This window comes from Bubalus kerabau, chromosome 13 (genome assembly GCF_029407905.1).
Source record: "Bubalus kerabau isolate K-KA32 ecotype Philippines breed swamp buffalo chromosome 13, PCC_UOA_SB_1v2, whole genome shotgun sequence".
Taxonomy (NCBI): domain Eukaryota; kingdom Metazoa; phylum Chordata; class Mammalia; order Artiodactyla; family Bovidae; genus Bubalus; species Bubalus kerabau.
In genome coordinates, this window is record NC_073636.1 from 37,373,221 (window position 1) to 37,511,761 (window position 138,541).

Consider the following 138,541-nt stretch of genomic DNA (forward strand, 5'->3'; position numbering starts at 1 on the left):
CTGCCCTGAAAGGATTTGTAGTTCCCTTAACTTCCTCTTACTCAAATGCTCAATGTGGTTATTTTCAACAGAACATACAGATATTTTTTACTTTCTTAGAATGTGGAGTCATACTTGTTCCAGTTACAGGAAGTCATTTTGATGAGGGTTTTATTGTGTTCATGTGTTCGAAGGTAGTTTTAGTTTTATTTTTGTTTGTTTTCATGGGAGTTAAGTTTCACAGTGAACTCTTAGTGCTATTTACAGTTTTTTTTAATATATAGTTACAAAATTACAGTGTATCTTTATAAGTGTGAAGAACAAAACCAAGAATGTAGTATTTCCACAGCAGTCGAGAGCTGCTGAAATAAAAATATGCACCGTCTAACTTCTAAAAATGGGTTTCCCTGGTGGCTCAGGGGTAAAGAATCTGCCTGACAATGCAAGCAACACAAGAGACACAGGTTCCATCCCTGGGTTGAGAAGAGCCCCTGGACACGGAAATGGCAACCCACTCTAGTATTCTTGCCTGGAAAATTCCATGGAAAAAGGAGCCTGGTGGCTATAGTCCATAGGGTGGCAAAGAATTGGACATGACTTAGCAACTAAACAACAACAACTTCTAGAAACACAACTCAAGAGTTATCCTGTTACTCCTTTTTGCTACTGTACATTGTAAATTCATAGCTTCAAAGACGTAGGATTCATTCACTACCTCCTGTAATAGGAGAGCTTCAGCTGGGGAAAAAATAAAACTATTTTGTTCTAATTTCATCTACTTTGTCCATGGAAAAAATGTCGCCTGTCGTATCAGTGAACAAAGGATATTGAAGCCATCAAATCCTCATAATACAGCCAATGACAATGAACCCTGAGGGAACTCAATTGGAAAAAGGATGCCTGCCATCTAGTGGTCAACTGCTGCAGCCACCCCCTGTCCCCCACCTCAACAATGTATCCCAAGGAGACTCAGGATGAGAAAGCATAGGATATTGACCCCATTAGCTAAGGTGCAGATCAAAGCAATGATTTCAGCGAGCCCAAACTCTTGCATCTTCCCATACAAAAAATGCCACCCCACTCCATTACTCTTGCTTGGAAAATCCCATGGACGGAGGAGCCTGTTAGGCTGCAATCCATGGGGTCGCTAAGAGTCAGACATGACTGAGTGACTTCACTTTCACTTTTCACTTTCATGCATTGGAGAAGGAAATGGCAGCCCACTCTAGTGTTCTTGCCTGGAGAATCCCAGGGACGGGGGAGCCTGGTTGGCTGCTGTCTATGGGGTCGCACAGAGTCGGACACGACTGAAGTGACTTAGCATAGCATAGCATACAAAAAAAAAAGAGCTAAATTATTTACCTTAAGATGTCTGTTTTTCTTTAGTTACCAGTAATCTCTTGAAGTTCCAACTACCTGGTCTTTGTTGCAAAAACTGCTATCTATCCTGGCTGTCTCCTCACCTCCTCAGAGTGTTCACTGAGTGATTTGAGAGTCCTGTCTCCCAGGCTTGAAGGCCTCAGGGTATCTGCTGAATAAAACATAACTCTCAATTTTTAGGTTGTGCTTTTTTTTTTTCCCCCAGTCGACAACTTCTAAGAGAAAACAGGGAGGCAGATATTTGAGAAGCCACTATGAACTTAGAAAAATTCAGCACAGATTAAACATAGGGGCAAGAATAGCACTGAATGAAACTGATTTGCTGAAGTTCATAGGCTCTTCAGCATTTCAGCCCTTGTCTATGTTTGAACTACGCGCTGCTTTTCTTATAACTCAGTGTTTCTTTGTTGTTGTGTAGTCTCTAAGTTATGTCTGATTCTTTGCAACCCCAAGGTCTGTAGTCCGCCAGGCTCCTCTGTCCATGGGATTTTTCAGGCAAGTATACTGGAGTGGGTTGCCATTTTCTTCTTCATTTCCTTCCTGACCCAGGGGTCGAACCCACATCTCCTGCTTGGAAGGTGGCTTCTTTACCACTGCGCTATCTGGGAAGGCTGAATGTTTCTTTTCTCATCTTCAGTCCATTTTCTAACACAGCAAAAATTTTTATTATTGCTGGAAAATGCCTGCTTCAGTGAACAGTAAGTTTCTTGGGGCCACATAAACCAAACCAAGAATCAATCAATCAGTCTCTCTCTCTCTCACACACACACATACATGTATTTTTATTGTGAAATATTACCTATGTCTAAAATGTACATGTATAGTTTAACAAATAGTTTAAAACCATATGCCAGTACAACCACCACCCAGGTCAAAAAATAGAAATTATCTAACACAGAAGTGACTCATCTGTGCTATCTTTCCTACTCCCAACTCCCCTCCCATCCATGAGAGGATACCACTTATCCAGACTTTTATGCTAATCATTTCCTGCTTTACATTATATTATCATCATACATGCATGTATCCATAGATAATGTGTTTAGTTTTGCTTGTTTTCAAATTTCTTAAGTGGGATGATAAATTTTCTCTTGCTCTTAATTTTTTAAATAAGATGTATCTATTTTGTGTGCAGCTGTAATTTATCCAATTTCATTGCTATAAAAATTGTACTTTATAAAAAAATCTCACAATATCTTTATCCTGTCTGCCAGTGATGACAGTTTGAATTGTTTCCAATTTGGGTTAATTTTATCAAAAATGCTGCTGTGAACCTTCTTGTGTATGTATCAGGGTATAGCTAGGAGTGAAATTTCTGTGTCATACCTGGTAAGCATATCCTGAACATAACCATGTAGTGTGAAACCACCTCCCGAAGTTGTTTTGTCATGAAGTCACATCTGACTCTTAAGCGACCCCATGGACTGAGTCCTCCAGGCTCCTCTGTTCATGGAATTCTCCAGGTAAGAATACTGGAGTGGGTAGCTATTTCCTCCTCCAGGGGATTTCCCAACCCAGGAATTGAACCCAAGTCTCCTGCATCTCCTGTATCGGCAGGCAGATTCTTTACCACTGTGCCACCTAGGAAGCCCATTTAAATCGATAAATGTCTCTGAAATTTTTTATTTTTTTTTCCTCTAAAGGTTTTGTATATCCCTAGTCTGATGTATTCATAGATAATTGACTTTGTTTGATGCTGTTGTAAATCATAATTTTAAGAATTTGCTGCTTTACAGAAATACAATTGGAATTTGTGTCCTGATTTTATATGGAGCTACCTTGCTAAACTCTCTTACTGACTCTAATATTTTATTTGTGAATTACATTGTTTGATCTACAAACACAACCATGTCATACCTGAATTATGCCGGTTTAATTTCTTCCTTTCCAATCATCAAACTTTTGTGCCTTCCTCTTGCTTTATTGCTCTGTGTAGGAGCACTACTAAAAAGCTGAATTGAAAAGCAGTAATGAACATTCTTGTCTTGTCTTGAACTCAAAGGGGAGCTTCCAATGACTCATCATTATATCTGAAATGTATGGACAGTTTCTGGGTTGTTTACACATAATTTATTTTCTATTCACAATTCCTGGGAATTTTAAATCATAAGTGGAAATGAATTTTATCAAATACGTTTTTCTGGCTCTGTTGAGGTAATTATAGGATTTATTTCATTTGTTAATTAATTACATTTATTCTTTTTCTAATGTTAATCTGCATCTTTGGGCTTCCCTGGTGGCTCATGGGATGGGAAGATGGCAGATGGATGGGAAAGAATCCATCTGCCAATGCAGAAGACATGGGTTTGATTCCTAGTCTGGGAAGATTCCACATGCTGCAGAGCAACTAAGCCCATGTGTCGCAACTATTGAGCCTGTGCTCGAGAGTCCGGGAACCACAACTACTAAGCCCAGGAGCCACAGCTACTGAAACCCATGCATCCTAGAGTCCATGCTCTGCAACAAAAGAAGCCACTGCAATGAGAAGCCCATGCACTGCCAGAAGAGTAGCCCCTGCTCGCCGCAACTAGAGAAAGCCTGCATGCAGCAATGAAGACCCAGCACAGCCAAAAATAAATACAAAAATAATGTTTTAAAATATCTTCATCTTGTATATAAACCCTCTTTGGTGATGATGGATGATCCTTTTTACATGTTACTCACTTTGATTTGCATGTGAGTTTTCTTTCCTGTTTTCCCATGTCAGACTTTAGTATCAAAGTTAAGCTACTCTCAGAAAGTAAGTCTTTCCTCTTCTTACTCCTATTATCTCCTACTATCTGGAAGAGTCTGTGCAGTATTTCCTTGAAGGCAACTTTAGTTGTATCGCATTATATTAATGCATCACATGGGTTGTCATGACAGCTTGGAATCCCAAGGAGCCTTATCCATAGACCAAGTCTTCATAGTCCTGTTGACTCTCCCATGGGCTTTCACTGAATACACACTGGTGCTGAGCCAAGGCCTGGGAGCAGGCAAGGAGAGCTGAGAGAAACTTCTGAAGGTTTCATTCAGTGCAAGGCTGCCAGCTTCCTATGGCTAAGGGATGTCAGAGTAGTGACACCAGTCCCTCACTGAGAGCACTGCATAGGCTTCCAAAGCCTGAGGGTAGGCTGCAGAGAGACCTCCTGAGGCCCTGATTGGGAATCATAGATGAAAAGCAAAGAGAACTTCCGATGGACCCCAAAAGCTAGCAGCTAGCCCGTAGAGTAGAGAGAGATCACCAATGATTTAGCAAGCTGGGTAACTTGGCTACAGAACAAGAGAACTGTAGGGTCCCATGCCCTGCTGAAGGAAAAGTGCTAGCTCTTCTCTCTAAACATTTGAAGCTAGTAACCTGAATCTAGCAAACCTGAAACAAAGTCCATACTCAACTCAAGTGCAGATTAGATGGTAGCGTAGATGGTAAAGAATCTGCCTGCAATGCGGAGACCCGGGTTCAATCCCTGAGTCAGGAAGATCCCCTGGAAAAGGGAATGGCAACCCACTCCAGTATTCTTGCCTGGAGAATTCCATGGACAGAAAAGCCTGGTAGCTTATAGTCCATGGGGTCACAAAGAGTCAGACACAACCGAACAACTAACTCACCCACAGATTATATGAAATCAGGCCCCTAACCAGAAGGACTTGTTGAATAATTGAAATGCACTTCTCTGGAAATAAATATTATTAACTTCCCTGTCCACGTCTTGTCTAATATCAAAAATTAAGATACATTCTAAGAAGCAAGAACATATGAGCTAGGATTGAAAAAAGAAATGGTCAATAAAAGCAAACCCAGAGATGGCCTAGATGTTGGGCTTATCAGACAGTGACTTTCCATAACTATAATAAGTAATAAATGTCAAGGGCTCTAGTGGGGAGAAAATGGACACTGCACAAGTAGATGGGCAAAATCCACAGAGAACTGGAAGTTATAGAAATGTTAGAAAATATATAACAGATATAAGAATCATTCAGTGAACTTAGCTGACTGGACACAGCAGAGAAAAAAAAAAATTAGTGAAGCTTGTAGACAAGTCAATTGAAAGGATCCAAAATTAAACTAAATAGAGGGAGGGAAGGAAGTTAAAAAGCGACAGAATCTGAGTTCTGCAAGATAATAACAACAATAGCTGAACCCTGTACATGTAATAAAAAATCCAAGGAGAAGAGAGTGGAGCACTGGAAAAATTTGAAGAAATAATGGTTGAGAAATTTCTTCAGTTGATTAGTGATACCAACCCACAGATTCAAGAATCTCAGTGAACTCCAAGCAGGATAAACCCAAAGAAAACAGCTGGTGTGGGACTGTTGGACAGTTATGTCCAACTCTTTGTAGCCTCATGGACTGCAGCCCACCAGGCTCCACTGTCCATGAAATTTTCCAGGCAAGAATACTGGAGCAGGTTGTCATTTCCTACTCCAGGGGATCTTCCCGACCCAGGGATTGACCCGCATCTCTTGCGTCTCCTCCAGGCAGATTCTTTACTGCTTATGCCACCTGGGAATCCCTGACCAGAGTCAAAGTGTACTAAAAGGCAAAGACAAAGAACAGATCTTAAAAGCACCCAGATGGTGAAAAATCTTCACTTTCAGGGAAACAATAGTGAGGATGATGGCTAAATTCTCTCAGAAATCATGAAGACCAGAGAACACTAGAACCATATCTTTAAAGTCCTGAAAGGACAATTAGGGGGTAAAAAGCTGGCAAACTAAATATCCATTGAAAACCTCCTTTAAAAATTAAGGTAAAGACATTACAGAGTACCACTGGGAGAACTCTTTCCCAACAGACAGTTACTGCAAAAAAAGCTAACAGGTTTTAGGTTGAAGGGAAATGATACCAAGTGGAAGCAAGACTCTTAAGACAAAATGAAGGGATCAAAAGGATAATAAATATGTAGCTTTAGACTTGCTTGGCATAAAAGCTTGGCTTTAAAACCCAAGTCATGGTCACCAATCCTTTGCCCTAAGGGAACCAGAGCCTTTTCCTCTCAGAGTGCAGGCTCTCCAGCTGCAACAAAGAGTTGGCCCCTGTCTCCTGCTCTCTGGTGACCTTGGGAAGGTGGCACAGTGGTAAAGAATCTGCTTGCAAAGCAGGAAGCACGGCTTCAATCCCAGGGTTAGGAAGATCTTCTGGCATCGAAAATGGCAACATATTCCAGTATCCTTGCCTGGAAAATTCCATGGACAGAGGAGCCTGGCCGGCTACATTCCATGGGGGTCACAAAGAATCAGGGCTGTGTCAGCTGAGCACAGCCCCTACAGATGTTATCCTTGGGGCTCTTTCTTTCTTTCTTCTTGACTGTATTCTTTAAAAAATCATTTTACATTGAAACAGATTACTACCTGCCTGCACTGTGGCAGAAGTTTTACCATCTGGATAGATCTGGAAAGAAAGGAGCCGTTGGTGGGGCTGGGAGTGGGTCAGTGGGAAAACTCTGTCCAGCTCACAACAGAGCTCATACTCAGAAGTCAATGGCTGAATGCTTCTTTGGTGTTTTAGTCCAAGAGAGTTCCTTGTTCTGGGCAGGCAGATGAGGTGAATCGATGCCTTTTGCTTTATTGCTGTTACCGCTGCTGCTTTAGTTTAGAATTCACAGCACGCAGAGCCCCAGAGTGTGTCCGTCAGCCCACCCCCAGGGACACAACAGCGCACTTGTCTTTCAATGCTGCAAACAGCCTTTTCCTTCCCCCTGAGTTTCCAGCACTATTTCCAGTTGTTGGCCTTTTGTGTATCTTCTCAGGTATTTTAATGAAAAAGTTAGGTTACATCAGGTAAGTCTAGTTTTGTTTGTTTTTTTTTGACACTCTTTATTACTTAAATTCATATATATAGGAAAGCTGAAAGAATTTTACAGGAAGTTTCCATACACCTTCCACCTAGATTCAATACCTAAGGTATTTTGCTTATTAATGATAAATTTTAAGACCCACAAAAAATAGTTTAAGCAGATTGTTATTATGTATATCCTCAGGACCTATGAACATTAAATATGCTTTATCCTGTTAATAATAAAAATATTTAACCAGAGAAAAACTGGAGTATAAATAATTTTTCTATAAATGATATGTCAGCATTACATTAATAAATGGAGAACTGAAGCAATCATTTTAACAACTCATGTTTTACAAAATTTTAATGAGACTTACTTGAATAATTTTTTACAATGATTCACCTCATTCTATAGATTAAAATTGGTTGAATGATAGGAAAGGAGAAATAAATGACCCAGATGTCAATTTGAGCCTATGTTGTCCCAAGTAAAAATTTACCTAAACTATAAGTCATTTGGGCTTTCCTGGTGGCTCGAGAGTAAAGAATCCACCTGCAATGTGGGAGACCTGGGTTCAGTCTCTGGGTTGGGATGATCCCCTGGAGGAGACCATGGCCACCTACTCTAGTATTCTTGCCTGGAGAATCTCCATGGACAGAGGAGCCTGGCGGGCTACAGTCCATGGTGTCACAAAGCATCGGACATGACTGAACGACTAAGCACAACACATAAATCAATTTAGAATTCAAGACATCTCCTTTTATAGCTAATCATATGGGCTTCCCTGATAGTTCAGACTGTAAAGAGTCTGTCTGCCTGCAGTAGTTTCTCGCAAGAGAATGAGAAGAAGAATGAGAAGATTCTTGACTTTGTAATTCATCACCTTCCAACACGATCACAACTTGGGAGAAACTGACATCAGCCACTGGGCTGACTTCTTGAGAAGCTGAAGGATGATGGCCTCAAAGTGCTTTACAAGGAGCACTTCAACTCCAACTTCCTTTAAAGGGCTATGTTTTTATACCAAAACTTAGTTGTAATATTCCTCCACTTTACATTTTTCTCCTCTCAATACAGCATTTTAAACAGCCCAGCCAAGGACCCTAAAGCAGGGTCTTAAGTCTTACATAACAATTCCCTGCATATTATTATTATTTTTTAAATTGCTTTTCCCTGGCGCACATTACAAAGAACTTTTCCTATATATCAAAACTAAAGGCTTGGACTGAGCCCATGTTTGTTTCAACTTGAATCACCACCCACCTGGGTCTGAGTCAGGCTGGCAGTCCAAAGGGAAAATACTGCCTAAGTGTATTACAGCCTCTGGATCTGTCCCCCTGCTCAGGAGCACAGAAGCAGATCAACTGGGAGAGGCCACAAGACAAATTTGCCTAGAGATGAATTCTGGGAGGCAGCAGGGTTGAGAGTAGCTCAGCCATTTGGCGGGGAGTAAGTTGCAATGACTTCTGAGAGGAACCATTTGAGAAAGAGCAAGATTGCTCATGAGTCCTAAGTCAGGGCTTGCTGAAGCATTTTTTTAAAGCTAGAAATGCTTTCAAGGCAAGCCTTTTCCTTTTTGAGAAGTTTCAGACCTGAAAACCAGCCACCTTTGGTTATTATAAAACTTCAAAATGTATATAACATTTTTAAAACAAAGACTCATGTTCAAGAACTCACTTAAAAAGCAACTAGAATTGATCCGTTCTTTGCTTCTAGAGGTCCTTTTTGATTCTAGATTTTACATATTCTAAAAGTAGAATCCTTTTCCAAAATAACTTTCAGGAAAAAGAAAGGTCATTTTATTTGCTAACTGTGGCTCTCTCCTTTCCCCCATAGACCAGATTCTGCCAGGTGAGTAAACTGTCAGTTGGCTGAGTCCAGCTGTCAAGAATCTTTAACTCTCTAAGCCTCTAGGACATTGCTCATCAAGGACAGGCATTAATTCCTCTCTGTCAAAGGGTCTAGCAACGTGCTGGGTCTCCTGAGGAACTGTGAGGAGGAGGTATTCTATGCCTTATTTGGGGTCAATCAAGAGCCTGAAAGCCTGAGAGACCATACTGGCTGCTCTAGGAGGTCTTATGGCTGTGACTGGAGAACATCATTTCCAGCTGCCCTACTGAGTGGCTGGATAGATTGGGACACAGTACTTCATCTCTAAGGCCTATTTCCTCATGTGTAAAATGGGGCTAATGGTAACAAGCACCTCAATGTGCTGTTTTGTATTTTATAATTTATCTTTATTTTTGGCTGTGCTGGGTCTTTGTTGCTATACAGGCTTTCCTTTAGTTGCAACAAGCAGGGGCTACTTTTTAGTTGCAGTGCTTAGGCTTTTCATTGCAGTGGCTTCTCTACGGAGCACAGGCTCCATAAGAGCCTGGGGAGTGTGGGCTGCAGTAGTCGCAGCTCCCGGGTTCTAGAGCACAGGCTCAATATTTGTGGTGCATGGGTTTAGGTGCTCTTCCTCATGTGGGATCTTCCAGGACCAGAGATGGAACCCGTGTCTCCTGCATTGGCAGGCAGATTCTTTACCACTGATCCACCAGGGAAGCCCCAGTGAGCTGTTTTTCAGATGAACTAAAACAGAAAGAGCACAAAGTAAATGTTAAACATATGTTAGCCATTACTATCAGACGTCTGTGTGTGTGTTGGACACATGTAACTGTACTACGACCAAATGTCATTTGTGCCAGTAGAACTGCATTGTCAGCTCTAGTCAGATAGATCTAGTCAGATATAAACTTCTTTCATGATTGTGAAAAGATCACCAAGAGGAAACCGTGAACTGAGTGCTGAGGCAGGGGGAGAGCCGGAATCTCTGGGCATTTGCCCCCACCCTCCCTTGCAGCTCTCGCCACCAGTGAGAGTTACCTTGTTTGGACCAAGAGAAAGCACTCCTGGGAGCCTCTTATAGCCGGGGTCCCCAACCTCTAGGATCTAATGCCTGATGATCTCAGGTGGAGCTGATGCAATAAAAATAGAAAGAAAGTGCACAATAAATGTAGTGCACTTGAATCATCCAGGAACCATCCACCCCTCCATCCACAGAAAAACTATCTTCACAAAACTGGTCCCTGGTGCCAAAAAGGCTGGGGACCATTACTGTACGGAGCAGGCTTTGTGTGTGTGTGTGTGTGTGTGTGTGTGTGTGTTTAAAGTTCTTCAACAAATACACTAAGTTCTGCTTCGGGGATACATCATGCATCCACAAAGAAAACCCAGTCGAAAGAAACATTATGGATGCAGAAACATCATCAAGACCTCACAAATGCTTGAATACTTTTGCTGCCTGTTTTTACAGACAGACCCTTGAAAGGACCCAAAAGGTGGCCCAAAGAGTCACTACGTGACAATGCTTTTAATTTCACTAGTGTCTATATGGCTGCAGTTTAGTTTCACATAAATTCACATTAAATAAAATTACAAAATGCAATTTCTCCCCCCAAGGGATGATTTTATTGATTTTGCATCCATTTTCCTAAGTATATTTTCAAAGTAGAGGTGTGTATACCTGGTAATAGTAAATAAAATTAATAGATATTAGGAAATGGGCATCACTGAAAGATATTCAGATTCTTTCATATCTTCTACTTTCTAAATGAAATGTAATTAGTTTTTGGCTTCTATTGCCAGAGAAACACAGAAGAACTCGTCCTTTCATTTCCATTTGAGAACCAAATATCCGATCTCTTTTTCTGTGCCCTGTAGCAGACAATTGTTTAACTTGTCCCTTGTTAATGAATATTTCTATTAAACAATTTAATCCCATTTTACAGGTGAAGACTAGAGAGATGTACAGGGAAATGAAGTAATTCACCTAATCTCATGCATGTAGTAAGTGGAAAACGTAGTGTTCTGATCCAGAGTCTACCTCCTTTACTACTTCCATTGTCTTCCTGCCAACAAGGGGAACCATAATAATACTTATCTACTGCATTAAGTAAGCTGTTGGAGGCTTTCCTGCTGGAGAATCTGCCTGCAGTGCAGGAGACCTGGATTCGATCCCTGGGTGGGGAAGATCACCTGGAGAAAGAAATGACTCCACATTCCATTATCCTTTCCTGGAGAATCCCATGGACAGCAGAGACTTGCTGGCTACAATCCATGGGCCACAAAGCGTCGGACACGACTGAGTGACTCACACTTTCATTTCACTTTTCTGAGGAAGGCTACAGAGTGTACACACCGTGGGCTTTAGCAGTGTTTGTAATATGCTATTTCCTCAACTTAGGTCATGGATTCACAGGGATTTATTTTTATGTTTCCTAATTTACATCAATGTTACTTATGAACTTTTATATGTATCATTTACTACACAATTAAAACTGTTAAAAATATCCCAGTACTGGTATAAAGATGTGTGGGTAAAATCTAAAGACTAATTTTTTAGGCTGCTTTAAAATTTGACCTGTTCCTACACGGATGGGGAAGGGAGAGATTGGAATGGTGATTTAGGAAAATGTGGAGAGCAAATCTCGAATCTGGTCTCACACTGACTCCTAAGACAACTTGTTCCTCTGGAATCCACTTTTCTCAGAACTACTCTTTCTCCAATAATCCAGTTTTCGTGGGAGATGAATGATTCCACTTCCTGGATACCACTGATTGGAGCCAAGAGTGCTCCCTGGAGACAAGATGCTGTAACTTCGGTAATTCATTTCCTGGCCTAAGTTGATCTGTCTATAAGCAGGCACGTGATTCAGGCTAAGCCAATCCATGTCCTTTACCTAGAATTTTAGGACCAGAATTAGAATACTGTTAAGATTCAAATTCAGATCTGGTAGTATATTTTTGGAGAAAAATTCATTTGTATTCAAAAAGAAGGAATGCAAGGCAGACCAAAAAAAAAAGGACAAGCCACTGGGAATCTTGATGGCATTCAAGGCTTGGTTCCAGAAGTTCTCAAGGCCCAGCTACACCCAAGATCTTCCAAAGATAAGTTGTTTTGTAAGAATCCACAATATACATTTAATAAAGTACCTTTTTAAAGTACTTTTTAAAAAGTTTTTTTTATAACCTAAGAGTTCTAATTTCCTTACATTAATTAATCAGCAGATGTTACTGCAAAGGTATAAGAAGACATTTATCCAGATAATAAGGACTTTCTCTGCTAGTCACTGAGAGTTGAAGAGGTTATAGGCTCACAGCAACTATTTCTACTGACAGCCAAAAGAAAATACAAATAGCAAACCAAGAAGTATACCTGTGTGTGTGTGTGTGTATGTGTGTGTATGCGCATGCATGCTTGTGGTCAGTTGCATCTAACTTGACTCTGCGACCTCATGGTCTGTAGTCCCTCAGGTTCCTCTATCTATGGGATTCTCCAGGCAAGAATACTTGTGTGGGTTGCCATTTCCTCCTGCAGGGGATCTTCCCGTCTCAGGGATCAAACTCTGGGATCTCCTGGATCAGCAGGCAGATTCTTTACTACTGAGCCACCTGGAAAGCTATTGGTTATGTCAAAAAACAGACAAAAGAAAAATCACCAGAGTTGCAAAAAAGAAGATAAAAAAAAAATTGAGAGGCAAAGTAGGAATAACAGCTCCCAATAAACATGAATGAACTATTTAAATTCTGTGCAAATGCATCAGTTTGGTGTAAAATAAAAGGTGTGGACCAGATAACTGCCTACCTCCTTACTAGCTCTAAAATTCTTTAGTTCTGATGTTAAAAACAGCAATGATAATTTATAATGTTTTTAAAGTCCTCAAAATGTGACAAAGATTAAAAATGGAGGTCTTAGCTAACTTAGTACCAATGATAGAATCAGACCAACTGGTTCAGAATCTGCTTTATTGGCTAGTTATCAAGTTTGCATTGGTGAAAAATTGTTACTAGCTCTCAGAGGTGATTTTTAAATATCAGATATAGCCCAGGCTCTGTAGATGCTAAAATTACATAGAAATGTTGTATAAGGACACGAGAAAGCAAAATCCAATCCCTATCATTTTATTTCTTGATGGTTTTTAATTTAAAATCACTACTATATTTTCCTTTTAAAGTTTAGTTTGTTTTTTCTTTCACACCAGTGGTCCACTTTATCATAAATATTTTCTCTATTGTAATTTAGTATAATATGTATCTAGAGAGAGTAATGATTACAAACTATTTTTGACAAGTATGGAAAATAGTACTTAATGTTTTCCATCTGCTTGCTGTATGCTGTCATGAAAAGAACCATTGGTCCTATAGAATCAGGAAACACCTATGTAAGTACATGACAGAAATACAAATGCTTAATGAATTAATTTTGATTGCTTACACATTTTTGTAAATGTTACCACATGTTGTTTAAATTACCCATTATCAAAACTAGTGCCCAAATACTATCACTTCCTAGAGCTTCACTATGGAAAGTTTTAAAACTTGTAATTATTTAAATTTATTTGTGGAAAACAAACTGTCATTTCTTTCTAGATATCTGATTTCTAAAGCTGAAGTTCAAGGTCTGAAATCTTCCTTCTAAGAACTTTTGTGACGCTGTCACAAAGTATTTTGTTTAGTAGACTTAAGTTCTCCAAAAAAAGTCAAAAGCAAGAACTCTATCTAATGACCTCAAATTCAAACTACGGATTGCAAAAGTGAATGCAGAATGTGTCACAATTTCAATCTGCAGGCTTGGAAGGCATTGCAGATTGTCCATGTTCTAGGAAGTCAGGTGGTGCTAGTGGTGAAGAATCCAGCTGCCAGTGCAGGAGATGTAATAGATGTGGGTTTGATCCCTGGGCTGGAGAGATCCCCTGGAGAAGGAAATGGCAACCCATTCCAGTATTCTTGCCTGGGAAATGCCAGGGATAGAGGAGCCTGGTGGGCTATATAGTTCATGGGGTTGCAAAGAATTGGACATATCTAAGTGTGCACACACTAGAAGTCACCAGAGCTTGGTTCCATGTAGGGATCCAACTGTCCTCACCTCACCCCCATGCTTCCGAGGGACTGCGCCGGAGGAAGAGAGCTCCGTCAAGACAACACGAAGGAGTTTAGGAACTTTTTCTAGACAAGTCTGTTTCACCAACTTGGCACAGAGATCAGAAAGGCTTCCCATAGGCAAAGTAATTGTTCTAAATATTGCAAATACTGGCATAGGCATTTGTTGTTTCTTGAATAATGATTGCGTTCTTATAAAAGCAGCACTATCTCAAACTCCTTAAAGGTAGGTGTTCTAATTATGCCCATTTAAATGCCCAAGGTGACACACCTAAGAGGTTGCCCAGCAGAGGGTGAATACAGGTGCCTGACTATGGAGCTGGTGTTCTCACCTCTGCATAAGGTAAAGGGCTAGATATTGGTACAAATGACACAAACAGAACTTCTTGTCTTAGGCAACGTTATCAGGGATTTACTGAGCAGATTTCCCGGGCTGAGTTTTTTAGTCTTATATTAATGTTTACAGAATGTGGTTTATCCCAATTCATACTGCACATACAAATTTCACACAGTGAAATTTCAAAGAGAAAAATAGGCATGAAATCACATAGCTCGCCCATCTGGAGTACTGGCAGAGTAGGTATCAAAGACTCTGCACTGCACTCCCTTCCCCAAATAACTAAGCCAATGTAAAGTCCCCAGGGGCCAGGAGCTCTTGGAAACAGGAAAAACCTTGAATATACACATAAACGTACATTTTGCCTGAGGAGAGGTGATATATTGGATATTCACATCCCAAAACATGAAGAACCACTGCACTAAAATCTTTTAAATTGTAGAACTGTGATTCCCCCCATGCTGCTAAGTCACTTCAGTCGTGTCCAACTCTGTGTGACCCCATAGACGGCAGCCCACCAGGTTCCTCTGTCCCTGGGATTCTCCAGGCAAGAATACAGGAGTGGGTTGCCATTTCCTTCCCCAATGCATGAAAGTGAAAAGTGAAAGTGAAGTCGCTCAGTTGTGTCCGACTCTTAGCGACCCCATGGACTGCAGCCTACCAGGCTCCTCCGTCCATGGGATTTTCCAGGCAAGAGTACTGGAGTGGGGTGCCATTGCCTTATCCAATTCCCCCCATAACTTTTATTATATAGGAAGAATGTTAATCCACAAAAGAAAACCTGCCCTGTTTGTTATATTTCTCATGGTAAGGTAATAAATTAGTATTGTGATTTATTAAAAAGCAAAGTAAGAGAAAAACTAAAAATGCACTAAGGTTTACAATGCATATATAATATAACCATGTTAAAAGAAGCAACATTAAATTGGAATAAAGTGAATCATTTCATCATTAATACAAGTCTTAGAGTCTCTGAGAAATCTTTATTTTACTCAATCCTGAAGGGAAAGGAACAAATGGTTCCTTTCTGTTTGAAACACCTTACAAAGTCACTGCTCTGAGGTTACATCTTAAGAGATAATCCGTCTTTAGGTTTCATGTTGAAATTCAAATGCACTGTTACAACAGGATGTAAAAACTTCAATTGTATGTGGGTAATATGGTGCAATCACTGAACGTCTGTCTTTGATAAAAAGCACCTATTGTGCTGAGAAATGGCAAATTTTAGTGATTCAACGACTGACTTGAATCCTCAATACCGTGGTGCAAAATGGAGCAGGGAGTGTGAGAAAGAAGGGTTTGCTGATGTAGATATTATCAGCTTGAGAAGACTGAAGATTTTCCACATAAGCATATTTCCCCTTAGGAAAAAACACATTACAGCACAGAAATATAAAAATCTTACCCAGTCCTAATCTCTCTTTTATGTAGCAAATGAGTACACATCATCTTTAATGTCTGCAAGGAAATTGCATTGGAACAATACAACCTCCTCTTATTGAGTTTTGTATTATAGAAGGTAAAAAATTTAATCCCTTTGAGAGTTAACAAATATAAGGATTTCTCCTTTCAGGGTGTAGGAAACAAAACAGAGAATTTATATTCTTGTTATATGTTATCAGTATATGATACTATACTGATTGGAAGGGTTTGGATCTAGGCTTGTCAATACAAGTTGACAAGCTAACTTATTCAACAAATTGTAATTCAACAAGTAAGTTGAATAATATTCATGTGGTATCCAATAACTGTTGAGCTTATTTCTCTAAGTGTGCTTTATTAATCTTGATAATGAATGGAAGATAATAAGAAAGAAATTGTATGGCAGTTTATACAAAAAGTTTTTTCCAAAGTGGACGATAATATTTGATCTCTGTGCTGCTTTTTTGAGGAAATTTAACTCTAGAAGTTTCTGGTCCCGTGGGGCTCAGAAACTACACTGGCAGTGGACAGAGTGCTTGCTGAATAAAACGAAGTGTGCTCAGACACAAGTGCTCAGGGACAGATTCTGCATCGGTGAAGCCATACTGGCAACTTTAATAAAGAAATCCCAATATTTTGGTGACTTACCACAATAAGAGTGTAATTCTCATTCGTGTAACAGTCACTGTTGATGCTCCTAGCCAGTGAGTGGCTATCTTGATCCCAGTAATTCAGAGACCCAGGTTCCTGCCAACTTCTGGTGTCATAATCTAAACGGCCTCTTCTGTTGCCTGTGTCTAGATGGCAGATGGGACAGAGAGCTTCTTAAAGGTCTTGGCCTTGGTGACACACATCACTTCCACATACATTTTGTAGTGACTCCTGGTCACGTGGCCACTCACATAAGTCAAAGGAATTAGAAAATGTAGTCCTTGATTGAGCAGCCATGTTTCAGTTACATTTCATATTATGGAAAGGTAGCAAACTTTCGCTTGAAGCAAGTGCTCAATGTCATTGACTCTTAACCACTTTACATGACATTAAAATAAATTTCCAGATGGATCACTTTTAAATGCAAATTTTTCCCTCTTCAGCAAGTGGTGCTGGAAAAGCTGGACAGCTGCATGTAAATCAATGGAGTTAAAACACACCCTCTAACCATACACAAAAATAAACTCAAAATAGCTTAAAGATTTAAGTGTAACATGACACCATAAAACAATTTAAATGTAACCATGATGCCAGAAAGCATTCTCTGACATAAATCACACTGCTGTTTTCTTAGGTCAGTCTCTCAAGGCAATCGAAATAAAAGCAAAAATAAGCAAATGGGACCTAATTAAACTTACAAGCTTCTGCATAGCAAAGGAAACCATAAACAAAATGAAAAGACAACCTACAAAATGTAAGAAAATATTTGCAAAAGATGTGACTGTCAAATGACTTATTTCAAAAAATATAAATAGCTCATATAATAACAAAGAAACAGCCCAATTAAAAAATGGGCAGGAAGAAAAGAAAAAGAAGAAGAAAAAGAGAAGAAAAGAGAAAAAAATGGGCAGAAGACCTAAACAGACATTTCTCAAAAAAAAAAAAGACACACAGATGGCCAATAGGCACATGAAAAGATGTTCAACATTGCTAATTATTTGTTTAGTTGCTAAGTCCTGTCCCACTCTTTCCTATCCCATGGATTGCAGCCTGCCAGGCTTCCCTGTCCTTCACTATCTCCCAGAGTTTATTCAAATTTATGTCCATTGAGTCAGTGATGTTATCTAACCATCTCATCCCTTGTCACCCCCTTCTCCTTTCACCTTCAATCTTTCCCAGCATCAGGGTCTTTCCCAATCAGGAGGCCAAAGCACTGGATCTTCAGCTTCAGCATCAGTCCTTCCAATGAATATTCATGGTTGATTTTCTTTAGGATTGATTGGTGTGATCTCCTTGCAGTCCAAGGGACTCTCAAGAGTCTTCTTTCAGCACCACAATTCTAAAGCATCAATTAACCAGCACTCAGCCTTCTTTATGGTCCAACTCTCACATCTGTACATGACTACATGGACTTGTGTCAGCAAAGTGATGCCTCTGCTTTTTAATACACTGTCTAGGTTTGTCACGGCTTTCCTTCCAAGGAGCAAGTGTCTATAATTTCATGGCTACAGTCATCATCCTCAGTGATTTTAGAGTCTAAGAAAATAAAATCTGTCACTGTTTTCATTTTTTCCCCTTCTATTTGCCATGAAGTGATAGGACCAGATGCTACAATCTTTGTTTTTTGAATGTTGAGTTTTAAGCCAGCTTTTTCACTCTCCTCTTTCACCCTCATCAAGAGACAGCACCAAATACTTAACTAAGTATATCAGTCACTATTTATAAGCAGATCTTTCAAACACTCCCCAGAATATTCTTTTAAGTATTTCAGTGAAATAATTTATGAATTATTTGAACATTATTTTAATCATTACAAAACTCTTGATAACTGCTAGTCCTTATGATGATCCTGTGTTATTTGAGAACCTGGAAGTTTGTATCAACTAAAGGTATATTTACTAAGGACTTGGCAGACAAAATTAACAATGTCAATTTAAATTAATAAAGATCTCCCAATGTGATTTGGATTAATTTTTTTTCCTTTTTAAGTAAACACAGTAAAAAGTGATGTGTTTATCATTGCACTAAATACCTCTGAGGAACTGATTTGTAGATTGTGTACTAGGAATGATATTTGCATATAATAAAGCAATCTAAAGATTAAAAACAAAAAAGAGAGAGACTCTAGTTTCTTTTCACTTTCTGCCATTAGAGTGGTATCATTTTCTACATACACCCTTATGGCAGAAAGCGAAGTGGAACTAAAGAGCCTCTTGATAAAAGTGAAAGGGGAGAGTGAAAAAGCTGGCTTAAAACTCAACATTCAAAAACTAACATCATGGCATCCAGTCCCATCACTTCATGGAAAATAGATAGGGAAACAATGGAAAAAGTGACAGACTTTATTTCCTTGGGCTCCAAAATCACTGCAGATGGTGACTGCAGCCATGAAATTAAAAGACGCTTGCTCCTTGGAAAAAAAAGCTATGACCAGCCTAGACAGCATATTAAAAAGCAGAGACTTTACTTTTCTGACAAAGGATCATCTAATCAAAGTTATGGTTTTTCGAATAGTCAAGTATGAATGTGAGAGTTGGACCATAAAGAAAGCTGAGCACTGAAGAATTGATGCTTTTGAACTGTGGTATTGGAGGAGACTCTTGAGAGTCCCTTGGACTGCAAGGAAATTAAACCAGTCAATCCTAAAGGAAATCAGTCCTGAATATTCATTGGAAGAACTGATGCTGAAGCTGAAACTCCAATACTTTGGCCACTTGAGGCAAAGCATAGGCTCATTAGAAAAGACTCTGATGACAGAGGATGAGATGGTTGGAAGGCATCACCAACTCAATGAACATGAGTTTGAGCAAGCTCTGGGAGATGGTGAAGGACAGGGAAGCCTGGAGCGCTGTAGTAGCAAAGAGTCTCAAAGAGTTGGATACAACTGAGTGACTGCAGCTGCTGCTGCTAAGTCGCTTCAGTCGTGTCTGACGCTGTGCGACCCCATAGACGGCAGCCCACCAGGCTCCCCGTCCCTGGGATTCTCCAGGCAAGAACACTGGAGTGGGTTGCCATTGCCTTCTCCAATGCATGAAAGTGAAAAGTGAAAGTGAAGTCACTCAGTCATGTCCAACTGTTCGCGACCCCAAGGACTGCAGCCTACCAGACTCCTCCATCCACAGGATTTTCCAGGCAAGAGTACTGGAGTGGGTTGCCATTGCCTTCTCTGAATTGAGTGACTGAACAACAACAAATCTGCATATCTGAGGTTGTTGATATTTCTCCTGGATTCCAGCTTGTGATTCATCCAGCCTGGCATTTCAGATGACGTACTCTGCACATAAGTTAAATAAGCAAGGCGACAACATATAGCTTTGTGGTACTCCTTTCCCAATTTTCAACCAGTCTGTTGTTGCATGTCTGATTCTAACTGTTGCTCCTTGACCCACATACAGGTTTCTAAGGAGACAGAGAATTTATAATAATTATATGATAATTATAATAATTTGCTAATTATTAGAGAAATGCAAATCAAACTATAATGAGGTATCACCTCACACTACTCAGAATGGCCATCATCAAAAAATCTACAAATAATACATGCTGGAGGGGATGTGGAGAACAGGGAACCCTCCTGCGTGGTTGGTGGGAATGTAAATGAATACAGTCATCATGTAGAACAGTATGGAAATTCACTACTGCGAATACACCCTGAGAAAAACAACAATTCAAAGACACATATACCCCAGTGTTTGTTCACTGTAGCACTATTTACAATAGCCAGGACATGGAAACAACCTTGATGTCCATGGACAGATGAATGGATAAAGAAGCTGTGTTATGTATATACAGTGGAATATGATTCAGCCATAAAAGGGAATGTATTTGAGTCAGTTGTAGTGAGGTGGATGAACCTAGAAGCTGTTATACGGAGCTAAGTAAGTCCAAAAGAGAAAAATACCATATATTAACATGTATATATGGAATCTAGAAAAATTGTACTGATAATCCTATTTGTAGGGAAGGACTAGAGATACAGACATAGAGGACTTATGAACACAGTAGGGGAAGAAGAGCTTGGGATAAATTGAGAAAATAACGTTGACCTATATGCACTACCATGTATGAAACAGATAGCTAGTGGGAAGCTGCTATATAACACAGGGAGACTAGCTTGGCACTCTGTGACAACCTAGAAGCGTAGGATGGGGTGAGAAGGGAGAGAGGCTCAAGAGGGAGGGGAGATATATATACATACTTAATATATCTAGTTATACCTGATTCACATTGCTATACGGCAGAAAGTGTCGTGGAATCTGGAGGTCCAAAACACACCTTGGAGGACTCTCAAGACAGTGGAGTAAAGTTTATTACACCAGCGAGTCCAAGGGGAATCAGTTCCCAACAAGGAACCCTGATGTTTCTGAGACCCAGTTTTATACTCCCTGCTATGTGATCGGTTACATGTTAGCAACCTCTTTGTTGTATATGACTGAGTTTTACAACAAGTAGAACAATTAAGATGAACAATTAAGGTGCTAGGAGAACAATTCAGGTGAAAGGGGTGGGGGGGTGACACTGATTATACATCAAGGGGGGATGTCTCCATGGTTAATGTGACAGGGGCAGCCTGACCTCAACTACAATCTCCATGTGCCATCTGTAGGGAGGGAAGTCTCCAGGAGACCTGGATTTCATTAGCAATAGTTTCCTCACTCTTGGGCAGGGTTCAGGCCTAGTTTACATCCTGTCTTTAAGGTGGTTGACAGGCTTCAAGATGGAGTCTCTCCTGCTTTCCTCACACTGCTGCTGCTGCTAAGTCACTTCAGTTGTGCCCGACTCTGTGCAACCCCATAGACGGCAGCCCACCAGGCTCCGCCATCCCTGGGATTCTCCAGGCAAGAACACTGGAGTGGGTTCCCATTTCCTTCTCCAATGCAGGAAAGTGGAAAGTGAAAATGAAAGTGAAGTCGTGTCCGACTCTTCGTGACCCCATGGACTGCACCTACCAGGCTCCTCCGTCCATGGGATTTTCCAGGCAAGAGTACTGGAGTGAAGCCCCAGCAAAAGTAACACAACACTGTAAAGCAATTATTCTCCAAGTAAATAAATAAATAGAAACTTCCTGAAAGGTTGTTGCTGAGCTGTGAAAGAGGTTGGGATTCTTGGCCTCCAGAGGAGAGGAATTCAATCCAGGGCCAGTGATTGTTCAGAGCTTTTGTGTGATAAAGTTTTTATTAAAGTATAAAAGAGATAGACAAAGGTTCTGACATAGAAATCAGAAGGAGGCAGAAAGAGTGCTCCCCTGCTAGTCTTCAGCAGTATGTTATATTCCTATCAGCAGGCTGTTAATTAGAGAAAGGAAATGTCTCAAAACTCAGAGTGGTATCAGGCCCCTCATCCACAACATACATTTTGAGATAACATTAGCACAAGGTGAGTTGTCTCAGGCCATAAAATGATTGACATGAATTTTGAAGAAAGGCAGGTTTCCAAGCAAAGACATAGTCTCATTAACATAACTTAAGAGAACATTTGCAAGTGTAAAACATACTGGTTTGTCAAGTGGGTTCTGAGTCTTAGGTGGAACCAACTTGAAGAGTCTTCAGTTCAGTTCAGTCACTCAGTCGTGTCTGACTCTTTGTGACCCCATGGACTGTAGCATTCCAGGCCTGGACCAAACACCAGCTCTGGGAGTTTGCTCAAAATCATGTCCATTGAGTTGGTGATGCCATCCAACCATATCATCCTCTGTTGTCCCCTTCTCCTCCCACCCCAATCTTTCCAAGCATTAGGATCTTTTCAAATGAGTCAGTGCTTTGCATTAGGTGGCCAAAGTATTGCAGCTTCAGCTTCAGCATCAGTCCTTCCAATGAATATTCAGGACTGATTTCCTTTAGGATGGACTGGTTGGATCTCCTTGCAGTCCCTTGGACTGTAAGAGTCTCCTCCAATACCACAGTTCAAAAGCATCAATTCTTCAGCACCCAGCTTTCTTTATAGTCCAACTCTCACATCCATACATGACTACTGGAACAACCATAGCTTTGACTAGACAGACCTTTGATAGCAAAGTAATATCTCTGCTTTTTAATATGCTGTCTTGATTGGTCATAACTTTTCTTCCAAGGAGCAAGTGTCTTTTAATTTCATGGGTGCAGTCACCATCTGCAGTGATTTTGGAGCCCCCCAAAATTAAGTCTATCACTGTTTTCATTGTTTCCCCATCTATTTGCCATGAAGTGATGGGACCAGATGCCATGATCTTAGTTTTCTGAATGTTGAGCTTTAAGCCAACTTTTTCACTCTCCTCTTTCACTTTCATCAAGAGGCTCTTTAGTTCTTCTTTGCTTTCTGCCATAAGGATGGTATCATCTGCATATCTGAGGCTATTGATATTTCCCCCAGTTATCTTAATTCCAGCTTCTGCTTCATCCAGTCCAGTATTTCTCATGATGTACTCTGCATATAAGTTAAATAAGCAGGGTGACAATATACAGCCTTGATATACACCTTTCCTGATTTGGAACCAGTCTGTTGTTCCATGTCCAGTTCTAACCGTTGCTTCCTGACCTGGATACAGATTTCTCAAGAGGCAGGTCAGGTGCTCTGGTTTCCCATCTCTTTCAGAATTTTCCACAGTTGGTTGTGATCCACACAGTCAAAGGCTTTGGCATAGTCAATAAAGCAAAAGTAGATGTTTTTCTGGAACTCTCTTGCTTTCTCAATGAGCCAATGGATGTTGGCAATTTGATCTCTGGTTCCTCTGCCTTTTCTAAATCCAGCTTGAAAATATGGAAGTTCACAATTCATGTACTGTTGAAGGCTGGCTTGAAGAATTTTGAGCATTACTTTGCTAGTATGCGAGATGAGTGCAATTGTGTGGTAGTTTGAGCGTTCTTTGGCATTGCCTTTCTTTGGGATTTGAATGAAAACTGACCTTTACCAGTCCTGTGGCCCCTGCTCAGTTTTTCAGATTTGCTGGCATATTTAATGTAGCACTTTCACTGCATCATCTTTTAGGATCTGAAATAGCTCAACTGGAATTTCATCACCTCCACTAGCTTTGTTAATAGTGATGCTTCCTAAGACCCACTTGACTTTGCATTCCAGGATGTCTGGCTCTAGGTGAGTGATCACACCATCCTGATTATCTGGGTCGTGAAGATCTCTGTTGTGAAGAAAGACAGAGTCTAGAGTAAGTACATAGTTCATTAACATAGCTTAAGAAAAATGTTTCCATAAGAAAAATGCATTGCTTAGCTCAAGGTTTGAGAAAAGTTAAGTTCAGATGGAACCAGGTGTAGTCATGGCAACACAGAATTTTAAAAGATATCTCCTTTTAAATTTGCATAGAGAAGGAAAAAAATCTGACACTTGTAGTTTGTTTCCTCCCACCCCTTGCTGCTGCTGCTGCTAAGTTGCTTCAGTCGTGTCCGACTCTGTGCGACCCCATAGATGGCAGTCCACCAGGCTCCCCCGTCCCTGGGATTCTCCAGGCAAGAACACTGGAGTGGGCTGCCATTTCCTTCTCCAATGCAGGAAAGTGAAAAGTGAAAGTGAAGTTGCTTAGTCGTGTCCGACTCTTTGTGACCCCATGGACTGTAGCCTACCAGGCTCCTCCGTCCATGGGATTTTCCAGGCAAGAGTACTGGAGTGGGTTGCCATCTCCATCCTGCCGCTTAAGAGAGAGATAAAAATGTCTAACACTTGCAGTCTATTTTCTTATTTTGGAGACCCCCTAGCCTTCCTGCCTGTTACCCTCTCACTCCTATCTTTTGTTTCAGCAAAGGTGAGCTCAGCTTACACTGAAGTCTCTCTGCTACTGCAGTAGCCTGAATAAAATGTTTGGCCACCTTAAAAAATAAAAAGTATACTTATATGTATAGCTGAATCACTTTGCTGTACACCAGAAATTAACACAACTACAAATCAACTATACTTCAACAATTTAAAAAAGGAATATATGGAAATTTTAAAGATTATATTATAATTATATAATATATATTATATAATTATAATTATATTAGATTATAATTACTGCAAGGGAAAGTGAAAGTGAAAGTCGCTCAGTGGTGTCTGACTCTTTTCGACCCCATGAACTGTATAGTTCATGAATTCTCCAGGCCAGAATACTGGAGTGGGTAGCCTTTCCCTTCTCTAGGGGATCTTCCCGACCCAGGGATCAAACCCAGGTCTCTCGCATTGCAGGCAGATTCTTTACCAGCTGAGACACAAGGGAAGCCCTAGTGCAAGGAAAACGACCGTTTATTATGTAACAAAATCCAGAACTCATTAAAAAAATTAAGTTAATTCAACTGCAAACATAAGGCATGGCAACCAGCAAAATGGGGGTGGGAGAACAGAGCAGGGGGATCTTCATTGCTTGAAGCACAGGAACAAGCGATTATTTCCTTAGCACACGGATAGTTTCTATAGTGAAGAAGAAAATGTGACTCGTCCAAAAGGGAAACCAGGAAAAGGTGAAAGTGAAGTTGCTCAGTCGTATCCAACTCTTTGCGACCCCATGGATTGTAGCCCACCAGGCTCCTCCATCCATGGGAATTTCCAGGCAAGAATACTGGAGTGGGTTGCCATTTCCTTCTCCAGGGGCTATTCCCCACCCAGGGATCAAACCCACATCTCCAGGGTGTGTCTCCTGCATTGCAAGCAGATTTTCTACCTGCTGAGCAATTGGGAAAGTCCAACTTCTATGGATTTTATTAAGAACTCTGAAATTTAAAATGGGATATCCTTTGGTCCAGTAAATCCCATTCTACAAAATCATCTTACAAATACAGTTCTTGTGCTCTAAGAAAAAGATTTGTTCACTTAGCACTGTTCATATCAGCAAAACTTCTAAACAACCTACAGATCTATCAATAATGTTATGGCTAATTTATGTCCCAGCCATACAATGGAAAATTATAAAGCAATTCAAAAGAAAAAGGTAAATCTACATACAGTTACATGTTAAGATCCTTTGATGTGTTTGGTTAAAAATGTAATCTGCATACAGAATTTTTTTCTTTTTTGCTCAGCCCTGTCTGACTCTTTGCCACCCCATGAAATATACAGTCCATGGAATTCTCCAGGCCAGAATACTGGAGTGGGTAGCATTTCCATTCTCCAGAGGATCTTCCCAACCCAGGGATCAAACCCAGGTCTCGCATACACAGATAGTGCAATAATATTTATGAAAAAGATATACTTGCATATATCTGGATATGCTTGCAAATGCAAAGAAAATGGTTTGTAAGGATAAGCGCCCACTTTTTAACACTTCTGTTAAGAATAGGAATGCGATACAAGGAAATTTTAGAACTGGGCTTTGGGTTCTTCCTTTCCCACTTTTTATTTTATGCATTTACTTCTAACTTTTTACAAGGAGAACATTATGTCTGTAAAGAATAAAAATAACAAACTGTGCTGGACCAGGTTCACCAAAGCCTTACCTGAGAACCATGCTTCTGGATCATCCCCTCAAAGGTAAAATCTCCCACTTAGAACACAGGGAAAGTCTATGCCTTTTGTGTGTGTGAGTGTGTGTGTGTGTGTGTGTGTGTACCTGAACAAGCCAAATTCTCCCAGTCAATTGTGAGTCGTATAAGCACTCATTTCATTCGCCTTAAGAAGTGCCTCTTGTATTAACTAAATCCTGAGAGGATGGGTGCCAGGGACAAATTGGGGGCTAGTTAGATCATGGCATTTGGTCCCATCACATCATGGCAAATAGATGGGGAAACAATGGATACAGTGACAGACTTTATTTTGAGGGGCCCCAAAACCACTGCAGGTGGTGACTGCAGCTGTGAAATTAAGAGACACTTGCTCCTTGGAAGAAAAGCTATGACCAACTTATACAACATATTAGAAAGCAGAGACATTACTTTGCCGACAAAGGTCTGTCTAGTCAAAGCTATGGTTTTTCCAGTAGTCATGTATGGATGTGAGAGTTGGACTATAAAGAAAGCTGGGTGCGGAAAAATTGATGTTTTTGAAGTGTAGTGTTGAATAAGACTCTTGGAGATCTTATCGCTGCAAGGAGATCCAACTAGTCCATCCTAAAGGAAATCAGTCCTGAATATTCATTGGAAGGACTGATGCAGAAGGTGAAAGCTGCAGTACTTCGGCCACCTGATGCAAAGAACTGATTCCTTGAAAAAGACCCTGATGCTCGGAAAGATTGAAGGCAGGAGAAGGGGATGACAGAGGATGAGATGGTTGGAAGGCATCACCGACTCCATGGACATGAGTCTGAGCAAGCTCCAGGTGTTGGTGAAGGACAGGGAGGCCTGGCGTGCTGTAGTCCATGGAGTCGTAAACAGTCGGACATGACTGAGTGACTGAACTGAACTGAACTGAACTGAGGCTACCACGTGACCGCCAACGACGTTCTAGCTTTCGGGCACGAGCAGCCCAGGTTCAAACAGACTCGCTTAGAAGTTCTCCAGGAAACCGTTGGGTGGGTGGAGAGGAGTGCTCGGTCCAACAGCTCCTTTCTGATCTTCTGTGCTGTTTGAGAACGTGGCCTTTCCTTCCTGGAAATGAGCCTTAATCCCTCGAAGGTTGCACCAGAGCCGGAGCAGGAGGCGGGGCAAGAGCCTGGGTCCAAGTCCCAGGGGCCTGGGTTGAAGCTGGGGCCTGACCTGGAGAGAGAGAGCTGGCCTCCCGCAGGGCGTGGCCTGGAGCCGGAGCCGCCCTCGGCCTCTGGTCAAGACTGGAACCGAGCTTGGGTGGGCGGTAAGTCGCCGCTGAGGCTCCACCACCTCCGGCCAGCATCGCGGTCTGAGAACCAACTGGCCCAGCGGCCCCGCTGCCACACCAACTGCCTGGAGGCGCCGCTGTCCCGGGCCTTCGGACAGGTGGACTGAAAGGCGGGCTCGCATCCCTGGATCTGCTGCTGCCCATGGTGTTAAAGGCCTTTCTCGGCACTGGCCTGATTTACCAGCCCCAGGATGAAGAAGACGACCTCGAGGAGCAGTACACCCAGGTAGGGAGACCCGCCAAGGCTGCGCGACGCTTTGTGCAGGACATTTCACCGCCAACGACTCTCTCTCATCTTCTCCGTCTCTAGGAAGAGCACCGAGGTCAATTATGCCTCCATCCTAGTGGTCTCCAACACTGAGACACTGCTGGAGCTGGAAATCTTAGAAGAAATTTGCAAGATGGATGACCCGGTGCAGGTTTTGATTGTGACACAGGACAGTGGAACCCAGATCCCCTACAACGAGGTGTGTGCTAAGAACCAGGGCTCCTGTGTCCCTCCTCCAATCCACTCTTGTTCGCCTGGAAAAGGAACAAGGGCCTCAATCTGAAAACCTACACCTTCCCCATCTACAGCCTAGCCTGTCAGATCATCTACCTGGCCAACATCCTGGGAGGAACTGTGAGAGGATTGGGCTGAGCCAGTTACTTCTCCAGGCCAAAGCCATGAGGCTGCAGGACTACCTGAAGACAGGTGAAGGAGAGGAAAACTAAGGTAGCAAGGTGTGGATGATCCATTTCCTGAGAAGGTTGGCAGCCTTGAAAAGAGTCTGGCCTTGAAGAAGATCAAGGTACCTAGCGGCTGGGGTTTATAGGGAGGCCAGGAGAAGGTGGGAGGGTTAAGAGGACTTGTTTCAAGTACCATAGCAGCAGCACTCCCAGATTATCAGATAGAGTCCTTGACTGGAAGCTAGGTGTGCTCTGCTGTAATTGATCCTTAATCCAACTTTCTTAAAATAGCACACTGAAGAGAGCCAGGAAAGAATCTAAAAAAAAGTGGATATGTGTATAACTTATTCACTGTGCTGTACACATGAAACTAACACAACACTGTAAAGCAACTATACTATAATAATTTTTTTTTGAAATAAAGTAAAAGGAGATAGGTCCTAAAAAAAAAAAAGAAAAGAAAAAGGAAGAATGCCTCAAATCTTAAGTCCTTGATAACATTTCACTTTCATGCACTGGAGAAGGAAATGGCACCCCACTCCAGTGTTCTTGCCTGGAGAATCCCAGGGACGGGGGAGCCTGGTGGGCTGCCGTCTATGGGGTCGCACAGAGTCAGGCACGACTGCAGCAGCAGCAGCAACATTCTGGTTAAAAACACAAATTGTACGTTCTCAGGGTAGGTCTGTTCAGTACAGATGTTGATCTTCAGGTTTAATTTGGTTTTCTGGTCAAATTACTCTGAAATTCTTACTTCCAGTTTAAGCCTTTGCTATTTCTGGGAGCCCCCTAAACTTCATTTGGAATTCATTAGAATAAAAAGACAAAACTTTAAACAAAAGTTGCATGATGTTTTTGAGAAAGAAAGATGACCATTTAAAAAGTAAATTATAGCATAGTGCCAGGCACATATTGCTGCTGCTACTGCTAAATCTCTTCAGTCGTGTCCGACTCTGTGCGACCCCATAGACGGCAGCCCACCAGGCTCCCCCATCCCTGGGATTCTCCAGGCAAGAACACTGGAGTGGGTTGCCATTACCTTCTCCAATGCATGAAAGTGAAAAGTGAAAGTGAAGTCACCCAGTTGTGTCCGACTCTTAGCGACCCCATGGACTGCCAGGCTCCTCCATCCATGGGATTTTCCAGGCAAGAGTACTGGAGTGGGGTGTCATTGCCTTCTCCAGGCACATATTAGCTGTTCAGTAATTTTTGTGCCGGCAAACCTAGTACTCTGAATAAAACTGGTGAAAATGAGAAGACACCTTCTGGAAAAAGCCTTTTAATACTCAGTTTCTGAAATGGTGTTTGTGCAGTTAAAATAGTAAAAGATAACAACCTAATAGAAGTTTAGAAAAAGTCATAATGTCTATAGTAATTAATGCTTTCACAGTTTTGTATAAGATTCAGATTTTGTGTATTCAAGAGTTTTAAACTTTAGACTGTGAAAGAAACTTTGAAAAGCATGCCAGAGATTTGTGGGAAGAAGCAAATCTCTATTACCTTCTATATTCTAAAATCATAATCCATATATTTTGATTTTTTACTGAATTTTAATGTTTAAATCAATAAACTATAGTGTTGTAATATCATATGTAACTCACACACAATATCATAATTGAAGGTTATTTACCTGAATATATTTTTGTGGCAGGTCCTCTACTTTACATCACTTTCTAGACAACTGGAATTTAAGGCAACTTCTATGACAGTGGTCCCCTTGTTTCACTTGGCATTCCTTCTAATCATATTAATTGCAATTGTATCATGCTAAAGGTAAAACAATTTTATTAGTAAATTCTAAAAAATATTTTATTGTGTAATAAATATAATGTCTAGATATGTTGGGGTAGTATGTAATTTCCTTGGTTCTGTCTCTCCACAGCAAAGATTTGAAACACAGTGGAACAGTGTTACAGCTCGATTACAGCTCAGACTTTTATTCAGCAAGCAGAGGAAAGTATACCCTCGAGGCATGAGGGCAAGCTGACCCCAAAGGGGAGGCCTCAATCCATCTTGGCTTCCTGTTTTTATACATTTGTCTCCTCCCCCTGAGTCTGCCTTATGTAAACTGGGCTAGCCAGGAGGGCTGTTTGTTTCACCTGAGGGTCTCACTTCAGCCCTCAGGTTTTCTTTCGTTCCATTTTTGCATGCTTTTTCCTTTCTTGTCTTTTAGCCACCACCATTTGGGACTCCTTTTTCCTATTCTAACATCTAACATTCCCACCTCAAGAGACCGGAGGCCCAATTCTTTGGGAATTGGGGCGTCAAGCTCTCGATGGCTACTTTGCTGAGGTGGGATGGTGAGTGGAAAAGGGCCTCCCCTTCTTGCCAGTCTGAAGCCTCAGAGTCCTTATAATGGTGTCCATCTAAGAGTGAGTGATATTTTCTGTGGTTGGGTGTAGTTTTATATATCCTTGTTGAACTGGCACTGCATGTTGCAGCTTGTTGACCTGGGCAGAGACAAAATGGGTTAAACAATTGATCATACATGGAACAATCATAAGCAGCATCAATATGGTGATCACAGGGATTAGTAGGGGCATTGCTTACTGCTGTTAAGTCGCTTCAGTCTTGTCCGACTCTGTGCGACCCCATAGACGGCAGCCCACCAGGCTCCCCCGTCCCTGGGATTCTCCAGGCAAGAACACTGGAGTGGGTTGCCATTTCCTTCTCCAATGCATGAAAGTGAAAAGTGAAAATGAAGTCGCTCAGTCATGTCTGACTCTTAGCGACCCCATGGACTGCAGCCCACCAGGCTCTTCCATCCATGGGATTTTCCAGGCAAGAGTACTGGAGTGGGGTGCCAATGCCTTCTCCGAGTAGGGGCATTAGCCAACTCCAAATTCCCCATCACCAGGAGAAGGAGCCCCCAAAGAGAGATCGTAGCCACCCTGAGAACTCTGCAGCTCATTCTTTGAGATCCTGTAGGATCTGAATGTTTTTCTTGAGGACTGTGAGACTTTCTTTAACTTAGCTGGAGGTATTTACCCAGAAACAACACATCTTATTCAAGATGGTTCAAGTCCCTTCTTGTTCAGGGATCAGGAGATCTATCTCTTGTCTATTTTGGAATACAACCCCTGGCAAGCATTGTTGGTTCTTTAAATCTATCTTGAGAAATATTATCCCCAGAAACTTGATTTTTACGGTATTCTTGAATATGCAGTCGATTGTAGTCTTGAATAGATATCTGAGATCTCCCAGAGGCTCACAGGCGTATTGAGTGTCCTCTTCTCTTTCATTCCATGGTTTGACTCATGAGTAGTGAATTCAAGAGTCATGCCCTGGTACCTTGACTACTATGGGGGTAGAAAGTATTACAGGGTAGGTAGGAGTCCTTCCATGTGGGCTGGAGTTGAGCCTTTGGGGATACATCTTTCCAGACTTTAAATAGGACTTGAGTCACTGGAGCATACAGTGGTGGCTCTTTAGAATCTATTGGGTCCTGATTGACACCCTACAAGTGTATATATTGTTGGAATTGCCCAATAGCCATGGTATAAGACCAGAGGCTTATACCATGAGCCTCTGGATCTAGGAAGGGGTCATTGACATAAACAAAAGGTCTCCCATATAGCCTCTCATAAGGACTAAGACCAACCTTTTCCTTAGGGGCAATATGGGTGCATAGGAGAGCTATTGGTAAAGCTCCTTCCATCCCAGGGAGGTCTCCTGGGGTTATCCTTTTTATCTCTAGTTTTAAGAATTGGTTGGCTCTTCCTACTTTTCCTGAAGATTGAGGCCTCCAGGCACAATGGAGATAATAAGTAATGCCCAATGCTTTAGAGACCCCTTGGGTGACCTTAGGAGTAAATGATTTCCCATTGTCACTTTGTAATGATCTGGGCAGACCAAATCTCAGAATGATTTTGTGGAACAGATTTTTTTTTTTTACCACCTCCTCAGCCTTCTCAGTCTGGGTGGTAAGCCTTCAATCCATCCTGTGCATGTATCTATCATGACTAGTAGGTATTTATACCCTTGAGAAACTGGCATCTGGGTGAAGTCCATCTGCCAGTCCTCTCCTGGGTAGGTCCCACACCATTGGATGGGCTGGGTCAGCTGGGGTTTTTGAGCTCCTTGGGGGTCATTTAATTGGCAAAGGGGACAAGAGGAGACGACTTGCCTTATAGTCGTTTGGAGGCCTGTTCCTCTGAAGGACCTTTCTAGTAATCTTTGGAGGGCCTTCTCCCCTAAATGAGTGGTGGGCTTGTAAGGAGTAAACCAACTTCCACTGGAGGTTCCCAGGCAGAAAAAGGAGTCCCTCCTTTTGGAATCACCCCATATGATCTTTTTGAAAGCACTTACTCTTAGCTTTAAGAGTCTCACCTTCAGTTTATGAAGGAGTTTCTGGCAAAGTAGTCTGCGGAACTAGGGTGGCAACCCTATCAGGTCATTGTTCTGTAATGCTGCTCTCTTAGCTCCTTGATCAGCTGCTTGGTTCCCTCGTGCCACTTCCGTGCTCCCTTTTTGGTGTCCTTTACAATGGGAGACTGAAACCTCAGCGGGCAGGTGGATGCCTCCAGAAGCCTAAGGATTTGATCACCATACTTGATTGGGGACCCTCGGGTGGTCAAGTGGCCTCTTTTTTTCCAAATAGCCACATGTGCATGTAGCACCAGAAAGGCAGACTTGGAGTCAGTGTAAATGGCTACTCTTTTTCCTTTTCCCAGCTTTAAAACTTGAGTCAGGGCTATGAGCTCAGCCAATTGGGCTGAAGTACCTGGTGGCAAAGGTTTAGCTTCTATGGTCTCAAAATTGGAGCTTACTGCATATTCAGCTCTTCTTTTTCCACCCAAGATGAAGCTACTTCCATCAGTGTACCAGATTTCCCCAGGATTGGTCAGAGGATCTTCTGACAATCCTTCTCACGGTTTTGTCCAGTGGTCCAAGGTTTCTAGGCAAGAATGAAAGGGGAGAAAGCCCTTGGTGGTAGGCAGGAGGGTGGCAGGGTTAAGAACCTCACAAGGGGATATAGTCAGGCCTGGATTTTCCATCAGCACTACTTGATACCTGAGGATCCTTTGATCAGACATCCATAAATGGCCTCTCCCATTCAGGAGTTGTTTTACCTGGTGACTGGTAAAAATAGTTTGCCCCCAAGAGAGAGTTTTAAAGCATCTTGTATCAGGACTGCAATAGCTGCAAGATTTCGAAGGTAGAGAAAGATCTCTTACCAATAATGGAGTAGGATACTCAGGGACCACCAGAAACTGGTGGGAAAATATTTGTCCATCCCAGCAACAAAGAAGTGCTCAGGTGAATTTTTTTATAGTTGTTTTTCTTATAGCACCAAAATGGCACAGGTTTGGGAGGAGAAGGCTCCAGAGTAGAAGGTCAGGACAGAGTAGGTAGCCCCTGTGTCAACCAAGAAATTCTCGGACCTACCTGCCACATCCTGTTGCACCCTTGGCTCCAGCCCCATGATGATTATCTGTGATAGGCGGGCTGGCTGGAGTGAGCTGCTTCAGTCCTGTTGAACCATCATGAGGGAAGGCTTGGCACTTGACCTTCAGGCTCTTGGGTCCTGAGGGCAGAGTGCTGCCCAGTGTCCCAACTAATGGCATCTGTAGCAAGCTGTTTTAGGAGACTTGTCACGGTTTGGATACTCTTTGACCCAATGTCCTGCCTGTCTACAGATTAGGCATTTGCCTCATACCTTGTCATTTAAGGACTTGGGGTTTGCCATAGGGCTCCCCTGGAGCAGGGCCAGCATCTGGGCATGGCTTGTCTCTTTCCTTTTCTCCCTTTCCTGGGCCTTGGCGTCCTTCTCCTATTCTCTGTTATTAAAAGTATTGGTGACTGTCTGTACCATCTTATTTAAAGAGTCAGCAAGGTCCTGCAGTTGTAGATGTTGTAGCTTTATCCTGATGTCTGATGCACATTGGAAAAGTACTTTGTCCTTTAAAATCACCCTCATAAGAGTCTAAGTCCAGATTGGTAAACTTTTGGAGGGCCTCTTTTAGACTTTCCAGAAAGGCAATGGGGTTCTCACTGGACTCCTGAGTTATTGCTGAGACTGGGCACAGTCCCACAACTAATAGGCTTCCTTTTATTTCTATGGGTGGACTTCCTTAGGGGTAAGTCTTTTTGAAGCTTATCCTACCCAGTACTGTTGCAGCCTGAGAGCTGGGCATCCCCAGGTCAGGGTACAGATCCCCAGGCAGATTGAGGAGACAGCCTTCTGGAGATGGAATCCTGGGTCAGGTTGAGACAGGTCGGCCTCTTGAGAATTGGGTCCCTGGGCAGGTTGAGGCGTGTCGACCTCCTGGGACTGCTGGACTGGCAGGTCCCCATGCAGGATGAGGCATGACAACCTCCCAGGGCCTGGATCCCTAGGCAGGTCAAGGCAGGTTGACCTCCTGGGACTCCCAGGCTGGAGTTGGGTGTTTCCAAGGTCTCCAGCATGACTAGTGCTGGATAGGATTAAGGGGCTGTAACCTTAACTCATTGCTGGTTTGTCCACTGAGGATGGAAATAGATACCATGAGGTAAAGCAATCCAAGCCTGTGTCCTGAGACTGGGAACCTGGTGAAATAGCCATAAGCCTTAATCTCTTATTGCTCTGAAGTAATGTAAGTCACTGATTTCTTCCCCTAGTCCTCCATAAGAGCAGTTTAGGGTGTTTCCAATGGTAAACATTTCATTGTCATAGACCCACTTTAGGTAATAGCAGAAGTAATGGCAAAGGAGTGGGTTATCTGGTCCTGCTCTGGGCATTAAGAGTATTTTAATAATAAGTGGGGTGGAGTGATGTTGCCTACAAGGGGGCAGGGTCCTGGTTGTAGGAATTAGTAAGTGGCTTAAGAACATATTGATAAGAGGCAACAAATCAGATTTTCCATAAAAGTGGAGTGGAGATTTGATCTGGGGTTATGTTTGTAACTTTAGAAGAAGGGTAGGAATGGTTTGGGCCCAAACAGCCTTCAGGGCTAACTCCCAAAGTGGCAAACATTATCCCTGGAAGCCTGCTCAATTGCCCTTGAAGGGATGCCACCAACAGATGGACTTCTAGGAGGCACTGTGTGTCTGTCACCTGCCCTAGCAGGTTCACTGAGAGATGCTGTTGTTGCACATGTTGTAGGAAACGTGGAAGATGAAGGCTTGAATATCTAGAGGGATTGGATATTACACAGTGTTTCCCTCCCAAAGGCCAGCTATCTTCTAGTTGTTCTTCCAGAAGATTGTAGAGGCAACATTGTGGGCCCAGACGGGGCTCAGGAAAAGAGCATGAAACAGGAGCAAAGGGGGCAAGGCACAACTTTTGAAAGAATGACATAGCCCAAGGGCATATTATAAACTGATTAAGATGACAGACAAGTCAAATTCAACTAAACCTTGATTCTCAATCTGCAAGCTAAATGACACACACAGAGGTGACAGGATAGTTCCAAGGCACTATCCAAAGACCAAGGCGTGGCTGGTTCTCCAATTGTTGGAATGATCCTCCCACTCATTAGCATATGAAATCACCCAGCTTTCAAAAACTAACCACACCACATTCCCTGGCCACTGCACTCTGTGATGGCCCATGCCCTATGGAATGTGCTTCTCTCTAAATCTGAACAAATCTACCTCTTACCTATCACTGTGTCTCTCACTGAATTCTTTTTGCAATGAGACATCAAGAACCTGAGCTTCATTAGGTCCTGAAACCAGGCACTGTGGGTTTTTGCCAGGCTCAAGTCCCAGTCAGACACGACCGAGTGGCTAAGCATAGCACAGAGCCACATGGTTTTGAGTCCCAGTCTTAGGTAAACGGTTTCAAACACAACTTTTCCCCTTCAGGAAAGATGATGACCTGCCCAATACTTAGTAAGCAGTGGCATAGATGGAGAGAGGAGCTGAAGGATGGGAGGAAAAAGCAGTGGGAAAAACATGCTGAGGAATCCCCTTCAAAATCTGCTGGAGAATCTGCTAAATACCTGACCTGTGCTCACAGTTTTCATTGGTCTGATTCTTGGCACAAAGAAGATTAAGGACAGAAGAACCCTCACCCACTTGGGCAACAGGTACTAAGGCACAGCAGATAGGAGAGCCTTCAGGACACACCTGCCAGAGTCCCTCAATGCACCCAGTGCCGCTTGCCTGTTTGCAGGGGGTTCGAGGAAACAAGAAATGATAGATTGTTTAGGAATTAAGATTTTGTGAGCTATATGTCCTCCTAGCCATAGGGGTGAGGACCCCCTACCTTAACCAGAAGTCTTCTGGAATCTGAGACTGAGCCACGTGAGCTTTCTGCCACATTTGTTTTTGCTGTCCTGGCTTCCAGCATGCTGGGCTTCTTGTCACTTGCATTGCACTGGGTTTTATTCACATTCAGCTTCCACTGTGGGAGCTTTCGAAGAGTTGGTTTCTGCTGTGCTTGGCCTCCACCTCACAGGGGCTGAGCCGAGGTTGTTTCAGCCAGGTGAAATCCAAGTCACAACACAAGCTATGTCTGGGGAGTGTGTAATTTCCTTGGGTCTGTCTCTCTGCAGCAAAGATTTGAAATGGTGGGCCAGTGTTAGAGCTTGGTTACAGCTTAGAGTTTTATTCAGCAAGCAAAGGAGAGTACACCCTCAAGGCATGAGGGCGGGCTGACCCCAAAGGAGAGACCTCAGTCCTTCTTGGCTTCCTGCTTTTATCCATTTGTCTTCCCCCTCTGAGTCTGCTGTATGTAAACTGGGCCAGCCAGGAGGGCTGTTTGTTTCACCTGAGACTCTCACTCTGGTCCTCAGATTTACTTTTGTTCCATTTTGAGGGGCATTTTCCTTTCTTTGTCTTTTAGCCACCACCATTTTGGACTCCCTTTTCCTCTTCTAACTACCTAACATATACTATTTCTAACATAAAATGTACCATTTCAAAAACCATTTTTAAGTAGACAGATCAGTGGCATTAACTACATTCACAGTGTTGTGCAACCATCACACTATCTATGAATATTTTCCATCACTCCAAACAAACTCAGTAACCATTAAGTAATATTTCCCCATTGTCTTCCCCAAGTCTCAGCTAATTTTTAATCTAGTTTCTGTTTCTATGAATTTGCCTATTCTAGAGATTTCATATAAGTGGAATCATACAGTATTTGTCCTTTTGTGATTGACTTATTTTGCTTATCATAATGTTTTCAAGGATTATCTATGTTGTAGCATGAGTTCCTTTACATGGCTGAATAATATTCTATTTTATGTATATACCACATTGTTTATCTACTTATCTCTTGATGGGCATTTGAAATATTTCTACCTTTTGATGCCCATAATCACAGAAGCAATAGCAAAATTTACCCACAAAGAACACAGGGGATGAGAAATTAACAATAAGGAAACAATGAACATAACTGTTGATGCAAAAGTCACATTTTGAACAGTGTTTTCTAATATTGCAGAATACTGACCAAAATATATGAATGCCTGGTAGTATACCATTAGGGAGCTTCACACTTCTCGGCCATGTCTCAGAACTGGTGTAACATCAGTTTCTTATTGAAGAAGAAATATCCATGAATGAAGGCCTGGGAACAGATGATTTCCTGTGATGATGTAATATTAATGTTCTACACAAAAAGTGGAAATTCCATGTAAAAAGTGGGTTTATTGCTTAGAAAACTGTCTTATCATTTATATCTTGACGGAGGGTTTCCATATGTTTTATATATTCTTGTAACCAAAACTCTGTAAGGTTTTTATCTACATACTCACTGTTTTCAAAATCTGCCAGATGACATTTTCCCAATTTTTGCCTTGTTTCTTTATCCCAGCATTCAAGAGTCTCAGTAATGATAACCATAACCCTGGGACCATAACTTGACAAATGTTCTTCTTCTACATTACAATATGGTGTGATATAGGAGTTGTAACTTGCCAAATTTTGGAGGTTCAAGTCCTGGGTGTTCATTGGAAAGACTGATGCTAAAGCTGAAACTCCAATACTTTGGCCACCTCATACGAAGAGTTGACTCATTGGAAAAGACCCTGATGCTGGGAGGGATTGGGGGCAGGAGGAGAAGGGATGACAGAGGATGAGATGGCTGGATGGCATCACCAACTCAATGGACATGAATTTGAGTAAACTCCGGGAGTTTATGATGGACAGCGAGGCCTGGTGTGCTGAGATTCATGGGGTTGCAGACAGTTAGATACGACTGAGCGACTGAACTGAATTGAAAGCTTCCTGCACTTGGAAACATCCATATATACTACTTATGATGTACAAAATGTATAGGAGCACTACAAAAAACTTAGACTCAATGCTTGTGAGAAAAGGACTAAAATATTCTCTAAAGAATAGATTCACTGGATTCCATATGTAAAATAGATAGCCAATGGGAATTTGCTGTATGGCTCAGGAATTTCTCACCACAGGCATTTCCCACCACAATCTCCTCCCTCACATCCCCTCCATCTGTCTCTCTGCAGTCAACAGCAGCCCTCGCCCTGGGATTGCTCCACAGTCCCTAAACTCCAGCTCCCAGCTGCTGTACCTTCCAGGGGACCTGCATCCCTTTCCAGGGTTTATGACTGCCACAAGGACTGTCTGATTCTCATTTTATTTATGCTGCAACAGATCATCTGTTTCACTCTCAGCCTTAAATGTTTCTCCTCTGACTCAGGTAATTTTTCCGATATGGGGATCAGACCCCTGCTTCAGTTCCCCCACCAGCTGAGGGCAGGTCCAGTCCTCCTAAGACTCCTGTTTTCCCCCCTAGTTCCTTCATCCTGCTGAGTTTTGCGTGGTTCTGTATATTCTTTTCCACTGGTCGGGTACTCCTGTCCGCTCTCAGCTGGTGTTCTGCATGCACTTCTGTGTCTGAAGATGTATTCCTGATGTATCTGTGCAGAGAGGTGTACTCCATGTCCACCTACTCCTCTGCCATCTTGTTCTCTCCCCTCTTAGGATATTTTAAATAACATTTTTTTAAATGGTATTTCCAAGCCAAGGAAACGAGCCTTTGGTTTTAGTCTATTGACTATTCTTAATAGTGTGTTTTCATCATATTGGATTGGGGCAATCAGGAATACTGCAATTGGTCTTTGTTAGTGGCTTTTCAAACTAACTTTCAAAAAAAGGTTAAGAATACTGAGATAAAATTAGACCATGAGCAGCTCCAAATACCGTCACAAGAAATAATCTGAAAAAGTGTCCTGAAGATGTACGCTTTAGCTGCAGATAGGACATACATCCCTATTATTGTTGAAACTGCACTTTGTAAATGTAAACACAGTGTAGCCTAGCAGATACAATGCCTCAATGGGTTTTCAGTTTACTGAGGGCTCTGAACTGGAAACAAATGCATAATAAATGTGAGCAGAAAAGTCAAGGGAAAACCCTATACAAATGACAAGATTAATCATGGCTATGATATCAAGATTGTCATTCCAGAAGGCCATAAACCCATGATGCTCATAATCACAGAAGCAATAGCAAAAGTTACCCATAAAGAACACAGGGGATGAGAAATTAACAATAAGGAAACAATGAACATAACTGTTGATGCAAAAGTCACATTTTGAACAGTGTTTTCTAATATTGCAGAATACTGGCCAAAATATATGAATGCCTGGTAGTATACCATTAGGGAGCTTCACACTTCTCAGCCATGTCTTGGAACTGGTGTAACATCAGTTTCTTATTGAAGAAGAAATATCCATGGTTTGAATGAAGGCCTGGGAACAGATGATTTCCTGTGATGATGTAATATTAATGTTCTACACAAAAAGTGGAAATTCCATGTAAAAAGTGGGTTTATTGCTTAGAAAACTGTCTTATCATTTATATCTTGATGGAGGGTTTCCATATGTTTTATATATTCTTGTAACCAAAACTCTGTAAGGTTTTTATCTACATACTCACTGTTTTCAAAATCTGCCAGATGACATTTTCCCAATTTTTGCCTTGTTTCTTTATCCCAGCATTCAAGAGTCTCAGTAATGATAACCATAACCCTGGGACCATAACTTGACAAATGTTCTTCTACATTACAATATGGTGTGATATAGGAGTCGTAACTTGCTGAATTTTGGAGGCCTAAAGCTTCCTGCACGTGGAAGCATCCATATATACTACTTATGATATACAAAATGTATAGGAGCACTACAAAAAACTTGGACTCAGTGCTTGTGAGAAAAGGATAAATTCTCTAAAGAATAGACTCACTGGATTCCATATGTAAAATAGATATCCAACGGGAATCTGCTGTGTGGCTCAGGAAACTCAAACAGGTGCTCTGTATCAACCTAGAGGGGTGGGATGTAGAGGGAGATGGGACAGAGGTTCAATAGGGAGGGGATATATGTATACCTATGGCTGATTCATGTTGAGGTTTGACAGAAAACAACAAAATTCTGTAAAGCAATTATCCTTCAATTAAAAATAAAGAATAGACTCATTGGATGGATATCAGCTTTATGTTCATCTTGGAGAAAATTACATGGGAGGCAGAAGGACTTTTTTAATGAAGAATATTTTTGGTCAGGAGTTTCCTGCTTCTTCAGCCAGTGTTGACAGACTACTTCTCTTTTATCATCCATGGCCATAAATGCTCCAAAAACAGGGCGATGTTATAAAAATAACAAAAGAGCAGGGTTGTTCTTATATAAATGCAAAAGTATTGTACAGACTCGAAAGAGGCCATAATTCCTGTATAGAAGGCCAGGACATTGGTGATGGTGGTGGTTGTCATGGATACTGCCACTTTTGAATAGACATTGGACATCTGTTCGCTTATGCTATCCATGTCATCAACTCCAACACCTGTTAGAGAAAGAAACAGTCTCTGTACATTTTTAACATCCATTAAAAATTAACAAGATCAACTCAAACCATTTTCTTTGCCTGTCTCTCAAGGTTTCACTGATTTTGCAGTGTGCTTGTGTGAATGAATGACATGTCCTAAGCAAAGCAAGTGATGAGCCCTGCTCTGGGGTTTTGCAGTGCCTTGAAATGACTGAAGGCAGACCCCCAAATGGGAGCCTTGTTGGGGTTTATATACCGACCTCCCAATGCCAAGAGACACCCAACATCCCTGCAAGAGCAGTGACCAGAAATGGGCGAAGCATGTGGACTGAACTTTCTTTTCTCGGTCACCTTTTCCTGGTCTCTTTGACCATTCCATAATTGCATGGGGAATTAGAACTACTAACCTAATCTGTCGGATCATAGACTTTCAAGGGACTTGTGATCCATGCCGTTATTCTGTACTTTTACTTAAACCTCAAACTATATGGATGGAAGTGCCTAGCCTTGCTAGGAGCTGAAAGTTGCAAGAGCACATTTGGGACTGAGGTGGAGCTCTAGTTTCAGGAACGTCTCTCAAACTAGAGGCCATTCTCTTGGCTGCTTGCCTCAGGGCCCAGGGTCCTAAAAGTAAGTCTTTGTCATTGCTGTGCCTCTGATCTATGTGGGTAGCGGCATTGCTGGTGACCATGAGGTTTTTGAAGACACAGATCGGTAATTGCAGGATCTGGTCAGATTGGAAGTAGGGTGGGTTTCTTTCTTTGGTAGGACTAGCTCTTGGCAGACCAGAGAAATCTCTCCAATGGCTTGTCTCTCAACTCCCTAGATATTCCTTTTGTGAAATCACTGGGAATGAACTGGAAGGATTGGCCCTAGTAGCTTGGGGACAAAAATCATTTTTTTCTCGCCGGCCAACCCTCCACTCCCTCTTTTGCTATCACATATACTGGTGTGGCAACACTCAGAAGAGACATCTTGGGTTTTTATTCATCTCTTTATAACTCAGCACTTCTACTGTCATCAGGACTATACTCAGGAATGTGCGCAGGCACATGGAACATTGATGCTTCCCCTAGTAGTCCTAGCTTGGGAAACATTCCAGAAAACCTACTCTGCTCCACCCTGGGTGGCATCAGAGGAAGAGTGAAAATCAGACAAAGGTCTTAATGGTGAGGAACTGGACATCAGTCTGAGATGCCATAAGGTCTACCCCTGGTGCATCTCCACCCTGCCTCAGTGGTAGAACTGTGAGGTACGGTAAGGCACCTGTGTTGGTAAGGGACAGATTAAATCTGAGCATGGAAGGAAAGCTTCGGTGGGAAGTCTGTCTACACCCCCACCTAGAGCAGGGAGGGATGCCTCCGGTGGAAAGAAGCCATGGCTGTGGATGCCACATTTTTCTCTTTTACAGATGGGAGCTAGCAGTTCCAGAATCACTTCTTTAAAATATATTTTAAAGAGCTGGGACAAGTTTGATCCCCAGAGTTTAAAAAAGACACGCCTGATCTTTTTCTGTGATACTGAATGGCCATGGCACCCTTTGGAAGATGGGGAACACTGGCCAGTTGAATGGTCTCAATTATAATAGTTTTACAATTAGATCAGTCCTGCAGAAAACAAGAGAAATGGGTAGAAATGCCATATGTGTTGCTCCTTATCTCTCTGCAAGGCATGCCAGACTTATGTCCTAAGGGTTCAGATTTGGATGTGAAACCTTCAGCTACCTCCTGTTCTCTTACTTTGCCCCTGTACCTGGGGCTCCCAACTAAACAGGCTGAGTCATGGTGCCCTTCCAGAACAGGTTGCCTCAGTCTCAGTAGAAATTCAAACAGTCCCAATTCATAGAAGCCTTTATAGGACTAACTTTATGATCTTACTTGGAGAGATATAATGTATGTCTTGGGACAGATGCTGACTCCTGACCCGAGAACTCAAGTTTTGGGAGAAGCTACTACTTTTGGAAATGAATGGCTTGAGCATGAGACAAGGGGAAAGAGGGAACAAAAGAGCCCTCCTCCCTACTGAGAGGCAAGCAGTTCCCACAATAGAGCCAGACTGGGACTAAAAGGTAGGATCAGAACCACTTTGCCAGGTGTAATCTTGAAGGACTCAAGGGAATGCACACTAAGACTTTAAACTATGCTAAGTTGGCTGACATAAAACAGGGAGAGAAGAAAACTCCTGATAAATTCCTAGATAGACTACAAGAGGCTCTCTGCTGATCCCAAAAGGACAGAGAAAGGAATGATCTTAAAGATAGATTTCTTACTCAGTCAGCTCCAGGTATCTGTCATAAGTTACAAAAACAGGCATTTAGACCAAATCAGTCTTCAAAAAACTGTTACAGCTGGCTCAGATGGTATATTATGGTAAAGAATACGAGGAGGAAAAGAGAAAAAAAACCTGGCAAAAGACTGAAGCCCCCAAAATGTCTGTTAGATCCACTCTGAAATGGTCTGAGGAGAAGTGCCCAGAGTAACCCAGGTGAAAAGGGGTGGACTTATTATTATGGTGGAAAGGAGAGGCATCTCAAGCAGGATTGCCCTCAGGCATCTAATCGGCAAAATGACCACACCTGAGGAGAGATTGCCCTCTGAGACATAGGACCCAGGGTTTGGACTCTCAAGGCAATTCGGACTGAAAGTGCCTGGGAGTCCCCACACAAGCTCCCATCCTAATTATACCTGCAAAACCTGGGTATTAATAACTGGGGGCCCAATCAGTCGACTTTCTTTTGGACACTGGGGCAACTTCCTCTGTGCTCAGTGAAGCCCTTTGTCTGCTTTCCTCCTGATCCACTACTGTAATGGGACTGTCAGGATAAGCCAAACACTATTATTTCAGTCATCCTTTAAGCTGAAACTGGAACTCTGTGCTGTTTTCTCAGGAGTTTCTGATTGTGCTGGAGTCTCCCTCATCCCTTCTAGGGAGGGATATACTGAACATGGTCCAGGCTTCTGTTTTCACGAATATGGAGCCTGCTCTTTTGATTGAACAAAATGTAAATCCTAGAGTGTGGGTTGATGGAAAAACTGCGGGTTGAGCACAAAATGCCGTTCCTGTTATTATCAAGATCAAAGACCCTCACTTATTTTCACATCAAAAGCAGTATCCACTAAAGCCTGAGGTTAAGGAATGGGCAAAACCTTACTGTACTGACTTCTCACGAAGTAACTGGGATCTTAAACTCTAAAGTTCAGAGCAACAGTGGTCCATCTTAAAGCTACTGTAACTCAAGGAGTGTCAAAAGTTCTAGAAATAGACTATCACTTACACTGATCCTGGAGATCTCAATCTTTAGGAAAGGTTGAAAAGGCCAAAGCTGTTATTAAAAGACATCTGTGTAAACTAACTCAGGAAACACAAGACAGTTGGTTTAAAGTTCTACTCCTGGCTTTAATGAAGGCTTGAACTGCCCCTAAGAAGAAGGGACTGTGTCTATGATAGACTGTTTTTGTGCACAGATATTGTAATCGATCCTAAAAACTTAAAATAAACTATATGACTCAGCTTTCAGCTTTTCAACCTCCTTGTCAGGGAAAGGCTTCGTGTGGAGGGTTTCTCTGCTTCAAGGAAAGGACTTTCTTCAACTCTGTGAATACCCTCACCGACAACAATCGTATATGACACTCTTCTTGAGCTGATGACATCGAACAATCCTAAAATGGACTGATGTAACCATGGACATAATGTAACTTTTAATTTTGATTATGTTTTAACTTGGTTTAATGGCTATTTTGCCTTACATCTGTAACTGTAAAATGGGGTTTGTCTCTAACCATCTGAAAGCTTTTAAGTTACTAAAGGTTGTCCAGGCTCCTACGAGTACCACAGCGTCCTCCAACTATTACTTGGGGCCCCGGGATCAGAGACCCTCAGGATGAGGGTTAGGAGAATATGTTCCCTCAACAACTTAGGGATGATGCCCGTCAACAGCAGGAAGTAATTATGGAATGAAAACGACAGCCCTTTCTCTTGGCAATATGATTCTCTTAAAAGAAAAGGGGGGAATGTGAGAGTCAATTCCTAGGTAGGTTGATAAGTCCAGGGTCCCTGAGGAGGAGGAAGGAGTCTGGGGCTCTCAAGGAGAAAAGGACAAACGTTCTCTTCTACACTGCTTTCTCTTAGTGAATATAACAATATATCTTGCTCGAGGACATGTTTCTCCTTAACAAGAACCTTCTGACTAATCCTGTCATCTTAAAATGTTTATTATGGGAGTGGATCTGGTAAGATCTTTGCATTGTTCATTCTAATCTTGTTAATTTAAGATGTATATTGTGGGAGTGGGTTTGGAAAAAGTATATAAGGTCTTGATAAGACTAGCTGGGGGGGGGCACTCTGCTTCCCCCTTCTGATGTCTATGTCAGAAGCTTTCTCTGTCCCTTTTTATACTTTAATAAAACTCTGCTACACAAAAGCTCTTGAGTGATCAAGCCTGGTCCCTGGTCCAGAATAAGTTGAATTTTCTTCTTCAGAGATCACAAATCCAACATCTTTCACTGAAAGCTATCATAGGATTAGCCTGTTTTTGTTTTTTCCTATTCTATATCACACTGAAATGCACATACTTATTCTATTTTGTGACCACCTTTCCAATAAATAGGACAAATTCCCAGAAGTATAGTTGGTGGGTCAAAGGTACTCCATTTTAAATTTTTAAGTCTTTTGATTTGTTGCAAAGTTATATTTTAAAACTGTACCAATTTACAAATTTTCCTCAGCAGAATGTGTTCATTTGCATACAACCTTCCCCAAACCTACAGTCTTACTATAATATTCATTAATCTAAGAAGAAGAAAAGGTGTTTCACTTTTGGTTTAACTTGAATCCCTTCATTAATCAAAAGGCCAAATATTTCTTTCTTATATTTTGAATGATTAGTATTTTGGATTCTGTGTGTGTGTGTGAAATGCTTGTTTATGTCCCTGGTCTGTGTTTTTCCATTTGGGGTACTAGATTTTTCCAACTCTTAAAGGCACATAATTCCATTTGATTTTCATTATCTCCTGATTCCTCATTTTGGATCTGTAGAGTCACCTATATATAATTATTTTGCTTACTCTAACACAATACCCTTCCTTTACCCACCCCACATCTCCATATACACAGTGTGCAGCCTCACCCTTTGTTTTATTCACCTAGAATAAGAAATGGTGAATTTGCCGCTATGATCTCATATGGTACCCCAACATACAACATCAGGCCAAAGCCGCTCACCACCGCCAAGGCAGCAGAAATGACTCCAAAGGCTGCGACCCACATTTTGTTTCGTATACAGTCACACCTGTAAATTTCGAGGGAAAAGTCATGGAACTTGTGGTGGTAGCTTCCATACTGAAATTCTAGGAATTCATAACATCTTGACTCAGACACCTCCTCAGAGCCCTCTTATGAAATAATTCCCATACCTGTCTGCTGGAGAACTTTAATTTCCAGGCACTAGCCCAGACCATCTGAACAAAAGAAGGAGGGGGAGGAGGGGACAGAAAAGTTGGGAATCGGTGCTGTTACCAAATTACACTGGTTGATTCTTATGCAGCGAGCCAAGCATGAATCCACCAACTGACCTTTCAGAACCACAAAGATATACTGCTGCTGCTGCTAAGTCACTTCAGTCGTGTCCGACTCTGTGTGACCCCACTGATGGCAGACCACCAGGCTCCCCCGTCCCTGGGATTCTCCAGGCAAGAACACTGGAGCGGGGTGCCATTTCCTTCTCCAATGCATGAAAGTGAAAAGTGAAAGTGAAGTCGCTCAGTCATGTCTGACTCTTAGCCACCCCATGGACTGCAGCCTACCAGACTCCTCCATCCATGGGATTTTCCTGGCAAGAGTACTGGAGTGGGGTGCCATTGCCTTCTCCGAAAGATATACTAAAGCATTGCAAATAGCTACTTCCACTCTGATCTTCAAAGGAGTGTAAATGGAAGCAAGCAATATGAAAGTGCCCACGTCTAGGTATCCTCTCACCAACCTATGAGTCCACTTAGCCATAAACACAATCCTAAATAGCTCCCGTATGTCAAAGCTTGTTTAACATATATTGTGGCTAACAAGAAGTGAAAGCCTCCTTCTAGAAGATTTTCGTGGTTCTCCTCTGCTAGAGACGTGTGCTCTAGAAAAGAGGCTGTGTGTGTGTGTGTGTGTGTGTGTGTGTGTGTGTGCTCAGTTGATTCAGTCATGTCCAACTATTTGTGACCCTATGGACTGTAACCCACTAGGTTCCTCTGTCCATGGGAGTCTCCAGGCACAAATAGTGGAGTAGGTTGCCATGCCCTCCCTCTAGTGGATCTTCCCCACCCAGGGATCAAACCCAAGTCTCCTGCAATGCATTGCAGGTGGATTCTTTACTGTTGAGCCACCAGGGAAGCCCAAGAAAGGTGGCTACTAACTGCAAAAAAAAAAAAAAAAGTAACATGTGTTCCATTTTGTATAGCACATCTTATGCCTGTTTCTTGGTTGGACCAACAAAAGTGGGAATATATATACAACATTTTAAAAAGACTGGATTTAATACTTTAACTCCCCAACAACCACAACTTTACATCTTAAAATATTGATGACAATCTCTAGATTTCTGTTTTACTTCATTGTTAACTGCTTCAAAGCAAATGACAGATAACTGCCTCTAGAAACTTTTAGTAGGATAGGGAAACTCAATTTGATTTGAAGACTAGCAAAGTCAATTATGGAAAAGGAGCTACTGATTCCCATAGAGGAAGAGTATAACTAAAGACCTTATACATGCAGGCCACATTAAAATAACTAAACTTTCTTCTTATTAAAACAGCTATGTGTGTCTGTATTTCACTTTTTCTCAAACTGCTGGTGCTATTAGTTAAACTCAGGGCCCCAAATCAGCATACATACACACACACACACACACACACCAAAACAAAAGGATTTTTTTTTTTATTACAGAAAAAAATTTGATTACAACCAATACTTTCTGTGGACTTCCCTATAGCTAAGATGGTAAAGAATCTGCCTTCAGTGCAGGAGATCTGGGTTTGATCCCTGGGTCAGGAAGATCCCCTGGGAAAAGAAATGGCAATCCACTCCAGGATTCTTGCCTGGAGAATCCTATGGACAGAGAGGCCTGGCGGGTACAGACCATGGGGTCACAAAGAGTCAGACATGGTTAAGTGACTAACACACACACACACACAATACTTCCTTAAAGCAACAATATTGATTTACAGGAGTTTAAGATAAAAGTAACACAGATAAACCTTAAAATCAGAAAGATTAACAGGATAAAAGCTACATATGACATGTTTAGCCCTATTATGTCTTTCAGGTTTCTGGATTGGTGGTATAAATTTTTCAGAAGATGGGGAGAGTGAAGTATATTATTGGCTAGAGATATTTGACTTTGACTAGCTGCTGTGTTGATTCTCCATAAATGACCTTTATTTTAATAATCAATAGGCAATGGAAGGAAAGATATGAATGTAGAACACTAATGAACACACTTGCAGATTTTCTAGTCCCCAGAAAGGACTTTGGTTAAGCAGTTTATCAGAATGACTTCAGAGAGTCTTAGAACTTTAGATTCCTGCAGTCCTGGAACACAGCTCTGCAGACTCTGATCTACGGTTTATAGAGAAGTTGCAGAATCCGTGTGTCTAAAAATGTCTTCATGTGATTCCAGTGCTCAGGCTGACTTGGGCATCACTGGCAGCAAAATGACCAATCCAAACAGCTCACTATTAAAAGCAGAAACTACACATTAAAGAAAGCGTAAATCAGGAGTTCCCGGGTGGTCCAATGGTTAGGATACCTCAGTGCTTTCACTTCTGGGGCCTGGGTTTGCCCCCCAAAAAGGCATCAGTGGATGAAATGAAGGATAATAAGCTATAATTTATACAGAATATTAAATACCCAAACAATAGAAGTAAGTCCTTCCTTGTCAGCAATTATTTTAAATCTAAACAGATTAAATTTTCCAATCAAAAGGATATATTGTCAGAATGGATAAAACAGCATGATTCAACTATATGCTATTTACAAGAGAGTCTTTTTAGATCCAAAGACATAAAAGGACTGAAAGTTAAGAGGACTGAAAAAGATACTCCATACAAATAGTAACCAAAAGAGACTTGGAGTGCCTATATTGATAACAGACAATGCAGACTATTTCAAAAACTGTTAGAAGTTTTGAGACATAAGGGCATTACATATTTATAAAAGGGCCAATTAATCAAGAAGATATAACAATTATAAACATAAATGGACTTCATAACAGAGATCCAATATATATGAAGCAAATATTAACAGTATTATAGAGAGAAATATATAGCTCTACAATAATAGTTGGGAAATTCAATACATCACTTTCAATAATGGATAAAACATCTAGGCAGATAATCTATAAGGAAAAGTAAAACATACAAAATATCATAAAACTTATGAGCTGTGGTGGCACCAGTGCCCGGAGGTACCTTTATATTACATTACAAAACCAGAGAAGATCTCAAGCCACCTTGTGCATTTAGACACCTTGCGGAACCAGAAAAAGAAGAGAAGGCCAAATGCAAAACTAATGGAAGGAATAAAGCAAGAACAGTGGTAAATAAAATTGAGACTAGAAAAACAATAGAGAAAACCAACGAAGCCAAAAGTTGGTTATCTAAAATACCAACAAAATTGAAAGACATTTATCTAGAGTGATAAAGGGGAAAAAAAGATACAAATAACTAAATTAGACATGATGAATGGGGACTTCCCTACTGAATTTGCAGAAATAGAAAGGATTTAAGAGATTACCATAAGCAACCTATGCCAAGAAACTGGATAACATAGATAAAATACACAAATTCCTAGAAATACACAAAGACATACACTGACTCAAGATGAAACCCTCAATAGAACATGTAACAAGTAAAAGGATTGATCCATAGTCAAAAACCTCCCCCCACCTTCAAAGTAAAGTCCAGGACTGATGGCTTCACTAGTGAATTTTGTCAAATATGTAAAGAAGAATTAACATCAATTCTTTTCAAACCCTTCCAAAAAACTGAAAGGAAGGGAACACTTCCTAACTGTTTTGATGAGGCCATGATTACACTGATAGCAATGCCAGACTAAGACATCACAAGGAAGCTACGGATAATACCTCTTATTAATATAGATACAAAAATCCTCAACAAAGTTCTAGCAAACACAATTCAATAAGCATATTAAAAGGAGTATATGTCATGACCATATGGGATTTACCCCAGGAATGGAAGAGTGGTTCAACATGAGAGCATCAATCAATGTAATACAGCACACTAACAGAACAAAGGATAAAAACCAAATGAATCTCTCAAAAGGTACAGAAAAGGCACTTGACAAAACTCAATGTCTTTTCATGATAAAAACTCTCAAAAACAATGAATGGAAGGAAAGGTCCTCAAAATTATAAAGGCAATTACGAAAACTGCATGGCTAATGTTATACTCAATGGTGAAAAAAAAAAAAAGAGAGCTTTCTCTCTAAGATCAGGAGCAAGATAAGAACGCCCACTTTCATCGGTGATATTCAAAGATGTGATGTCCATGTGTACAGTCTTCTCTTGTGTTGTTGGAAAAGGGTATTTGCTATGACCACTGCATTCTCTGGGCAATTAGCCTTTGCCAATAGAGTTTTTCTGTATACAGTCAGCAAAAACAAGACTGGGAGCTGACTGTGGCTCAGATCATGAATTCCTTATTGAAAATTTAGACTTAAATTGAAGAAAGTAGGAAAACCACTAGACCATTCAGGTATGACCTAAATCAAATCCCTTATGATTATAAGTGGAAGTGAGAAATAGATTGAAGGGATTAGATCTGATAGACAGACTACCTGAAGAAATATGGACAGAGGTTTATGACACTGTACAGGAGACAGGGATCAAGACCATCCCCAAGAAAAAGATATGCAGAAAAGCAAAATGGCTGTCTGAGGAAGCCTTACAAATAGCTGTGAAAAGAAGAGAAGTGAAAAGAAAAAGAGAAAACAAAAAATATACCCATTTGAATGCAGAGTTCCAAAGAATAGCAAGGAGAAATAAGAAAGCCTTCCTCACCAATCAATGCAAAGAAATAGAGGAAAACAACAGAATGGGAAAGCCTAGATCTCTTGGAGAAAATTAGAGATAGCAAGGGAACATTTCATACAAAGATGGGCACAATAAAGGATGGAAATGGTATGGACCTAACAGAAGGAGAAAATATTAAGAAGAGGTAGCAAGAATACACAGAAGAACTATACAAAAAAGATCCTCATAACCCAGATAATCATGATGGTATAATCACTCACCTAGAGCCAGGCCTCTTGGAGTGTGACGTCAAGTGGGCCTTAGGAAGCCTCATTACAACCAAAGCTAATGGAGTTGATGGAGTTCCAGTTGAGCTCTTTCAAATCCTAAAAGATGATGCTGTGAAAGTGCTACACTCAATGTGCCAGCAAATTTGGAAAACTCAAGACTGGAAAAGGTCAGTTTTCTTTCCAATCCCAAAGAAAGGCAATGCCAAAGAATGCTCAAACTACCACACAATTGCACTCATCTCACAAGCTGGTAAAGTAATGCTCAAAATTCTCCAAGCCAGCCTTCAACAGAATGTGAACCACTTTTTATTAGACTTACTAAATTAAGATGCATCTATTTCCTAAAATAGTTTTCAATCCTCACCAACATTATTCTCATTTTACATTTATTGTTGTTACAGTTATTGTACACACTATGAAATCTTTTTCATAAAAATGAACATGAAAATGAAATGAACTCTATCATAGCAATGTCCATTACTGAGCTTCCTCTGATAGGGTGATTTATCATCAACATGATTTTTAATGATCTAATTTCTGAGGCTCAATTAGGCTGTCCATCAATTTTCATGAAAGCAAAGTATTAGAAATCATCTGAGTTGCAAAAAGATTTAATACTAAATGAATAGACTCATTCATTTTCTCAAAAACAGCACTCTGTCTGGCACCTGAGAAATCTGTGGGCCCTGGAGAAACTCATCACAGTAAGCAGAGGGAGAGAGGCAGGTCTCACCTTTATGGAGAGGTCTTTGTAGAAAGCGAGACCCTCCACCCCACTGGGACCACTCACCACCTCTCAGCCCTTGGCAAAGCAACCTCTGGAAAGTCGGCACAGGCAGGCTGGGGATCTTCAATCTCTTTTTAATCCATATACTGATGTAACCTTAACAAGCATTCACATAGCACTAAGCACGTGGGGGCCCAATTGTGAAGGTTACCCACTTGAAAAACATTTAGGAAAAGCTCCTTTTTATTTCTCCCTCTTAGAGACTTGCAATCAAACCAGAATATTAAAATCTAAAGAAAGCTGTTTCACTTTCTTTATCACAGAATTTTTGAAACCAGTTTGCTCCCCTACCCCAATCTTTTCTCCCAAAGAATACACAGTTGTATAGAAAGAGACTTTAAATCCGCTGCTCTGGTCCCCAGAGCTCCAAACTGAGTCTCCTGTGAGTTCATATGTGGCCTGACCTGTTCATGACAACTACAGGCCTCTCTAGTCTTCAGGGGACCTGAGACTGGTTGGTTTTCATGGACTGTTACCTGCTAGGGCAGTGTTAGTCTCTGCCCCAGCCTTCCTACTCACATTATCCATTTTTAGATGGACGTTTTGCTACAACAGGAAGGTGTCTGTGCTACTGATGTGGGGGCAACACCCACTGCAGCCATGAACTTGAAGCCTTATGATCAGCTCTCAAATAACCACCAGTGGATGGTCAGTTTGGTGCCTCCCTATCTGTCTTTCTGGGCCGCATGGTCCATGATGATGTGGGCCAAGTCAAGAAGGACTATGATTAGAGGCAGAGTACAATTAAAATCCAAACATATATGAGTGGTATGTGTATGTGAGAAAGAGACTGTGTCTCATCAAATGACCGCTTTTTATTACACCCAGAGCCATGTGGATTGTAATCATCTGGTTTGAATTGTCCATCTTTTCATTGCCAAGCACAAAGAGTTGGCTACATTATCATGATGAAGATGAGAAAACACAGTTCAAGTACCACCTCTAGGGAGAGATGTCCCCGAAGCTGTTCACTACATGGAAAGAGGGCCGGGTTCCCTGACTTGAGGCACATTTTGGAACATCGCAGGCATATGATCTAAGACGCCACCACTGACAGTACACAAGAACAAGTCCCAGCTAGCCTTTCCACCAGGAAGACCCCAGGACTTCAAGTTAGAAATCAGTCAATATGCGATGCACCAGTGCTGAACATTTTGGTTTGCATGGAGAGCCAGTCAGATTCTCCACTCTGACTGTAGCTCAGAACTCAAACAAATCAGTCATATCTGCTGGGAAAGAAGGCTGAAGAGCAAGCTGGTGGAGCATCTCTGTTCTTGGAACACAGGAACCGTGAAGTGTGTCTGCCTGTACCTTCATTCTGCACACCGCCTTCACTCTACCCAGAACAAGAGTGCTGGTGAGAGCCAGAGGCCAACCACATGAATGACTGGTCCAGCCTCAACTGGAACTGGCTTGGCCCTTGGGAAGCCTGTGTTCTCACCTGTGAAGCTGCAAAATAACCGATGCATTTTTATAAGCCTCTGCAAACCAAGGAGAACAGAAATCAAAACAGCTGGAAGAAACAAGATAAGGCATTAAAATTAGTTTTTGATCTTAAAACCACTGGAGGTTTCCTGGGAAATTACCCTCCCAAACTCCCATTTATGGGAAGACAAGAAGAGCAGAAATCAAATGGTTTGGTTATAGGTGAAGGGGGAGAGCTCTCAGCACGTCAGTTCATGAGTTCTAGATGTTAAGGTTCAGGGAAACGTGCCAGTGAAAGGCCAGGAAATAAACACCACACAGCGAGGCCATGAGCAGGATACTCTACATGCTCAGTGAAAACTCCTAGACAAATTCGGCTTAAATATTTTATCTTTAATGCTTTGTAGAAGGGCTGGGGAAGGAGAGTGGGGTGAGGAAAACAAAGTAGCTAGATTAAAATTTCTTTCATGTAATGAGATAGACAAAATATAGCTAAAAATAATAATATGTCTAAGTGTATGTCTTGAGGAATACAGCTCTTTTTATTAAATAAGAAGTAATTTTTAATTAGACTAATGTTCCTCCTGTGGTTTCAAATAGTCCTGATTCTCTTAAGATGCTAATTGTCTACATCCTTCATGTGTCTTATGACCATAATTTTAACTTTTTAAAGCAGCTGGACGATGTAAATATGGATCTGTGAAAAACAGAATATGTACACGATACTATATACATATATGTATATATACACAATAAATATGTCATGTCAAGCTTTCCTATCATTTACCAACTTATTAAATTTTTTATAAAAATGTAAAGTTTAAAAATAAAATAAAATTAAAAAATAAAATTAAATTAAAAAAAAATGGTACAATTAGCACCAGAACACTGAAAAAACAAGGAGATATGTTGCTGAATCAGAAACTTCTGGCTTCTCATCCTTTATAACTCCTCTGAAGGTAGTTAGCAAGATTCTTCTTTTAATCCCTGGCCATGCTTTGCCACTCTACTGTCTTTAGTGTAGGTTTATGGATGTTCATAATGTTCTTGCTTAACAACTGTCATAGGAAGCAAATTCTGTTCATTCATCTCAAATATCCGGTTCTGCTGCTGCTGCTGCTGCTAAGTCGCTTCAGTCGTGTCCGATTCTTTGCGACCCCATAGACGGCAGCCCACCAGGCTCCGGCGTCCCTGGGATTCTCCAGGCAAGAACACCGGAGTGGGTTGCCATTTCATTCTCCAATGATGAAAGTGAAAAGTGAAAGTGAAGTCGCTCAGTCATGTCCAACTCTTCTGAAGTCAAGTCGCATCAGTCGTGTCCAATTCTTTGTGACCCCATGGACTGCAGCCTACCAGGCTCCTCCATCCATGGGATTTTCCAGGCAAGAGTACTGGAGTGGGGTGCCATCGCCTTCTCCAAATATCCGGCTCACTCCCCATCAATCAGGGCCCAAGCCATGTCCCAGCCCCTCCTAGAGTTGTCCTCTCCTGACCACACTAGTGCACATTCACCCAACTTCCTCCTAAATTCCTGCAACACTCTCTTTGGTATCACTGAAAATTCAAAACTTACCACCTGACATTGTCATTTATATATATAGACATATAATATATAAAATGCAGTATGTAAGATATATGTAAAATATATAAAAATTATAGAGTCCCTTGAAATAAAGAATTCTATTGAATTGGTTTCAGATGACTTGGTGTATTTTTTCTTGTCCTCTGCTTGTATGATATTCATCTGAAATTCAATTATTATTAGAACTGCAAGAAATAGAGGAATAGGATCTTACCTCCTAGAGGTCCCATGTCAGAGTCCCATGTTTCCTGGTCTCATGCTCCCTTGAGCTCTCCTCTCTCTTTCATCTCCAACTTTTTATTCTTTTTATAGGTTTTTGTACACTATTTTCTCTTTACCTTTTTATTTTGAAGTATGTTTCATAACTTCCATTCTTTACTGTATAATGTTTCTCAGAAGACAAAGTACACACTCCTATCCTCACACCAGCTCTGTGTTTAGGAGCTGTTTGACTTTGTCTCTGTGTTTGACTTACATTTTCATATTTCACAGTATTACCACATGCCAGGCGAGGCAAACATTTTCCTGTCTGCTTCTCATTTTGACCCATGTCACACTAAAATGAAGCAAAAGAAAGGGTTGCAGACAGACCATTGAATGCTTTGTTTAAGATGCTGGCCTTTTATAATTACTTATTTTCCAAAGACGAGCCCGTGCATCAGAGGTCTGGCCAGTCATTTGGCGCCTTCTACGGGACACAAAGAGCCACAGGCTGGGAAAATCAGATCTGATTTAATGAACATCAAGGTGGCCACCACATTCCTAGAACCACTCTGAATAAACTGTTTCCTGCAGTCAAAATAACTATACTACCTAAAGCAATCTACAGATTTGATGCAATTTCTATCAAATTACCAATGGTGTTTTTCACAGAATTAGAACAAAAAATTTTACAGTGTGTATGGAAATACAAAACACCCTGAAGAGCCAAAGCAATCTTGAGAAAGAAAAGCAGGAACTGACAGAATCAGGCTCCCTGAATTCAGACTATACTACAAGCTACAGTAATCAAAACACTGGTATTGACACAAAACCCAAAATATATGGCATAGTTAAATAGAACAGGATAGAAAGTTCAGAAAGAAACCCACACACTTATGGTCAATTAATCTAGGACAAAGGAGGCAAGATGATGCAATGGAGAAAAGACAGCCTCTTTAATAAGCTGAGCAGAGAAAGCTGGACAGCTACATTTATAAGAATGAAATCAGAACCCTCCATAACACCATCCACAAAATATAAACTCCAAATGGATTAAAGACCTAAATGTAAGGACAGACACTATAAACTTCTTAGAGGAGAAGAACATAGGCAGAACACTCTCTGCCACAAATCACAGCAATATCTTTTTTGAACCACCTCTTAATGAATATAAAAACAAAAATAAGCAAATGGGACCTCATTAAACTTAAAGGCTTTTGCACAAGATATCATAAACAAGACAGAAGACAACAGAGAGGGGGACAATATTTCCAAGTGATGCAACTGACAAGAGATTACTCTCCAAAATATTCAGGCTTTCCAGGAGTCATATACATATGTGAGAGCTGGACTATAAACTAGACTGAGTGCTGAAGAACTGATGTTTTCATACTGTGGTGCTGGAGAAGACTCTTGAGAGTCCCTTGGACAGCAATGAGAACGAACCAGTCAATCTTAAAAGAAATCAACCCTGAATATTCATTGGCACGACTGATGCTGAAGTTCTAATACTTTGGACACTTGATGCGAAGAGCCTACTTACTGGAAAAGACCCTGATGCTGCGAAAGACTGAGGGACAGAGGAGAAGGGGGTGAAGAGGATGAGATGGTTAGACGGCATCTTCAACTCGACAGCTGTGAGTTTGAGCAAACTCCGGGACATGGTGAAGGACAGGGAAGCAGGGTGTGTTGCAATCCATGGGGTCACAAAGAGTTGGACATGACTGAGCAAGGTAACAATAACAATAACATGCAGAGGTTCACAAAGAAATGTGACTGGAAGGGGTGACTACAACTGGGAGTTGATATCAGTCAGCTCAGTTCAGTTGCTCAATCCTGTCAGATTCTTTGTGACCCCATGGGCTGCAGCATGCCAGGCCACCCTGTCCATCACCAACTCCTGGAGCTTACTCAAACTCATGTTCATTGAGTCAGTGATGCAATCCAACCATCTCATCCTCTGTCATCCCCTTCTCCTCTGTCCCTCAGTCTTTCTCAGCATCAGGGTCTTTTCCAGTAAGTAGGCTCTTCGCATCAAGTGTCCAAAGTATTAGAGTTTCAGCATCAGTTGTGCCAATGAATATTCAGGGATGATTTCCTTTAGGATTGACTGGTTGGATCTCCTTGTAGTCCAATGGACTCTCAAGAGTTGTCTCCAACACCACAGTTCAAAAGCTTCAATTCTTCAGTGCTCAGCTTTCTTTATAGTCCAATTCTCACATCCATACATGACTAGTGGAAAAACCATAGCTTTGACTAGATGGCCCTTTGTTGGCAAAGTAATCTCTCTACTTTTTAATATGATATCTAGGTTGGTCTAGTTTTTCTTCCAAGGAGTAAGCATCTTTTAATTTTATGGCTGCAGTCAACATCTACAGAGACTTGGGAGCCCCAAAAGATAAAGTCTCTTACTGTTTCCATTGTTTCCCCATTTATTTGCCATGAAGTTATGGGACCGGATGTTGTGATTTTAGTTTTTTGAATGTTGAGTTTTAAGCCAATATTGTCACTCTCCTCTTTCACTTTCATCAAGAGGCTCTTTAGTTTTTCTTCATTTTCTGCCATAAGGGTGGTGTCATCTGCATACCTGAGATTATTGATATTTCTCCCGGCAATCTTGATTCCAGCTTGTGCTTCATCCAGCCTGGCATTTCACATGATGTACTCTGTATATAAGTTAAATTAGCAAGGTGACAATATACAGCCTTGACGTACTCCTTTCCCAATTTGGAAGCAGTCTGTTGTTCCACATCCAGTTCTAACTGTTGCTTCTTGACCTGCATACAGATTTTTAGGAGGTAGGTCAGGGGGTCTGGTATTCCCATCTCTTTAGGATTTTTCCACAGTTTGTTGTGATTCCCACAGTCAAAGGCTTTGGCATAGGCAATAAAGCAGAAGTAGATGTATTTCTGGAACTTGCTTGCTTTTTCGATAATCCAATGGATGTTGGCAATTTGATCTCTGGTTCCTCTGCCTTTTCTAAATCCAGCTTGAATATCTGGAAGTTCATGTTTCAAGTACTGTTGAAGCCTGGCTTGGAGAATTTTGAGCATTACTTGCTAGTGTGTGAGATGAATGCAATTGTGCAGTAGTTTGAACATTCTTTGGCATTGCCTTTCGCTGGGGTTGGAATGAAAACTGACCTTTTCCAGTCCTGTGGCCACTGCCGAGTTGTCCAAATTTGCTGGTATATTGAGTGCAGCACTTTCACAGAATCATCTGTTAGGATTTGAAATAGCTCAACTGCAATTCCATCACCTCCACTAGCTTTGTTCATAGTGATGCTTCCTAAGGCCCACTTGACTTCGCATCCAGGATGTCTGGCTCTAGGTGAGTGATCACACTATCATACTTATCTGGGTCATGAAGATCTTTTTTGTATAGTTCTTCTGTGTGTTCTTGCCACCTCTTCTTAGTATCTTCTGCTTCTCTTAGGTCCATACCATTTCTGTCCTTTATTGTGCCCATTTTTGCATGAGATGTTCCTTTTATATCTCTAATTTTCTTGAGAGATCTCTAGTCTTTCCCATTCTATTGTTTTCCTCTATTTCTTTGCATTGATCACTGAGGGAGGTTTTCTTATCTCTCCTTGCTATTCTTTGGAACTCTGCATTCAAATAGGTATATCTTTCCTTTTCTCCCTTGCCTTTAGCTTCTTGTCTTTTCTCAGCTATTCGTAAGGCCTCCTCAGACAACCATTTTGCCTTTTTGCATTTCTTTTTTTGGGGGCTGTACGATGTCACAAACCTCCATTCATAATCTTCAGGCACTCTGTCTATCAGATCTAATCCCTTATATCTATTTGACACTTCTACTGTATAATCATAAGGCATTTGATTTCGATCATACCTGAATGGCTGCAAAGAATGTAATCAATCTGATTTTGGTAGTGACCATCTGGTGATGTCCATGTGTAGAGTCTTCTCTTGTGTTGTTGGAAGAGGGTGTTTGCTATGACCACTGCGTTCTCTTGGCTAAACTCTGTTAGGCTTTGCCCTGCTTCATTTTGTACTCCAAGGCCAAATTTGCCTGTTACTCCAGGCATCTCGCAACTTTCTACTTTTGCATTCTAGTCCCCTATACTGAAAAGGATATCTTTTTTGGGTGTTTGTATTAACATCCAAATTATCTAGAATTATCTAGAAGGTCCTGTAGGTCTTCATAGAACTGTTCAACTTCAGCTTCTTCAGCATTACTGCAATTACTGGGAGTTGATATACTACTTAATAAATGACAGGGAGTAGGAGAAAAAGGCATCTTGTAAAAAACAGGTGACTTGGGTGAGGAGGGATACTTATGGGAGAACAAATAACATTTAGGAAAGATAAGTGGTACCTCAGGTGAATATATGGGAGATAAGGGAGTTTTGTGAAAATGTTTGTTTGTCTGGTGCTTTTTCCAAAATAAAAAGTCTTTTTCCAAGACTTTTTCCAAAAAGCAAAGCAAAAATAGATAGATAGGTAGATAGGTAAAGAAAAGGTGAAACGTCTTAGGCAAATCTTATTTATCCATGAGAAACTTTCTCTAATTTTAACATTGTCTCCAAAAGTAAATCAAAAGTCAATTAAAACGGACTCAAAAATGCATTCCTTTTTATAGTTGAATAATACACAGCTTCTTTATCCATTCATCTGTTGATGGTGATCTAGGTTACTTCCATGTCCTAGCTATTGTAAATAGTGCTGCAATGAACACTGGGATACATGTGTCTTTTTGGAATTTGCTGTATGATGCAGGGAACTCAAAGCTGGTGCTTTGTGACAACCTAGAGGGGTGGAAAGGGGAGGGAGGTGGGAGGGAGGTTCAAGAGGGAGGGGACATAGGCATACCTATGGCCGATTCAAGTCAGTGTATGGCAGAAACCATCACAATATTGTAAAGTAATTATTCTCTAATTTAAAATAAAAACATTTTTAAAGTTCATTCATTTAAAAGGCAAAAACTCAGGCAAACCTTATTTCTCCATGAGGAAGGACCTATAAATCTGTTTAAAGTTACATATAGTAAGCTTTATGCCTCTATTAACAATTGTAATACATCAAAACATTGACAGTGGCCATAACATCAGTATCTAAATCTTTGGGTCTATATATAGTGATAAAAAGTGGAACATACAAAAAAGCTATCAATCAACACCACTAAATATTAATGACAAGTCTGGCTTTTTGGGTGCTGTTTAAACAGCAGGTATTAGGGCTCAGTCTGAGTTTGTAAAGGGTGTCCCTGGTGGCTCAAATGGTAAAAAATCCACGTTCAATGCACATGACCCGAGTTTGATCCCTGGGTCTGGAAAATCCTCCTGGAGAGGGAATGGCTCCCTGCTCCAGTATTCCTGCCTGGAGAATTCCATGGACAGAGGAGCCTGGTGGGCGACAGTTCATGGGGTCGCAAACAGTCAGACGTGATTGAATGACTACACTATTGCTTAGAATATGGAAAACTCAACAGTGCTGGTTTTTAAATATGCTTAAAAGTAAGTTAGATGCAGAGAAACATCACTTAAAATGCTATATAAATTTTCATCATACAGATGTAATACAAAAATACTTTCCTTTAATAAAGATTTTCTCATCATCTTTAATGGAAAACAATGAAATGTCATGGAAACAGTCCAGTAGGGAAACTTTTACGATTTATCATTCTAAATCATATATTTTTCCTTCAAAATCTGTGTATACTGTGCTTTTGTTTTCAAAATTTGGTGATCATACACATTTGACCCATCTGCAGATACATGAGACACTGTAAAGGCATCAGATGCAAATTCAGCATCAACTGGAAAGAAAAGGAAAGAATTATATTCTTTACCTAAAATACTTGAGTTAACTAAGCATTAGTAAAAACAAAAAACAAAAAAACTGCCAAAAGCCTGAGACCTTTCCTAGTGTTTCGAAGAATGAAATATATCTATAGATGGCACCACATAAAATACAAGATTACAGTTTTATAATCTGCTCATGGTTGCACGTGTGACTGAGTATCAGAGTTTCTGGTTTTCTCATCCTTCATCACTTACTCAGTAACTATGTGCAAAGGTGCGCATAGTGACAAGCGCTGGAATTATAAGATGAAGGTGACCCAGTCCACCCTGAAAAATGAGATGCAAACTGGAAAAATAGACAAACGGGCAATTTCCATACAGAGTCATAAATACAAAGACAGCTATAAAAGATGGCACAAGGAACACTCAGAAGGGACAGCCAGCTTTGTGTCAATACTGCCAGCTTTTTGGTGGAAGTGATATATATGTTGAAAAGCAGAGACATTACTTTGCCAACAAAGGTCTGTCTAGTGAAGGCTATGGTTTTTCCAGTGGTCATGTATGGATGTGAGAGTTGGACTGTGAAGAAAGCTGAGCGCCAAAGAATTGATGCTTTTGAACTGTGGTGTTGGAGAAGACTCTTGAGAGTCCCTTGGACTGCAAGGAGATCCAACCAGTCCATTCTGAAGGAGATCAGCCCTGAGGTTTCTTTGGAAGGAATGATGCTAAAGCTGAAACTCCAGTACTTTGGCCACCTTATGCGAAGAGTTGACTCATTGGAAAAGACTCTGATGCTGGGAGGGATTGGGGGCAGGAGGAGAAGGGGACGACAGAGGATGAGATGGCTGGATGGCATCACTGACTCGATGGACGTGAGTCTGAGTGAACTCTGGGAGTTGGCGATGGACAGGGAGGCCTGGTGTGCTGTGATTCATGGGGTCGCAAAGAGTCGGACATGACTGAGCGACTGAACTGAACTGATATATATGTAGCTACCTGAAGGACAGGAAAAAGTACAAGAGATAGAGAGGGGAGAAGCACATACAAAGACCAGAGATGAGGAAGCACACCTGTGGGATCCTACACAGTCTGGCTGGTTAGATGCAGAGCTGAGGGGCAGAGTAGGGTGGTAAAGAGATAAGGCCAACTTCTTTGGCGAGACCCAGATTGATGTGGGTGTTTGGAGCTTTTCCTGAGAATAAAAGATAAACTGGTGACAAAGTCAGTGACAGAGAAATTTTAAAGTCACCCAGCAAGTGACAGCTACACAAACGTGGCTGCTTGAGTCTGGGTTTCCTAGCCTTAACCACTACCAACACTCGAGAAGCTGATGAACGCCACGTTTTCTGAGAATAGTGCCAGGTGTAGGTGGATAGTTCCACAGGGATGGAGGAAGTAGAAGAAGGATATAACCAGAAATAAAAAGAAATACATAGACCTTCAGAGATTGTTTTTCAAGCTATGGAACATGATGAATAAATGAGGAAGAAGATATTTTTCACTATGACCACTCATACTTTCACATTTTTCATTAGCTATGTATAAGAAAAAATACTTAACATGGCATCTGTTATCCAAACAATGGAAAGAGATCCCATTTACTTCTTACAGAGTATTTCAGAAATCAATGTCTAAATTTAATTCATACGTTTTGGCAACATACCTTTTCTTATTTCTCTAGTTATACTCCTGTCCAACTCCTGCTGCATCTGAAATAAGTCAAATATTATTTATGTTTAAGATAAACAAGAGATATTATCATAGGAGTGACATAAAACTTACTAAATGCGACTTTTAAATAATACTTTTAGAGACTAGACCTAACTTCAAGATTACTTCAGCAGAAAAAAAAAATCACATAAATAAAAGAAAATGAATTTCTACTTATTCTGCTTATAGATAACAGAACCATATATATGGAATCCTATTTAGATTAATCTGATAAAAAGTACAATAAATATCAGTCTATAGTACACATAATTTCAGAGAATTAGGGAATGACCCATAATCCTAGGAATGACCCCCAAGATCTTCTCCCCCAACAGCTCCTGCCCTAAATATGTACTTCTGAGACCTTTGATCTCTAGGTGAGGATCGTGTTCAAATGGAGGAATCTAAGTTGAATGCTAATAAGAACACATCTGCGATTTTCTTTACACTTCTCCATTTAATGAAAAGACAGAAAGGTGAGAAAATTACACGCAAGAAACAATGTACCAGCAAGTTTCAATTCTGAAGATGTTTAGCGAGAAGGATTCTCTTATAAGTGTTAGTTTCTGAACTATGTCCCCTTAGAACGGGAAGGTCCCACAGGGGTTACTGCAGGTTAGGAACAGAGAAGTCACAGCTGCAGTGCCTCTGGCCACTCTTTAGCTAAAAGGCTCTATACTTGGCTCTGTTTTATATAACATGGTTCCACGCAGAAGTTTTTTTTTTCAAAGAAAAGTTGTTTTCTTTGGAAAAAAAAAAAAAAACTGAAAAAACTTTTTTAAGGTATGAGAGTCATTGATTTAGTCAAAATTCCTAATTCTACAAAAGAAGTAACAAAGGCAATGTCCTTCTTACTGAGTCCAGAGTTCTATGCCAGCTACTTCCTCAGATTAAGGAAAAAACAGATAGATTTTAAACTATAACATAGATAAAATGAATATGTAAAACCATGCTATATAGTTCAATAATGCTTGTGGCATGACATGACTTTCTAAGTAAATGTGTGTTAAATGCATGAACAAGAATAAAATCAATATCAAATTCCTGTTTGTAGCAATCTATATAGTTAATTTAGAAAGCATAAATATTTTTTAGACACAGGACAGGGAACTTGAAGGAATCTTTAGTTGATCAAGCAGGCCAAAACTGAAGAGATTCAACCTTAAAAGGATGTTTGTTCATTCCCTCTAGATAAAACCTGGCTTGCTAAGATGAGTCAACAATGAATTATCCACATTTTGGGTTATTGAGGACAAAATTTAAAATACACAACAGATCTCTCTTTACTGTTTAGCATACTTCTATCCAAGCTCTCATCATCAGTTGGTATATACAAAAAGTATGCATATAATTTCATTTATAATCTAAATCTGATCAGAAATTGCAGTTGAACTTCATTTCCTCAGCCTGAAGTTTCAAGGGGAGGACTTATACTCCTACCCTCCTTATGAGAAGCGAGGAGATGTACCTAACAGGTGAGTCTGGGAGAAGGAACTACAAAGTGCTTGCTTGGTTCTGAATCTCTTCTTTGAAAAGGTGTATGTTTCCACAGCACCGTGAACTTGGGTCTACAGTAGGCAGCCTTCCCCTGGGAGGGGTCAAGCATTTGCTTCCTCCTCTTAGGCCTACGTGGGGAAGCGTCTGACTTGGGATGAAATGTTTGGAGTCCCGCTGTGACTGCACAGCTAAAGCACATCCTCCAGGTTCATGGCTCTCAAGTACTAAGACCCAACGTAGCTGCAGTGCTTTCGAAGAAACCTTAGACTGCTCTTCTATGATGGCAAGAAGCCAAATGAGAAAACAGGTTGAGACTGCATTTAACAAAGGCTATTTTTCTCTGCATCATCAACATCATGAAAACACCATCAAAACCATAAACCCGTGTGCACTGACTGAAATGGATATTTTAATCACAATGACTACACAATGAAAACTAGTTGCAGTTTAAAGACTCCCCATCTTTGCTATCTCAGTCATCATTCATTCAGGTGATGTCAAAACAGAGACAAAAGTGAGCTTCATTTACAATTTTTAAATATTTGATTTAACTACAAACTTAGAAACATTCTAAAACTGCTTAGCAAGATTTTTTTTAGAAATTTAAATCAAAATTCTGTAAGTAGAATAGCAGTTAAAGATGTACTCTTGTATAAGAAAATAACAAAAAATGTTAACCTAAAACCAGAAATTAATCTTTGATTAGGTATTACAAGTTTGTTTAATTCATAAAAAGGATTTATCTAGGATTCCTTCAAATAAAAGCATCCATATGTGGTTCGTGTTTAGATGCCAGTCATTCACTTATGCTTAGGGGTAGAAAAACTGCGGTGGGTGCAGCAGAGCCTGGAAATGATCATGAACCACTGCCAAAGTGAAATAATTTAGAAAGTAAATCAAACAGCTGAAAGTATACTTTTGGTTACTAGACAATAAGATTTCATTTCTAAAGTTGAATTTAAATGCACCTTTTCAAGAAATTTAAGAATTTAATAAATATGTCTTAAAAATGAGAGATCTAGGACAAAAAAAATCATTAAATGTCTCCTTGATTATCACAGTTAAGTATGGTTTTACTTAGTGTGCATAAGTCAAAAAAAACAACGCAGAAGTTCACCAAATTAAAAACAAGGATCATTCATATCAGAAATCTGAAACCCAATGAAAAAAATAGAATAGAACTAACCTTGGTCAAGTAAGTCTCTATACTGTCATTTGAACAGCGTGGAATTGAGGTAGAAAACCCTCTGTTTGCTCTTGAAATAACATTTGTATTGAATCCTGAAGCAGGATTGAAATTTCCAACAGAAGAGGACTCCAGGACTGGCCTTGTGCTAAGAGTGCTGTGTATAGATCTGTTCTGTTTCTCCACCTCAAGTTCAGTGCTGATCTCTATCAGCCTCTCATCAGTCCTGGGGAAGATGGAAAACACCCGTTTCGTTCATGTTTCTCTAAATGATTGGCATTTTTTAAAGTTGCCATAGAGTAAATGGAATTCCTATTGAACTATTTGAACACCGAAAAGACAGAGCAGACCTACGTCAACAATGACAGTTGTAACCTTGTTCTAAAGAAGTACACATGTATCTAGGGCTCCTCAAGTAACAAGCTACAGTTGGGAGAGGAGAGAAAGGGCATCAGAGAGAAAGGGAGGTGGCCTCACAGTGACACCTGCTGCCCTCTGGGACACACCTGCCTCCAGGAAACAGTTCAGGGATGAAGAAACACACCATCCCACAAAGTTCCTTTCAAGTGTTTCCTTTCACCACCCTTGTATATACGTTTCACTCATGACCTCGGAGAAATTAAGCATTTGGCTCTGAGGTATCATCTAGAGCCACAATCTCAAGGGGAGGATGAGAAAGTCAGTGGGTAAGACTGAAAAGAGCTAAAACAGCCCCAGGAATAATTACAAGTATCCCCTGCTTTCACAAAGATCACTTTATGTTACTTCACTTCTACTATGGGCCTATATCAGCACCTGTTTCCGATGGTCCAAAAAAAAAAAAAAAATCTGAAGACAAATTTTGGTCTCATCTAAACAGTAGTGTACGTTTTAGAGTGAGAGGCATCGTGCTCCCCAAGCAGGGAAACCGGCCCCACGGTGCTCCTTCTCTGGGAGCCACACCCCACATTTCAGCATCAAGTCGCCACAGCCTTGAACCTTGTCTGGGATCACCTGTACTTCACTTGGGCATATTCAACTAGCATATGACCTACTGACTTTCTCATCCTCCCCTTGAGATTGTGGCTCTAGATGATACCTCAGAGCCAAATGCTTAATTTCTCCAAGGTCATGAGTGAAACGTATATACAAGGATGGTGAAAGGAAACACTTGAAAGCATATTTTAGCATCGACTAGCAGAATGTGTCCTCGGGTACCTGCTTCTTTGCTTTATGCTGTTTTGGCTTATGAAAGGCGTCCTAGGAATGCTCTGCTTTCAGATAGTGGGGAAAGCTGGACTAGGCTCTGGAGGTGGGATCTGCCCTTTCCATTCTCCACACACTCCCTCGGTCAGGTCACTATATTATTTCTAGCCACTTTGTGATTTATTCTGCCTTTCACCCCTGTGTTAATTTCCCCCCTTTTCACAAGCATGCCTCTACATAGTGTGGAAAAACTTGATACAGTACTAACAGTTTGTCTAAGGGCGCCCCTTTAGCAGTGACTATCCAGTTAGCTTTCACTTCCTAGTAATCTCAGGAACTGCGCTCTATAAAAAATTAGGCTTTAGAGACAAATTAATGAAGTAAATTTATTTTCTGTGATTCTGTATTTTGACTTACTTGTCTAGTTTATCTTGCAATGACTTTCTAACTTCAAGTTTTACTAGGTAGAGATGCTTATATTTTTCCAACTCGTCTTTATTAGAATCTTCTTGCAAAGTTTTCATCTTAGAGAGTTCAGATTCTAAGTCTTTAATTCTGAGTTCCATCTGTTGAGATCTTGCTTGTATCTAAGGAAAGTTGAAATAGATAACATTTTAAAAATAATTATAACCTGGAAAATTATATTTGTTTCCTTTAGTTTTGAGTCAGTGATTCAGAGAGTGATTACAAAGGTGAAAACAAAAAGAGCAGAAGTTTAAAACAATTATCACCAATGTGAAGTGAGTTAAGTCTGAATTATAAAATTAAAGTGGAATGACTGTTATGGTAGTACTTATATAATCTGATAATTCAAAGAATAAGAGGATCAACTTAAAATTTTAAAAATTGAATGAGACAACTTAAGAATAATTCAAGAGGATGGTATCAGTTCTAAACCACAATATTTTCTTTTCTTCATAATGGTCTTATTTTATACCAACTGGTCTTATAAGTAAGAGGATTCTCAAGTGAGAATCATTCTGATAGGACAATTTAGTGAAAACTGTGGGGGAAACTGAAATATTTAAAGGGAAAACAAGTGCCCCCCCATTCCAGAAATCTACAAAACATACTGCTCTAAGGGAGGTAGAGGAAACATACAAGTTGTATATGTCTGAAATGTAATATACAGTGAAAGTGATTTCAAGCACATGACAGATCAACAAATTAACCTACAAAAATAGGTTGACTTCTTTTCATTTCTCTGTAAGATTCTGTCTTGCTCTTTCTTCAGTAGCCTGTTGATACTGCTCTACTTGACTGTGTTCTATCATATTCATTTCTATATGACTTTTGAGGGTCACTACATCTTGCTCCAACTTCTTTTTAGTTTTTTCACATTTCTTTTGCATTCATTCCATAGATAATAACTCCTGTTGAAATACTTGATTTTTCTGCATCCACGTGCAGACATTTTGAAGATGCAGTTTCCAGCTCTGCTGGAAAATCATCAATCTTCAAGAAGAAAATGAGACCATTTGGTAATGAGGAATGTGGATTAAGCACAGCCTAATTCAAACCCAGGATCAAATTAAAAGGATGGTATGTGTATTGTAGAATGTAGGACCAGGGATTACTCAGAGAATCAAGAAAGAAGTTCACACCACCAAGATTCACAAAATATATTCTTCACTGTCATCTTTGTCAAACAACATTTGCCCTTGATTTTATACTCTTTTATTGTTCTACAATAATATTTTTCTATCTTTCCTCCATAAAATGACTACAAGTCCCCTCTTAGTAGAACGTCTCTTAATCCTTCCCTCATCTTAATGTCCCAGGGTTTTAAAGTAGTTTAAGGGATACTATATTGAGTTATATAGGGCTAAGTTAATAAATGCCTCTCAAAAGAAGTCTGTGAGAATAAGACTCTAATTAATAAATCTTATAAATACAGAGTCTAATCCCATAAGCCTTTTCCTGAACTACAAAGACTTTTGCTAATTTGAATTGCAGTCCAAAGAGAAATGATTTGCAAAGATAAAGAAATCCCATCTTCTAACAGTTTACAGAGATGATCCATACATTTTTCTGAACAGCAACAAAAAAAAAGCCTCATTCCTGTAATCCTTTGTTACTGTCCTTTTATGCAAGACAAGCGCTGTGCATATCTAAAAATATTCCCTGTAATACCAGTATTCCCCCTCATGGAAAAAAAATGGCAACAGTGTAAAATTAGGGGCTAAACTCTTCCTCAGAGACTAGATAACAATGGCTAAAGTGAAAAGGCTCCATGAGAGGTGGACATTCAGGAAAGCCCCATGAAGGAGGAGAGACTGGGCACCAGGTCTCAAATAATGGAGGCCTAGTCAAAAGGAAAAGAAACTGTAAAGACAGAAAGGATAGCCTGAGCAAGGGCCAATAAAGCTGAAATCAGCCAGTTACCTCTGAGGATAAAAATTCAACCACAGGGAAATAAAAACATGTCCACACAGAAATGTGTAAATCAGTGTTCACAGCAGCATCATTAATTGCCCCAAAGTGGAAACAACCCAAAGCTCCATCAACTGATGATGGATACATGGCTTAGTCAAATACTATTGATTGATTGACAACCAACTAACAGAAGAACTGATACGTGCAATCACACAGATGAACCTCGAAAACATGACGTCAGATGAGAAAAGCTAATCCCAAAGAAGCACATATTGTATGATTCCATTTATATAAAATATCCAGAACAGGCATGTCTACAGAGACAGATATTAGACTAGGGGTTGCTTGGGACTGAGGGATGGAAGGCCATGGGTGGTGGCTAAGGGATGCAGGGTTTCTTTTGCGGGGTGATGGAAAGGCTCTAAAATTGACTGTGGTCACAGGTGACTCATCTCTAGACTAAGAGATACTGAACTACACATGTTGAGTTGGTGAATTCTATGATATGTGAATTCTATCTCAATAGCTTTAAAAAAATCCAATGGTAGGATCTAGATCATCTCCTTAATTCTCTAGTTTGGATGTACATACTATACATCATCTGAGTACCTCCATGCTTTTGCAATATACTTAAAATGAAAAGGAAAGAAGGCAATGCCTATATTTCACCTGGTTTTTATAATACCCTTTCTGCACAAGTTATTCTGAAATCCATGAAATAAATAAATACAGAACTCTACAGCCAGTCATAAAAAGAAAGATGAGAAATGATAATTTTCTGGAATCTTCCATTAAACATTATCCTTTGATTTTATCTGGCTAGCCTCAATATGTAATACAGCTATCACTAAAAAAAAGTATTGTTTCAAAGAGAAAAAAGTCTCTCAACTTGTGTGAACAGTGAGGCGCAATTCTCAACTTTCTTAAGAGCAAATAATATAAGAAAAAATATATATAATGCAAATGGCAGAATGAAAGTCAGAGTTTAAGAAATGAGTGCATTATAAAGATAAGAAAATTGTAGTAAATTACTTGTAACAAAAATACAAAAGAAAGCTGACCATGAAAATGAGCGTCCTAAAATACTTCATCCTACATATTAACTGTTGACACGTTCAATTTCATACATACCTGACTTGTGGGTTGACGTATGTTGTTCTTTAAATCCTGTGTCTCAGCTTCTAATTTAGCACAATTAGACATGCTTTCCAGTGAAGCCTCTGACATAGACTTCTTTTTCAGGGCATCTTTTTCAGCCAGTTCTTGTTGAAGTTGTCTCACAACTGCCTAATAAGACACTTTGTCACTGAGTTTATCAAATCACTTTACTATTTCATTATGTTAAGAATAGATAACTCCAACATATGTACTTTGAAAACTATCACCACCTTCTTTTCCCTCCTCACTGAATTTGGTTACAGACATGGAAGGGGCCACCTTCCGGCCTTTCTGATATTAAGTTATTCAGACAAAAGATGCAGACCCGCTGTCCACGCCCTGCTCCTCACAATAGATCTGCAGAGCTTCACCACCTCACAACCAGAAAGAAATAGATTTGAATGTGGGACAAGTGGTGGAACATTCCACTCTGTGGAACATTTTCCCTCTTTCTTTATTAGAGAATTATTTTTTAGAGAATATCTCTATCTTTATTAGAGAACTATTACCTTCAGAGATCTTCACATATTCCAACCAGTGCTCAGATCTTTCCAACAGATTCCTAGCTCAGCAGAAAAATGAGGCCATTCCCTTGTGGCTTATCTATTTTCTGTCTAGTAGTATGTCTATGTTAATCCAAAACTCCTAATTTATCCCTCCTCCCCACCTTTGCCCTTGGCTAACCATAAGAACCTACTGTAGAGCACAGTGAACTCTACTCAATATTCTGTAGTCACCTACATGGGAAAAGGAACTGAAAAAGAATGGATATATGTATAACTGAATCAATTTCCTGTACATCTGAAACTAACACAAAATTGTAAAGCAACTATACTCCAATATAACAGAAAAATAAAATTTAAAAAATGAGGTTGTGCCCATGGCCTTCAAGGAGCCTCGTTAAAGTGGCCTCTTCTACCTGTCTCCAGACCACAGGCCCTATAATCCTCTTCCTGACTCACTCCATTCCTGCTCATCATGAATCCTGACACCCTTCATTTTTAGTGGACAAGCTTGTATCTAAATGATATTAATTGATACTGAAAATGAGAATTATGAGCGAATTGTTGTAAAAATATTCTACTGCTGCTGCTGCTGCTAAGTCGCTTCAGTTGTGTCTGACTCTGTGTGACCCCATAGACGGCACCCCGCCAGGCTCCCTTGTCCTTGGGATTCTCCAGGCAAGAACACTGGAGTGGGTTGCCATTTCCTTCTCCAGTGCATGAAAGTGAAAAGTAAAAGTGAAGTCGCTCAGTTGTGTCCAACTCGTAGCGACCTCATGGACTAGGCTCCTCTGCCCATGGGATTTTCCAGACAAGAGTACTGGAGTGGGGTGCCATTGCCTTCTCCAAAAGTAAATCATAAATAGCAGTGGCAAGATTAAATCAAGAAGAATTTTGCTAAAGCTCACCACTTGAGTCCCAAATTATGTTTTAATGATAAGTAGATGCATTTAAAGAGTTGAGAGGCTTTAAGAATAAATGATTTAAGGCTAAAATGTTTCCCATATTAACTCAAATTGATGTGAATAAACATAAAATTATACCAACAAATATGACACAGAGCTATGACAAGCTACCAAAGCCAAAGTACGCTAGAGCCTCTGGGAAACCTGGAATTGACTGTCAAGGTATCCATGTAACTGAAGCTTAATTTTGAAATGTTCATTTTAGGTTTGAGCATTTCATTTATCTGCTTCATCATGATACTGACATGTGGTAACATAAAGATTAAAATTATTACCTTAATAGTAAAAGAGTAAATTACTAATATCTGTCTGTATTAACAATTTAGAACCGAATCTCTTAACATTTCATAAGACATGATGTCTCTACTCAAAGTAAAGCATTTCCTGGGTCTAATTTTGATTTGCTGGATACAAGTTGTGCTTTTAGGCTGGTTTAGAGACTATAGATTCACAGCCTATGTATTTTTTATATTCAACTAGATTCAACATTTAGCCAGAATCAAGCCAAAATCAAAACTTTGAATCTTCTTTCAGGAAGTCTGAGAATTATTTCTCCTTCTGGATACTTACTTCTCTTTCTGCTTTTTCATTTTTGTACTGATACATTCTCTCTTTTAAATGATTACATTCCTGGATTAACTCCTTGTTTCTTTCCTCCAGCATCAGACCTTGTTTCTCACTTTCAGCATGAAGTTTTCTCATGATCTGCTGATACTGGTCTTGGATGCTAATGACTGTCTTCTCCTTACTGTTGGCTTTGTTTTGTGCATCATCCAGTTGCTGTCGGAGCAACATGTTTTCACTCCAGAGTTGAGATAATGTTTCCTCTAAGGAGTCCTGCTTTCCAAGGTATTTATTCACTTTTCCTTGTTCATTCGGATACATGTGTTCAATTTCCTGCTTTTGACACTCTGCTTGGCAAAGGTCTCTCTGGACACGTTCTAACATCAAAATCTTTTCTCTAAGATTATCTCTCGTGTGCTGCAACTTGATTTTTACCTGATGGAATTTATTTTCTGCTGTAGAAAGTTGCTGGGAAAGCGCCTCATTCTTATCTTTTAGGTTAGCCACATCAGACTTCATTTTGTCCTGCAAGCATAACCACTCATCTTCTGCTTTCTGGAAGGCAAGCTCCAGGTCTCTTTGTGATGTCTGACCTTGATCATGATCATGAAAGGCAGCAGCCAATCTAGAACGGTAGGATTCCACTTCTGTTTCCAGTCTTTGTTTGTTTTCTTTTTCGTTCTCCAGCTTAGACTTTAGCATTGTATTCTCAGCTGTCAGAACATTAAGCTGGCCTGTATACTGGGATATAGTTTTTGTTAACCTTTCCTCATTCAGTTTTATTGCCTTTTGAGCATCATCATTCTTTGCTTTGACAATTTCAATGTCCTCAAAATAGTTCTTTTCCTTTTCCAGGTTCTGGTTTTTCATTGCCTCTATTTCCAGTCTTAGCATGGCAATTTCATCCTGCAGCATGTGGTTTTTGCACAACAGGTCTTTTGGTTCTTCAGGACCAGCAGAAGCCTAAGTGAAACAAAGGAGATTTTTAGCTAGTACACAATAAAGTAACATTTCATGATTTCCTCTGAAATGAAAGACTATCTTGTATGCTTATACAATGAAAGGCTGCACCAAGTGTGTCTCCAAAACAGAAAAAATAAGGCTCGATACAAACCTCAGACTTTATAAAAGCAGAAATTTTCAAACGCTCAAAAATTTAATTGAAGACAATGAGTCCATGAAAGTCAAAAAGAAATCCCAAGAGACTTTTCAAGAAGCTCAGACCTGGAGAGGCTTTTCTCTGAACTACAATAAACCCAGAAGGCTTAAAATATAAGATTTATAGATCTGACTGCACTTAAAAATGGCATCTGATGTGAATATTTATACAATGGAAAACTACTAAGTCATAAAAAAGAATGAAATAATGCTATTTGCAGCAACAGGGATGGACCTAGACTTTATCACCCTAAGTGAAGAAAGTCAGACAAAGACAAGTATTATATCATACTGCTTATATGTGGCGGAGAAGGCAATGGCACCCCACTCCAGTACTCTTGCCTGGAAAACCCATGGATGGAGGAGCCTGGTAGGCTGCAGTCCACGGGGTTGCTAAGAGTCGGACACGACTGAGCAACTTCACTTTCACTTTTCACTTTCATGCATTGGAGGAGGAAATGGCAACCCACTCCAGTGTTCTTGCCTGGGGAATCCCAGAGATGAGGGAGCCTGATGGGCTGCCGTCTATGGGGTCTCACCGAGTTGGACACAACTGAAGCGACTTAGCAGCAGCAGCAGCAGCTTATATATGGAATCTAAAATGAACTTATTCACAAAACGGAAAGACATAGAAAAAAAATTTATGGTCTTCATACGGGATGGGGGGTAAGGGAAGGGATAAATTAGGAGGTTGGGATTAACATATACATACTGCTGCTGCTGCTAAGTCGCCTCATGTCCAACTCTGTGCGACCCCATAGACGGCAGCACACCAGGCTCCCCCATCCCTGGGACTCTCCAGGCAAGAATACTGGAGTGGGTTGCCATTTCCTTCTCCAATGCGTGAAAGTGAGAAGTGAAAGTGAAGTCGCTCAGTCGAGTCTGACTCTGTGCGACCCCATGGACTGCAGCCTACCAGGCTCCTCCGTCCATGGGATTTTCCAGGCACGAGTACTGGAGTGGGGTGCCATTGCCTTCTCCGAACATATACATACTAGTAGATGTAAAATAACCAGCAAGGATCTACTGTACAACATAAGGAACTACACTTAATATTCTGTAAGAAGAATCTGAAAAGGAAAATGTGTGTATGTGTGAGTGTGTGTGTGTGTGAGTGTGTATGTGTGTTAATCACTCAGTCATGTTTGACTCTTTGCGACCCCATGGACTGTAGCCCACCAGGCTCCTCTGTCCATGGAATTTCCCAGGCAAGAATACAGGAGTGGGTAGCCATTTCCTTCTCCAGGGGATCTTCCCAACCCAAGGATTGAACCCAGGTCTCCTACACTGCAGGCAGATTCTTTACAGTCTGAGCCAGCAGGGAAGCCTCATTTATCCACACACACATACAAATATATCTGAATCACTGTGCTGTATACCTGAAACTAATGCAATATTATAAATCAACTATAATTCAATAAACAACACCACTTACTGGCTTTATAAATACTGCATCTGATACCTCCTATACAGCCACTTCACAGTAAGAGTGATTACTGTGCATATATTTAAATTTATTTAAATATATCAAATATATTAAATTTAATATTTAAATTTTATAGATTTAAATAGATTAAATTTCATATAAAGATTTTCCTTGAGAATATGCTACCTTCTAACATTTTCATAAGCAATTATAAGAATTATACCTATTGACAACTATACTAAGTACTTCTACAAACATCAATTAACTCATTAGCTATAATGATTCTGGAAAGGGAGAAGTTAAAAATATAAGTAAGCTGCAGGCGTTTCACCAGGTCTTTTGACTACTAGTCCTCTTACATCAAACCACAGTTACTTCTCTAGTACAAACATATAAATACAAAATAAGCCTCCTATTTCATTCATGGCACATACACTAATGGGAAATAAGGTGAAATTTAGAGAGCTCTTCTAAGAAAACCATGAGATTATTTGCTGCTGCAATAAATTTCATTACCTTTCCATAATGTTTAACATAGTAAGATGGGGGAAATACAATGAAAAACACTTAATAGCTATCACTAAATATATATTACGGCATATCTATCACTGTTTTCAAAAGTTCCTTGTACTGAAATAAGACACTACACAGAGCGGAGTGTTCATTTTCTCACAAGTAGAAGAATGACTTCCAAAATACGATCTCTGAACTGCCTATAGTTTCCTCCTTACCATCAGTGGAAGTGATAAACTACCCTAATGATGGATCAAGGAAGTGAATTCACTACCAAAACCCAGAATATCTATTATTAGTAGCAAGTGCTTTTTTCCCCCCCTTGGTGGGGGAGAGGCACTTTTATAAGTTTATTCTAAATAAACAACTTTTTAAAGTGTTCAAAAGTGTTTTTACAGTGGATGTCGCACTTTTTACAAATTGAAAAACAATAAATGATGTGAAAAGGTCGTTGACAGGGTGTTGGTTAAAGAAATGACAGTGGAGCCGAGAACGGACTCTGATTCAGACACTGAAGGCGATGACGTGCATGGAGCGATGCTCACTCCAAAGCAGAGCGACTTGTTCGGGTAGTGCGGTCGATGGGGGAGCACACGCGGTCTTCCTTGCCTAAACACAATCAGGGTTCTGGGTCCTTCGAGACAGTAGCAAAAGATTTGAGATCAATTCCAATGGAAAATAATAAAGGCCTCTCCTTGGACGAGGCCACTGTATGTCCCTACCTGATTGCTGTAGACAAATGGATTTGAATTACAAATAGTACTTTCCTGAGCTCTCCCTGAGAGCTTTCCGTTGCAGGAGATCTGCTGGTAGGACCTTGGGGATGAGACCCAGTCTGTATTTGAGAGGGATATCGGGCAGGGGAGTGAATTCCTCTGCTCTGAGATGCCACTCGACAACTCTTCAGAATGAAGGACAATCAACTTCAATAGTGTCTGGTTTCTACCACCTGCTGGAAAAAAATTCCATGGGGAACATTCTTGCACCTCTTGAGGATGCCAGTTAACACCTGTTCTTGAGGACTCTACTGTGAGGGAGAACTCAGCTGGAAAAGCTGGAGCCAGCTCTGAGCTGTTCATGGGGAAGGTGGACTGGAGGGCTGACGGGCACAGAGGGAGGGGGTCCACGACCCTCAGCCACCTGCCAGATTGAAGCCAAGAGGTAACTTGATGTAAAATTAGGTACCATTTTCCCGCCCAGTTCCCCTTCTCTTCTAGACCTATTCACTCACGAATGGTCCCTCAAGGCAGAAGGATCTGTTGCCTGAGGTGGGCAGAGAGCTTAATCTCTAGTTTCTACACCAATCTCAACCCTGCGGTTTTTCAGTATCTATTGTGTGAGCTACTGACCATGACCTCTTCGTCCCTCTGATCATAAAAGTGCACCCAGCATTTTAGGATTATAGAATTCTTATTTCTGGCCCTGTTACTTTGGGAATTTTTAATTTCTTTGCTTTTGTTTTTAAGAAGTAACCTAAAATTTCCTATAACACTAAATAAAATGACACTAAATAACTGGTACAACACAAAATAAAATGGTATTTTTCAAAAAAAGAGGGATATTAGATATAATATTGATGAAGTAGTGTTAGAAATTTGAAATTTTCACCAAAGGTAACTCTACCTGATTCTGATTATTTGTCACAGTCTTCAGTTCCATTTCTACTTCTCGGAGAGTGAGTTCAAGTTGCTGCTTCATTTCAACTTCTTTACTATATTCATCTTCTTTTCTTCTTAACTGCTCCCTAATTTTTTCATATAACATATTGGAATTTCTTCTATTCTCTTCTTCTTGATTTAAGGTGAATCTGCAAAATTTAGAGATCTCTTCTTAGAAAATTATGAGATTATTTGCTGCTGCTGCAATAACTTTTGCTCCCTCTTCACAATGTTTAAAATAGCAAAAATGGGGGGAATACACTGAAAAACACTTAATAATGATCACTGTTTTCATACAGAGGGCTAAGAATAAAACTGCATAAAATTTTGTTTTTATTTTGTCTTGAGAAAAATGGCTACTTCATACCTCTGGGGGTCAGAATATAAAGCAATATAAGCTTTCCTAAGAATAGTTTAGAAATATAGATCACAGATCTTTTTAAAACTTCTCTACTTTAACCAAATAATACAATATTATTAAAGAAAATGTATTCAAAATAATTAGAAAGGTAGAAATGAATTTATAGAAAAGATGCTCCTTGCAGTATTAAATAGAATACACAAAAGTGGAAAACAAGCGAAAGTCAACTTGGTAAATAATTAATGGGGTTTCCACTATGGTGGATTTCTGTATGGTCATCAAAATGATGATTTGGAAAAAATATACATTAAGTTATTAGAAGCATTCACTGTTAAGAACCTGTTATATTATTTCCAAGAATTTCACACTCCACAATACTAATGATGTTTTCTTCCCTGTAAAATCTGAGAAGGTAAGTTAGTCCTTATAATACATCTACATCTCTGCAGTGTTAAAGGAAACAACAGTTCAAATATTTCTTTAAAAGCAAGATGTATGGTACCTCAAGCTTCTGTGCTCTCGTTCCCACTCCACTTTCTGATGCTCTAACTGTAATTTCACTTCTTTGGTTTCTGACAGCTCTTTTTGTAGCCCACAAAACTTGCTTTTCATTTTGTGAATTTCTCCTCTAAGTAGTTCACAGTGTTTTCTTTGAAAATCTACTAATCTGTCATGTGAAAAAATTGCATCCTGAATTTTCAACAAGCTACCAGAATCTTCATGATGAGAAAACAAAGATAGAAACAAACAAACAAAATTAATGTGAGTAGGTTTTGAATATAAAGGACTGTGCCTTTCATGGTCACTCATTCACGTACTGAACAAATATTAAGTGTCTATAGTGCGGAAGACATTATTCTAAGCCCTGAAGATAAAACAGACACCCCTGGCTCTTGTTTAGCTTGAAGTCTAGTACAAGAGAAAGAGAAATCAAATAATTATGATCTCAGATAGATACTACAAGAAAAGAGAGTTCTACGATAACAGAACTTTCCAAAATGGTTGTCTGAGGAGGCCTTACAAATATCTGAGAAAAGAAGAGAAGCTAAAGGCAAAGGAGAAAAGGAAAGATATACCCATATGAATGCAGAGTTCCAAAGAATAGTAAGGAGAGATAAGAAAGTCTTCCTCAGTGATCAATGCAAAGAAACAGAGGAAAACAATAGAATGGGAAAGAACAGAGATCTCCTCAAGAAAGTAAGATATACCAAGGGAAATTTCATGCAAAAATGGGCACAATAACGGACAGAAATGGTATGAACCTAACAGATGTGGAAGATATTCAGAAGAGGTGGTAAGAACACACACAAGAACTATACAGAAAAGATCTGCATGACCCAGATAAGCATGATGGTGTGATCCCTCACTTAGAGCCAGACATCCTGGAATGTGAAGTCAAGTGGGCCTTAGGAAGCATCACTACGAACAAAGCTAGTAGAGGTGATGGAATTCCAGTTGAGCTATTTCAAATCCTAAACGATGATGCTGTGAAAGTGCTGCACTCAATATGCCAGCAAACATGGAAAACTCAGTAGTAGCCACGGGACTGGAAATGCTCAGTTTTCATTTCAATCCCAATGAAAGGCAATGCCAAAGAATGTTCAAACTACTGCACAATTGCACTCATTTTACACGTTAACAAAGTAATACTCAAAATTCTCCAGGCCAGGCTTCAACAGTACATGAAATATGAACTTCCAGATATTCAAGCCAGATTTAGAAAAGGCAAAGAGGAACCAAGATCAAATTGCCAACATCCATTGTCATCAAAAAAGCAAGAGAGTTCCAGAAAAACATCTACTTCTGCTTTATTGATCACCCCAAAGCTTTTAACTGTGTGGATCACAACAAACTGGAAAATTCTTAAAGAGATGGGCATACCAGACCACCTGACCGGCCTCCTGAGAAATCTGTATGCAGGTCAAGAAGCAACAGTTAGAACTGGACATAGAACAACAGACTGATTCCAAATAGGGAAAGGAGTATGTCAAGGCTGTATATTGTCACCTTGCTTATTTAGCTTATATGCAGAGTACATCATTCAAAATGCTGGGCTAGATGAAGCACAAGCTGAAATCAAGATAGCCAGGAGAAATATCAATAACCACAAATATGCAGATGACACCACCCTTATGGTAGAAATCAAAGAAGAACTTAAGAGCCTTTTGATGAAAGTGAAAGAGGAGAGTGACAAAGTTGGTTTAAAACTCAACATTCAGAAAACTAAGATCATGGCATCTGGTCCCATCTCTTAAAGGGAAATAGATGGGGAAATAGTGGAAACAGTGACAGACTTTATTTTGGTGGGCTCCAAAATCACTGCAAAAGGTGACTGCATCCATGAAATTAAAAGACGCTTGCTCCTTGAAAGAAAAGCTATGACCAACCTTGACAGCATATTAAAGAGCCGAGTCATTACTTTGCCAATATCTGTCTGTCTCGTCAAAGCTATGGTTTTTCCAGTAGTCTTGTATGGATGTGAGAGTTGGGCTGTATACAGAAACCTGCACACTGCTTTTGAAATGTGGTGTTGGAGACGACTCTTGAGAGTCCCTTGGACTGCAAAGAGATCCAACCAGTCCATCCTAAAGGAAATCAGTCCTGAATATTCATTGAAAGGACTGATGCTGAAGCTGAAACTCCAATACTTTGGCCATCTGATGCGAAGAGCTGACTCACTGGAAAAGACCCTGATGCTGGGAAAAACTGAAGGCAGGAGGAGAAGGGGACGACAGAGGATGAGATGGTTGGATGGCATCACTAATTCGATGGACGTGAGTCTGAGTAAACTCCGGGAGTTGGTGATGGACAGGGAAGCCTGGTGTGCAGCAGTACATGGGGTTGCAGAGTCAGACACGACTCAGCGACTAAACTGAACTGAACTCCAATATAGTAAACATTAGTACACATAAACAAAAGTTCCTTGGAATTCTCAATAATTTATAAAAGTATAAAAGGATCCTAAAGCAAACAATTTTCAGAATCACTGTTTTAAAAGATTATGTCTATCAAATATTTATTAAAGTATGATTACTTCCCTTACTTCTAATAATCAAAGACACCACAAACTCACACACAGATACACAAACACACACACACAGTCTGCTAATCAAAACATCTGATTGGCTTACTTTCATCTGTGTAACAGCACTATAATGAAATAATTATAAGCTGAAATATAACTGACATAGTAGCTAGTGAAGTTTTACTCTAGGGAAAGTTCAGAGTTCAAACAAGCATTTTTGGACATTGGAAAAATCTTAAAAGTCTAATATTTAATCTCTGAGAATTCCTGAGAAGTATAGAGATTCCAAACTGAGAACTTCAGGGTATTGAAACATATACAGAAACATCTTGCGTTCAAGCTTACATTTTAAAAATTTCTTTTTCTTATGCTTGTAAATATCTTTTGTTTCAAAGCACAGGTATCAACAATAACATTTGCCTTATTTATGTTAAATTCTTAAATTAAGTTTGCAAAAATAAGTTAGAACTTTGAAGACTGAGCATTTCAAATATTTCAGTGTCCCTCTTTCCAGAGTTAACTGTGTACTGAAAAATTTACCTGAACCGGATGTTTGTAAATCCTTCATTCTGACTGTTTTATTAGGAACATAATCTTTCATTCTGACTGCAGGCTGAATGGGGTTTGGAAACAAGTTGATTACTAAATAATGCACATATGAATCAATCCACAGTTCATAATTCAAGATAAAATCATAAACATTTTTACCTTCATGTTAGGATATTTCTCAGGAGAATCTAAAAGGGAAAAGGAACATAGAGTTAATTACATGTAAATATGAAAGCCAGCTGCATATTCATGCAGAGTTAGTACTGAGCAGAATCCTTGCCTTTGCACTGAATACATTCGGTTTTAGTGTCTTGTTTTTAGGGGGATCTTAGGACACTGGTAAGACAGACTTATGAATCCACTAAAGATAGTGAAGAAAAAATAGGTATACAGGTTTACCAAAACATGCAGTTAATACTTCAAAAGTAACACTACATTTTCAATGGCTTTATAAAATGTTAAAGTGCAGATAGATCAATGTGAACATGCTGACTGGTGAGGAGAAAACGGATCTTAATCAGAGGAGCAAATCATGAACCCAAGGAGATAAATGTGAAAGCTGATGGTAAAATGCAACAGCATATCTTGAATGCAACACAGCAGTTATCATTTGCACCATTATATTACAAGTATTTATCATGTTCTTCAATCTGTCCAGTCATTTAAGAAGTGCACAGTTGGGGTGAAAGTTCACTAGAATGTATAATTCATTTCTCATCAGAGACAGAGTAATGAACTGATTAGTCTGGATATACACTTGTAGAAAATGGCTCATAAAAATATTCATTTTTTTCCCCATATCCATGTGGGCTACTGGTTTGCCCACATGTCTTGGCTCCTCTAGTTTAGCCATCTTAAAGTTTCTCGATCCACTCGTACAAGAAGGTATATAAGACACATCTAGGAAATAATGTATAATAAATTTTCAATATTGAAATACAATTATCGAAAAGGAAATAATAAATTTAATTGCCAGAGAATTATTAGAAATTAAAAATTTGCATGTTTCAAAATCAGTGTAGTATTTATTAAAAGTATTTCTAGCATTTAGGGAATGAACCCGATTAATCTGTTTGGCTTCAAAACTTAGTTTGGTTTGGTACTATATGCTAATGCTTCAAAGGATTTCTATGAAACAACTTTCAAAAAATCAGCTATGTTTAAAAAAAAAACGAATCTATGGTTCCTTTTTCAAATTAATCTAATTTGAATAACAAATACTGGTACAACATATGTCTTTGATGCCTGAGTGGCTGCGGTTTCCCCTACTTTGAGCACCCCCTCCAACCTCCAGGATTCTCTGGAGCAACAATGATCTTATCTCTTTTCCCTATAAATACACTGAAGCCATCTAGAAGGAGTTCTCTCGAGTGTCCTCATCAACTCCAAACTCACCTCCCTAAGGCCTTACTTTCCTCCCTTTGTCCTTTCACTGGATTCTCTCCTCTCCAAATGGTAATTTCTGGATCTGTGGTCTTAAATCTTCCCCCTTTACATCCTTTCTATGGATCATCCCTACCATTTCTTTCTCCCTCTTTGCTTAGCAATGGTATTTTACACCTATAAACTGCTGCTTCAACTCTTTGTTTCCCTCTGGTTATAGACATGCTCAGAAAGAAAAACAAAATAATGCTTTTCCTTGATCCTGTTATGTCCTCCACTATCCAAAGCTCTTCTTCCAGATTTCTCTAAATGCAAGGCTACACCCTTGCTACTCCCAGAGCTTGTTAGAAATGCAGATTCTCAGGCCTCCTGCTCAGCATGTGTACTTCACACGTGGCCCCCAAGTTACTAATTAAAATTTGAGAAACTCTGGTATATAAGGAGTCTGCTTCTACATTCAGTTCAGTTCAGTTCAGTTGCTCAGTTGTGTCCGACTCTTTGCAACCCCATGAATTGTAGCATGCCAGGCCTCCCTGTCCATCACCAACTCCCGGAGTGCTTCTACATGCAGGAAAGCGAGTCCACTGGAAAGTTTCCAACTTCTAATGCAGTTTCAGTTTGGGGGGAAGTGTTAGAGTGAGGAAACGGAGGCTAAGTTTTCAGGAAAGTGAATTAAGTTGAAGTAATACTGCATTAGATACTGAAACTGCATTAGAAGTTGGAAACTTTCCAGTGAACTCGCTTTCATGCTGTGTGTTCCTTGTTTCCCCATCACACCCCCTGCTCTCTCCTTCTTTCCAGTTCTCTTGTTGTGGCCTATGCGACACCATCCTAGAAAGCAGCATTTCGTATGACATCAATTTGAAACATCTACAGCTGAGCACCTATGCCCGTGCTCCTCCACAGAGGATAAAGCACAGCTCTGCTGCTGAGACCTCAGATCTGAATGTCTTCCTACAGCTCTGCCTGCCAAGACCTCAGTTCTCAATGTCTTCCTAATAATGAGTAAAACAGGAAGAGGGGGAAAACTTTGCTGTTCTTCTCTGACAAGTTTTGGTGCCGGAAGCTCACTTCAGATTCATCGTCCATGTCAAATACTCTCCATTTATCTAAAGACCTTTATTACTTATTGCCACCTTCCCCCACAGACCCGTGCTTCCTTTTCTTCATTTCCTCCCTGTGCCCCTCTCTGCCTCTCTCATCCTTCATTCCCTCTTGTTTCTTATTTCTTGACCTTCCTTAGGGTGTAGAGTATCTTGAAACAGAACTAATAATAAATTTTTTCTTTTTTTTGGGTCATTTGTCACATGGAATCTTAGTTCCCTGACCAGGGATAGAACCTGCACCCCCTGCATTGGAGAGCCTTAACCAGGCAAAGTCTTAAACATTGGACCGTGAAGTAAGTCTAGTAACTAATAATTTAGCTTCTTAAACTGGATTCTCAATGTAATCTGTGGTTGACACCTGATAAGATATACAATTGCCCTGCTTTTCTCATCTTTTTTTCTCACTACCCATCTGACAGGTGATTTTCTTTGCCTATTAGAATATATTAGCATTTCCATTTTCAATCAACGTTCTGTCAAATGACTTTTCTGTAAAATACAGTTCTTACCTTCTACTTGTCCGTTTAATGTCTTTTTTCCTCTTTCACCAGCAGTTCCAGATAAATGATCCACATACTTCTGTGGAAGGCTCTCAGAGATACTCTGCTACAATTAATGATAATAATGAGTTGCACTAAGAGTTCCTAATCCCTTTTGAAGAAAATACCGTACTTTTAAAAACTGCCTACTTTTAACCCAGTTAAGACAGGTTTTGCCAAGATCCCACAGTTGCTATGTGACAGAACCAGGATGCTGAATTCAAACACGATGCTGGATCACCAGGCAGCGGCTGCCTGCATCTAAGAGATCAGGCCCTTCTTATCTCCTTCCATAGCTGCCACCTTCAAACAGCTAATATCGTTACTTTACGTTACTTCAAGTACGGATGCCATAAATGTACTCTGCACGTGCTACTTAAGCAATCAAAAATGGTTTGCACTTACTAAAACATCACTAAAGCTAACTGCTGTTATTATAACCCCACGTATTTATTACTGTTTCCCATGCTTTTGCTTCTCTTGAAATGTTCTTTGCAAATCAACCTGACAATCCAAATGTAGTAATATGTTCAAGTTTCACGCACTTACTTTTCAACGTCAGTGTGGCAAAAAACCAAAATTCAACCTGTTTCTCTCTGACCCTAACAGTTTTACACATGCATATGTACCAAAGAAACATACATTTGGTTCGGAGATTGGGATTGACACATACACACTACTGTGTGTAAAATAGATAAATAATAAGGACCTACTGTATAGCACCAGGAACTCTACTCAATATTCGGTAAAAGCCCATATGGAAAATGAATATAAAAAAGAGTTGATATATATATATATATATATATATATATATATATATATGTAACTGATTCACTTTGATGCACACAAGAAATTGACACAATACTGTATATCAACTGTACTTCAATAAAAATTGAAAGAAGAAAGGAAGGAACAGAGGAAGAAAGAAAGAAACATTTGATCACAGACTGACCTGGAATAATGCTACAGTTTTTAGATAAATGTAACTTCAGAACCCAAACGGATTCCTTAGGACTTCTAAGCCTTGGTTTCTGTACAACACTGATTTCATTAGGTGAATCTTGCAAATGAACAAAAGTGTACTATTTGGTAGTATTTAGCACAGAATTATTTTATTCAATACAGGTTTAAAATAAGAACCAAGTTTTGATGGGGAAATGCAAAGGTGAGAAAGTCATAGCATCTCTTGCTTTTATGTTCTTACATCACTCGGTGCTTACATTTCAAAATAATAATAGAAGACAATACCTCAGAACCCCAGGGTGATTCTATATCTTCCTCTTCTCCCAATTCTAAGGCTGACAGCATATCTGGAAAATGGTGTCACAGATACATTAATGAGAACATTTACTATCTATGAATTTTAAAGACATATATAAGCCTACCTCTATCCATGAATATTTCAATAAAATAAAGTAGTGGAAAAGAATTTCAGAGGGTTGAAGCATTCTCAGGAAGAAAAGGTTGGTAGTAGGTGGGACAGTTCTGAAGAAAGAGAGCAAAAGAAACTTATTTAAAAAGAAATACATATCATGTTTGGATGCATACTCTTTAGATGGTTTTATATTAGCTTTTAAGCATAGAAAAATTTCACAGAAATTCACTAACTTACCACTTCTATCATTTTTGTGTGCTCCATCAACAGAAGTCAAATGGTCATGACTTGTTTGCTCTTGGGGAGCCCTGTCAATAATATCAGTATCACTTTCTTCTGCAACAAGTTCTGACTTTGTGGCCTCTTCCTATAAAAACAAGACAAAATAAAACAAAAACCCAACTTTAGAAAACATATTCATTCATTTGGTCATTCACTCAATCAGTAAGATGATAAACATTCACTCTGTCTAGGAAATCATAGACACTGTCCTGGGAGAAGTTAGAAATGTAAAGAAAAGAGTGATTCTGCATTGTGTTCTAGGTGAGGCAGAGACTCATGAAAACAAACGAGCAGAAAAGAATCCTTCAACAGATCTGCAACTGAAGCAGACAGAGCACAGGAAAGGCACAAAGGAGAAAGGAGGCAGGTGTACCTGCGAAGCTCAAGGAACGCTGTGATAAAGGGCTGTGTCTCAGAAGACAGAGAGCGCAGAGCCAGGATGTGAGGGGGATTCTAGGAAGGGCGGCCCGAGCAAATGGGTGAGGTGTGAAACAATGTTCACAAGTCATGTAGAAAACTAGAACAGAGTTACTGGGAACCATATAGAGAGACAAAACTGGAGAACCAGGTTCAAAGGGGAGAAAGGAAGTGTCATCTTTTTCCTTCACATCATGGGGATCTACTACACAAGTAAAGGTGTTCAGTTCAGTTCAGTCGCTCCGTCCTGTCCGACTCTTTGCTACCCCATGTACCACAGCACGTCAGGCCTCCCCGTCCATCACCAACTCCCAGAGTCCACCCAAACCACGTCCACTGAGTTGGTGATGCCATCCAACCATCTCATCCTCTGTCGTCCCCTTCTCCTCCTGCCCTCAATCTTTCCTAGCATCAGGGTCTTTTCAAATGAGTTAGCTTTTCACATCAGGTGGCCAAAATATTGGAGTTTCAGCTTCAACATTAGTCCTTTCAATGAACACCCAGGATTGATCTCCTTTAGGATGGACTGATTGGAGCTCCTTGCAGTCCAAGGGACTCTCAAGAGTCTTCTCCAACACCACAGTTCAAAAGCATCAATTCTTCTATGTTCAGCTTTCTTTATAGTCCAACTCTCACATCCATACATGACCACTGGGAAAACCATAGCCTTGGCTAGATGGAGCTTTGTTGGCAAAGTAATGTCTCTGTTTTTTAATATGCTGTCTAGGTTGGTCATAACTTTCCTTCCAAGGAGTAAGCGTCTTTTAATTTTATGGCTGCAATCACAACCTGCAGTGATTTTGGAGCCCAGAAAAATAAAGTCAGCCACTGTTTCCACTGTTTCCCCATCTATTTCCCATGAAGTGATGGGACTGGATGCCATGATCCTAGTTTTATGAATGTTGCGCTTTAAGCCAACTTTTTCACTCTCCTCTTTCACTTTCATCAAAAGGCTCTATAGTTCTTCTTCACTTTCTGCCATAAGGGTGGTGTCATCTTCATATCTGAGGTTATTGATATTTCTCCCGGCAATCTTGATTCCAGCTTGAGTTTCTTCCAGTCCAGCGTTTCTCATGATATACTCTGCATATAAGTTAAATAAGCAAGGTGAGAATATACAGCCTTGACGTACTCCTTTTCCTATTTGGAACCAGTCTGTTGTTCCATGTCCAGTTCTAACTGTTGCTTCCTGACCTGCATACAGATTTCTCAAGAGGCAGGTCAGGTGCTCTGGTATTCCCATCTCTTCCAGAATTTTCCACAGTTTAGTGTGATCCACACAGTCAAAGCATTTGGCATAGTCAATAAAGCAGAAATAGATGTTTTTCTGGAACTCTCTTGCTTTTTCGATGATCTAGCAGATGTTGGCAATTTGATCTCTGGTTCCTCTGCCTTTTCTAAAACCTGCTTGAACATTTGGAAGTTCATGGTTCACGTATTGCTGAAGCTGGCTTGGAGAATTTAAAGCATCACTTTATTAGCATGTGAGATGAGTAAAGGTGTTCAGATCAGATCAGATCAGTCGCTCAGTCATGTCCGACTCTTTGCGACCCCATGAATCGCAGCACGCCAGGCCTCCCTGTCCAACACCAACTCCCGGAATTCACTGAGACTGACGTCCATCGAGTCAGTGATGCCATCCAGCCATCTCATCCTCTGTCATCCCCTTCTCCTCTTACCCCCAATCCCTCCCAGCATCAGAGTCTTTTCCAATGAGTCAACTTTTCGCATGAGGTGGCCAAAGTACTGGAGTTTCAGCTTTAGCATCATTCCTTCCAAAGAAATCCCAGGGCTGATCTCCTTCAGAATGGACTGGTTGGATCTCCTTGCAGTCATCACAAATATATTTTATTTTATTTGGTGCCATGGTTTATTCAAATATATTCATATTTACACCAGAAAGTAGTAAATATGACAGAATTTTAAAGACAGCATCATGGAAAAAACAAAAACCTGTAAGCAATGTTCCACAGAGGACATTAAGCACACTACACACTGCACATATATGTATGAAAGTGTAGTTAAAAAGCAAATTTGGCTGTAAAAAACAGCCAAATAAAGACGGTAAGAGTCATTCTAAAACAAACTGCAGAGTCAAGAGGAAAGAAAAGATTGGCAAGTATATTTAAGAATGATTACTCTGGCAGCAACATAAAGATGAACATCAGGAGAGCAAAACTAGAAAAGAATATTTCAAGATCATAGGTGAGAAATGAATTAGGGTAATAAGATATGAAAAATGTTAAACGGGTAGAAAATACTGAACTTGGTAAGTGACTGGATACAGTAATTTCAAGGAAGGTAGAGTCCAGAGTTTTTCCTGCTGTAGCATTTCAGTGATTCTGTCTGCTAGGATGGGGAGGACAGATGACAGGGTTGCTTACAAAGAGGCAGGAAGGAGGGATGCGTCAAGGACAATGGCTTCAGTTTGGGGTGTATTAAATGAATTTGAGGCACGCAAGGGACTCGAAAAGATTTGGATAAATACCGTTGGGTTAGAAATAGAGAAACTTTTTCAGGAAAAGCATATACACTTAGGATAATTATTTTTAAAATATACTAAACTGGTATAATTAGTATAAACATAGGCAGAATTCTGAACTTCTGAAAATAAAACAATACCAGGGGAAGAAAACTATGAGATTAAAGTTGTCAATTATATATTTCAACATCTGTTTCAAAGATATAAAGCTGTAGTTTCATAAATATATGAAATATTCACTTGTGGGATATTACAATAATAAGCATTTTTAAGTTTAGTGAAAAAATTTAATTGTAAAACGCCAATTCAAGATGTGACAAGAAGACTCCTTTTTAAAATTGATCTTAAATGACAAGTTTGAAATTGTAGAAGAGAAATGTTTATGTGAGGATGTAATTATGAATCATTTTAGAGTACTATTATGCTGTAAGAAAGAAATAGAAAATCCTATTTGAAAAGAACTCATACAAAATTGGTAGAGAAATCAAAGCTTTACAGACAAGCAGAAGTTAAGAGAATTTAGTACCACCAAACCAGCCTTACAACAAATACTCAAGGGACTTACATAGCCAGTAAACACAAGAGAAAGGAAAGACCTACAAAAACAAACCCAAAACAATTAAGAAAATGCCTATAGGAACATACATATCGATAATTACTATAAATGTAAATGGATCAAATGCACCAACCAAAAGATACAGAGTAACTGAATAGATAACGATAACAAGAGCCATATATATGTTGCCTACAAGAGACCCACTTCAGACCTAGAGACACATACACACTGAAAGTAAGGGTGGAAAAAGATATTCCATTCAAATGGAAATCAAAAGATGTGTACTCCTTTCCCGATTCGGAACCAGTGTGTTGTTCCATATCCAGTTCTAATTGTTGCTTCTTGTCCTGTATACAGATTTCTCAAGAAGCAGGTCAAGTGGTCTGGTATTCCCATCTCTTGAAGAATTTTCTACACTTTGTTGTGATCCACAGAGTCAAATGGTTTGGCACAGTCAATAAAGTAGATGCTTTTCTGGAAATCTGTTGCTTTTTTTATGATCCAGAGGATGCTGACAATTTGATCTCTGGTTCCTCTGCCTTTTCTAAATCCAGCTTGAGCATCTGGAAGTTCATGGTTCACGTACTACTGAAGCCTGGCTTGAAGAATTTTGAGCATCACTTTGCTAGCATGTGAGATGAATGCAATTATGTGGTAGTTTTAACATTCTTTGGCATTGCTTTTCTTTGGGATTGGAATGAAGACGGACTTTTCCAGTCCTGTGGCCACTGCTCAGTTTTGCAGATTTGCTGGCATATTGAGTGCAGCAGCATCTTTTAGGATTTGACATAGCTAAACTGCAATTCCATCACCTCCACCTGCTTTGTTCCTAGTGATGCTTCCTAAGGCCCACTTGACTTCGCATTCCAGTATGCTTGGCTCTAGGTGAGTGATCACACCATCCTGGTTATCTGGGTCATGAAGATCTTTTTTGTATAGTTCTTCTGTTTATTCTTGCCACCTCATCTTAACATATTCTGCTTCTGTTAGGTCCATACCATTTCTGTCCTTTATTGTGCCCATATTTGCATGAAATGTTCCCATGGTATCTCTAATTTTCTTGAAGAGATCTCGAGTCTTTCCCATTCTGTTGATTCCCTCTATTTCTTTCATCACTGAGAAAAGCTTTCTTATCTCTCCTTGCTATTCTTTGGAACTCTGCATTCAAATGGATATATCTTTCCTTTTCTACTTTGCCTTTTGCTTCTCTTCTTTTCTCAGCTATTTGTAAAGCCTCCTCAGACAACCATTTTGCCTTTTTGCATTTCTTTTTCTTGGGGATGGTCTTGATCACTGCCTCCTGTACAAAGTCACGAATATCCGTCCATAGTTCTTCAGGCACTCTGTTAATCAGATCTAATCCCTTGAATCTATTTTTCACGTTCATTGTCTAATAATAAGAGTAAATACTATATGAAACTAAATTCAGAGCAGGAAAACTAATTTCACAATGGAACACTTTACCTTGGTTTTAAAATCTAAGACTTCATCTTCTGATGTAGGCCCCAAATCAATGCCAGGTTTATTGGGAAATCTTTAAAGCAAAAACATACAATAAAAATGAGTGAGTTCATTTCTTTGAACAACAATAACAACAACAAAACAAGTGAAAGCTTTTAATATATTAAATGAACTTTCTTGACATGAATAAAATTTGGCCTGTTTTAAAACAGCTTTTTTTTAAAAAAAGATTTTTTGATGTGGACCAGTTTTAAAGTCTTGATTGAATTTGTTCCAATGGTGCATCTATGTTATGTTTTGGCTGTCTGACCCCGATCTTAGATTCCCTGACTGAATATCAAACCCACACTGCCTACACTGGAAGAAGTCTTATTAACCATCTTAACCACTGCATCCCCAGGCAAGTCTCCAAAAAAGTTTTTAGTTACCTATTTCTGCTTCCATCTTTGACAACCTATGAAATATCCAGTTAACACTCATTCTTAGTTTCCATAACAGAGAGTGACAGCCAATATATCGGCAGAGCCTAAATATAATCTGTTTCCACCAAAAGTTCTAATAGCTGAACAGAAAATCCAACTGATGGATTGAAATAATTTTTGTTTGCCCAAACTAGAATAAACCTGATGACTTAAAACAAAGTGGAAGACTATTCTATACATCAGTGTCTCTTTTGCTGTCTCGTACACAGGGTTATTGTTACCATCTTTCTAAATTCCATATATATGCATTAGTATACTGTATTGGTGTTTTTCTTTCTGGCTTACTTCACTCTGTATAATAGGCTCCAGTTTCATCCACCTCATTAGAACTGATTCAAATGTATTCTTTTTAATGGCTGAGTAATACTCCATTGTGTAAATGTACCACAGCTTTCTTGTCCATTCATCTGCTGATGGACATCTAGGTTGATGTATAGAATAGTCTTTTGGACTCTGTGGGAGAGGGAGAGGGTGGGATGATCTGGGAGAATGGCATTGAAACATGTATAATATCATATATGAAACGAGTTGCCAGTCCAGGTTCGATGCACAATACTGGATGCTTGGGGCTGGTGCACTGGGATGACCCAGAGGGATAGTACGGGGAGGGAGGAGGGAGGAGGGTTTAGGATGGGGAACACTTTTATACCTGTGGCAGATTCATGTTGATATATGGCAAAACCAATACAATATTGTAAAGTTAAAAAAAAAAAAAACAAAAAAAAACAAAGTGGAAGAATCGGCTTTTCCTTCTCCATTGTCTGTTCCCGGTTCAGAGACTAATCTGAGTCTGTCCAAAAGGGTAGTCTAGGTCCGTCAGCTGGGAAACCACTTATTGAGAAGGCACCAGTTCTCTCCTTTACTCTAAAAGGAGTACAGGGAGTTTCCCCACAATGTCAAAACTTAAAATGTAGACAAGTCAAAGAACTAATTTATATCTATCTTGTAACTTATTTGCTGTATGGGTACTTCTCAGTCTCTGCTGAGGGACATGGGAGTGGACGTGGGAGCCAGGAAGGCCAACTGTCAAATCAAATCACAGGTCAACTCATTTTAACCACAGAATCATGGGTCAATTCATTAACCTCCTGAAACCAGAGTTGCCTAATTAAGTAAAAGTAGGACACAGCTACTTTACAAAGCTGCTGTGATAACTCTATGAGGTCACAAATGTTAAGCACGTAATGCAGTGTCTAACCCAGAGTAGAACGCTCAACAAACATTAGTTTCTCTTATCCATGTTCCCTTAGTTAAATATATAATTTAAAACATCCTGAAAATCCTACCTGCTTAAAGAGTCTTCTTCAGAACTCTCATCCAATATTAAAGAAAAAAGCAAGATGCATTTTAAATCAACAAAAGAAAAATACAGAATATTAAAATCTCAAGACTGATGCTTGGTTTAAAAGTATTCCTTTCAAACCATACCTGGGGACCACACTAGAGAGAACAGTGATTGTACTATACTCATAGGCCACTAATGCCTAAGAACCACTCCTCCCCTTTATAGTCATCAAATGCAAAACAAAAAGCAAAGAAAGAACCACTGTTTACAATGACCATAATCTTAACCAAACTCCAGGAGACTGACAGAAAATGATATTATACCATTAATAGACTCAGTACTATAAACCGACAATAGCACACTTAAACAGCACAGTATTTCTGGACGTCCATTGCCTGGAGCAGTGAACAGAGACTATAGGTGTCTTTTGGGGACATGAAAACTTCTCTGACTCTTCAGTTCACAATGAAAATGCCCGATCACAGGGAAGCTTGGTCTACAGGCATTGAACTTCAGAGCATGGTAAAACATAGGAAGCAAAGTCTTCTCTTCTTGGCCCTCTTTCAACAAAGGCAAGAGAAGTATGAAAGATGTAGTGATTCCAGGTTTAGAAAGGATAATCTCTTGAAAGGGAGGCGGGGGAGGGCAAATGGGTAAAGGGAGTCAACTCGGTTGTGAGAATGGGGACTGGAATTGTAGTGGTGAGCATGCAGTAGGGTACACAGAAGCTGAACTTTTAAAAAATGTCTAAATACTTACATATATATATATATATATATATATATATATATATATATATACACACACACACACACACACACACACACATTAATATGTTTAAAAAGAATCTCTTGAGATTCTCTCCTTCCATTGCTCAAGAGTATCTGGACCACATAGAGCAGGATGGTCCAAAGAGTGCTGTGTACTAGTGAGGGATATCATTATATCAATCCTTCCCATTATATGACAAATGTTTATAGAAATCATGCTTTTTCAGCTTGGAAGTCATACATCATCACATCCTAAGCTGATAAACAAGGGGAGGAAAGGAAGGATGGAGGGAGCCACGGACTCTGGTGCCTTTGGACAACAATTCCCAGGGGTCATCATGATCTGATGCTGGAGGGATGACTCACATGCAGTGACTCCATGGGGACAGGAGCACTGCAAGCTTGAGCCTGGAGAGCAGGGGCAGTGATTTTTAAATGTTTGCACCCTGTGACATCAGAACAATGCTTAGTACATAAACGACTCTTGAAAGTTATGTTTAGTGAACAAATGAACAACTAAATAGGCATGTTTTCTTTGAAAATGTTGTTTAGAAAAATACAGAAATTAACTAGAGACAACTCTTTTCTATTATGAATGTATTGAAGACCAAAACTCTGTCATCTCTGTATCTCCTCTGACTAATGTATTAAACCAACCTACAGTTCTTTGATAGATGTTTTTGTTGTTCAGTTACCAAGTCATGTCTGACTCTTGCAACCCCATGGACTGCATCTCACCAGGCTCTTCTGCCAATGGGATTTCCCAGGCAAAAGTACTGGAGTGCATTGCTGTTTCCTTCTCCAGGGGATCTTACCGACACAGGGATCAAACCATATCTCCTGCATTGGCAGGTGGATTCTTTACTAGTGAGCCATCTGGGAAGTCCGCTTTGATTAGACAGAGGTCTACTCAGTTAAAGGTATCCTCAGACACCCTATGCAATGTGCCACATTGAGCAGGCCTAATGCTGTTTTTGTTAATCTGAAGTATTTTTTGTGCTTTTAGTAGAACCTGCAGAGTCCCAAGTTGATCTATTTGAATATCTATTATGATAATCTTTTAACTGATGGCAAGAGAACATCTTGTTCTTACAAAACTATACTGTCATGACAATTATCTAACACACAGAAGAAAACATCTGGTCCTAATGAAGTCAACCTACCTCACTCTCTTTGGATCTGTAAGGAATGAAGTTGGTAATAGAGACCTGCTTGGTACAACAATAGGCAAAATAACTGGCTCTCAACCAGGCATTGCTTTTCCGCCTTCTGTACTGTTGGTAGGTATCTTTCAGAAATAATCTCTCACTATTATGCTGCACACTGGCTCTGCTTTGCAGTTCTTATCGTTTATCATTTCTTATCCTACCAGGAAGGGATTATTCAGGTTCTCAGTTTTAATGATGGTAACTATTTTAGTGAGACTAATCACTACACAGTAACTACTAACTATTCATTCACTAAATGCAAACTATTTCTAAAAATGAATGTTCAGTTTCATAAGAAGTCCAATTTGATATATGACTATAGATGAAATATACATCATACTAAGTTAAACATTTTTTTCTTATTTATACAAAGATCTAATATAGGACTTTAGGGGCCATACTAAATACATGGATTTCTTTTCAGACAATACTGTCTTTGATGTTAAATCACCTACAATTAACCTCTTAAAGAATTATGAATACTAGAGTATTAAAAGAGTAATTTAGAAAATAAAACACACATGCAATTTATACCAATTTTTTCATAGTTCTTTCATTATTGAAACTTCCTCACTCCTACTTTATCTATGGTAGAATCACCAAGAGTAATTAGGTATCAGATGATGTACCTGGGTTGCTATTTTCAGGAGAAGTTTCAGGTCTCTTTTCTTTATATTCAGAAATCAGTTGGCGAATGCTATGTATTAAAAATGTGATAAATAATATTTTAACACTAATATGAAAAACAACTACCAAATTCTTAGATCATTTCAGATAAAGTTGTCAGAAGATATCAATTCTCAAAAAAATTCTAAAAAAAATTGAAAGCAACAGGTTATTTTTATCTGTACTACATTCCTATTGGTGCCAAAAAGACCAACCCTGTCTGCTAATCCGACTTGCCTATAGACAGCTTGATCGACACAGAGTTTTACATTTTTTTTTGAGTTGTTAAAATGTTAATTCAACCTCCATATTTCTTTTCCTTTTTTTGTGTGTGCCAAAATCCAGGAAACTCAAGAATTCTTGCTTTTGAAATAATTCTTAGTGAGGTCTTTGGGGTGGGAAGGAGGCTCACAAGGAAGGGGAAATATGTATACTTAGAACTGATCTATGATGTTATACAGCAGAAAACAGCACAACATTGTAAAGCAATTATTCTCCAATTTAAAAAATTAAGGTTAAGAAACAATAGAAATGGAAAAAAAAGAAGGTCTCTGTCAGCAGGAAAAAAATGTATAAATAAGAATTTGAGTTTTCTTCTGGTACTTTTCTCACTGTGCATATTTAAAATGTTTGATCCACACTCCATCTGAAACTTTTTGGTGAGATAAAAATCTAGTTACTTTTCTCTTTTATCAGGTTATTTCTCCACCATCTATATACAATTTGTCTTTCCTAATAGAAAATGTCATCAGTATCAAGTTCTAAAGTTTTACCTACATTTGGGTGTTTGGGTATTTTCTATTCTGTTCCATTCATTTATCTATGCCCTTTACAGTTGTTAGTGAATGAATATTTTGTGGGCACTTACGGCACATTTTTATATCATGAAGAGCAAGTCTTAGTCTACTATGTACAATTTTAATTTCATCACAATAATTAAAGACAGCATATGTAATCCAAAATGTTTAAAATCATGATATATTGATTTGGTTTAAGTATAGAAAAACCATACATCCTAAGAAAATGTCTTCCTATTCAAGGACACAGCAGGCTTCCTACTTCAAAGCTGTCTTCTAAGGTCCTTCAGCAAAGAACATATACACCTAAGTGTACACTGATATAAAACAGATATTGAATTGTATCTGAGGAATTTTTAATCCAGAAGTTGACCTCTCATGAGAATTATTTTGCTCACTATGCAGTTTTCTGTAATATATACCTTATGGTATAAAAATATGTAAATTAAAAATAAGATGCTGACACCATCAGAAATCTGTCCACTGCCATGATCCATGGATTAGCGATCCATGAAGAAGTGTTTTCATAAATCACATGAGAAAAAATGTGAGAGCCAGGAGGTTCCAGAAAATTTCTTGAAGGCTATAGAACTTGAGAGCTCTTACTCATGAGTACATCATGCTAACCCATGCAAATAAAAAGTAGGAGGAAGACAGAAAAAACAGATGCTATTCATGTTTCATTTCATTTCTGTGATTACTGACATTCAGTTAAATGACTTCAAAACCATCAGCAAAGTGCCCTATAAGGGGAATTACAAGTGGGTCTGAAACCAGCTAAGGCTTTCTGCTGACCATAAAGTCTGTGGGGTGCTGGATCCCAGGAAGGTGTCCAAGAGCCTTGGAGGGGAAACTCACAGGAGGGACCCCTGCCAGGCCCTTCCACCCTGCTTACCTATTCATCTTCTCTCTGTCATTCAGGCCATTCCTCCCGGGCAACAGAACCTGCTGCACTTTGGCTACGTTGCCTGCACTGGCAGCTTTGTGGATCTTTCCGAGGTCCTTGTCTCGGATGCAGTACCTGGGCTGGAAGTTGATTTTATGACAGCTGTCTCTCACTGGGTTGATGGAGGAGCCAAAGGGCGAGATGCCCTTTTTAACTCCTGAAGCCAAAACTCTTCTTCATCGCAGAGTCTACAAACTCCAACACACCTCACCTCCCCCTCAGCTCTTCAGAGTCCTCTAAACCCAACACAAACACTAAGAGGTAAGCCAGAGCAGTCCTGCCACAACCTCCCAACTGGGAAGCTCAACAGTTTAGAATCTTTCATCCCAGAATGATCGTTGCTAAGCGACACCTAGAAACACATTGCCCATGCGCACAGAGGCTTGGCGTGCCAGACTGACAAGTGTGCATGTGCAAGAACTGGAAGTTCATTTTCTGAAAGAAACAAACAGTATCAATAACCCCTTACCTAAACTAAGAGGGAAAGACAGGAAACTGAAATAAACACAGAAATCAAAGTGGCATTAAAACTATATAACTGTCAAAATAACTATACTACCCAAAACAATCTACAGATTCATTGCAATTTCTATCAAATTACCAATGGAATTTTCCACAGAACCAGAACAAAAAAAATTTTACAGTGTATATGGAAACAGAAGGCCCCAAATAGCCAAAGCAATCTTGAGAAAGAAAAGCAAGAGTTGACAGAATCAGGTATCCTGACTTCAGTCTACTCTGCAAGCTTCAGTAATCAAAACACTGGCCCTAGCACAAAAACAGAAATATACTGAATGATCAATGAAATAAGACAGAAAGTCCAGAGAGAAACCTATGCCCAATGGTCAATTAATCTATGATAAAGGAGGCAAGACTATACAAAGACACAAAGACAGCTTCTTCAACAAGTGGTGATAAGAAAACTCAACAGCTACAAGTATAAGAAGGAAGTTAGAACACTCCCTAACATCATACACAGAAACAAACTCGAAATGGACTAAAGACTTAAGTATAAGGACAGGCCCTATAATACTCTTAGGGGAAAATATAGGTACAACACTCTCTGACTTAAATTACAGCAGTATCTTTTTTCATCCACCTCTTAGAATAATGAAAATAAAAACAGAAATAAGCAAATGGGATTTAATCAAACTTAAAAGCTTTGGCACAGTGCAGGAAATCATAAACAAGACAGACCACAACCCACATAATGGGCAACAATATTTGCAAACGATACAACTAACAAGAGATTAATCTACAACATTTCAAACAGCTCAAAGAGCTCAATATCAAAAAGCAAACAACCTGATCACAAAATGAGTGTAGGATCTAAATATACATTTCTGTAAAGAACACCTACAATGACCAAAAAGCACATGAAAGGATGTTCATAAAGGATGCTCTGCATCACTAATTATTAGAGAAATGCAGAAATACTACAATGAGGTATCATTTCACACCAATCAGAATAGCCATCATCAAAAAATCTATGAACAATAAATGCTTGAGAGAGTGTGGAGAAAAGGGAACCCTCCTACACTGTTTATGGAATGTAAGTAGGTACACCCATTGTGGAGAACTCTATGAGGTTTCTTTAAAATCTAACTATAAACTTGCCATATGATTCAGCAATCCCAGTCCTTGGCATATATCTGGAGAAAACCATAATTCAATTAGGTACATGCACCCCAATGTTCACTGCAGAGCTATTGACAATAGCCAAGACACAGAAGCAATCTAAGTGTCCACCAACATCAGAATGGATAAAGAAGATGCAGTGTACACACATACACACACACACAATGGAATATAACTTGGCTAAAAAAAGAATGAAATAATGCCATTTGCAGCAACACAGAAGGATCTCAAAATTACAATACTAAGTGAAGTAACTCAGAGAAAAATATCACATCACTTACTTGTGGAATCTAATCAAAATAAGCTTATTTACAAAACAAAACCAACTCACAGATCTCAAAATCAAATTATGTTTATGAAAGGGGAAACATGAGGGGAGGGATAAATTAGGAGATTGGGGTTAAAACATAGATACTATTTTTCCAGTAGTGATGTATAAATATATGAGAGTTGAACCATAAAGAAGGCTGAGTGCTGAAGGATTGATGCTTTTAAACTGTGGTGTTGGAGTAGACTCATGAGAGTCCTTGGACTGCAAAGGGATTAAACCAGTCAATCCTAAAGGAAATCAATTCTGAATATTCATCAGAAGGACTGATGCTGAGGCTGAAGCTCCAATACTTCAGCCACTTGATGTGAAGAGCTCACTTATCAGAGAAGACCCTGATGCTGAGAAAGATTGAAGGCAGGAGGAGAAAGGGGACAACAGAGGATGAGATGGTAGGAGAGCATCACTGACTCGATAGACATGAATTTGAGCTAACTCCACAAGATAGTGGAGGACAGAGGAGTCTGGCAGGCTGCAGTCCATTGGTCACAGAGTCAGACATGACTGAGTGACTAACACTTTGAATTTGAAATTGGAAAACTTAACAGTGCTGGGTTTTAAATATGCCTAAAAGTAACATTCGTGACACTGTACAGGAGACAGGGATCAAGACCATCCCCATGGAAAAGAAATGCAAAAAAGCAAAATAGCTGTCTGAGGAAGCCTTACAAATAGCTGTGAAAAGAAGAGAAGTGAAAAGCAAAAGAGAAAAGGAAAGATATAAGCATTTGAATGCGGAGTTCCAAAGAAGAGCAAGGAGAGATAAGAAAGCCTTTCTCAGCAATCCATGCAAAGAAATAGAAGAAAACAACAGAATGGGAAAGACTAGAAATCTCTTCAAGAAAATTAGAGATACCAAGGGAACATTTCATGCAAAGATGGGCTCGATAAAGGACAGAAATGGTATGGGCCTAACAGAAGCAGAAGATATTAAGAAGAGGTGGCTAGAATACACAGAAGAACTGTACAAAAAAGATCTTCACGACCAAGATAATCACGATGGTGTGATCACTCACCTAGAGCCAGACATCCTGGAATGTGAAGTCAAGTGGGCCTTAGAAAGCATCACTACAAACAAAGCTAGTGGAGGTGATGGAATTCCAGTTGAGCTATTTCAAATCCTGAAAGATGATGCTGTGAAAGTGCTGCACTCAATATGCCAGCAAATTTGGAAAACTCAGCAGTGGCCACAGGACTGGAAAAGGTCAGTTTTCATTCCAATCCCAAAGAAAGGCAATGCCAAAGAATACTCAAACTACCACACAATTGCACTCATCTCACATGCTGGTAAAGTAATACTCAAAATTCTCCAAGCCAGACTTCAGCAATATGTGAACCATGAACTTCCAGATGTTCAAGCTGGTTTTAGAAAAGGCTGAGGAACCAGAGATCAAATTGCCAACATCCGCTGGATCATGGAAAAAGCAAAAGAGTTCCAGAAAAATGTCTATTTCTGCTTTATTGACTAAGCCAAAGCCTTTGACTGTGTGGATCACAATAAACTGTGGAAAATTCTGAAAGAGATGGGAATACCAGAACACCTGACCTGCCTTTTGAGAAACCTATATGCATGTCAGGAAGCACCAGTTAGAACTGGACATGGAACAACAGACTGGTTCCAAATAGGAAAAGGAGTACGTCAAGGCTGAATATTGTCACCCTGTTTATTTAACTTATATGCAGAGTACATCATGAGAAACGCTGGACTGGAAGAAACACAAGCTGGAATCAAGATTGCCAGGAGAAGTATCAATCACCTCAGATATGCAGATGACACCACCCTTATGGCAGAAAGTGAAGAGGAACTAAAAAGCCTCTTGATGAAAGTGAAAGTGGAGAGTGAAAAAGTTGGCTTAAAGCTCAACATTCAGAAAACTAAGATCATGGCATCCGGTCCCACCACTTCATGGGAAATAAATGGGGAAACAGTGGAAACAGTGTCAGACTTTATTTTTCTGGGCTCCAAAATCACTGCAGATGTGACTGCAGCCATGAAATTAAAAGACGCTTACTCCTTGGAAGGAAAGTTATGACCAACCTAGATAGCATATTGAAAAGCAGAGACATTACTTTGCCAACAAAGGTCCGTCTAGTCAAGGCTATGGTTTTTCCTGTGGTCATGTATGGATGTAAAGTACTTAGATACTATTGCTTAAAAGTAGTATAAATACTACTTAAAATTAGTATTTTTAAAATACCATATAAAGTTTCATCATACACACAAAAATATTTCCCTTTAATAAGGACTTTCTCATCATGTTTAATGGGAAAACTAAAATGTCATGAAAATAGTCAAGAAGGGAAATTTTTACTATTTACCTTTTAGATCATATATTTTTTCTTCAAAACCTGTACATATTCTTGTGATGTTTTCAAAAGTAGATCCTGATACAGATCCCTGAGGAGACACTCCATAGGACTCAGATTCAAATTCAGCAGCAGCTGGAAAGAAAAAGGATTGCATTCTTTATCTGAAATACTTGAGTTAACTAGGTATTAGTTAAAAAACAAACAAACAAACAAACAACAACAAAAACAGATATTTCTAAGTGTTCCAAAAAATGAAACATATCTATAGATGATGGAAAACAAAATACCAGATTACAATTACATAATCTGCCCTTGGTCCCACATGTGGCTGAGTGTCAGAGCTTCTGGTTTTCTCATTTTTCATTCATTTATTCAATAACTATGTACAAAGGTGCTGTGACAAACACTGGAATTACAAGATGAAGGTGACCCAGTCCACCCTGAAAAATGATATCCCATAAACTGGAAAAATAGACAAACAGGCAATTTCCATACAGAGTCATAAATACTAAGATAGAAAAGATGATACAAGGAACACTCAAAAGGGACAGCCAGCTTTGTAGCAATACTGTCAGCTTTTTGGTGGAGGTGCTGTGGAAGTAGATCCATGAAGGACAGGAAAAAAGTACAGGAGATAGAGGGGAGAAGCACATACAAAGACTGGAGGTGGGGAAGCACACCTGTGAGATCCTACAGTCTGTCTGGTTAGATTAGATGTAGAGATAAACAGCAGAGGAGGGTGGTAAAGAGATAAGGCCAAATACTTTGGCAGGATCCATATTGATGTGCGTGGTTGGAATTCTTCCTGAGGGCAAAATATAAACTAGTGACAAAATCAATGACTGGGAAATTTTAAGGTCACCCACCAAGTGACAGGGACACAGGCGTGACTGCTTGAGTCTGGGTTTCCTAGCCTCAACGTCTACCAGAAACTTGACAAGTTGATGAACCCCATGTTTTCTGAGAATAGTATCAGGGTGCAGGCGGATAGTTCTACAGAGATGGCAGAAGTAGAAGCATGATATAGCCAGGAGCAAAAAGAAATACATACTGTCGTGATGACTGTAGCTCTGTAGTATAGTCTGAAGTCAAGCAGGTTGATTCCTCCAGTTCCATTCTTCTTTCTCAAGATTGCTTGGCTATTCAAGGTTTTTTGGGTTTCCATACAAATTGTTAAATTATTTGTTCTAGGTCTGTGACAAATACTATTGGCAGCTTGATAGGGATTGCATTGAATCTACAAATTGCTTAGGGTAGTATATTCATTTTCACTATATTGATTCTTCCAATCCATGAACATCATATATTTCTCCATCTATTTGTGTCATCTTTGATTTCTTTCATCAGTGTTTTATAGTTTTATATAAGTCTTTTGTTTCTTTAGTTAAATTTATTTTTAAATATTTCATTTTTGCTGCAGTGGTGAATGGGATAGTTTCCTTCATTTCTCTGTTTTCTCATTGTTAGTGTATAGGAATGCAAGGGATTTCTGTGTGTTAATTTTACATCTTACAACTTTATTATATTCATTGATTTGCTCTAGTAATTTTCTGGCGGTGTCTTTAGGGTTTTCTATGTAGAGAACCATGTCATCTGCAAACAGCGAGAATTTTACTTTTTCTTTTCCAATCTAGACTCTTTTTATTTCTCTTTCTTCTCTGAATGCTGGGGCTAGAACTGCCAAAGCTATGTTGAATAGTAGTGGTGAGAATGGGCACCCTTATCTTGTTCCTGATTTTAGAGGAAATGCTTTCAGTTTTTCACCATTGAGAATAATGTTTGCTGTGGGATGAGAAGCGAGGAGATTTACCTAAGGCTTAAGTCTGGAACAAGGAACTTCTCCCAAAGTGCTTGCTTGGTTCCGAATCTCTTCCTTGAAAAGATATATGTGCCCACAGCACCATGAACTTGGGTCTGCAGTAGGCAGCCTGCCTCTGGGACAGGGGTTAAGCATTCGCTACCTCCTCTTAGGCCTGCGTGGGCAAGTCTCTGACTTGGGATTAAGTGTTCAGAGGCCTGCTATGACTGTACAGCTAAAGTACGTCCTCCAGGTTCATGGCTCTCAAGTACTAAGACCCAACATAGCCACAGTGCTGTTGAAGAAACCTTAGATTGCTCTTCTGTGATGGCAAGAAGCCAAATGAGAACACAGGTTGAGACTATATTTAACAAGGGCTATTTTTATCTGTACCACAATCATCATGAAAATACCATCAAAACCATAAACCCGAGTGCATTGACTGAAATGGATATTTTAATCACAATGACTACACAATGAAAACTAGTTGCAATTTAAAGACTCCCCATCCTTACTATCTAAGTCATCATTCATCCAGGTGATATCAAGACAGACATCAAAGTGATCTTCAGTTACAAGTTTTAAATATTTGATTTAACTATAAATTTAGAAACATTCTACAACTGCTCAGCAAGATATTTTTTAGAAATTTTAATTAAAAGGCTATCAGTAAAATAGTAATTAAAGATGTACTCTTGTATAAAAAAATAACAAAAAATCATAACCTAGAACCAGAAATTAATCTTCTGACTTAGTATCACAAGTTTGTTTAATTCATTAAAAGGATTTCTCTATGATTCCTTCAAATGAAAAAAGAAATCCATATGTGGTAAGTGTTTAGATGCCAGTCATTCATTTATGCTTAGGGGGAGAAAAACTGGGGTGGGTACAGTAGAGCTTGGAAATGATTAGGAAGCACAGCCAAAGTGAAATCAATTAGAGTAAGTCAAATATCTGAATGTATATTTTCAGTTACTAGGCAATAATATTCCATTTCTAAATTAGAATTTAAATGCAGCTTTTCAAGAAATTTAATAATTTAATAAGTATCTTAAAAAAAAACAAAACAAGAAATCTAGCACCAAAAAAAAATCACACACAAAAAATTCCTGTGTCCTTGATTACCACAGTTACTTTTGGCTTTTACTTAGTATGCATAAGTCAAATAAACAGCTCAGAAGTTCACCAAATTAAAAACAAGAATCACTTAACAGAAATCTGAAACTCAAGGCAAAAAGATAATAGAACTACCCTTAGTCAAGTAACTTTCAAAGCTGTTATTTAAAGGGCATGGAATTGAGGTAGAAACCACTACATTTGCTCCTGGAGTAAGATTTCATTTGAGCGCTAAAGTATTATAGAAATTTCTAACACAAGGGGGCTCCAGGACTGGCCTCATGGTGAGAGTGCTGAATAAAGATCTGTTCTGCTGTTTCTCCACCTCAAGTTGGATGCTGATCTCTGCCAGCCTCTCATTAGTCCTTGGGAAGATGGAAAACATCAATTTCATTCCTGTTTCCCTAAGTGATTTGCATTTTTAAAGTTGCCATATAGTAAATGGAATTCCCATTAAACTGTTAGAACACTGAAAACACAGAGCAGACCTACTATAATCAGTGACAGTTGTAACCTTGTTCTAAAGAAGTACACATGTGTCTGGGGCTCCTCAGGTAACAAGTCACAGTTGGGAGAGGAGAGAAAGGGATCAGAGAGAAAGGGAGGTGGCCTCACAGTGACGCCTGCTGCCTCTGGGACACACCTGCCTCCAGGAAACAGTTCAGGGTTGAAGAAACACACCATCCCACAAAGCCACTTTCAAGTGTTTCCTTTTACCACCCTTGTATATATGTTTCACTCATGACCTCGGAGAAATTAAGCATTTGGCTCTGAGGAATCACCTAGAGCCACAGTCTCGAGGGGAGTACAAGAAAGTCAATGGGTAAGTCTGAAGAGAGCTAAAACAGCCCCAGGAACAATTACAAGTATTCCCTGCTTTTCCAAAGTTCACTTTATGTTACTTCACTTCCAGGAAGGGCCTATGTCAGCAACTGCTTTTGATTGAAAAAAAAAAAAAAAAATGTGAAGAGAATTTTTGGTTTCATTTCAAAAGGCAAAAAGTCAAAACACTCTTCAGTGTATGTTTTTACACTGAGAGGCATTGCGCTCCCCAGGTAGGGAGAGTGACTCCACTGTGCTCCTTCCCTGGAAGCCACACCCCACATCTCGGCATCAAGTTGTCACACAGCCCTGAATCCTCTCTGTGAACATCTGTGTTTCTCTTGTCTTGTGTATACTTATTTTATGCACCAACTAGCAGAATGTGTTCTCTGTTAACTGCTTCTTTGCTTTATGCTGTTTTGACTTAATGAAAGGCTTCCTAGGAATGTTCTGCTTTCAGACTGTGGGGAAACCTGACTAGGCACTGCAGGTGGGATCTGCCCTTTCCACTCTCCACCCACCCCCTCAGTCAGGTCACCATGTTAGTTTCAGCCACTTTGTGAACCCTGCCTTTCAACCCTGTGTTAATTTCCATTTCACAAGCATGCTTTTAAGTAGTGTAGAAAAACTTGATACAGTATTAACATAGATTGTCTTAGGTGCCTCTATCAGTGACTATCTAGTTAGCTTTCACTTCCTACTAATCTCATGCATCCAGCTGTATAAAAATTGGTTTTCCAGACAAAGTAATGAACTAAATTTATTTTCTGTGATTCTGTGTCTTGACTTGTTTACTTTATTTTCCAATGACTTTCTGTCTCCTAGTTCTTCTAGGTAGAGTTGCTTATATTTTTCCCACTCTGCTTTATTATAATCTTCTGGCAAAGTTTTCATCTTGAAGAGTTCAGATTCCAAGTCTTCAATTCTAAGTTCCATCTGACTTCTTACGGAAGAATTATTTTTCTCTCGTAACTACTCTAAGTTCTCTTGAGATGCTGCTTGTGTCTAAGGTAAATGTAAAAAGATAACATTTTTAAAATAATTATAACTTGGATAATTATACTTGTTCCCTTTAGTTTTAAGTCAGTTATTCAGAGAGCAATTTTAAATGTGAAAAATAAAGAGTGGAAGTTTAAAACAATTGTCGTCAATGTGAAGCGAACTATATCTGAATTATAAAACTAAAGTGGAATCAATGTTATAGGGGTACTTAAATAATCTGATAATTCAAAGACTATGAAGATCAACTTAAAATTTTAAACACTGAACAAGACAACTTAAGAATAATTCAAGAGGATGGTACTGGTTCTAAACCATAATATTGTCTTTTCCTCCTAATAGTCTTGCTGTATTCCAACTGGTCTTAAAAGTAAAAGGATTCTTTAGTGAGAATCATTCTGAAAGGTCAGTTTACTGGTAACTGTGATGGAAACTGAAATATTTAAAGGGAGAAACAAGTGCCCCCTTCCTTACAGAAATCTACAAAACAAACTGTTATAAGGGAAGTAGAGGGAACACATAAGCTGCATACATCCAAAATGTAATGTACAGTGAGGTGAATTCAAGCACATGACAGATCAACAAATTAACGTGTAAAAATAGGTTGACTTCTTTTAATTTCTCTATGAGATCCTGTCTCACTCTTTCTTCACTCTCCAGTATACACTGCTCTACTTGACTGTGTACTATCATATTCACTTCTATATGACTTTTGAGGTTCACTACTTCTTGCTCCAACTTCTTTTTCTTCTTCTTTAGTTTTTCACATTTCTTCCGCATTCCCTTCATAGATAATAACTCCTCTCAAAGAACTTGATTTTTCTGCATCCAGGTGCAGACATTTTGAAGATGCATTTCCCAGCTCTGCTGGAAGATCACCAATCTTCAAGAAGAAAACGATACCGTTTGCTAATGAGGCAAGTGGACTGAGCACAGCCTAACTCAAACCGAGGATCAAATAAATATGATGGTGTCTGTATTGTAGAATGTAGGACCTGGTATTATTCAGAGAATCAAGGAAGAAATTCAAACCACCGAGAATCAGAAAATATACTCTTCACTGTCATCATCTTTGTCACACAACATTTGCATTTGATTTTATATTTTTTATTGCTCTACAATAAATATTTTTCTACCTTTCCTCCATAAAATGACTGCAAGTTCCCTCTTAGTAGAACATCTCTTACTCCTCCCCATCCCTCCATCTTAATGCCGCATGGTTCTCAAGGAAGTGTGAGGTACACTGTATTGGGTTATCTAGACTGAGTCAATAAATCCCTCCCAAAGGAAGACTGTGACAACAAGACTCTAATTACTAAATCTGTGAATACGGATGTTAATCCCATATGCCTTTTTCTGAACTACAAAGATGTTTTGCTCATTTGAACTACATTCCAAAGCAGTTAAAGAAATTCCATTTCCCAATAGTTTACTGAGATGATCTATACATTTTTCTGAAAAGAAAAATGCCACATTCTTGTAATCCTTTTTTACTTTCCATTTATGCAAGACATGTGCTGTGTGTATCAATGAATATTCTCTGTTAGACCAGTGTGTACTTAAACAAGATTCTCCCTCATGGAAAAAATGATAACAGTGTAAAATTAAGGGCTAAACTGCTCTTCACAGACTAGATGACAAGGGCTGAAGAGAAAAGGTTCCATGAGAGCTGGACAGTCAGAAAAGATCCATGAAGGAGGAGAGACTGGGCACCAGGTCTGAATAAATGAGGACTACCCAAGAGGAAAAGAAACTGTAAAGACAGGACAGTCTGAGAAAAGGCCAAGAAAAGGTTAAATCAGCCTGTGAAATTTGAGGATAAAATCCCACCACAGGGAAATAAAAACATGCCCACACAGAAACATATAAATCAATGTTCACAGCAACATTATTAATAGCCCCAAAGTGGAACCAACCCAAAGCTCCATCAACTGATGATAGATACATGGCTTAGTCACATACTGTTTATTGTTTGACAATCAACAGAAATAGAACTGATATGCGCTATCACATGGATGAACCTCGAAAACATGACATCAAATGAGAAAAGCTAATCCCAAAGGATCACATACTGTATGATGCTTTTGAACTGTGGTGTTGGAGAAGACTCTTGAGAGTCCCTTCGACTGCAAGGAGATCCAACCAGTCCATGCTAAAGGAATCAGTCCTGAATATATATTGGAAGGACTGATGCTGAAGCTGAAACTCCAATACTTTGGCGACCTGTTGCAAAGAACTGATTGATTTGAAAAGACCTTGATGCTGGGAAAAATTGAAGGCAGGAGGAGAAGGGGACGACAGAAGATGAGATGATTGGATGGCATCACTGACTCAATGAACATGAGTCTGAGTAAACTCCAAGAGTTGGTGATGGACAGGGAGGCCTACAGTGCTGTAGTCCATGGGGTCACAAACAGTCGGACATGACTGAGTGACTGAACTGAACTGAACTGAACTGATCCGATTGAACTGAAAATGAGAATTATGAGCAAATTGTTTCCAAAAATGTTCTAAATAAATCATAAAGAGCAGATGGAAGAGTAAATCAAGAAGAGTTTGGGTAAAGCTCATTACTTGAGTCCCAAATTATGATTTAATGACAGGTAGATGCCTTTAAATAGTTGAGAGGCCATAAGAATAAATGATTCAAGGCAAAAGTGTTCAAAAATTAATTTAAATTGGCATGAAGAAAAATAAAATTATCCCAACAAATATGAAAAATACCTCCAATAAACACCACCCCTTGCTAGTTAAAAAAAAAAAAAAAATCTGATACCTAAGCTATACAGCTACTCCAAAGTAAGAGCCTTAGCTCTGTACATATTTAAACACATTAGATTTTGTAAAAAAAATTTTTCTTGAGAATATGCTACCATTCTAACATTGTAATAGTCAATTACAAGAATTATACCTATTGATAGCTGCACTAAGCACTTCTACAAATATCAACTAACTCATTAGCTATAATGATTCTAGAAAGGAAGAAGATAGAAATATAAGTAAGCTTCAGGTTTTTCACCAGGTCTTCTGACCCTACTAGTCCTCTCACATCAAACCACAGTTACTTCTCTAGTACAAACATATAAATACAAAATAAGCCTCCTATTTCACTCATGGTACATAAACTAATGGTAAATAAGGTAAAATTTAGAGAGCTCTTCTCAGACAATCATGGGATTATTTGCTGCATCCATAACTTTCAATACCTTTTTGTAATGTTTAAAATAGTAATATAGGGCAAAAAACTTATTAATTATCACTAAATATATATTATGGCATATCTATAAAGCATCACTACGAGCAAAGTTAGTGGAGGTAATGAAATTCCAGTTGAGCTATTCCAAATCTTAAAAGATGATGCTGTGAAAGTGCTGCACTCAATATGCCAGCAAATTTGGAAAACTCAGCAGTGGCCATAAGACTGGAAAAGGTCAGTTTTCATTCCAATCCCAAAGAAAGGCAATGCCAAAGAATGCTCAAACTACCGCACAATTGCACTCATCTCACATGCTAGTAAAATAATGCTCAAAATTCTCCAAGCCAGGCTTCAGCAATATGTGAACCGTGAACTTCCAGATGTTCAAGCTGGCTTTAGAAAAGGCAGAGGAACCAGAGATCAAATTGTCAACATCCACTGGATCATCGAAAAGCAAGGGAATTTCAGAAAAACATCTATTTCTGCTTTATTGACTATGCCAAAGCCTTTGACTGTGTGAATATCAATAAACTGTGGAAAATTCTGAAAGAGATGGGAATACCAGACCACCTGACCTGCTTCTTGAGAAACCTGTATGCAGGCCAGGAAGCAACAGTTAGAACTGGACATGGAACAACAGACTGGTTCCAAATAGGAAAAGGAGTCCATCAAGGCTGTATATTGTCACCCTGCTTATTTAACTTATATGCAGAGTACATCATGAGAAACGCTGGGCTGGAGGAAGCACAAGCTGGAATCAAGATTGCCGGGAGAAGTATCAATAACCTCAGATATGCAGATGACACCACCCTTATGGCAGAAAGTGAAGAGGAACTCAAAAGCCTCTTGATGAAAGTGAAAGAGGAGAGTGAAAAAGTTGGCTTAAAGCTCAACATTCAGAAAACGAAGATCATGGCATCTGGTCCCATCACTTCATGGCAAATGATGGGGAAACAGTGGAAACAGTGGTTGAATTTATTTTTCTGGGCTCCAAAAACACTGCGGACAGTGATTGCAGCCATGAAATTAAAAGACGCTTACTCCTTAGAAGGAAAGTTATGACCAACCTAGACAGCATATTAAAAAGCAGAGACGTTACTTTGTCAACAAAGGTCTGTCTAGTCAAGGCTATGGTTTTTCCGGTGGTCATGCATGTATGTGAGAATTGGACTATAAAGAAAGCTGAACATAGAAGAATTGATGGTTTTGAACTGTGGTGTTGGAGAAGACCCTTGAGAGTCCCTTGGACTGCAAGGAGATCCAACCAGTCCATCCTATAGGAGATGAGTCCTGGGTGTTCATTGGAAGGACTGATGTTGAAGCTGAAACTCCAATCTTTGGCCACCTGATGCGAAGAGCTGACTCATTTGAAAAGACCCTGATTCTGGGAAAGACTGAGGGCAGGAGAAGAAGGGGACGACAGAGGATGAGATGGTTGGATGGCATCACCGACTCAATGGACATGGGTTTGGGTGGACTCCGGGAGTTGGCGATGGGCATGGAGGCCTGGCGTGCTGCAGTTCATGTGGTGGCAAGGAGTCAGACACGACCGAGCGACTGAACTGAAGTGAACCCGAAATGTGGATAATTCATTTGTGGACTCATTGTAATAAACCAGGTTTTATCTGGAGGAAGAAACATACTTTTAAGGGTGAATCTCTTCAGTTTTGGCCTGCTTGATTCAGATAAGATTTTCTCCTTCAAGTTCCCTGTCTTGTGTTTGAAAAAAAAAAGTTTGCTTTGTAAATTGAATATATCGACTTCTCCAAATAGGAGTTTGATAATTTTTTCTTGTTCGTGCCTTTAAAGCATATAATTTTGTTAGAATGCTACTATGTCATGTCATGCCACAAGCATTATTAAACTATAAACAAGGTTTTACATATTCATTTTTCTATGTTATAGTTAAAAATATATGTGTTTTTTCTTAATCTGAGGAAGTAGCTGGCATAGGGCTCTGGACTCAGTAAGAAGGCCATTGGCTTTGTTACTTCTTTTATAGAATTAGGATATTTGAGTAAATCAATGAGTCTCATACCTTAAGAAAAGTTCCCCCCCCCCCCACCAAAGAAAACAGCCAGAGGTGGCCCTAAGATGGCAGAGGAATAGGATGGGGAGACCACTTTCTCCCCCACAAATTCATCAAAAGAACATTTGAATGCTGAGTAAATTCCACAAAACAACTTCTGAATGCTGGCAGAGGACATCAGACACTCAGAAAAGCAGCCCATTGTCTTCAAAAGGAGGTAGGGAAAAATATAAAACATAAAAAGAGAGACAAAAGAGGTAGGGATGGAGATCCATCCCAGGAAGGGAGTCTTAAAAAAGAGAGAAGTTTCCAAACACCAGGAAACACTCTCACTGGTGAGTCTGTGGTGAGCCTTGGAACCTCAAAGGGCAACATAACCGGGAGGAAAAGTAAATAAATAATTAAAACCCACAGATTACATGCCCAACGGTAATTCCCAGCGGAGAAGTAGCTCAGATGCCTGCATCTGCCACTGGCAACCAGGGGCTAGGCAGGGAGGCACGGGCTGCATTGCTTAGAGTAAGGACCTGGGCCTGAATGCCCCGAGGGCAATCTGAGGGAGCTAACTTGAGATAGCAAACCAGACTGTGGGACAGCTACCCCATGAAAAGCCCTAACCTAAGACACCACATGGCAACCCACTCCAGTATTCTTGCCTGGAAAGCCCCCTGGGTGGACAAGCCTGCCAGGCTGCAGTCCATGGGGTCGCAAAGAGTCGGACACGACTGAGCAACTTCACAAGACACCGCCAGGCCCGCTCACAGAACAAAGGACTGACTAGAGCTAGCCAGCTGCGGACTGGCCCATCCCCCACTGGAGACAGGCAGGTGAGGGCAGCCAGAACCAGAAGGGGGCAATTGTGGCCCCAGAGAGGCATCATCTACCAAACTGCAAGCAGGCTTTGTTGCTAACCAAAACTTATTGGGATTCTGGAGGGTCGACATCTGCCTGAGAAGGTGTGCTGGTTGTACGCCCACAAAACTGAGCAACAGGGATGGGGGAGGTGATAAGTCGCAGAGACTGTGCTTGCCAAATACTTGGTCACCTGAGCTACTTGGACCTGGGAAGGGCACAAAACTCAGGCCCAACCAAGTCTGTGCCTTTGTGGAGTACCCGCGTACCTGAACCTGAGTGGCTTAGACCTGGGGAATGCATACAACCCAGGGCTGGACTCAGACAGTTCCCGGCAGAGCAACCTAGAGCCTAAGCAGTGTAGACAGGGAAAGTGCACACACCATGAGTGGTGGCAAACCCAGTGTGGCTGAGACACTGCGAGCACATGCCAGCGTTATTTGTTTGCAGTGTTCCTCCCTCCCCACAGCACGACTGAACAAGTGAGCCTAAAAAGTGTCCACCACCTCCCCCTTGTGTCAGGGTGGATATTAGACACGGAAGAGACCAGCAAACGGAAGCTAAAACAGAGGGAACCACCTTGGAAGGGACAGATGGAGAAGTCTTGAGGCTACTGTAAGAATCAGACTGAAAACCAGAGGCAGGAGGCTTAAGTCCAAATCCTAAGAACATCACAGAACTCCTGACTTCAGGGAACATTAATCAATAGGAACTCATCAAACGCCTCCATACCTACACTGAAACCAAGCACCACCCAAGGGCCAACAAGTTCCAGAGCAAGACATACCACATAAATTCTCCAGCAACACAGGAACATAGCCCTGAGCTTCAATATACAGGCTGCCCAAAGTCACTCCAAATCCATTGACATGTCATAACTCATTACTGGACACTTCATTGCACTCCAGAGAGAAGAAATCCAGTTCCACTCACCAGAACATTGACACAAGCTTCCCTAACCAGGAAACCTTGACAAGCCACACATCCAACCCCACCCACAGTGAGGAAACTCCACAATAAAGAGAACACAAATGGCCAGGATACGGAAAGGCCACCCCAAACACAGTAATATAAACAAGATGAAGAGGCAGAGAAATATGCAGCAGGTAAAGGAACAGGGTAAATGCCCACCAAACCAAACAAAAGAGGAAGAGATAGGGAATCTACCTGATAAAGAATTCCAAATAATAATAGTGAAAATGATCCAAAATCTTGAAAACAAAATGGAGCTACAGATAAATAGCCTGGAGACAAGGATTGAGAAGATGCAAGAAAGGCTTAACAAGGACCTAGAAGAAATAAAAAAGAGTCAATATATAATGAATAATGCAATAAATGAGATCAAAAACACTCTGGAGGGAACCAACAGTAGAATAACGGAAGCAGAAGATAGGATAAGTGAGGTAGAAGATAGCATGGTAGAAATAAATGAAACAGAGAGGAAAAAAGAAAAACGAATTAAAAGAAATGAGGACAATCTCAGGGATCTCTGGGACAATGTTAAATGCCCCAACATTCGGATCATAGGAGTCCCAGAAGAAGAAGACAAAAAGAAAGACCATGAGAAAAGAGTTGAGGAGATAATAGTTGAAAACTTCCCTAAAATGGGGAAGGAAATAATCACCCAAGTCCAAGAAACCCAGAGAGTCCCAAACAGGATAAACCCAAGGTGAAACACCCCAAGACACATATTAATCAAATTAACAAAGATCAAACACAAAGAACAAATATTAAAAGCAGGAAGGGAAAAACAACAAATAATACACAAGGGGATTCCCATAAGGATAACAGCTGATCTTTCAATAGAAACTCTTTAGGCCAGGAGGGAATGGCAGGACATACTTAAAGTGATGAAAGAAAATAACCTACAGCCCAGATTACTATACCCAGCAAGGATCTCATTCAAATATGAAGGAGAAATCAAAAGCTTTACAGACAAGCAAAAGCTGAGAGAATTCAGCACCACCAAACCAGCTCTCCAACAAAGGCTAAAGGATCTTCTCTAGCCAGAAAACACAGAAAGGGTGTATAAACTCAAACCCAAAACAATAAAGTAAATGGAAATGGGATCATACTTATCAATAATTACCCTAAACGTAAATGGGTTGAATGCCCCAACCAAAAGGCAAAGACTGGCTGAATGGATACAAAAACAAGACCCCTATATATGTTGTCTACAAGAGACCCACCTGGAAACAAGGGACACATACAGACTGAAAGTGAAGGGCTGGAAAAAGGTATTCCATGCAAATAGAGACCAAAAGAAAGCGGGAGCAGCAATACTCATATCAGATAAAATAGACTTTTAAACAAAGGCCGTGAAAAGAGACAAAGAAGGACACTACATAATGAGCAAAGGATCAATCCAAGAAGAAGATATATAACAATTATAATTAAATATGCACCCAACATAGGAGCCCCGCAATATGTAAGACAAATGCTAACAAGTATGAAAGGAGAAATTAACAATAACACAATAATAGTGCTCCCACTCACAACTATGGCTAGATCAACTAAACAGAAAATTAACAAGGAAACACAAACTTTAAAAGATACAATAGACCAGTTAGACCTAATTGATATCTATAGGACATTTCACCCCAAAACAATGAATTTCACCTTTTTCTCTAGTGCACACGGAACCTTCTCCAGGATAGATCACATCCTAGGCCATAAACCTAGCCTTGGTAAATTCAAAAAAATTGAAATCATTCCAAGCATCTTTTCTGACCACAATGCAGTAATATTAGATCTCAATTACAGGAGAAAAACTATTTAAAAAATCCAACATATGGAGGCTGAACAACACGTTGTTGAATAACCAAGAAATCACAGAAGAAATAAAAAAAAGAAATCAAAATATGCATAGAAACGAATGAAAATGAAAACACAGCAACCCAAAACCTGTGGGACACTGTAAAAGCAGTACTAAGGGGAAGGTTTGTAGCAATACAGGCATACCTCAAGAAACAAGAAAAAAGTCAAATAAATAACCTAACGCAACTAGAAAAGGAAGAAATGAAGAACCCCAGGGTTAGTAGAAGGAAAGAAATCTTAAAAATTAGGGCAGAAATAAATGCAAAAGAAACAAAAGAGACCATAGCAAAAATCAACAAAGCCAAAAACTGGTTCTCTGAGAGGATAAATAAAATTGACAAACCATTAGCCAGACTCATCAAGAAACAAAGGGAGAAAAATCAAATCAATAAAATTAGAAATGAAAATGGAGAGATCACAACAGACAACACAGAAATACAAAGGATTCATAAGAGACTACTATCAGCAATTATATGCCAATAAAAAGGACAACTTGGAAGAAATGGACAAATTCTTAGAAAAGTACAACTTTCAAAAACTGAACCAGGAAGAAATAGAAAATCTTAACAGACCCATCACAAGCACGGAAATTGAAACTGTAATCAGAAATCTTCCAGCAAACAAAAGCCCAGAACCAGATGGCTTCACAGCTGAATTCTACCAAAAATTTAGAGAAGACGTAATACCTATCCTACTCAAACTCTTCCAGAAAATTTCAGAGGAGGGTAAACTTCCAAACTCATTCTATGAGGCCACCATCACCCTAATACCAAAACCTGACAAAGATCCCACAAAAAAAGAAAACTACAGGCCAATATCACTGATGAACATAGATGCAAAAATCCTTAACACAATTCTAGCAATCAGAATCCAACAACACATTAAAAAGATCATACATCATGACCAACTGGGCTTTATCCCAGGGATGCAAGGATTCTTCAATATCCGCAAATCAAGTAATACACCACATTAACAAATCGAAAAATAAAAGCCATATGATTATTTCAATAGATGCAGAGAAAGCCTTTGACAAAATTCAACATTAATTTATAATAAAAATCCTTCAGAAAGTAGAAATAGAAGAAACATACCTCAACATAATAAAAGCTATATATGACAAACCCACAGCAAACATTATCCTTAATGGTGAAAAATTGAAAGCATTTCCCCTAAAGTCAGGAACAAGACAAGGGTGCCCACTTTCACCACTACTATTCAACATCATTTTGGAAGTTTTGGCCACAGCAATCAGAGAAGAAAAAGAAAGAAATAAAAGGAATCCAAATTGGAAAAGAAGAAGTAAAACTCTCGCTGTTTGCAGATGACATGATCCTCTACATAGAAAACCCTAAAGATTCCACCAGAAAATTACTAGGACTAATCAATGAATATAGCAAAGTGGCAGGATATAAAACCACACACAGAAATCCCTTGCACTCCTATACACTAATAATGAGAAAATAGAAAGAGAAATTAAGGAAACAATTCCATTCACCATTGTAACGAAAAGAATAAAATACTTAGGAATACATCTACCTAAAGAAACAAAAGACCTATATATAGAAAACTATTAAACACTGGTGAAAGAAATCAAAGAGGACACTAATAGATGGAGAAATATACTGTGTTCATGGATCGGAAGAATCAATGTAGTGAAAATGAGTATAGTACCGAAAGCAATCTATAGATTCAATGCAATCCCTATCAAGCTACCAACAGTATTTTTCACAGAGCTAGAACAAATAATTTCACAGTTTGTATGGAAATACAAAAAACTTCGAATAGCCAAAGCAGTCTTGAGAAAGAAGAATGGAACTGGAGGAATCAACCTGCCTGACATCAGGCTCTACTACAAAGCCACAGTCATCAGGACAGTATGGTGCTGGCACAAAGACAGAAATATAGATCAAAGGAGGAAAATAGAAAGCCCAGAGATAAATCCACGCACATATGGACACCTTATCTTTGACAAAGGAGGCAAGAATATGCAATGGAGAAAAGACAATCTCTTTAACAAGTGGTGCTGGGAAAACTCGTCAACCACTTGTAAAAGAATGAAACTAGAACACTCTCTAACACCATGCACAAAAATAAACTCAAAATGGATTAAAGATCTAAACGTAAGACCAGAAACTATAAAACCCCTAGAGGAGAACATAGGCAAAACACTCCTCTCTGACATAAATCACAGCAGGATCCTCTATGACCCACCTCCCAGAATATTGGAAATAAAAGCAAAAATAAACAAATGGGACCTAATTAAAACTAAAAGCTTCTGCACAACAAAGGAAACTATAAGCAAGGTGAAAAGACAGCCTTCAGAATGGGAGAAAATAACAGCAAAAGAAGCAACTGACAAAGAATTAATCTCAAAAATATACAAGCAACTCCTGCAGCTCAATTCCAGGAAAAATAAATGATCCAATCAAAAAATTGGCCAAAGAACTAAACAGACATTTCTCCAAAGAAGACATACAGATGGCTAACAAACACATGAAAAGATACTCAACATCACTCATTATCAGAGAAATGCAAATTAAAAACCACCATGAGGTACCATTTCACGCCAGTCAGAATGGCTGCAATCCAAAAGTCTATAAGCAACAAATGCTGGAGAGGGTGTGGATAAAAGGGAACCCTCTTACACTGTTGGTGGGAATGCAAACTAGTACAGCCACTATGGAGATCAGTGTGGAGATTCCTTAAAAAACTGGAAATAGAACTGCCTTATGACCCAGCAATCCCACTTCTGGGCATACACATCAAGGAAACCAGAATTGAAAGAGACACGTGTACCCCAATGTTCATCGCAGCACTGTTTATAATAGCCAGGACATGGAAACAACCTAGATGTCCATCAGCAGACGAATGGATAAGAAAGCTGTGGTACATATACACAATATGCACAATTCAGCCATTGAAAAGAATACATTTGAATCAGTTCTAATGAGGTGGATGAAACTGGAGCCTATTATACAGAGTGAAGTAAGCCAGAAAGAAAAACACCAATACATTATACTGACACAAATATATGGGATTTAGAAAGATGGTAATGATAACCCTGTATGCGAGATAGCAAAAGAGACAGATGTATAGAACAGTCTTTTGGACTCTGTGGGAGAGGGCGAGGGTGGGATGATTTGGGAGAATGGCATTGAAACATGTATATTATCATATGTGAAACGAATCACCAGTCCAGGTTCGATGCATGATACAGGATGCTCAGGGCTGGTGCACTGGGATGACCCAGAGGGATGGTATGGGGAGGGAGGTGGGAGGGAGGTTCAGGATGGGGAGCACATGTACACCCGTGGCAGATTCATGTCAATGTATGGCAAAACCAATACAATATTGTAAAGTAATTAGCCTCCAATTAAAATAAATAAATTTATATTCAAAATAAAATTGTACTATTAGGTAGTAAAAAAAAAAAAAACAAAATAACCTTTCTTTCAAACAAACAAACTTTTCTATGGAACCATATTATATAAAATGGAGACAAGTATAGAGCCCTTTAGCTAAAGGAGCGGCTAGAGACCCTGCAGCTGTAACTTCTCTGTTCTTCAACCCTGCAGTGACCCCTGTGGGGCCTTCCAGTTTTATGGGACATAGTATGGAAACTAACAGTTATGAGAGAATCCTTCTCACTAATGTCATTAGAATTAAAACTTGCTGGTACATTGTTTTCTTGTGTGTAATTTTCTCACCTTTCTGTTTTTGTTAAATGGAAAAGTTTAAAGAAAATCGCAGATGTGCTCTCCTTATTAAAAATTTGGGTTCAAACTACTTCCTCTATTTGAACTCAATCAAAATCAAAGTCAAAGAAATCAAATAAAAAGAAATAGAAATCAAAATAAAAGTCTAGGAATAAAAGTCTACTTATTTAGGACAGGAGCTTTTAGGGGAGAAGATAGTAATCATGTGAGTCATTTCTAGAACTATAAGTCATTCCTAATTCTCTGAAACTGTGTATTCTGGATAGACTGGTATCTATTGTACTTTTTATCATATTAATCTAAATAGCATTCCATGTATATGTTCTCTGTTATCTAAAAGCAGAATAAGTGGGATTTCATTTTCTTTTATTTCTGTGGTGTTTCTTCTACTTATGTAATCTTCAAGCTAGGTCTAGTCTCGAAAATATTATTTAAATGTCACAGTTAGCCAGCTCTATGTCATTCCTATGATGATATCTCTTGTTTAACTTAAAAATAAATTGTATTTGATTTATTTGAGATGTGGTGGGAGTTGGACAGGAGTATAACTATAGAACTAAGAAAAGATATGCTGCCAAAACATATGAATTAAATTTAGACATTGATTTCTGAATTACACTGTGAACAGTAAATGGTATCTCTTTCCATTGCTTGGATAACAGATGCTATGTTAAACATTTTTTCTTGTACATGGCTAGTGAAAAATGTGTAGGCATGAGCGGTCATAGTGAAAAATATCCTTCTTCCTCATTTATTCATCATGTTCCATAGCTTTAAAAAAAATCTCAAAATGTTTATGTATTTCTTGGATTTTAAAAAAATTGTTTTTTTCAGTTATTCATTTTATTTGGAGGTTAATTTTTTACAGTATTGTGGTAGTTTTTGCCGTACATCAACATGAATCAGCCACGGGTATACATGTGTCCCCTTGTCTTGTACACCCCCTCCTACCTCCCTCCCCACCCCATCGCTCTGGGTTGTCCCAGTGCTCTGGCTTTCATGCATTGAACGTGCACTAGATATCTATTTTATGTCTGGAACAACAGACTGATTCCAAATAGGAAAAGGAGTACGTCAAGGCTGTATATTGTCACCCTGCTTATTTAACTTATGTGCAGAGTACATCATGAGAAATGCTGGGCTGGAAGAAGCACAAGCTGGTATCAAGATTGCTGACAGAAATATCAATAACCTGAGATATACAGATGACACCACCCTTATGGCAGAAAGTGAAGAGGAACTCAAAAGCCTCTTGATGAAAGTGAAAGAGGAGAGTGAAAAAGTTGGCTTAAAGCTCAACATTCAGAAAATGAAGATCATGGCATCTGGTCCCATCACTTCATGGGAAATAGATGGGGAAAGAGTGGACCACCCTTACGGCAGAAAGTGAAGAGGAACTCAAAAGCCTCTTGATGAAAGTGAAAGAGGAGAGTGAAAAAGTTGGCTTAAAGCTCAACATTCAGAAAATGAAGATCATGGCATCTGGTCCCATCACTTCATGGGAAATAGATGGGGAAAGAGTGGAAACAGTGTCAGACTTTATTTTTTGGGCTTCAAAATCACTGCAGATGGTGATTGCAGCCATGAAATTAAAAGACTGTTACTCCTTGGAAGGAAAGTTATGACCAACCTAGATAGCATATTGAAAAGCAGAGACATTACTTTGCCAACAAAGGTCCATCTAGTCAAGGCTGTGGTTTTTCCAGTGGTCATGTATGGATGTAAGAGTTGGACTATGAAGAAAGCTGAGCGCTGGAGAATTGATGCTTTTGAACTGTGGTGTTGGAGAAGATTCTTGAGAGTCCCTTGGACTGCAAGGAGATCCAACCAGTCCATTCTGAAGGAGATCAGCCCTGGGATTTCCTTGGAAGGAATGATGCTAAAGCTGAAACTCCAGTACTTTGGCCACCTCATGCAAAGAATTGACTCATTGGAAAAGACTCTGATGCTGGGAGGGATTGGGGGCAGGAGGAAAAGGGGACGACAGAGGATGAGATGGCTGGATGGCATCACTGACTCGATGGACGTGAGTCTGAGTGAACTCCGGGAGTTGGTGATGGACAGGGAGGCCTCGCGTGCTGCAATTCATGGGTTTGCAAAGAGTCAGACACGAATGAGCAACTGAACTGAACTGAACTGAATATACATGTTTCAATGCTATTGTCTGAAATCATCCCCCACCGCCCCCCCCACCCACACACCTTATCCCACAGAGTCCAAAAGTCTGTTTCTACATCTGTTTCTCTTTTGCTATCTTGCATACAGGATCATCGTTAACATCTTTCTAAATTCCATATATATGCATTAATATGTTGTATTGGTGTTTCTCTTTCTGACTTACTTCAATCTGTATAATAGGCTCCAGTTTCATCCACTTCATTAGAACTAACTCAAATGCATTGTTTTTATAGCTGAGTAATATTCCATTGTGTATATGTACCACAACATCCTTATCCATTCATTTGTCAATGGACATATAGGTAGCTTCCATGTCCTAGCTATTGTAAACAAGGCTGCAATGAGGATTGGGGTACATGAGTCTCTTTCAATTTTGGTTTCCTTGCCCAGCAGTGTGGACAACTTGGAAGAAATGGACAAATTCTTAGAAAAGTGGAACCTTCCAAAACTGAATAAGGAAGAAATAGAAAATCTTAACAGACCCATCACAAGCACAGAAATCAAAACTGTAATCAAGCATCTTGAAACAAACAAAAGCCCAGGACCAGATAGCTTCACAGGTGAATTCTACCAAAAATTTGGAGAAGAGCTAACACTTATCCTACACAACTCTCAGAAAATTGCAGAGGAAGGTAAACTTCCAAACTCATTCTATGAGGCTACCATCACCCTAATACCAAACCCAGACAAAGTTGCCACAAAAAAAGAAAATTACAGTCCAATATCACTCATGAACATAGATGCAAAAATCCTGAACAGAATTCTAGCAAACAGAATCCAACAACATATTAAAAAAATCATTCATTATGACCAAGTGGGCATTATCCCAGGGATCCAAGTATTCTTCAATATTCAAAAATCAATCAGTGAATACACCATATCAACAGACTGAAAGATAAAAACTATATGGTTATTTGAAAAGATGCAGAGAAACCTTTGACAAAATTTAACATGCATTTATGATCAGACCTCTCCAGAAAGCAGGGATAGAAAGAACATACCTCAACATAATAAAAGCCAATATATGACCATCTCATAGCAAACATTATCTTCAATGGTGAAAAATTGAAAGCATTTCCTCTAAAATCAGGAACAAGATAACCGTTCCCACTCTCACTACTTGTATTCAACAGAGTTTTGGAAGTCCTAGCCACAGCAATCAGAGAATAAAAAGAAATATAAAGAATCCAGATTGGAAATGAAAAAGTAAAATTCTCTCTGTTTGCAGATGACTTGGTTCTCTATGTAGAAAACTCTAAAGACACCAGCAGAAAATTACTAAAGTTAATCAATGAATATAGTAAAGTTGCAGGATATAAAATTAATACACAATAATCCCTTGCATTCAATATGCCAGCAAATTTGGAAAACTCAGCAGTGGCCACAGGACTGGAAAAGGTCCGTTTTCATTCCAATCCCAAAGAAAGGCAATGCCAAAGAATGCTCAAACTACCGCACAATTGCACTCATCTCACATGCTAGTAAAGAAATGCTCAAAATTCTCCAAGCCAGGCTTCAGCACTATGTGAACTGTGAACTTCCTGATGTTCAAGCTGGTTTTAGAAAAGGCAGAGGAACCAGAGATCAAATTGCCAACATCCGCTGGATCATGGAAAAAGCAAAAGAGTTCCAGAAAAGCATCTATTTCTGCTTTATTGACTATGCCAAAGGCTTTGACTGTGTGGATCACAATCAACTGTGCAAAATTCTGAAAGAGATGGGAATACCAGAACACCTGACCTGCCTCTTGAGAAATCTGTATGCAGGTCAGGAAGCAACAGTTAAAACTGGACATGGGACAACAGACTGGTTCCAAATAGGAAAAGGAGTACGTCAAGGCTGTATATTGTCACCCTCCTTATTTAACTTATATGCAGAGTACATCATGAGAAATGCTGGACTGGAAGAAACACAAGCTGGAATCAAGATTGCTGGGAGAAGTATCAATAACCTCAGATATGCAGATGACACCACTCTTATGGCAGAAAGTGAAGAGGAACTCAAAAGCCTCTTGATGAAAGTAAAAGTGGAGAGTGAAAAAGTTGGCTTAAAGCTCAACATTCAGAAAACGAAGATCATGGCATCTGGTCCCATCACTTCAGGGGAAATAGATGGGGAAAGAGTGGAAACAGTGTCAGACTTTATTTTGGGGGGCCCCCAAATCACTGCAGATGGTGACTGCAGCCATGAAATTAAAAGACGCTTACTCCTTGGAAGAAAAGTTATGACCAACCTAGATAGCATATTGAAAAGCAGAGACATTACTTTGCCAACAAAGGTCCGTCTAGTCAAGGCTATGGTTTTTCTGGTGGTCATGTATGGATGTGAGAGTTGGACTGTGAAGAAGGCTGAGTGCCAAAGAATTGATGCTTTTGAACTGTGGTGTTGGAGAAGACTCTTGAGAGTCCCATGGACTGCAAGGAGATCCAACCAGTCCATTCTGAAGGAGATCAGCCCTGCGATTTCTTTGGAGGGAATGATGCTGAAGCTGAAACTCCAGTACTTTGGCCACCTCATGCGAAGAGTTGACTCATTGGAAAAGACTCTGATGCTGGGAGGGATTGGGGGCAGGAGGAGAAGGGGACGACAGAGGATGAGATGGCTGGATGGTATCACAGATTTGATGGACGTGAGTTTGAGTGAACTCCAGGAGTTGGTGATGGACAGAGAGGCCTCAGGTGCTGCGATTCATGGAGTCGCAAAGAGTTGGACACGACTGAGCAACTGAACTGAACTGAACGGAATCCCTTGCACTCCTATACGTTAACAATGAGAAAACTGAGAAATGAAGAAAAGAATCCCATTCACCATTGCAATGAAAATGAAATACTTAGAAATAAATTTAACTTTAAATAAGATGGGGCTGGTGCACTGGGACGACCCAGAGGGATGGTATGGGGAGGGAGGAGGGAGGAGGGTTCAGGATGGGGAACACATGTATACCTGTGGCCGATTCATTTCGATGTTTGGAAAAACCAATGTAATATTGTAAAGTTTAAAAACAAAATAAAAATTAAAAAAAACTATAAAACACTTATGAAAGAAATCAAAGATGACATAAATAGATGGAGAAATATATGTTGTTTATGGACTGGAAGAATCAATATAGTGAAAATGAGTATACTACCCAAAGCAATCTATAGATTCAGTGAAATCCCTATTAAAATGCCAATGGATTTTTCACAGACTTAGAACATATAATTCACAATTTGTATGGAAACCCCAAAAATCTTAAATAGCCAAAACAATCTTGAGAAAGAAGAATGGAACTGGAGGAATCAACCTGCCTGACTTCAGACTATACCATAAAGCTGTAGTCATCAAGACAGTATATATTTCTTTTTCTTCCCGGCTATATCTTGCCTCTACTTCTGCCATCTCTGTAGAACTATCTGCCTGCACCCTGACACTATTCTCAGAAAACATGGAGTTCATCAACTTGTCAAGTTTCTGTAGTCCTTAAGGCTAGGAAACCCAGACTCAAGCAATCAAGTCTGTGTCGCTGTCACTTGGTGGGTGACCTTAAAATTTCCCAGACATTGATTTTGTCACTAGTTTATCTTTTTTCCTCAGGAAAAAACCAACCAACCACATCAATATGGGTCCTGCCAAAGTATTTGGCCTTATCTCTTTACCACCCTCTTCTGCCCCTTAGCTCTGCATCTAACCAGACAGACTGTAGGATCCCATAGGTGTGCTTTCTCACCTCTGGTCTTTGTACGTGCTTCTCCCCTCTATCACCTGTACTTTTTTCCTGTCCTTCATGTATCTACTTCCTCAGCACCTCCACCAAAAACTGACAGTATTGACACAAAGCTGGCTGTCCCTTGTGCCGTCTTTTATATCTTAGTATTTATGACTCTGCCTGGAAATTGTCTGTTTTTCCAGTTTATGGGATATCATTTTTCAGGGTGGACTGGGTCGCCTTCATCTTGTAATGCCAGTGTTTGTCACAGCACCTTTGTACATAGTTATTGAATAAATGAATGAAGAATGAGAAAACCAGAAGCTCTGACACGCAGCCACATGTGGGACCAAGGGCAGATTATGTAATTGTAATCTTGTATTTTGTTTCTCTAAATATGTTTCATTTTCAGAACACTTAGAAATATCTCAGGTTTTTTTTTTTTTAACTAATACTTAGTTAACTCAAGTATTTTAGATAAAGAATGTAATCCTTTTTCTTTCCAGATGCTGCTGAATTTGAATCCGAGTCCCATGGCGTGTCTCCTCTAGGATCTACAGATGCGTCAAATCTGTATCAGGACCTACTTTTGAAAACATCACAAGAGTATGTACAGGTTTTGAAGAAAAAATATATGATCTGAAAGATAAATAGTAAAAATTTCCCTTCTGGACTGTTTTAATGACATTTTAGTTGTTTCCCATTAAACATGATGAGAAAGTCTTTATTAAAGGGAAATATTTTTGTGTGTATGATGAAAATTTATATGGTATTTTTAAAATGCTACTTTTAAGTAGTATTAATATTACTTTTAAGCAGTAGTATCTAAGTACTTTTGATACTAAGTATTTTCTCTCCACCTAACTTAATTTTAAGCAGATTTAAAAACCAGCGCTGTGAAGTTTTCCATATTCAGAATGAAAGTGTTGGTCACTCAGTCATGTCTGACTTTCTGCGACCAGAAAGTCTGCCCGCCAGACTCCTCTGTCCTCCACTATCTTGTGGAGTTAGCTCAAATTCTTATCTATTGAGTCAGTGATGCTATCCAACCATCTCATCCCCTTTCTCCTCCTGCCTTCAATCTTTTCCAGTGTCAGGATCTTCTCTGATGAGTCGGCTCTCACATCAGGTGGCCGAAGTATTGGAGCTTCAGCCACAGTCCTTCTGATGAATATTCAGGTTTGATTTCCTTTAGGATTGACTGGATTAATCTCTTTGCAGTCCAAGGACTCTCGTGAGTCTACTCCAACACCACAGTTCAAAAGCATCAATTCTTTGGCACTCAGCCTTCTTTATGGTCCAACTCTCATATCCATATCTGACTATTGGAAAATAGTGTCTGTATATTAACTGCAATCTCCTAATTTTTCCCTCCCCTCATGTTTCTCTTTCATAACCATAATGTAATTTTGAGATCTGTGAGTTGGTTTCTGTTTTGAAAATAAGCTTATTTTGATTAGATTCCACATGTAAGTGATGATATTTGTTTTTCTCTGAGTTACTTCACTTAGTATTGTAATTTCGAGATCCATCTGTGTTGCCTCAAATGGCATTATTTCCTTCTTTTTATAGCTGAGAAATACTCCATTGTGTGTGTGTGTGTGTGTGTGTGTGTGTGGTGTGGTGTGTGTGTGTGTGTGTGTGTGTATACTGCATCTTCTTTATCCATTCTTCTGTTGATGGACACTTAGGTTGCTTCCATGTCTTGTCTATTGTCAATAGTTCTGCAGTGAATATTGGGTGCATGTGTCTATTTGAATTATGGTTTTCTCCAGATATATGCCCAGGACTGGAATTGCTGAATCATATGGCAAGTCTATAGTTAGTTTTTGAAGAAACCTCCATAGAGTTCTCCACAGTGAGTGTACCTAGTTGCATTCCCTAAGCAGTGCAGGAGAGTTCCCTTTTCTCCACACTCTCTCCAGCATTTATTGTTTGTAGACTTTTTGATGGTGGCTATTCTGATTGGTGTGAAATGATACTTCATTGTAGTATTTCTGCATTTCTCTAATAATTAGTGATGCGGGGCATCCTTTCTGAGCATCATTTCATGTGCTTTTTGGTCATCTGTAGGTGTTCTTTAGAGAAAAGTATATTTAGATCTTATACTCATTTTGTGATTGGGTTGTTTGGTTTTTGATATTGAGCTCTTTGAGGTGTTTGAATATGTTGGAGATTAATCCCTTGTCAGCTGCATCATTTGCAAGTATTGTTGTCCATTATGTGGGTTGTAGTGTATCTTGTTTATGATTTCCTGCATTGTGCCAAAGCTTTTAAGTTTAATTAGATCCCATTTGCTGATTTCCATTTTTATTTTCATTATTCTAAGAGGTGGATGAAAGAAGATACTGTGTAATTTATGCCAGAGAGTGTTCTGCCTATATTCTCCTCCTAGAGTATTATAGGGCTTTTCCTTATATTTAGGTCTTTAGCCCATCATGAGTTTATTTTGTGTGTATGATGTAAAGGAGTGTTCTAATATCCTTCTTACACATGTAGCTGTTGAGTTTTCTCAGCACCACCTATTGAAGAGGCTATATTCTCCTTTGTATAGTTTTGCTTCCTTTATCATAGATTAATTGACCATAGGTGCATAGGTTTCTTTCTGGACTTTCTGTCTTATTCCATTGATCATTTCTGTTTTTGTGATAGGACCAATGTTTTAATTACTGAAGCTTGCAGAGTAGGCTGAAGTCAGGGTACCTGATTCTGTCAGTTGTTGCTTTTCTTTCTCAAGATTGCTTTGGCTATTTGGGGCCTTTTGTTTCCATACACACTGTACAATTTTTTTGTTCTAGTTCTGTGAAAAATGCCATTGGTAATTTGATAGAAGTTGCACTGAATTTGTAGATTGCTTTGGGTAGTCTAGTTATTTTGACAGTTATATAGTTATAATATTGCTTTGATTTCTGTGTTTATTTCAGTTTCCTGTCTTTCCTTCTTAGTTTAGGTAAGGGTTTATTGACATTGTTTGTTCCTTTCAGAAAATGAACTTCCAGTTCTTACACATGCACATTGGACAATATGGCATGCCAAGCCTCTGTGTGCATGGGCAATGTGTTTCGAGGTGTCACTTAGCAACGATCATTCTGGGATGAAAGATTCCAAACCTTTGAGCTTCCCAGCTGGGAGGTTGTGGTGGGACTGCTCTGGCTTAACTCAAGTGCTCATGTTGGGTTTAGGAGACTGTGTAGAGCTGAGGGGAGGTGAGGTGTGTTTGGAGCTTGTACACTCTGGGATGAAGAATTTTGGCTTCAGGAGTAAGAAGGGCATCTCGCCCTTTGGCTCCTCCATCAACCAGGTGAGAGACAGCAGTTATAGAATCAACTTCCAGCCCGGGTACGGCATCCAAGACAAGGACCTCGGAGAGATCCACAAAGCTGCCAGTGCAGGCAACGTAGCCAAAGTGCAGCAGCTTCTGTTGCTTGGGAAGAATGGCCTGAATGACAGGGAGAAGATGAACAGGTAAGCAAGGTGTAAGAGCCTGGCAGGGGTCCCTCCTGTGAGTTTCCCCTCCAAGGCTCTTGAACACCTTCCTGGGATCCAGCACCCCACAGAATTTATGGTCAGCAGAAAGCCTTAGCTTGTTTCAGACCCACTTGTAATTCCCCTTATAGGGCACTTTGCTGATGGTTTTGAAGTCATTTAACTGAATATCAGTAATCACAGAAATGAAACATGAATAGCATCTGTTTTTTCTGTCTTCCTCCTACTTTTTATTTGCATGGGTTAGCAAGATGTACTCATGAGTAAGAGCTCTCAAGTTCTATAGGCTTCAAGAAATCTTCTGGAGCCTCCTGGCTCTCACATTTTTTCTCATGTGATTTATGAAAACACTTATTCATGGATCACCTATTGTGGATCATGGCAGTGGACAGATTTCTGATGGCGTCAGCATCTTATTTTTAATGTACACATTTTTATACCATAAGGTTATATGTTACAGAAAACTGCATAGTGAGCAAAATAATTCCCATGAGAGGTCAACTTCTGGATTAAAAATTCCTCAGATACAATTCAATATCCATTTTATATTAGTGTACACTTAGGTGTATATGTTCTTTGCTGAAGGAGCTTAGAAGACAGCTTTGAAGTAGGGAAGCTGGCTATGTCCTTGAATAGGAAGACATTTTCTTAGGATGCATGGTCTTTCTATATTTAAACAAAATCAACATATCGTGGTTTAAAACATTTTGGGTTACATATGCTGTCTTTAATTGTTGTGATGAAATTAAAATTTTACATAGTAGACTAAGACTTGCCCTCTTGATATCAAAATATGCCTTAAGTGGCCACAAAGTATTCATTTACTAACAGCAGAAAAAGGAATTGATAAATGAATGGAACAGAATAGAAAATGCCCAAACACCCAAATGTATGTAATACTTTAGAACTTGATACTGATGATATTTTCTGTTAGAAAAGATAAATTGTGTGTGGACAGTGTATAAATAACCTGGTAAAAGTAACTGAATTTTTATTTCACCAAAAATTTCAGATGGAATATGGATCAAACATTTTAAATATGCACAGTGAGAAAAGTGCCAGAAGAAAACTCAAATTCCTATTTATACATTTTTTTTTTCTGCTGAGACCTTCTCTTTTTTCTCTTTCTACCCTTTCTTAACCTTAATTATTTTTTTTAATTGGAGAATGATTGCTTTACAATGTTGTGTTGTTTTCTGCTGTATAACATCATGCTGCTGCTGCTGCTGCTGCTAAGTCGCTTCAGTCATGTCCGATTCTGTGCGACCCCATAGATGGCAGCCCACCAGACTACCCCGTCCCTGGGATTCTCCAGGCAAGAACACTGGAGTGGGTTGCCATTTCCTTCTCCAATGCAGGAAAACGAAAAGTGAAAGGGAAGTCACTCAGTGGTGTCCGACTCTTTGCGACCCCATGGACTGCAGCCCACCAGGCTCCTCCGTCCATGGAATTTTCCAGGCAAGAGTGCTGGAGTTGGGTGCCATTGCCTTCTCTGTATAACATCATAGATCAGTTCTAAGTATATATATATCCCCTTCCTTGTGAGCCTCCCTAACACCCCAAAGACCTTTCTAAGAATGGTTTCAAAGGCAAGAATTCTGGAATTTCCTGGATTTCAGCACAAAAAAGGAAAAGAAATATGGAGGTTGAATTAACATTTTAACAACACATAAAATTTAAAACTCTCTGTAGATCAAGCTGTCTATAGGCAAGTCAGATTAGCAGACAGGGCTTGACTTTTTGGCACTAATAGGAATGAGGCACAGATAAAAATAATTTGTCACTCACAATTTTTTTAGAATTTTTTTTGAGGATTGATATCTTCTGACATCTTTCAGCCTTTTCAGAAGTCAAGGGAATATTGGGAATTGCTTGGCTGTCCAATGGTTAAGACTCACTGCTCTGGGCCCAGGGTTCAATCCCTGGTGGGGGAACTAAAATCCTGCAAGCTACCAGGATTTATTGTACACAATGGGGAATATAGCCAATATCTTATAATAACTTTAAATGGAGTATAATCTATAAAAATTGAGACTCACTATGTTGTGTGCCTGTAATATATAATATGCATTATCTATACTTTGAAAAAAGCAACCTTAGACAAAAAGACCTTATGGTACTCAGACCAATAGGAAAAATGAGCAAGGAACAAACAAAATTGATACCAATTATAGTTGTACAGATGTTGTGAATTATAAATTTCATTCCAATGTCAGAGATATTAAAATGTGAGAAAGTGAGGATATTAGCATCATCGAAGTACAATGTTGTCTCTAATCCTCAAAATATATCTGCAAAAGAGGTGTCATATCCTTTGACTTTGCTGAGATGTTGTCCTTGTAAAATAGTAGTAATAGTAATAAATATGATCATATTACCTAACAATTACTGAGCTGTTAACCTGTGCCAGGAATGGTTTGCTTGGATCTATCCTTTGCATGGATCTCATTTAAGCATCATAGTGGTGTCCTGTGAGATAACTACTACTCCCTCTCCATTTTGTTGATGAAGAAATTAAGGCACAGACTGGCTGAGCAACAGCCAATAAGTGACAGAGTAAATGTCAAATACAAACCCAAGATGAGCTAAATCTCAAGGTCCTGCGCATTCTATTGAAGTAAACTGTTCTTTCATTACTGTGGTAAGAAGAGCTAAAGCTAATATATACTGTTATTTCTCCAGAAGAAAACAAAATATTTGTTTTAGAGTGATAGGAATAGCATGCTATTGAATGTTTTCAATCATATGAACAATTGTTTTGAAACAGTAACACTACAGTTTCCCAAAAACTGGTCTTGCTTTTGTAGGACTGCCCTCCACTTGGCCTATGCCAATGGCCATTCTGCTGTGGTAACTCTCCTGGAGAGAAAATGCCTGCTTAACCTCTGTGACAATGAAAAGAGGACAGCGCTGATGAAGGTATGGGACAGCGAACCATATCCACATGAGATGGGTGTGATTTAATTCCTGAGACTAAAAGTGAATTTATCTCATTGAAATATAGCAAACTGGTGAAGCTTGTGGACTGTTTACTTTAAATTTCTAGAATTCACACTCTGTTTCTTGGCACATCTCTGACAGGCTGTAGAATGCCAAGAGGAGGAGTGTGCGACTCTTCTGCTGGAGCATGGTGCAGACCCAAATGTCATGGATGTCAGTGGCAACATCACTCTCCACTATGCTGTCTTTTGCCAGAATTTATCACTCACAGCAAAGCTCTTTTCCTATGATGCTTATATAGAAGCCAGGAACAAGGTATCAGTCAACTAACTTTATTTACAAAATATTTGCAAAACATTTTTTTTAACCTACAAGTGTTTTATTTATAATAGTATGTAAACAGGTAAACTGAATAGTGTCCATCAGGCCCTGTTACCGTGGAAACAAGTCCAAACCCAAGTCGGGGGCTGGGGGTGGGGTAAAAAAAAGTTGATACCCACAGAAAGGGCAAAGCTCTGTCTCCCAGCCACCCTTCTACCCCAGAAGGTAGATTTTCCCATTAGAACATGCCTGGGAGTGGGCAGTCGGCTCAGAGCCCACAAAAAATAAAGACCTGCGGGGAGTGAGGTGATGTGTGGGCTGGTTGTTTACAGGGGCTCAGGGAATGTACCCCACTGGGAGTGGGCAGAGGAGGAAGGAGACCCAGTGCTCAGCACGGAGAGCTGGGTGAGTGCAAGTGAGCCTGGGAGGCAGCAGGCCTGCAGCCCTGAGCCCTCCAGGACCCCAGGTTCTGAGATCCAGCTAGGTGAGTCAGGTCATGTTTGACACCCAGCAAGGGCGTTCACTTGTGCTGGTGACCACTTGGTTCACCAGGTACACTTCGGGGTCTTCCACGCTCATCACCGGGGAGCTGCTCATCAGGGTTGCAGCTGTACCTGGGGAGCTGGTGATGGCAAAGCTGCCTTTCCTGCTGTTTCTTCAGGAAGCACATGAAGTCCTACCTCTGCAGCCCCACCAGGAACTCCCTCCATTCTCACAGGTGGGCTTAGTTTTCCGTATTTGGAAGCTCCAGTCTTCCCTGAGTGAAAGTACCAAATTGTCTAAGATTTCACTTTAAATCATGATTTTTCTCAAGCGTTAGAGAGTAAGACATTCCTTTATGTGTTCATAGAAGATATTTGTGATAATGCTGCACTTGTTAAAGGTAAAACATTTTCCAAATATTTTCCCCCACTTAAGTTTCTTTTATTTTCCTAACGAGTCTAAAATAACACAGGAAAGCAAAATTTGCCTCAGAAGTAGACTTTGTCTTAGAATTCAAACATAACAAAAGCATTTTACAACATAATATAAATCTTGCTGCTGTTCATAAATTCCCATTTTCATTTTATGAAAAATGATTTATATAAACATGATTTCTCTCTCATTGCCCAATTCTTAAAAGGGTAAAAGGAAAAGGAGCAAACAAGTGAAAAATGCAAGTCAAGTTGGAATTATGGCAGTTGAGAAATGCCAAGAAGAGGATTTATTTATTTTAATATTTATTTATCTGGCTGTGCTGGCCTTAGTTTCAGCATGCAGGATCTAGTTTCCTGACCAGGGGTTGAAGCCAGGCCTCCTTTACTGTAAGCAAAGGTTTTCAGTTAAACTGAAGGGAATAAAAAGCAAAACCTAAAACCTCGGGACTTCCATGGTAGTTCAGTGGCTGGGTCTCAGTGGTTTCAGTGGTTTCTTTCATCCTGAAAGATGATGCTGTGAAAGTGCTGCACTCAATATGCCAGCAAATTTGGAAAACTCAGCAGTGGCCACAGGACTGGAAAAGGTCAGTTTTCATTCCAATCCCAAAGAAAGGCAATGCCAAAGAATGCTCAAATTACCACACAATTGCCCTAATCTCACATGTTAGTAAAGTAATGCTCAAAATTCTCCAAGCAAGGCTTCAGCAATATGTGAACCATGAACTTCCAGATGTTCAAGCTGGTTTTAGAAAAGACAGAGGAACCAGAGATCAAATTGCCAACATCCGCTGGATCATGGAAAAAGCAAGAGAGTTCCAGAAAAACATCTATTTCTGCTTTATTGACTATGCCAAAGCCTTTGTGGATCACACTAAACTGTGGAAAATTCTGAAAGAGATGGGAATACCAGACCACCTGACTTGCCTCTTGAGAAATCTGTATGCAGGTCAGGAAGCAACAGTTAGAATTGGACATGGGACAACAGACTGGTTCCAAATAGGAAAAGGAGTACGTCAAGGCTGTATATTGTCACTCTGCTTATTTAACTTATATGCAGAGTGCATCATGAGAAACACTGGGCTGGAAGAAGCACAAGCTGGAATCAAAATTGCTGGGAGAAATATCAGTAACCTCAGATATGCAGATGACACCACCCTTATGGCAGAAAGTGAAGAGGAACTAAAAAGCCTCTTGATGAAAGTGAAAGTGGAGAGTGAAAAAGTTGGCTTAAAGCTCAACATTCTGAAAACTAAGATCATGGCATCTGGTCCCATCACTTTATGGGAAATAGATGGGGAAACAGTGGAAACAGTGTCAGACTTTATTTTGGGGGGCCCCAAAATCACTGCAGATGGTGATTGCAGCCATGAAATTAAAAGACGCTTACTCCTTGGAAGAAAAGCTATGACCAACCTAGATAGCATATTGAAAAGCAAAGACATTACTTTGCCAACAAAGGTCCATCTAGTCAAGGCTACGGTTTTTCCTGTGGTCATGGATGGATGTGAGAGTTGGACTGTGAAGAAAGCTGAGTGCCGAAGAATTGATGCTTTTGAACTGTGGTGTTGGAGAAGACTCTTGAGAGTCCCATGGATTGCAAGGAGATCCAATCAGTCCATTCTGAAGGAGATCAGCCCTGGGATTTCTTTGGAAGGAATGATGCTAAAGCTGAAACTCCAGTACCTTGGCCACCTCATGTGAAGAGTTGACTCATTGGAAAAGACTCTGATGCTGAGAGGGGTTGAGGGCAGGAGGAGAAGGGGACGACAGAGGATGAGATGACTGGATGGCATCACTGACTCGACGGACGTGAATCTGAGTGAACTGTGGGAGTTAGTGATGGACAGGGAGGCCTGGCGTGCTGCAGTTCATGGGGTTGCAGAGTCAGACCCTACTGAGCGACTGAACTGAACTGAACTGAACTGTCTTTCTTCAAGTCTGTTCTGCCTAAGACCTAGAACCAACTTGACAAGCCAGTATGTTTTACTCATGCAAATGCTCTCTTAAGCTATGTTAATGAGACTATGTGTTTGCTTGGAAACCTGCCTTTCTTCACGATTCATGTCAATCGTTTTATGGCCCAGGACAATTCACCTTGTGCCAATGTTATCTCAAAATGTTGTGGGTGAGGGGCCTGGTGCTACTCCAAGTTTTGAGACATTTCCTTTTTCTAATTAGTAGCATGCTGATAGGAATATAACATACTGCTGAAGGCTAGCAGGAGGGCACTCTTTCTGCCCCCTTCTGATGTCTATGTCAGAAGCTTTGTCTATCTCTTTTATACTTTAATAACTCTTTATCACACAAAAGCTCCGAGTGATCAAGCCTTGTCACTGGTCCCGGATTCAATTCTTCTCCTCTGGAAGCCAAGAATCCTGGCATCTTTCACAGCTCAGCAACAACCTTTCAGAAGGTTTCTATTTATTTGTTTACTTGGAGGATAATTGCTTTACAATGTTGTATTGCTTTTGTTGGGGTCAGTGTGAGGAAAGCAGGAGAGACTCCATCTTGAAGCCTGTCATCCAACTTAAAGACAGGATATAAACTGGGCCTAAACCCTGCCCAAGAGTGAGGAAACCATTGCTAATGAAAACCAGGTCTCCTGGACACTTCACTACCTACAGATGGCAAACAGAGACTGTAGTTGAGGTCTGGCTGCCCCTGTTACATTAACCATGGAGACATCCCCCTGTGATGTATAATCAGTGTTTCCCTGCTTTCACCTTAATTGTTCTCCTAGCACCTACTTGTTGTAAAACTCAGTCATATACAACAAAGAAATTGCTAACACGTAACCAGTCACATCGCAGTTTTAGGGGAAGCACACTGACTGAAAGCTCCCACCCTGGCCAGGCGCCATAGTAACCATTTGCATGAGTTGTTTTAAGACAGGAGGTCCTGGTAAGGAACACAGAACTAATAAGCCACCACCAACTGGAAGAGTTCAGGAGAGGTCAAAAGGAGACACCACATGTCCGACTACCTCCCAGAATCTCTAGCATCCATCTTGGCTGAACAAGGTGTGCACCACCAGGAAGGAATCTGAGTCAGAATGATTGGCTAAAGACAACCCTGAAGCTAATCCCGTCACCATAAGAACCTGAAGCTGTGAGCCTGGCAGAGCTGCCCTCCTGGCTTCCCTTAGCCTACTGCTCTCCACCTGGGTGCCCTTTCCCATTAAATCTCTTGCTTTGTCAGCACATGTGTCTCCTTGGACAATTCATTTCTGAGTGTGAGACAAGAGCTCAGTTTCAGGCCCTGGAAGGGGTCTCCCTTCCTGCAACAGCAGCGGGTATAAAACTGGGCCTCTAAGAAACATCAGGGTTCCTTGTTGGGAAGTGATTCCCCTTGTACCCTGCTGGTGTAATAAACTCTACTCCACTGTCTTGAGTGTCCTCTGAGGTATGTTTTGCAACTCCAGATTCCACAACACTTTCTGCTTATAGCAATGTGAATCAAGCATAACTATTTATATATATATATCCCCTCCATCTTGAGCCTCTCTTCCACCTCACCCAACCTACCCCTGTAGGTCATCGTAGAGCATCAAGCTGGTTTCCCTGTGTTATATAGCAGCTTCCCACTAGCTATCTATTTCATACATGGTACTGTTTATAGGTCAATGTTACTTTCTCAATTTATCCCACCCTCTTCTTCCTCCACTGTGTTCATAAGTCTTCTATGTCTGCATCTCCATTCCTTCCCTACAGATAGCATTATCAGTACAATTTTCTAGATTGAACATATGTGTTAATATACAATATTTTTCTCTTTTGGACTTACTTGGCTCTGTGTAACAGGCTCTAGGTTCATCTGCCTCACTACAACTGACTTAAATCCATTCCCTTTTATGGCTGAGTAATAATATTCCATTGTATATACATACCACAACTTCTTTATCCATTCATCTGTCCATGAACATCAAGGTTGTTTCCATGTCCTGGCCATTGTAAATAGTACTGCAGTGAACATTGGGGTACATGTGTCTTTGAATTGTTGTTTTTCTCAGGGTATATGCACAGTACTGGGATTGCTGAGTCATATGGTAGTTTTATGCCTAGTTTGTTAAGGAATCTCCATACTATTCTACATGGTGGCTGTATAATTTTGCATTCCCACCAACTGTGCAGGAGGGTTGCCTGTTCTTCACATTCTCTCCATAATGTATTGTTTGTAGATTTTTTGATGATGGCCATTCTGACCAGTGTGAGGTGATATCTCATTATAGTTTTGATTTGCATTTTTCTAATAATTAGCTGGATGAAGCACAAGCTGGAATCAAGATTGCTGGGAGAAAAATCAATAACTTCAGGTATGCAGATGACACCACCCTTATGGCAGAAAGTGAAGAACAAAAGAACCTCTTGATGAAAGTGAAAGAGGAGAGTGAAAAAGTTGGCTTAAAGCTCAACATTCAGAAAACGAAGATCATGGCATCCAGTCCCATCACTTCATGGGAAATAGATGGGGAAACAGTGGAAACAATGGCTAACTTTGTTTTTTTGGGCTCCAAAATCACTGCAGATGGTGACTGCATCCATGAAATTAAAAGAAGCTTACTCCTTGAAAGGAAAGTTATGACCAACTTAGACAGCATATTAAAAAGCAGAGACATTACTTTGTCAACAAAGGTCCGATTAGTTAAGGCTATAGTTTGTCCAGTAGTCATGTATAGATGTGAGAGTTGGACTATAAAGAAAGCTGAGCACCAAAGAATTGATGCTTTTGAACTGTGGTGTTGGAGAAGACTCTTGAGAGTCCCTTGGACTGCAAGGAGATCCAACCAGTCCATCCTAAAAGAGATCAGTCCTGGGTGTTCATTGGAAGGACTGATGTTGAAGCTGAAACTCCAATACTTTGGCCACCTGATGCAAAGAGCTGACTCATTTGAAAAGACCCTGATGCTGGGAAAGATTGAGGGCAGGAGGAGAAGGGGATAATGAAGGATGAGATTGTTGGATGGTATCACTGACTCAATGGACATGAGTTTGGGTAAACTCTGGGAGTTGGGGATGGACTGGCATGCTGCTAGTCCATGGGGTTGCAAAGAGTTGGATATGACTGAGCAACTGAACTGAACTAAATAATTAGCAAATTATTGTATTTATCATAAAATTATTATAAATTATCCATCTCCTGAGAAACCTGTATGTGGGTCAAGAAGCAACAGTTAGAATCAAACATGCAACAACAGACTGATTGAAAATTGGGAAAGGAGTATGACAAGGCTACATATGGTCAACTTGTTGATTTAACTTATGTGCAGAGTATGTCATCTGAAATGCCAGGCTGGATGAATCACAAGCTGGAATCAAGATTTCCACAAGAAATATCAACAACCTCAGATATGCAGATGTGTTGTTGTTTAGTCACTCAGTTGTATCTGACTCTGCGACTGCAGCACTCCAGGCTTTCCTGTCCTTCACCATCTCCCGGAGCTTACTCAAACTCATGTCCATGGCGTCAGTAATGCCTTCCAACCATCTCACCCTCTGTTGCCCCTTCTCCTCCTGCCTTCAACCTCTCCCAGCATCAGAGTCTTTTCTAACGACCCAGTGCTTCCTATCAAGTGGCTAAAGTGTTGGAGCTGCGGCTTCAGCAGCAGTCCTTCCAATGAATATTCAGGACTGATTTCCTTTAAGATTGACTGGTTTGATCTCGTTGCAATCCAAGGGACTCTGAAGAGTCTTCTCCAACACCACAGTTCAAAACCATCAGTTCTCTGGTGCTCAGCTTTCTTTATGGTCCAATGGTCACATTCATACATGACTACTGGAAAAACCATAGCTTTGACAGATGAATCTTTAGATTTATTAGATTCACCTTAGATGAACCTTTGTCAGAAAAGTAATATCTCTGTTTCTTAAAATGTTGTCTAGGTTGATCATAACTTTCTTCCAAGGAGCAAGTGTCTTTTAATTTCATGGCTGCAATCTCCATCTGCAGTGATTTTGGGAGCCCAAGAAAATAAAGCTCTCACTGTCTCCATTGTTTCACTATCTATTTGCCATGAAGTGATGGGACCAGATGCCATGATGTTAGTTTTTTTAATGTTGAGTTTTAAGCTAGCTTTTTCACTCTCCTCCTTCACTTTCATCAAGAGGCTCTTTAGTTCTGCTTCACATTCTGCCATAAAAGTGAATGTAGAAAATGATACCACTCTAATGGCAGAAAGTGAGTAGAAACTAGAGCCTCTTGATGAGGATGAAAGAGAAGAGTGGCCCACCATGCTTCTCTGTCCATGGCATTTCCCAGGCAAGAATACTGGAGTGGGTTGCCATTTCTTTCTCCAGGGGAATCTCTCTGACCCAGGGATCAAACTTGCATCTATTGCGTCTCCTGCATTGACAGGAGGATTCTTCACCACTAGCACCACCTGACTTCCTAGAACATGGACTGTCTGGAGTGCCTTCCAAGCCTGCAGATCGAAATTGTGACACATTCTGCATTCCCCTTTGCAATCTGTAGTTTGAATTTGAAATCGTTAGATAGAGTTCTTGGTTTTGACTTTTTGCAGAATTTAAGTCTATCAAACAAAATCCTTTGTGACAGCTCCATGAAAGCTCTTAGAAGGAAGATTTCAGAACTTGAACTTCAGCTTTAGAAATCAGATATCGAGAAAGAAATGACATTTCATTTTCCACAAATAAATTTAAATTACAAGGTTTAAAACTTTTCAGAGTGAAGCTCTGGGAAGTGATAGCATTAGGACACTAGTTTTGATAATGGGTAATTTAAACAACATGTGGTAACATTTACAAAAATGTGTAACTGATTAAAATTAATTCATTAAGTATTTGTATTTCTGTCATGTCCTTGCATAGGTGATTCTATAGGATCAATGGTTCTTTTCATGACATAGCATACAGCAAACAGATGGAAAACATTAACTACTATTTTACATACTTGTCAAAAATGTTTTGTAGTCATTACTCTATATATACTTATTGCACTAAATCACAATAGAGAAAATATCCATGATAAAGTGGACCACTGATGTGAAAGGAAAAATAAACTAGACTTTAAAAGGAAAATAAATATGAGCTGGATCTTGAGTAGTAATTTCAAATTAAAAACCATGAGAAATAAAAGTGATAGAGATTGAATTTTGCTTTCTTGTGTCCTTATACAACATTTCTATGTATTTTTAGCATCTACACAGCCTGGGCCAAATCTGATACTTCACAAATAACTTCACAAA

General features: G+C 39.8%; 1 protein-coding gene and 1 pseudogene across 1 annotated transcript; one reads left to right on the plus strand and one right to left on the minus strand.

Moving 5' to 3' along the window:
* The first annotated feature begins 26,939 nt into the window (after positions 1–26,939).
* Positions 26,940–30,559, plus strand: LOC129626170 (patched domain-containing protein 3-like; annotated as a pseudogene).
* Positions 30,560–39,976: 9,417 nt separating this feature from the next.
* LOC129626171 (ankyrin repeat domain-containing protein 26-like) lies at positions 39,977–105,983 on the minus strand. Its single transcript, XM_055545375.1, has 18 exons — positions 105,869–105,983; positions 100,478–100,600; positions 96,142–96,349; positions 90,042–90,111; positions 85,078–85,207; positions 84,714–84,775; positions 83,436–83,529; positions 81,240–81,337; positions 80,597–80,626; positions 80,429–80,501; positions 77,366–77,579; positions 76,468–76,651; positions 71,750–72,710; positions 69,689–69,840; positions 66,599–66,768; positions 64,997–65,222; positions 62,267–62,312; positions 39,977–40,566 (listed from the first exon to the last, which is right to left on the minus strand). The coding sequence occupies exons 1-18, from the start codon at positions 105,981–105,983 to the stop codon at positions 40,322–40,324; spliced, it is 3,201 nt and encodes a 1,066-aa protein (XP_055401350.1). The 3' UTR covers positions 39,977–40,321.
* Between the last annotated feature and the right edge of the window lie 32,558 nt (positions 105,984–138,541).

Bases quoted from the DNA above. Each gene is read 5' to 3' on its own strand.
- LOC129626171 (XM_055545375.1), bottom strand. From the start codon at position 105,983: ATGCGGAAGAAATGTGAAAAACTAAAGAAGAAGAAAAAGAAGTTGGAG. The intron at 83,530-84,713 runs GTATTGTCTTCT...TAATTGTAGCAG, and splicing joins AATCACCCTGGGGTTCTGAG to AGTATCTCTGAGAGCCTTCC. The intron at 76,652-77,365 runs GTACCATACATC...TAAATTTTGCAG, and splicing joins CGAGAGCACAGAAGCTTGAG to ATTCACCTTAAATCAAGAAG.